The sequence below is a fragment of the Leucopleurus acutus genome (genome assembly GCF_964270905.1).
Source record: "Leucopleurus acutus genome assembly, chromosome: 11".
Lineage (NCBI taxonomy): Eukaryota > Metazoa > Chordata > Mammalia > Artiodactyla > Delphinidae > Leucopleurus > Leucopleurus acutus.
In genome coordinates this window covers 30,227,757-30,367,934 of record NC_139152.1, presented here as the reverse complement: position 1 = coordinate 30,367,934, position 140,178 = coordinate 30,227,757, and positions in this window count along the sequence as shown.

Sequence of the window (140,178 nt, the reverse complement as noted above, 5' to 3'; positions counted from 1 at the left end):
TGGGCACCTTCAACGGCAGCAGGGTTTTCTGGAAACCTAGGAGGCTGGCGCGGGCCCCCTGTTCCCGGCAGGAACACTGGGTACCGCCAGGCCCACCTGGGTCTGCTAAGCAACATCCAGGCCCGTAGCCCTTTAGAGCCCCTCTCTGTGTGCCGAGCATAGGGAAATGCGCTGCACTCTCCTTGGGAGCAGCTTAAGGTCCTCAGCACTCGCACACGTTCACGCACACCGTTCTGGCACGTCCCACATGGCGTCGAAGTCTTTCGCATTACCCCAGGCTGAGCTGAACCCAGAGAAACCCTCAGCTTCGCATTCCACCTAGAACCTCCTGCCTGAAGTCACCGTGCCTCCCAGAGAGAGTCGGCTTGCGTTCTTACTGCCATGTAAGTCCCTTTCCTCCTGTGGCACTGCAGGCTTTGAATAGACACAGGCCCAGAGGAGCAGCTACGCCGTTCCTTGGTTGAGGCAGTTCGCTTGATGCAGAACACCCTACTTTGAGACGTTGATTCAGGGAAGGAAACTCAGGGTGACCTGTGTCTCTGGGCTTGCTAGAAACCACGGGGATGTCTGCTGAGTGCGCCCACGGAAACGGGGGCCTGCTGCAAGTAGCCTTGCTTTCCCGTTTGGAAGGCTGCGTTCATGCTGCCTTGAAGCTACCTGACATTCCCTGCTCTCGACAGGCCTGTTAGCCCTGTCAGAGTGCTTCGGGGAACGTTATGAGTCTGCTCTGTCTAAACCAGGTGCTTCCATGGCCGCGGCTCTGGTCCGCCTGACAAGCTCTAGAGCTAGAGGGAACCTCAACGTGACAAGTTGCCTCCAGCGTAGGCCCCTAGTAGCCGTGCAGAAAGGGAGGCAGGCAGCTGTCTCCATGAGTTCTCAGTCGCTAAGAGGCTTTATTTTAAAGGAAGTACCCTTTGGAGGACTCCTAGGCCTCTCGGGTATGCATCACTTTCCCTCCAAGTTCACCGAGTACCTCCAGACCCCTGTGGGGTGGCTGAGCAACTTCGAGGCCCATTGGTTGACCCCACTCCCCCACCCCTGGAGGCCCTCTGTGCGTGCCGCGCGATGGGCTACACACTGGACGTCCCTCGAGGAGCGCTACATTTCCAGAGCCCTCGAACAGCCTCAGGACAGCATTTCGGGTGAGTCCGACTTTGTCATGGCCCTTGTGTGAGCTGCCATGGGAAAACACTGTGCTTTGAATACTTCGAGGACCTCGTACCTGAAGTCACTCTGCCCGAGGAGAAAGTCAGCATCTTACTATGCCGTGTCGCTAAGGGCACGCCCAGCACGAACACAGGCCTGGAAGTAAGGCCCCGAGTGGCGGTGCAGAAGCGGAGGCGTGCAGCAGTTGCCATGAGACGGCGACCTCGGTTCTGGGCAACTTCAACGGCAGCAGGGTTTTCTGGACACCTAGGAGGCTGGCGCGGGTCCCCTGTTCCCGGCAGGAACACTGGGTACCACCAGGCCCACCTGGGTCTGCTAAGCAACATCCAGGCCCGTAGCCCTTTAGAGCCCCTCTCTGTATGCTGAGCATAGGGAAACGCGCTGCACTCTCCTTGGCAGCAGCTTAAGGTCCTCAGCACTCGCACACGTCCACGGACACCGTTCTGGCACGTCCCACATGGCGTCGAAGTCTTTCGCATTACCCTAGGCTGAGCTGAACTCAGAGAAACCCTCGGCTTCGCATTCCACCTAGGACCTCCTGCCTGAAGTCACCGTGCCTCCCAGAGAGAGTCGGCTTGCGTTCTTACTGCCATGTAAGTCCCCTTCCTCCTGTGGCACTGCAGGCTTTGAATAGCCACAGGCCCAGAGGAGCAACTACTCCGTTCCTTGGTTGAGGCAGTTCGCTTGATGCAGAACACCTTACTTCGAGAAGTTGATTCAGCGAAGGAAACTCAGGGTGACCTGTGTCTCTTTGGGCTTGCTACAAACCACGGGGATGTCTGCTGAGTGCGCCCACGGAAACGGGGGCCTGCTGCAAGTAGCCTTGCTTTCCCGTTTGGAAGGCGGCGTTCATGCTGCCTTGAAGCTACGTGACATTCCCTGCTCTCGACAGGCCTGTTAGCCCTGTCAGAGTGCTTCGGGGAACGTTATGAGTCTGCTCTGTCTAAACGAGGTGCTTCCATGGCCGCGGCTCTGGTCCGCCTGACAAGCTCTAGAGCTAGAGGGAACCTCAACGTGACAAGTTGCCTCCAGCGTAGGCCCCTAGTAGCCTTGCAGAAAGGGAGGCAGGCAGCTGTCTCCATGAGTTCTCAGTCGCTTAGAGGCTTTATTTTAAAGGAAGTAGTACACTTTGGAGGACTCCTAGGCCTCTCGGGTATGCATCACTTTCCCTCCAAGTTCACCGAGTACCTCCAGATCCCTGTGGGGCAGCTGAGCAACTTCGAGGCCCATTGGTTAACACCTCACCCACACCCCCGAGCCCCTCTGTGTGTGCCGCGCGATGGGCTACACACTGGACGTCCCTCGAGGAGCGCTACATTTCCAGAGCCCTCGAACAGCCTCAGGACAGCATTTCGGGTGAGTCCGACTTTGTCATGGCCCTTGTGTGAGCTGCCATGGGAAAACACTGTGCTTTGAATACTTCGAGGACCTCGTACCTGAAGTCACTCTGCCCGAGGAGAAAGTCAGCATCTTACCATGCCGTGTCGCTAAGGGCACGCCCAGCACGAACACAGGCCTGGAAGTAAGGCCCCGAGTGGCGGTGCAGAAGCGGAGGCGTGCAGCAGTTTCCATGACACGGCGGCCTCGGTTCTGGGCAACTTCAACGGCAGCAGGGTTTTCTGGAAACCTAGGAGGCTGGCGCGGGCCCCCTGTTCCCGGCAGGAACACTGGGTACCGCCAGGCCCACCTGGGTCTGCTAAGCAACATCCAGGCCCGTAGCCCTTTAGAGCCCCTCTGTGTATGCCGAGCGTAGGGAAACGCGCTGCACTCTCCTTGGGAGCAGCTTAAGGTCCTCAGCACTCGCACACGTTCACGGACACCGTTCTGGCACGTCCCACAGGGCGTCGAAGTCTTACGCATTACCCCAGGCTGAGCTGAACTCAGGGAAACCCTCGGCTTCGCATTCCACCTAGGACCTCCTGCCTGAAGTCACCGTGCCTCCCAGAGAGAGTCGGCTTGCGTTCTTACTGCCATGTAAGTCCCCTTCCTCCTGTGGCACTGCAGGCTTTGAATAGCCACAGGCCCAGAGGAGCAGCTACGGTGTTCCTTGGTTGAGGCAGTTCGCTTGATGCAGAACACCTTACCTCGAGAAGTTGATTGAGGGAAGAAAACTCAGGGTGACCTGTGTCTCTGGGCTTGCTAGAAACCACGGGATTGTCTGCTGAGTGCACCCACGGAAACGGGGGCCTGCTGCAAGTAGCCTTGCTTTCCCGTTTGGAAGGCTGCGTTCATGCTGCCTTGAAGCTACCTGACATTCCCTGCTCTCGACAGGCCTGTTAGCCCTGTCAGAGTGCTTCGGGGAACGTTATGAGTCTGCTCTGTCTAAACCAGGTGCTTCCATGGCCGCGGCTCTGGTCCGCCTGACAAGCTCTAGAGCTAGAGGGAACCTCAACGTGACAAGTTGCCTCCAGCGTAGGCCCCTAGTAGCCGTGCAGAAAGGGAGGCAGGCAGCTGTCTCCATGAGTTCTCAGTCGCTTAGAGGCTTTATTTTAAAGGAAGTAGTACACTTTGGAGGACTCCTAGGCCTCTCGGGTATGCATCACTTTCCCTCCAAGTTCACCGAGTACCTCCAGACCCCTGTGGGGCGGCTGAGCAACTTCGAGGCCCATTGGTTGACCCCACTCCCCCACCCCCGGAGGCCCTCTGTGCGTGCCGCGCGATGGGCTACACACTGGACGTCCCTCGAGGAGCGCTACATTTCCAGAGCCCTCGAACTGCCTCAGGACAGCATTTCGGGTGAGTCCGACTTTGTCATGGCCCTTGTGTGAGCTGCCATGGGAAAACACTGTGCTTTGAATACTTCGAGGACCTCGTACCTGAAGTCACTCTGCCCGAGGAGAAAGTCAGCATCTTACCATGCCGTGTCGCTAAGGGCACGCCCAGCACGAACACAGGCCTGGAAGTAAGGCCCCGAGTGGCGGTGCAGAAGCGGAGGCGTGCAGCAGTGTCCATGAGACGGCGGCCTCGGTTCTGGGCAACTTCAACGGCAGCAGGGTTTTCTGGACACCTAGGAGGCTGGCGCGGGCCCCCTGTTCCCGGCAGGAACACTGGGTACCGCCAGGCCCACCTGGGTCTGCTAAGCAACATCCAGGCCCGTAGCCCTTTAGAGCCCCTCTCTGTATGCCGAGCATAGGGAAATGCGCTGCACTCTCCTTGGCAGCAGCTTAAGGTCGTCAGCACTCGCACACGTCCACGGACACCGTTCTGGCACGTCCCACATGGCGTCGAAGTCTTTCGCATTACCCTAGGCTGAGCTGAACTCAGAGAAACCCTCGGCTTCGCATTCCACCTAGGACCTCCTGCCTGAAGTCACCGTGCCTCCCAGAGAGAGTCGGCTTGCGTTCTTACTGCCATGTAAGTCCCCTTCCTCCTGTGGCACTGCAGGCTTTGAATAGCCACAGGCCCAGAGGAGCAACTACTCCGTTCCTTGGTTGAGGCAGTTCGCTTGATGCAGAACACCTTACTTCGAGAAGTTGATTCAGCGAAGGAAACTCAGGGTGACCTGTGTCTCTTTGGGCTTGCTACAAACCATGGGGATGTCTGCTGAGTGCGCCCACGGAAACGGGGGCCTGCTGCAAGTAGCCTTGCTTTCCCGTTTGGAAGGCGGCGTTCATGCTGCCTTGAAGCTACGTGACATTCCCTGCTCTCGACAGGCCTGTTAGCCCTGTCAGAGTGCTTCGGGGAACGTTATGAGTCTGCTCTGTCTAAACGAGGTGCTTCCATGGCCGCGGCTCTGGTCCGCCTGACAAGCTCTAGAGCTAGAGGGAACCTCAACGTGACAAGTTGCCTCCAGCGTAGGCCCCTAGTAGCCTTGCAGAAAGGGAGGCAGGCAGCTGTCTCCATGAGTTCTCAGTCGCTTAGAGGCTTTATTTTAAAGGAAGTAGTACACTTTGGAGGACTCCTAGGCCTCTCGGGTATGCATCACTTTCCCTCCAAGTTCACCGAGTACCTCCAGACCCCTGTGGGGCAGCTGAGCAACTTCGAGGCCCATTGGTTAACACCTCACCCACACCCCCGAGCCCCTCTGTGTGTGCCGCGCGATGGGCTACACACTGGACGTCCCTCGAGGAGCGCTACATTTCCAGAGCCCTCGAACAGCCTCAGGACAGCATTTCGGGTGAGTCCGACTTTGTCATGGCCCTTGTGTGAGCTGCCATGGGAAAGCACTGTGCTTTGAATACTTCGAGGACCTCGTACCTGAAGTCACTCTGCCCGAGGAGAAAGTCAGCATCTTACCATGCCGTGTCGCTAAGGGCACGCCCAGCACGAACACAGGCCTGGAAGTAAGGCCCCGAGTGGCGGTGCAGAAGCGGAGGCGTGCAGCAGTTTCCATGACACGGCGGCCTCGGTTCTGGGCAACTTCAACGGCAGCAGGGTTTTCTGGACACCTAGGAGGCTGGCGCGGGCCCCCTGTTCCCGGCAGGAACACTGGGTACCGCCAGGCCCACCTGGGTCTGCTAAGCAACATCCAGGCCCGTAGCCCTTTAGAGCCCCTCTGTGTATGCCGAGCGTAGGGAAACGCGCTGCACTCTCCTTGGGAGCAGCTTAAGGTCCTCAGCACTCGCACACGTTCACGGACACCGTTCTGGCACGTCCCACAGGGCGTCGAAGTCTTACGCATTACCCCAGGCTGAGCTGAACTCAGGGAAACCCTCGGCTTCGCATTCCACCTAGGACCTCCTGCCTGAAGTCACCGTGCCTCCCAGAGAGAGTCGGCTTGCGTTCTTACTGCCATGTAAGTCCCCTTCCTCCTGTGGCACTGCAGGCTTTGAATAGCCAGAGGCCCAGAGGAGCAGCTACGGTGTTCCTTGGTTGAGGCAGTTCGCTTGATGCAGAACACCTTACCTCGAGAAGTTGATTGAGGGAAGAAAACTCAGGGTGACCTGTGTCTCTGGGCTTGCTAGAAACCACGGGATTGTCTGCTGAGTGCACCCACGGAAACGGGGGCCTGCTGCAAGTAGCCTTGCTTTCCCGTTTGGAAGGCTGCGTTCATGCTGCCTTGAAGCTACCTGACATTCCCTGCTCTCGACAGGCCTGTTAGCCCTGTCAGAGTGCTTCGGGGAACGTTATGAGTCTGCTCTGTCTAAACCAGGTGCTTCCATGGCCGCGGCTCTGGTCCGCCTGACAAGCTCTAGAGCTAGAGGGAACCTCAACGTGACAAGTTGCCTCCAGCGTAGGCCCCTACTAGCCGTGCAGAAAGGGAGGCAGGCAGCTGTCTCCATGAGTTCTCAGTCGCTTAGAGGCTTTATTTTAAAGGAAGTAGTACACTTTGGAGGACTCCTAGGCCTCTCGGGTATGCATCACTTTCCCTCCAAGTTCACCGAGTACCTCCAGACCCCTGTGGGGCGGCTGAGCAACTTCGAGGCCCATTGGTTGACCCCACTCCCCCACCCCCGGAGGCCCTCTGTGCGTGCCGCGCGATGGGCTACACACTGGACGTCCCTCGAGGAGCGCTACATTTCCAGAGCCCTCGAACTGCCTCAGGACAGCATTTCGGGTGAGTCCGACTTTGTCATGGCCCTTGTGTGAGCTGCCATGGGAAAACACTGTGCTTTGAATACTTCGAGGACCTCGTACCTGAAGTCACTCTGCCCGAGGAGAAAGTCAGCATCTTACCATGCCGTGTCGCTAAGGGCACGCCCAGCACGAACACAGGCCTGGAAGTAAGGCCCCGAGTGGCGGTGCAGAAGCGGAGGCGTGCAGCAGTTTCCATGAGACGGCGGCCTCGGTTCTGGGCAACTTCAACGGCAGCAGGGTTTTCTGGACACCTAGGAGGCTGGCGCGGGCCCCCTGTTCCCGGCAGGAACACTGGGTACCGCCAGGCCCACCTGGTTCTGCTAAGCAACATCCAGGCCCGTAGCCCTTTAGAGCCCCTCTCTGTATGCCGAGCATAGGGAAATGCGCTGCACTCTCCTTGGCAGCAGCTTAAGGTCCTCAGCACTCGCACACGTCCACGGACACCGTTCTGGCACGTCCCACATGGCGTCGAAGTCTTTCGCATTACCCTAGGCTGAGCTGAACTCAGAGAAACCCTCGGCTTCGCATTCCACCTAGGACCTCCTGCCTGAAGTCACCGTGCCTCCCAGAGAGAGTCGGCTTGCGTTCTTACTGCCATGTAAGTCCCCTTCCTTCTGTGGCACTGCAGGCTTTGAATAGCCACAGGCCCAGAGGAGCAGCTACGCCGTTCCTTGGTTGAGGCAGTTCGCTTGATGCAGAACACCTTACTTCGAGAAGTTGATTCAGCGAAGGAACCTCAGGGTGACCTGTGTCTCTTTGGGCTTGCTACAAACCACGGGGATGTCTGCTGAGTGCGCCCACGGAAACGGGGGCCTGCTGCAAGTAGCCTTGCTTTCCCGTTTGGAAGGCTGCGTTCATGCTGCCTTGAAGCTACGTGACATTTCCTGCTCTCGACAGGCCTGTTAGCCCTGTCAGAGTGGTTCGGGGAACGTTATGAGTCTGCTCTGTCTAAACCAGGTGCTTCCATGGCCGCGGCTCTGGTCCACCTGACAAGCTCTAGAGCTAGAGGGAACCTCAACGTGACAAATTGCCTCCAGCGTAGGCCCCTAGTAGCCGTGCAGAAAGGGAGGCAGGCAGCTGTCTCCATGAGTTCTCAGTCGCTTAGAGGCTTTATTTTAAAGGAAGTAGTACACTTTGGAGGACTCCTAGGCCTCTCGGGTATGCATCACTTTCCCTCCAAGTTCACCGAGTACCTCCAGATCCCTGTGGGGCGGCTGAGCAACTTCGAGGCCCTTTGGTTGACCCCACTCCCCCACCCCCGGAGGCCCTCTGTGCGTTCCGCGCGATGGGCTACACACTGGACGTCCCTCGAGGAGCGCTACATTTCCAGAGCCCTCGAACAGCCTCAGAACAGCATTTCGGGTGAGTCCGACTTTGTCATGGCCCTTGTGTGAGCTGCCATGGGAAAACACTGTGCTTTGAATACTTCGAGGACCTCGTACCTGAAGTCACTCTGCCCGAGGAGAAAGTCAGCATCTTACCATGCCGTGTCGCTAAGGGCACGCCCAGCACGAACACAGGCCTGGAAGTAAGGCCCCGAGTGGCGGTGCAGAAGCGGAGGCGTGCAGCAGTTGCCATGAGGCGGCGGCCTCGGCTCTGGGCACCTTCAACGGCAGCAGGGTTTTCTGGAAACCTAGGAGGCTGGCGCGGGCCTCCTGTTCCCGGCAGGAACACTGGGTACCGCCAGGCCCACCTGGGTCTGCTAAGCAACATCCAGGCCCGTAGCCCTTTAGAGCCCCTCTCTGTGTGCCGAGCATAGGGAAATGCGCTGCACTCTCCTTGGGAGCAGCTTAAGGTCCTCAGCACTCGCACACGTTCACGCACACTTTTCTGGCACGTCCCACATGGCGTCGAAGTCTTTCGCATTACCCCAGGCTGAGCTGAACTCAGAGAAACCCTCAGCTTCACATTCCACCTAGAACCTTCTGCCTGAAGTCACCGTGCCTCCCAGAGAGAGTCGGCTTGCGTTCTTACTGCCATGTAAGTCCCTTTCCTCCTGTGGCACTGCAGGCTTTGAATAGACACAGGCCCAGAGGAGCAGCTACGCCGTTCCTTGGTTGAGGCAGTTCGCTTTATGCAGAACACCCTACTTCGAGACGTTGATTCAGGGAAGGAAACTCAGGGTGACCTGTGTCTCTGGGCTTGCTAGAAACCAGGGGGATGTCTGCTGAGTGCGCCCACGGAAACGGGGGCCTGCTGCAAGTAGCCTTGCTTTCCCGTTTGGAAGGCTGCGTTCATGCTGCCTTGAAGCTACCTGACATTCCCTGCTCTCGACAGGCCTGTTAGCCCTGTCAGAGTGCTTCGGGGAACGTTATGAGTCTGCTCTGTCTAAACCAGGTGCTTCCATGGCCGCGGCTCTGGTCTGCCTGACAAGCTCTAGAGCTAGAGGGAACCTCAACGTGACAAGTTGCCTCCAGCGTAGGCCCCTAGTAGCCGTGCAGAAAGGGAGGCAGGCAGCTGTCTCCATGAGTTCTCAGTCGCTTAGAGGCTTTATTTTAAAGGAAGTAGTACACTGTGGAGGACTCCTAGTCCTCTCGTGTATGCATCACTTTCCCTCCAAGTTCACCGAGTACCTCCAGACCCCTGTGGGGCAGCTGAGCAACTTCGAGGCCCATTGGTTGACCCCACTCCCCCACCCCCGGAGGCCCTCTGTGCGTGCCGCGCGATGGGCTACACACTGGACGTCCCTCGAGGAGCGCTACATTTCCAGAGCCCTCGAACAGCCTCAGGACAGCATTTCGGGTGAGTCCGACTTTGTCATGGCCCTTGTGTGAGCTGCCATGGGAAAACACTGTGCTTTGAATACTTCGAGGACCTCGTACCTGAAGTCACTCTGCCCGAGGAGAAAGTCAGCATCTTACCATGCCGTGTCGCTAAGGGCACGCCCAGCACGAACACAGGCCTGGAAGTAAGGCCCCGAGTGGCGGTGCAGAAGAGGAGGCGTGCAGCAGTTTCCATGAGACGGCGGCCTCGGTTCTGGGCAACTTCAACGGCAGCAGGGTTTTCTGGACACCTAGGAGGCTGGCGCGGGCCCCCTGTTCCCGGCAGGAACACTGGGTACCGCCAGGCCCACCTGGGTCTGCTAAGCAACATCCAGGCCCGTAGCCCTTTAGAGCCCCTCTCTGTATGCCGAGCATAGGGAAATGCGCTGCACTCTCCTTGGGAGCAGCTTAAGGTCCTCAGCACTTGCACACGTCCACGGACACCGTTCTGGCACGTCCCACATGGCGTCGAAGTCTTTCGCATTACCCTAGGCTGAGCTGAACTCAGAGAAACCCTCGGCTTCGCATTCCACCTAGGACCTCCTGCCTGAAGTCACCGTGCCTCCCAGAGAGAGTCGGCTTGCGTTCTTACTGCCATGTAAGTCCCCTTCCTCCTGTGGCACTGCAGGCTTTGAATAGCCACAGGCCCAGAGGAGCAGCTACGCCGTTCCTTGGTTGAGGCAGTTCGCTTGATGCAGAACACCTTACTTCGAGAAGTTGATTGAGGGAAGAAAACTCAGGGTGACCTGTGTCTCTGGGCTTGCTAGAAACCACGGGGATGTCTGCTGAGTGCGCCCACGGAAACGGGGGCCTGCTGCAAGTAGCCTTGCTTTCCCGTTTGGAAGGCTGCGTTCATGCTGCCTTGAAGCTACCTGACATTCCCTGCTCTCGACAGACCTGTTAGCCCTGTCAGAGTGCTTCGGGGAACGTTATGAGTCTGCTCTGTCTAAACCAGGTGCTTCCATGGCCGCGGCTCTGGTCCGCCTGACAAGCTCTAGAGCTAGAGGGAACCTCAACGTGACAAGTTGCCTCCAGCGTAGGCCCCTAGTAGCCGTGCAGAAAGGGAGGCAGGCAGCTGTCTCCATGAGTTCTCAGTCGCTAAGAGGCTTTATTTTAAAGGAAGTACCCTTTGGAGGACTCCTAGGCCTCTCGGGTATGCATCACTTTCCCTCCAAGTTCACCGAGTACCTCCAGATCCCTGTGGGGCGGCTGAGCAACTTCGAGGTCCATTGGTTGACCCCACTCCCCCACCCCCGGAGGCCCTCTGTGCGTACCGCACGATGGGGTACACACTGGACGTCCCTCGAGGAGCGCTACATTTCCAGAGCCCTCGAACAGCCTCAGGACAGCATTTCGGGTAAGTCCGACTTTGTCATGGCCCTTGTGTGAGCTGCCATGGGAAAACACTGTGCTTTGAATACTTCGAGGACCTCGTACCTGAAGTCACTCTGCCCGAGGAGAAAGTCAGCATCTTACCATGCCGTGTCGCTAAGGGCACGCCCAGCACGAACACAGGCCTGGAAGTAAGGCCCCGAGTGGCGGTGCAGAAGCGGAGGCGTGCAGCAGTTGCCATGAGGCGGCGGCCTCGGCTCTGGGCACCTTCAACGGCAGCAGGGTTTTCTGGAAACCTAGGAGGCTGGCGCGGGCCCCCTGTTCCCGGCAGGAACACTGGGTACTGCCAGGCCCACCTGGGTCTGCTAAGCAACATCCAGGCCCGTAGCCCTTTAGAGCCCCTCTCTGTGTGCCGAGCATAGGGAAATGCGCTGCACTCTCCTTGGGAGCAGCTTAAGGTCCTCAGCACTCGCACACGTTCACGCACACCGTTCTGGCACGTCCCACATGGCGTCGAAGTCTTTCGCATTACCCCAGGCTGAGCTGAACTCAGAGAAACCCTCAGCTTCGCATTCCACCTAGAACCTTCTGCCTGAAGTCACCGTGCCTCCCAGAGAGAGTCGGCTTGCGTTCTTACGGCCATGTAAGTCCCTTTCCTCCTGTGGCACTGCAGGCTTTGAATAGACACAGGCCCAGAGGAGCAGCTACGCCGTTCCTTGGTTGAGGCAGTTCGCTTGATGCAGAACACCCTACTTCGAGACGTTGATTCAGGGAAGGAAACTCAGGGTGACCTGTGTCTCTGGGCTTGCTAGAAACCACGGGGATGTCTGCTGAGTGCGCCCACGGAAAAGGGGGCCTGCTGCAAGTAGCCTTGCTTTCCCGTTTGGAAGGCTGCGTTCATGCTGCCTTGAAGCTACCTGACACTCCCTGCTCTCGACAGGCCTGTTAGCCCTGTCAGAGTGCTTCGGGGAACGTTATGAGTCTGCTCTGTCTAAACCAGGTGCTTCCATGGCCGCGGCTCTGGTCCGCCTGACAAGCTCTAGAGCTAGAGGGAACCTCAACGTGACAAGTTGCCTCCAGCGTAGGCCCCTAGTAGCCGTGCAGAAAGGGAGGCAGGCAGCTGTCTCCATGAGTTCTCAGTCGCTTAGAGGCTTTATTTTTAAGGAAGTAGTACACTTTGGAGGACTCCTAGGCCTCTCGGGTATGCATCACTTTCCCTCCAAGTTCACCGAGTACCTCCAGACCCCTGTGGGGCGGCTGAGCAACTTCGAGGCCCACTGGTTGACCCCACTCCCCCACCCCCGGAGGCCCTCTGTGCGTGCCACGCGATGGGCTACACACTGGACGTCCCTCGAGGAGCGCTACATTTCCAGAGCCCTCGAACAGCCTCAGGACAGCATTTCGGGTGAGTCCGACTTTGTCATGGCCCTTGTGTGAGCTGCCATGGGAAAACACTGTGCTTTGAATACTTCGAGGACCTCGTACCTGAAGTCACTCTGCCCGAGGAGAAAGTCAGCATCTTACCATGCCGTGTCGCTAAGGGCACGCCCAGCACGAACAAAGGCCTGGAAGTAAGGCCCCGAGTGGCGGTGCAGAAGCGGAGGCGTGCAGCAGTTTCCATGAGACGGCGGCCTCGGTTCTGGGCAACTTCAACGGCAGCAGGGTTTTCTGGACACCTAGGAGGCTGGCGCGGGCCCCCTGTTCCCGGCAGGAACACTGGGTACCGCCAGGCCCACCTGGGTCTGCTAAGCAACATCCAGGCCCGTAGCCCTTTAGAGCCCCTCTCTGTATGCCGAGCATAGGGAAATGCGCTGCACTCTCCTTGGGAGCAGCTTAAGGTCCTCAGCACTTGCACACGTCCACGGACACCGTTCTGGCACGTCCCACATGGCGTCGAAGTCTTTCGCATTACCCTAGGCTGAGCTGAACTCAGAGAAACCCTCGGCTTCGCATTCCACCTAGGACCTCCTGCCTGAAGTCACCGTGCCTCCCAGAGAGAGTCGGCTTGCGTTCTTACTGCCATGTAAGTCCCCTTCCTCCTGTGGCACTGCAGGCTTTGAATAGCCACAGGCCCAGAGGAGCAGCTACGCCGTTCCTTGGTTGAGGCAGTTCGCTTGATGCAGAACACCTTACTTCGAGAAGTTGATTGAGGGAAGGAAACTCAGGGTGACCTGTGTCTCTTTGGGCTTGTTAGAAACCACGGGGATGTCTGCTGAGTGCGCCCACGGAAACGGGGGCCTGCTGCAAGTAGCCTTGCTTTCCCGTTTGGAAGGCTACGTTCATGCTGCCTTGAAGCTACGTGACACTCCCTGCTCTCGACAGGCCTGTTAGCCCTGTCAGAGTGCTTCGGGGAACGTTATGAGTCTGCTCTGTCTAAACCAGGTGCTTCCATGGCCGCGGCTCTGGTCCGCCTGACAAGCTCTAGAGCTAGAGGGAACCTCAACGTGACAAGTTGCCTCCAGCGTAGGCCCCTAGTAGCCGTGCAGAAAGGGAGGCAGGCAGCTGTCTCCATGACTTCTCAGTCGCTTAGAGGCTTTATTTTTAAGGAAGTAGTACACTTTGGAGGACTCCTAGGCCTCTCGGGTATGCATCACTTTACCTCCAAGTTCACCGAGTACCTCCAGACCCCTGTGGGGCGGTTGAGCAACTTCGAGGCCCACTGGTTGACCCCACTCCCCCACCCCCGGAGGCCCTCTGTGCGTGCCACGCGATGGGCTACACACTGGACGTCCCTCGAGGAGCGCTACATTTCCAGAGCCTTCGAACAGCCTCAGGACAGCATTTCGGGTGAGTCCGACTTTGTCATGGCCCTTGTGTGAGCTGCCATGGGAAAACACTGTGCTTTGAATACTTCGAGGACCTCGTACCTGAAGTCACTCTGCCCGAGGAGAAAGTCAGCATCTTACCATGCCGTGTCGCTAAGGGCACGCCCAGCACGAACACAGGCCTGGAAGTAAGGCCCCGAGTGGCGGTGCAGAAGCGGAGGCGTGCAGCAGTTGCCATGAGGCGGCGGCCTCGGCTCTGGGCACCTTCAACGGCAGCAGGGTTTTCTGGACACCTAGGAGGCTGGCGCGGGCCCCCTGTTCCCGGCAGGAACACTGAGTACCGCCAGGCCCACCTGGGTCTGCTAAGCAACATCCAGGCCCGTAGACCTTTAGAGGCCCTCTGTGTATGCCGAGCGTAGGGAAACGCGCTGCACTCTCCTTGGGAGCAGCTTAAGGTCCTCAGCAGTCGCACACGTTCACGGACACCGTTCTGGCACGTCCCACAGGGCGTCGAAGTCTTACGCATTACCCCAGGCTGAGCTGAACTCAGAGAAACCCTCGGCTTCGCATTCCACCTAGGACCTCCTGCCTGAAGTCACCGTGCCTCCCAGAGAGAGTCGGCTTGCGTTCTTACTGCCATGTAAGTCCCCTTCCTCCTGTGGCACTGCAGGCTTTGAATAACCACAGGCCCAGAGGAGCAGCTACGCCGTTCCTTGGTTGAGGCAGTTCGCTTGATGCAGAACACCTTACTTCGAGAAGTTGATTGAGGGAAGGAAACTCAGGGTGACCTGTGTCTCTTTGGGCTTGTTAGAAACCACGGGGATGTCTGCTGAGTGCGCCCACGGAAACGGGGGCCTGCTGCAAGTAGCCTTGCTTTCCCGTTTGGAAGGCTGCGTTCATGCTGCCTTGAAGCTACCTGACATTCCCTGCTCTCGACAGGCCTGTTAGCCCTGTCACAGTGCTTCGGGGAACGTTATGAGTCTGCTCTGTCTAAACCAGGTGCTTCCATGGCCGCGGCTCTGGTCCGCCTGACAAGCTCTAGAGCTAGAGGGAACCTCAACGTGACAAGTTGCCTCCAGCGTAGGCCCCTAGTAGCCGTGCAGAAAGGGAGGCAGGCAGCTGTCTCCATGAGTTCTCAGTCGCTTAGAGGCTTTATTTTAAAGGAAGTACCCTTTGGAGGACTCCTAGGCCTCTCGGGTATGCATCACTTTCCCTCCAAGTTCACCGAGTACCTCCAGACCCCTGTGGGGCGGCTGAGCAACTTCGAGGTCCATTGGTTGACCCCACTCCCCCACCCCCGGAGGCCCTCTGTGCGTGCCGCGCGATGGGCTACACACTGGACGTCCCTCGAGGAGCGCTACATTTCCAGAGCCCTCGAACAGCCTCAGGACAGCATTTCGGGTGAGTCCGACTTTGTCATGGCCCTTGTGTGAGCTGCCATGGGAAAACACTGTGCTTTGAATACTTCGAGGACCTCGTACCTGAAGTCACTCTGCCCGAGGAGAAAGTCAGCATCTTACCATGCCGTGTCGCTAAGGGCACGCCCAGCACGAACACAGGCCTGGAAGTAAGGCCCCGAGTGGCGGTGCAGAAGCGGAGGCGTGCAGCAGTTGCCATGAGGCGGCGGCCTCGGCTCTGGGCACCTTCAACGGCAGCAGGGTTTTCTGGAAACCTAGGAGGCTGGCGCGGGCCCCCTGTTCCCGGCAGGAACACTGGGTACCGCCAGGCCCACCTGGGTCTGCTAAGCAACATCCAGGCCCGTAGCCCTTTAGAGCCCCTCTCTGTGTGCCGAGCATAGGGAAATGCGCTGCACTCTCCTTGGGAGCAGCTTAAGGTCCTCAGCACTCGCACACGTTAACGCACACCGTTCTGGCACGTCCCACATGGCGTCAAAGTCTTTCGCATTACCCCAGGCTGAGCTGAACTCAGAGAAACCCTCAGCTTCGCATTCCACCTAGAACCTTCTGCCTGAAGTCACCGTGCCTCCCAGAGAGAGTCGGCTTGCGTTCTTACTGCCATGTAAGTCCCTTTCCTCCTGTGGCACTGCAGGCTTTGAATAGACACAGGCCCAGAGGAGCAGCTACGCCGTTCCTTGGTTGAGGCAGTTCGCTTGATGCAGAACACCCTACTTCGAGACGTTGATTCAGGGAAGGAAACTCAGGGTGACCTGTGTCTCTGGGCTTGCTAGAAACCACGGGGATGTCTGCTGAGTGCGCCCACGGAAACGGGGGCCTGCTGCAAGTAGCCTTGCTTTCCCGTTTGGAAGGCTGCGTTCATGCTGCCTTGAAGCTACCTGACATTCCCTGCTCTCGACAGGCCTGTTAGCCCTGTCAGAGTGCTTCGGGGAACGTTATGAGTCTGCTCTGTCTAAACCAGGTGCTTCCATGGCCGCGGCTCTGGTCCGCCTGACAAGCTCTAGAGCTAGAGGGAACCTCAACGTGACAAGTTGCCTCCAGCGTAGGCCCCTAGTAGCCGTGCAGAAAGGGAGGCAGGCAGCTGTCTCCATGAGTTCTCAGTCGCTTAGAGGCTTTATTTTAAAGGAAGTAGTACACTTTGGAGGACTCCTAGGCCTCTCGGGTATGCATCACTTTCCCTCCAAGTTCACCGAGTACCTCCAGACCCCTGTGGGGAAGCTGAGCAACTTCGAGGCCCATTGGTTGACCCCACTCCCCCACCCCCGGAGGCCCTCTGTGCGTGCCGCGTGATGGGCTACACACTGGACGTCCCTCGAGGAGCGCTACATTTCCAGAGCCCTCGAACAGCCTCAGGACAGCATTTCGGGTGAGTCCGACTTTGTCATGGCCCTTGTGTAAGCTGCCATGGGAAAACACTGTGCTTTGAATACTTCGAGGACCTCGTACCTGAAGTCACTCTGCCCGAGGAGAAAGTCAGCATCTTACCATGCCGTGTCGCTAAGGGCACGCCCAGCACGTACACAGGCCTGGAAGTAAGGCCCCGAGTGGCGGTGCAGAAGTGGAGGCGTGCAGCAGTTGCCATGAGGTGGCGGCCTCGGCTCTGGGCACCTTCAACGGCAGCAGGGTTTTCTGGACACCTAGGAGGCTGGCGCGGGCCCCCTGTTCCCGGCAGGAACACTGAGTACCACCAGGCCCACCTGGGTCTGCTAAGCAACATCCAGGCCCGTAGCCCTTTAGAGGCCCTCTGTGTATGCCGAGCGTAGGGAAACGCGCTGCACTCTCCTTGGGAGCAGCTTAAGGTCCTCAGCACTCGCACACGTTCACGCACACCGTTCTGGCACATCCCACAGGGCGTCGAAGTCTTACGCATTACCCCAGGCTGAGCTGAACTCAGAGAAACCCTCGGCTTCGCATTCCACCTAGGACCTCCTGCCTGAAGTCACCGTGCCTCCCAGAGAGAGTCGGCTTGCGTTCTTACTGCCATGTAAGTCCCCTTCCTTCTGTGGCACTGCAGGCTTTGAATAGCCACAGACCCAGAGGAGCAGCTACGCCGTTCCTTGGTTGAGGCAGTTCGCTTGATGCAGAACACCTTACTTCGAGAAGTCGATTGAGGGAAGGAAACTCAGGGTGACCTGTGTCTCTGGGCTTGCTAGAAACCACGGGGATGTCTGCTGAGTGCGCCCACGGAAACGGGGGCCTGCTGCAAGTAGCCTTGCTTTCCCGTTTGGAAGGCTGCGTTCATGCTGCCTTGAAGCTACCTGACATTCCCTGCTCTCGACAGGCCTGTTAGCCCTGTCAGAGTGCTTCGGGGAACGTTATGAGTCTGCTCTGTCTAAACCAGGTGCTTCCATGGCCGCGGCTCTGGTCCGCCTGACAAGCTCTAGAGCTAGAGGGAACCTCAACGTGACAAGTTGCCTCCAGCATAGGCCCCTAGTAGCCGTGCAGAAAGGGAGGCAGGCAGCTGTCTCCATGAGTTCTCAGTCGCTTAGAGGCTTTATTTTAAAGGAAGTAGTACACTTTGGAGGACTCCTAGGCCTCTCGGGTATGCATCACTTTCCCTCCAAGTTCACCGAGTACCTCCAGATCCCTGTGGGGTGGCTGAGCAACTTCGAGGCCCATTGGTTGACCCCACTCCCCCACCCCCGGAGGCCCTCTGTGCGTGCCGCGCGATGGGCTACACACTGGACGTCCCTCGAGGACTCGTACATTTCCAGAGCCCTCGAACAGCGTCAGGACAGCATTTCGGGTGAGTCCGACTTTGTCATGGCCCTTGTGTGAGCTGCCATGGGAAAACACTGTGCTTTGAATACTTCGAGGACCTCGTACCTGAAGTCACTCTGCCCGAGGAGAAAGTCAGCATCTTACCATGCCGTGTCGCTAAGGGCACGCCCAGCACGTACACAGGCCTGGAAGTAAGGCCCCGAGTGGCGGTGCAGAAGCGGAGGCGTGCAGCAGTTGCCATCAGGCGGCGGCCTCGGCTCTGGGCACCTTCAACGGCAGCAGGGTTTTCTGGACACCTAGGAGGCTGGCGCGGGCCCCCTGTTCCCGGCAGGAACACTGAGTACCGCCAGGCCCACCTGGGTCTGCTAAGCAACATCCAGGCCCGTAGCCCTTTAGAGGCCCTCTGTGTATGCCGAGCGTAGGGAAACGCGCTGCACTCTCCTTGGGAGCAGCTTAAGGTCCTCAGCACTCGCACACGTTCACGGACACCGTTCTGGCACGTCCCACAGGGCGTCGAAGTCTTACGCATTACCCCAGGCTGAGCTGAACTCAGAGAAACCCTCGGCGTCGCATTCCACCTAGGACCTCCTGCCTGAAGTCACCGTGCCTCCCAGAGAGAGTCGGCTTGCGTTCTTACTGCCATGTAAGTCCCCTTCCTCCTGTGGCACTGCAGGCTTTGAATAGCCACAGGCCCAGAGGAGCAGCTACGCCGTTCCTTGGTTGAGGCAGTTCGCTTGATGCAGAACACCTTACTTCGAGAAGTTGATTGAGGGAAGGAAACTCAGGGTGACCTGTGTCTCTTTGGGCTTGTTAGAAACCACGGGGATGTCTGCTGAGTGCGCCCACGGAAACGGGGGCCTGCTGCAAGTAGCCTTGCTTTCCCGTTTGGAAGGCTGCGTTCATGCTGCCTTGAAGCTACCTGACATTCCCTGCTCTCGACAGGCCTGTTAGCCCTGTCACAGTGCTTCGGGGAACGTTATGAGTCTGCTCTGTCTAAACCAGGTGCTTCCATGGCCGCGGCTCTGGTCCGCCTGACAAGCTCTAGAGCTAGAGGGAACCTCAACGTGACAAGTTGCCTCCAGCGTAGGCCCCTAGTAGCCGTGCAGAAAGGGAGGCAGGCAGCTGTCTCCATGAGTTCTCAGTCGCTTAGAGGCTTTATTTTAAAGGAAGTACCCTTTGGAGGACTCCTAGGCCTCTCGGGTATGCATCACTTTCCCTCCAAGTTCACCGAGTACCTCCAGACCCCTGTGGGGCGGCTGAGCAACTTCGAGGTCCATTGGTTGACCCCACTCCCCCACCCACGGAGGCCCTCTGTGCGTGCCGCGCGATGGGCTACATACTGGACGTCCCTCGAGGAGCGCTACATTTCCAGAGCCCTCGAACAGCCTCAGGACAGCATTTCGGGTGAGTCCGACTTTGTCATGGCCCTTGTGTGAGCTGCCATGGGAAAACACTGTGCTTTGAATACTTCGAGGACCTCGTACCTGAAGTCACTCTGCCCGAGGAGAAAGTCAGCATCTTACCATGCCGTGTCGCTAAGGGCACGCCCAGCACGAACACAGGCCTGGAAGTAGGGTCCCGAGTGGCGGTGCAGAAGCGGAGGCGTGCAGCAGTTGCCATGAGGCGGCGGCCTCGGCTCTGGGCACCTTCAACGGCAGCAGGGTTTTCTGGACACCTAGGAGGCTGGCGCGGGCCCCCTGTTCCCGGCAGGAACACTGAGTACCGCCAGGCCCACCTGGGTCTGATAAGCAACATCCAGGCCCGTAGCCCTTTAGAGGCCCTCTGTGTATTCTGAGCGTAGGGAAACGCGCTGCACTCTCCTTGGGAGCAGCTTAAGGTCCTCAGCACTCGCACACGTTCACGGACACCGTTCTGCTACGACCCACATGGCGTCGAAGTCTTACGCATTACCCCAGGCTGAGCTGAACTCAGAGAAACCCTCGGCTTCGCATTCCACCTAGGACCTCCTGCCTGAAGTCACCGTGCCTCCCAGAGAGAGTCGGCTTGCGTTCTTACTGCCATGTAAGTCCCCTTCCTCCTGTGGCACTGCAGGCTTTGAATAGCCACAGGCCCGGAGGAGAAGCTACGGCGTTCCTTGGTTGAGGCAGTTCGCTTGATGCAGAACACCTTACTTCAAGAAGTTGATTGAGGGAAGGAAACTCAGGGTGACCTGTGTCTCTGGGCTTGCTAGAAACCACGGGGATGTCTGCTGAGTGCGCCCACGGAAACGGGGGCCTGCTGCAAGTAGCCTTGCTTCCCGTTTGGAAGGGTGCGTTCATGCTGCCTTGAAGCTACGTGACATTCCCTACTCTCGACAGGCCTGTTAGCCCTGTCAGAGTGCTTCGGGGAACGTTATGAGTCTGCTCTGTCTAAACCAGGTGCTTCCATGGCCGCGGCTCAGGTCCGCCTGACAAGCTCTAGAGCTAGAGTGAACCTCAACGTGACAAGTTGCCTCCAGCGTAGGCCCCTAGTAGCCGTGCAGAAAGGGAGGCAGGCAGCTGTCTCCATGAGTTCTCAGTCGCTTAGAGGCTTTATTTTAAAGGAAGTACACTTTGGAGGACTCCTAGGCCTCTCGGGTATGCATCACTTTCCCTCCAAGTTCACCGAGTACCTCCAGACCCCTGTGGGGCGGCTGAGCAACTTCGAGGCCCATTGGTTGACCCCACTCGCCCACCCCCGGAGGCCCTCTGTGCGTGCCGCCCGATGGGCTACACACTGGACGTCCCTCGAGGAGCGCTACATTTCCAGAGCCCTCGAACAGCCTCAGGACAGCATTTCGGGTGAGTCCGACTTTGTCATGGCCCTTGTGTGAGCTGCCATGGGAAAACACTGTGCTTTGAATACTTCGAGGACCTCGTACCTGAAGTCACTCTGCCCGAGGAGAAAGTCAGCATCTTACCATGCCGTGTCGCTAAGGGCACGCCCAGCACGAACACAGGCCTGGAAGTAAGGCCCCGAGTGGCGGTGCAGAAGCGGAGGCGTGCAGCAGTTTCCATGACACGGCGGCCTCGGTTCTGGGCAACTTCAACGGCAGCAGGGTTTTCTGGACACCTAGGAGGCTGGCGCGGGCCCCCTGTTCCCGGCAGGAACACTGGGTACCGCCAGGCCCACCTGGGTCTGCTAAGCAACATCCAGGCCCGTAGCCCTTTAGAGCCCCTCTGTGTATGCCGAGCGTAGGGAAACGCGCTGCACTCTCCTTGGGAGCAGCTTAAGGTCCTCAGCACTCGCACACGTTCACGGACACCGTTCTGGCACGTCCCACAGGGCGTCGAAGTCTTACGCATTACCCCAGGCTGAGCTGAACTCAGGGAAACCCTCGGCTTCGCATTCCACCTAGGACCTCCTGCCTGAAGTCACCGTGCCTCCCAGAGAGAGTCGGCTTGCGTTCTTACTGCCATGTAAGTCCCCTTCCTCCTGTGGCACTGCAGGCTTTGAATAGCCACAGGCCCAGAGGAGCAGCTACGGTGTTCCTTGGTTGAGGCAGTTCGCTTGATGCAGAACACCTTACCTCGAGAAGTTGATTGAGGGAAGAAAACTCAGGGTGACCTGTGTCTCTGGGCTTGCTAGAAACCACGGGATTGTCTGCTGAGTGCACCCACGGAAACGGGGGCCTGCTGCAAGTAGCCTTGCTTTCCCGTTTGGAAGGCTGCGTTCATGCTGCCTTGAAGCTACCTGACATTCCCTGCTCTCGACAGGCCTGTTAGCCCTGTCAGAGTGCTTCGGGGAACGTTATGAGTCTGCTCTGTCTAAACCAGGTGCTTCCATGGCCGCGGCTCTGGTCCGCCTGACAAGCTCTAGAGCTAGAGGGAACCTCAACGTGACAAGTTGCCTCCAGCGTAGGCCCCTAGTAGCCGTGCAGAAAGGGAGGCAGGCAGCTGTCTCCATGAGTTCTCAGTCGCTTAGAGGCTTTATTTTAAAGGAAGTAGTACACTTTGGAGGACTCCTAGTCCTCTCGTGTATGCATCACTTTCCCTCCAAGTTCACCGAGTACCTCCAGACCCCTGTGGGGCAGCTGAGCAACTTCGAGGCCCATTGGTTGACCCCACTCCCCCACCCCCGGAGGCCCTCTGTGCGTGCCGCGCGATGGGCTACACACTGGACGTCCCTCGAGGAGCGCTACATTTCCAGAGCCCTCGAACAGCCTCAGGACAGCATTTCGGGTGAGTCCGACTTTGTCATGGCCCTTGTGTGAGCTGCCATGGGAAAACACTGTGCTTTGAATACTTCGAGGACCTCGTACCTGAAGTCACTCTGCCCGAGGAGAAAGTCAGCATCTTACCATGCCGTGTCGCTAAGGGCACGCCCAGCACGAACACAGGCCTGGAAGTAAGGCCCCGAGTGGCGGTGCAGAAGCGGAGGCGTGCAGCAGTTGCCATGAGGCGGCGGCCTCGGCTCTGGGCACCTTCAACGGCAGCAGGGTTTTCTGGAAACCTAGGAGGCTGGCGCGGGCCCCCTGTTCCCGGCAGGAACACTGGGTACCGCCAGGCCCACCTGGGTCTGCTAAGCAACATCCAGGCCCGTAGCCCTTTAGAGCCCCTCTCTGTATGCCGAGCATAGGGAAATGCGCTGCACTCTCCTTGGGAGCAGCTTAAGGTCCTCAGCACTTGCACACGTCCACGGACACCGTTCTGGCACGTCCCACATGGCGTCGAAGTCTTTCGCATTACCCTAGGCTGAGCTGAACTCAGAGAAACCCTCGGCTTCGCATTCCACCTAGGACCTCCTGCCTGAAGTCACCGTGCCTCCCAGAGAGAGTCGGCTTGCGTTCTTACTGCCATGTAAGTCCCCTTCCTTCTGTGGCACTGCAGGCTTTGAATAGCCACAGACCCAGAGGAGCAGCTACGCCGTTCCTTGGTTGAGGCAGTTCGCTTGATGCAGAACACCTTACTTCGAGAAGTTGATTGAGGGAAGGAAACTCAGGGTGACCTGTGTCTCTGGGCTTGCTAGAAACCACGGGGTTGTCTGCTGAGTGCACCCACGGAAACGGGGGCCTGCTGCAAGTAGCCTTGCTTTCCCGTTTGGAAGGCTGCGTTCATGCTGCCTTGAAGCTACGTGACACTCCCTGCTCTCGACAGGCCTGTTAGCCCTGTCAGAGTGCTTCGGGGAACGTTATGAGTCTGCTCTGTCTAAACCAGGTGCTTCCATGGCCGCGGCTCTGGTCCGCCTGACAAGCTCTAGAGCTAGAGGGAACCTCAACGTGACAAGTTGCCTCCAGCGTAGGCCCCTAGTAGCCGTGCAGAAAGGGAGGCAGGCAGCTGTCTCCATGAGTTCTCAGTCGCTTAGAGGCTTTATTTTAAAGGAAGTAGTACACTTTGGAGGACTCCTAGGCCTCTCGGGTATGCATCACTTTCCCTCCAAGTTCACCGAGTACCTCCAGACCCCTGTGGGGCGGCTGAGCAACTTCGAGGCCCATTGGTTGACCCCACTCCCCCACCCCCGGAGGCCCTCTGTGCGTGCCGCGCGATGGGCTACACACTGGACGTCCCTCGAGGAGCGCTACATTTCCAGAGCCCTCGAACAGCCTCAGGACAGCATTTCGGGTGAGTCCGACTTTGTCATGGCCCTTGTGTGAGCTGCCATGGGAAAACACTGTGCTTTGAATACTTCGAGGACCTCGTACCTGAAGTCACTCTGCCCGAGGAGAAAGTCAGCATCTTACCATGCCGTGTCGCTAAGGGCACGCCCAGCACGAACACAGGCCTGGAAGTAAGGCCCCGAGTGGCGGTGCAGAAGCGGAGGCGTGCAGCAGTTGCCATGAGGCGGCGGCCTCGGCTCTGGGCACCTTCAACGGCAGCAGGGTTTTGTGGACACCTAGGAGGCTGGCGCGGGCCCCCTGTTCCCGGCAGGAACACTGAGTACTGCCAGGCCCACCTGGGTCTGCTAAGCAACATCCAGGCCCGTAGCCCTTTAGAGGCCCTCTGTGTATGCCGAGCGTGGGGAAACGCGCTGCACTCTCCTTGGGAGCAGCTTAAGGTCCTCAGCACTCGCACACGTTCACGGACACCGTTCTGGCACGACCCACATGGCGTCGAAGTCTTACGCATTACCCCAGGCTGAGCTGAACTCAGAGAAACCCTCGGCTTCGCATTCCACCTAGGACCTCCTACCTGAAGTCACCTTGCCTCCCAGAGAGAGTCGGCTTGCGTTCTTACTGCCATGTAAGTCCCCTTCCTCCTGTGGCACTGCAGGCTTTGAATAGCCACAGGCCCAGAGGAGAAGCTACGGCGTTCCTTGGTTGAGGCAGTTCGCTTGATGCAGAACACCTTACTTCGAGAAGTTGATTGAGGGAAGGAAACTCAGGGTGACCTGTGTCTCTGGGCTTGCTAGAAACCACGGGAATGTCTGCTGAGTGCGCCCACGGAAATGGGGGCCTGCTGCAAGTAGCCTTGCTTTCCCGTTTGGAAGGCTACGTTCATGCTGCCTTGAAGCTACGTGACACTCCCTGCTCTCGACAGGCCTGTTAGCCCTGTCAGAGTGCTTCGGGGAACGTTATGAGTCTGCTCTGTCTAAAGCAGGTGCTTCCATGGCTGCGGCTCTGGTCCGCCTGACAAGCTCTAGAGCTAGAGGGAACCTCAACGTGAGAAGTTGCCTCCAGCGTAGGCCCCTAGTAGCCGTGCAGAAAGGGAGGCAGGCAGCTGTCTCCATGAGTTCTCAGTCGCTTAGAGGCTTTATTTTTAAGGAAGTAGTACACTTTGGAGGACTCCTAGGCCTCTCGGGTATGCATCACTTTACCTCCAAGTTCACCGAGTACCTCCAGACCCCTGTGGGGCGGTTGAGCAACTTCGAGGCCCACTGGTTGACCCCACTCCCCCACCCCCGGAGGCCCTCTGTGCGTGCCACGCAATGGGCTACACACTGGACGTCCCTCGAGGAGCGCTACATTTCCAGAGCCCTCGAACAGCCTCAGGACAGCATTTCGGGTGAGTCCGACTTTGTCATGGCCCTTGTGTGAGCTGCCATGGGAAAACACTGTGCTTTGAATACTTCGAGGACCTCGTACCTGAAGTCACTCTGCCCGAGGAGAAAGTCAGCATCTTACCATGCCGTGTCGCTAAGGGCACGCCCAGCACGAACACAGGCCTGGAAGTAAGGCCCCGAGTGGCGGTGCAGAAGCGGAGGCGTGCAGCAGTTGCCATGAGGCGGCGGCCTCGGCTCTGGGCACCTTCAACGGCAGCAGGGTTTTCTGGACACCTAGGAGGCTGGCGCGGGCTCCCTGTTCCCGGCAGGAACACTGAGTACCACCAGGCCCACCTGGGTCTGCTAAGCAACATCCAGGCCCGTAGCCCTTTAGAGGCCCTCTGTGTATGCCGAGCGTAGGGAAACGTGCTGCACTCTCCTTGGGAGCAGCTTAAGGTCCTCAGCAGTCGCACACGTTCACGGACACCGTTCTGGCACGTCCCACAGGGCGTCGAAGTCTTACGCATTACCCCAGGCTGAGCTGAACTCAGAGAAACCCTCGGCTTCGCATTCCACCTAGGACCTCCTGCCTGAAGTCACCGTGCCTCCCAGAGAGAGTCGGCTTGCGTTCTTACTGCCATGTAAGTCCCCTTCCTCCTGTGGCACTGCAGGCTTTGAATAGCCACAGGCCCAGAGGAGCAGCTACGCCGTTCCTTGGTTGAGGCAGTTCGCTTGATGCAGAACACCTTACTTCGAGAAGTTGATTGAGGGAAGGAAACTCAGGGTGACCTGTGTCTCTTTGGGCTTGTTAGAAACCACGGGGATGTCTGCTGAGTGCGCCCACGGAAACGGGGGCCTGCTGCAAGTAGCCTTGCTTTCCCGTTTGGAAGGCTACGTTCATGCTGCCTTGAAGCTACGTGACACTCCCTGCTCTCGACAGGCCTGTTAGCCCTGTCAGAGTGCTTCGGGGAACGTTATGAGTCTGCTCTGTCTAAACCAGGTGCTTCCATGGCCGCGGCTCTGGTCCGCCTGACAAGCTCTAGAGCTAGAGGGAACCTCAACGTGACAAGTTGCCTCCAGCGTAGGCCCCTAGTAGCCGTGCAGAAAGGGAGGCAGGCAGCTGTCTCCATGACTTCTCAGTCGCTTAGAGGCTTTATTTTTAAGGAAGTAGTACACTTTGGAGGACTCCTCGGCCTCTCGGGTATGCATCACTTTACCTCCAAGTTCACCGAGTACCTCCAGACCCCTGTGGGGCGGTTGAGCAACTTCGAGGCCCACTGGTTGACCCCACTCCCCCACCCCCGAGCCCCTCTGTGCGTGCCACGCGATGGGCTACACACTGGACGTCCCTCGAGGAGCGCTACATTTCCAGAGCCTTCGAACAGCCTCAGGACAGCATTTCGGGTGAGTCCGACTTTGTCATGGCCCTTGTGTGAGCTGCCATGGGAAAACACTGTGCTTTGAATACTTCGAGGACCTCGTACCTGAAGTCACTCTGCCCGAGGAGAAAGTCAGCATCTTACCATGCCGTGTCGCTAAGGGCACGCCCAGCACGAACACAGGCCTGGAAGTAAGGCCCCGAGTGGCGGTGCAGAAGCGGAGGCGTGCAGCAGTTGCCATGAGGCGGCGGCCTCGGCTCTGGGCACCTTCAACGGCAGCAGGGTTTTCTGGAAACCTAGGAGGCTGGCGCGGGCCCCCTGTTCCCGGCAGGAACACTGGGTACCGCCAGGCCCACCTGGGTCTGCTAAGCAACATCCAGGCCCGTAGCCCTTTAGAGCCCCTCTCTGTGTGCCGAGCATAGGGAAATGCGCTGCACTCTCCTTGGGAGCAGCTTAAGGTCCTCAGCACTCGCACACGTTCACGCACACCGTTCTGGCACGTCCCACATGGCGTCAAAGTCTTTCGCATTACCCCAGGCTGAGCTGAACTCAGAGAAACCCTCAGCTTCGCATTCCACCTAGAACCTTCTGCCTGAAGTCACCGTGCCTCCCAGAGAGAGTCGGCTTGCGTTCTTACTGCCATGTAAGTCCCTTTCCTCCTGTGGCACTGCAGGCTTTGAATAGACACAGGCCAGGAGGAGCAGCTACGCCGTTCCTTGGTTGAGGCAGTTCGCTTGATGCAGAACACCCTACTTCGAGAAGTCGATTGAGGGAAGGAAACTCAGGGTGACCTGTGTCTCTGGGCTTGCTAGAAACCACGGGGATGTCTGCTGAGTGCGCCCACGGAAACGGGGGCCTGCTGCAAGTAGCCTTGCTTTCCCGTTTGGAAGGCTGCGTTCATGCTGCCTTGAAGCTACCTGACATTCCCTGCTCTCGACAGGCCTGTTAGCCCTGTCAGAGTGCTTCGGGGAACGTTATGAGTCTGCTCTGTCTAAACCAGGTGCTTCCATGGCCGCGGCTCTGGTCCGCCTGACAAGCTCTAGAGCTAGAGGGAACCTCAACGTGACAAGTTGCCTCCAGCGTAGGCCCCTAGTAGCCGTGCAGAAAGGGAGGCAGGCAGCTGTCTCCATGAGTTCTCAGTCGCTTAGAGGCTTTATTTTAAAGGAAGTACCCTTTGGAGGACTCCTAGGCCTCTCGGGTATGCATCACTTTCCCTCCAAGTTCACCGAGTACCTCCAGACCCCTGTGGGGCGGCTGAGCAACTTCGAGGTCCATTGGTTGACCCCACTCCCCCACCCCCGGAGGCCCTCTGTGCGTGCCGCGCGATGGGCTACATACTGGACGTCCCTCGAGGAGCGCTACATTTCCAGAGCCCTCGAACAGCCTCAGGACAGCATTTCGGGTGAGTCCGACTTTGTCATGGCCCTTGTGTGAGCTGCCATGGGAAAACACTGTGCTTTGAATACTTCGAGGACCTCGTACCTGAAGTCACTCTGCCCGAGGAGAAAGTCAGCATCTTACCATGCCGTGTCGCTAAGGGCACGCCCAGCACGAACACAGGCCTGGAAGTAGGGTCCCGAGTGGCGGTGCAGAAGCGGAGGCGTGCAGCAGTTGCCATGAGGCGGCGGCCTCGGCTCTGGGCACCTTCAACGGCAGCAGGGTTTTCTGGACACCTAGGAGGCTGGCGCGGGCCCCCTGTTCCCGGCAGGAACACTGAGTACCGCCAGGCCCACCTGGGTCTGATAAGCAACATCCAGGCCCGTAGCCCTTTAGAGGCCCTCTGTGTATTCTGAGCGTAGGGAAACGCGCTGCACTCTCCTTGGGAGCAGCTTAAGGTCCTCAGCACTCGCACACGTTCACGGACACCGTTCTGGCACGACCCACATGGCGTCGAAGTCTTACGCATTACCCCAGGCTGAGCTGAACTCAGAGAAACCCTCGGCTTCGCATTCCACCTAGGACCTCCTGCCTGAAGTCACCGTGCCTCCCAGAGAGAGTCGGCTTGCGTTCTTACTGCCATGTAAGTCCCCTTCATCCTGTGGCACTGCAGGCTTTGAATAGCCACAGGCCCAGAGGAGAAGCTACGGCGTTCCTTGGTTGAGGCAGTTCGCTTGATGCAGAACACCTTACTTCAAGAAGTTGATTGAGGGAAGGAAACTCAGGGTGACCTGTGTCTCTGGGCTTGCTAGAAACCACGGGGATGTCTGCTGAGTGCGCCCACGGAAACGGGGGCCTGCTGCAAGTAGCCTTGCTTCCCGTTTGGAAGGGTGCGTTCATGCTGCCTTGAAGCTACGTGACATTCCCTACTCTCGACAGGCCTGTTAGCCCTGTCAGAGTGCTTCGGGGAACGTTATGAGTCTGCTCTGTCTAAACCAGCTGCTTCCATGGCCGCGGCTCTGGTCCGCCTGACAAGCTCTAGAGCTAGAGGGAACCTCAACGTGACAAGTTGCCTCCAGCGTAGGCCCGTAGTAGCCGTGCAGAAAGGGAGGCAGGCAGCTGTCTCCATGAGTTCTCAGTCGCTTAGAGGCGTTATTTTAAAGGAAGTACCCTTTGGAGGACTCCTAGGCCTCTCGGGTATGCATCACTTTCCCTCCAAGTTCACCGAATACCTCCAGACCCCTGTGGGGCGGCTGAGCAACTTCGAGGCCCATTGGTTGACCCCACTCCCCCACCCCCGGAGGCCCTCTGTGCGTGCCGCGCGATGGGCTACACACTGGACGTCCCTCGAGGAGCGCTACATTTCCAGAGCCCTCGAACAGCCTCAGGACAGCATTTCGGGTGAGTCCGACTTTGTCATGGCCCTTGTGTGAGCTGCCATGGGAAAACACTGTGCTTTGAATACTTCGAGGACCTCGTACCTGAAGTCACTCTGCCCGAGGAGAAAGTCAGCATCTTACCATGCCGTGTCGCTAAGGGCACGCCCAGCACGAACACAGGCCTGGAAGTAAGGCCCCGAGTGGCGGTGCAGAAGCGGAGGCGTGCAGCAGTTGCCATGAGGCGGCGGCCTCGGCTCTGGGCACCTTCAACGGCAGCAGGGTTTTCTGGACACCTAGGAGGCTGGCGCGGGCCCCCTGTTCCCGGCAGGAACACTGAGTACCGCCAGGCCCACCTGGGTCTGCTAAGCAACATCCAGGCCCGTAGCCCTTTAGAGACCCTCTGTGTATGCCGAGCGTAGGGAAACGCGCTGCACTCTCCTTGGGAGCAGCTTAAGGTCCTCAGCACTCGCACACGTTCACGGACACCGTTCTGGCACGTCCCACAGGGCGTCGAAGTCTTACGCATTACCCCAGGCTGAGCTGAACTCAGAGAAACCCTCGGCTTCGCATTCCACCTAGGACCTCCTGCCTGAAGTCACCGTGCCTCCCAGAGAGAGTCGGCTTGCGTTCTTACTGCCATGTAAGTCCCCTTCCTCCTGTGGCACTGCAGGCTTTGAATAGCCACAGGCCCAGAGGAGCAGCTACGCCGTTCCTTGGTTGAGGCAGTTCGCTTGATGCAGAACACCTTACTTCGAGAAGTTGATTGAGGGAAGGAAACTCAGGGTTACCTGTGTCTCTTTGGGCTTGTTAGAAACCACGGGGATGTCTGCTGAGTGCGCCCACGGAAACGGGGGCCTGCTGCAAGTAGCCTTGCTTTCCCGTTTGGAAGGCTGCGTTCATGCTGCCTTGAAGCTACCTGACATTCCCTGCTCTCGACAGGCCTGTTAGCCCTGTCACAGTGCTTCGGGGAACGTTATGAGTCTGCTCTGTCTAAACCAGGTGCTTCCATGGCCGCGGCTCTGGTCCGCCTGACAAGCTCTAGAGCTAGAGGGAACCTCAACGTGACAAGTTGCCTCCAGCGTAGGCCCCTAGTAGCCGTGCAGAAAGGGAGGCAGGCAGCTGTCTCCATGAGTTCTCAGTCGCTTAGAGGCTTTATTTTAAAGGAAGTACCCTTTGGAGGACTCCTAGGCCTCTCGGGTATGCATCACTTTCCCTCCAAGTTCACCGAGTACCTCCAGACCCCTGTGGGGCGGCTGAGCAACTTCGAGGTCCATTGGTTGACCCCACTCCCCCACCCCCGGAGGCCCTCTGTGCGTGCCGCGCGATGGGCTACATACTGGACGTCCCTCGAGGAGCGCTACATTTCCAGAGCCCTCGAACAGCCTCAGGACAGCATTTCGGGTGAGTCCGACTTTGTCATGGCCCTTGTGTGAGCTGCCATGGGAAAACACTGTGCTTTGAATACTTCGAGGACCTCGTACCTGAAGTCACTCTGCCCGAGGAGAAAGTCAGCATCTTACCATGCCGTGTCGCTAAGGGCACGCCCAGCACGAACACAGGCCTGGAAGTAGGGTCCGGAGTGGCGGTGCAGAAGCGGAGGCGTGTAGCAGTTGCCATGAGGCGGCAGCCTCGGCTCTGGGCACCTTCAACGGCAGCAGGGTTTTCTGGACACCTAGGAGGCTGGCGCGGGCCCCCTGTTCCCGGCAGGAACACTGAGTACCGCCAGGCCCACCTGGGTCTGATAAGCAACATCCAGGCCCGTAGCCCTTTAGAGGCCCTCTGTGTATTCTGAGCGTAGGGAAACGCGCTGCACTCTCCTTGGGAGCAGCTTAAGGTCCTCAGCACTCGCACACGTTCACGGACACCGTTCTGGCACGACCCACATGGCGTCGAAGTCTTACGCATTACCCCAGGCTGAGCTGAACTCAGAGAAACCCTCGGCTTCGCATTCCACCTAGGACCTCCTGCCTGAAGTCACCGTGCCTCCCAGAGAGAGTCGGCTTGCGTTCTTACTGCCATGTAAGTCCCCTTCCTCCTGTGGCACTGCAGGCTTTGAATAGCCACAGGCCCAGAGGAGAAGCTACGGCGTTCCTTGGTTGAGGCAGTTCGCTTGATGCAGAACACCTTACTTCAAGAAGTTGATTGAGGGAAGGAAACTCAGGGTGACCTGTGTCTCTGGGCTTGCTAGAAACCACGGGGATGTCTGCTGAGTGCGCCCACGGAAACGGGGGCCTGCTGCAAGTAGCCTTGCTTTCCCGTTTGGAAGGGTGCGTTCATGCTGCCTTGAAGCTACGTGACATTCCCTACTCTCGACAGGCCTGTTAGCCCTGTCAGAGTGCTTCGGGGAACGTTATGAGTCTTCTCTGTCTAAACCAGGTGCTTCCATGGCCGCGGCTCAGGTCCGCCTGACAAGCTCTAGAGCTAGAGTGAACCTCAACGTGACAAGTTGCCTCCAGCGTAGGCCCCTAGTAGCCGTGCAGAAAGGGAGGCAGGCAGCTGTCTCCATGAGTTCTCAGTCGCTTAGAGGCTTTATTTTAAAGGAAGTACACTTTGGAGGACTCCTAGGCCTCTCGGGTATGCATCACTTTCCCTCCAAGTTCACCGAGTACCTCCAGACCCCTGTGGGGCGGCTGAGCAACTTCGAGCCCCATTGGTTGACCCGACTCGCCCACCCCCGGAGGCCCTCTGTGCGTGCCGCCCGATGGGCTACACACTGGACGTCCCTCGAGGAGCGCTACATTTCCAGAGCCCTCGAACAGTCTCAGGACAGCATTTCGGGTGAGTCCGACTTTGTCATGGCCCTTGTGTGAGCTGCCATGGGAAAACACTGTGCTTTGAATACTTCGAGGACCTCGTACCTGAAGTCACTCTGCCCGAGGAGAAAGTCAGCATCTTACCATGCCGTGTCGCTAAGGGCACGCCCAGCACGAACACAGGCCTGGAAGTAGGGTCCGGAGTGGCGGTGCAGAAGCGGAGGCGTGTAGCAGTTGCCATGAGGCGGCAGCCTCGGCTCTGGGCACCTTCAACGGCAGCAGGGTTTTCTGGACACCTAGGAGGCTGGCGCGGGCCCCCTGTTCCCGGCAGGAACACTGAGTACCGCCAGGCCCACCTGGGTCTGATAAGCAACATCCAGGCCCGTAGCCCTTTAGAGGCCCTCTGTGTATTCTGAGCGTAGGGAAACGCGCTGCACTCTCCTTGGGAGCAGCTTAAGGTCCTCAGCACTCGCACACGTTCACGGACACCGTTCTGGCACGACCCACATGGCGTCGAAGTCTTACGCATTACCCCAGGCTGAGCTGAACTCAGAGAAACCCTCGGCTTCGCATTCCACCTAGGACCTCCTGCCTGAAGTCACCGTGCCTCCCAGAGAGAGTCGGCTTGCGTTCTTACTGCCATGTAAGTCCCCTTCCTCCTGTGGCACTGCAGGCTTTGAATAGCCACAGGCCCAGAGGAGAAGCTACGGCGTTCCTTGGTTGAGGCAGTTCGCTTGATGCAGAACACCTTACTTCAAGAAGTTGATTGAGGGAAGGAAACTCAGGGTGACCTGTGTCTCTGGGCTTGCTAGAAACCACGGGGATGTCTGCTGAGTGCGCCCACGGAAACGGGGGCCTGCTGCAAGTAGCCTTGCTTTCCCGTTTGGAAGGGTGCGTTCATGCTGCCTTGAAGCTACGTGACATTCCCTACTCTCGACAGGCCTGTTAGCCCTGTCAGAGTGCTTCGGGGAACGTTATGAGTCTTCTCTGTCTAAACCAGGTGCTTCCATGGCCGCGGCTCAGGTCCGCCTGACAAGCTCTAGAGCTAGAGTGAACCTCAACGTGACAAGTTGCCTCCAGCGTAGGCCCCTAGTAGCCGTGCAGAAAGGGAGGCAGGCAGCTGTCTCCATGAGTTCTCAGTCGCTTAGAGGCTTTATTTTAAAGGAAGTACACTTTGGAGGACTCCTAGGCCTCTCGGGTATGCATCACTTTCCCTCCAAGTTCACCGAGTACCTCCAGACCCCTGTGGGGCGGCTGAGCAACTTCGAGCCCCATTGGTTGACCCCACTCGCCCACCCCCGGAGGCCCTCTGTGCGTGCCGCCCGATGGGCTACACACTGGACGTCCCTCGAGGAGCGCTACATTTCCAGAGCCCTCGAACAGCCTCAGGACAGCATTTCGGGTGAGTCCGACTTTGTCATGGCCCTTGTGTGAGCTGCCATGGGAAAACACTGTTCTTTGAATACTTCGAGGACCTCGTACCTGAAGTCACTCTGCCCGAGGAGAAAGTCAGCATCTTACCATGCCGTGTCGCTAAGGGCACGCCCAGCACGAACACAGGCCTGGAAGTAAGGCCCCGAGTGGCGGTGCAGAAGCGGAGGCGTGCAGCAGTTGACATGAGGCGGCGGCCTCGGCTCTGGGCACCTTCAACGGCAGCAGGGTTTTCTGGACACCTAGGAGGCTGGCGCGGGCCCCCTGTTCCCGGCAGGAACACTGAGTACCGCCAGGCCCACCTGGGTCTGCTAAGCAACATCCAGGCCCGTAGCCCTTTAGAGGCCCTCTGTGTATGCCGAGCGTAGGGAAACGCGCTGCACTCTCCTTGGGAGCAGCTTAAGGTCCTCAGCACTCGCACACGTTCACGGACACCGTTCTGGCACGTCCCACAGGGCGTCGAAGTCTTACGCATTACCCCAGGCTGAGCTGAACTCAGAGAAACCCTCGGCTTCGCATTCCACCTAGGACCTCCTGCCTGAAGTCACCGTGCCTCCCAGAGAGAGTCGGCTTGCGTTCTTACTGCCATGTAAGTCCCCTTCCTCCTGTGGCACTGCAGGCTTTGAATAGCCACAGGCCCAGAGGAGCAGCTACGCCGTTCCTTGGTTGAGGCAGTTCGCTTGATGCAGAACACCTTACTTCGAGAAGTTGATTCAGGGAAGGAAACTCAGGGTGACCTGTGTCTCTTTGGGCTTGTTAGAAACCACGGGGATGTCTGCTGAGTGCGCCCACGGAAACGGGGGCCTGCTGCAAGTAGCCTTGCTTTCCCGTTTGGAAGGCAGCGTTCATGCTGCCTTGAAGCTACGTGACATTCCCTGCTCTCGACAGGCCTGTTAGCCCTGTCAGAGTGCTTCGGGGAACGTTATGAGTCTGCTCTGTCTAAACCAGCTGCTTCCATGGCCGCGGCTCTGGTCCGCCTGACAAGCTCTAGAGCTAGAGGGAACCTCAACGTGACAAGTTGCCTCCAGCGTAGGCCCGTAGTAGCCGTGCAGAAAGGGAGGCAGGCAGCTGTCTCCATGAGTTCTCAGTCGCTTAGAGGCGTTATTTTAAAGGAAGTACCCTTTGGAGGACTCCTAGGCCTCTCGGGTATGAATCACTTTCCCTCCAAGTTCACCGAGTACCTCCAGACCCCTGTGGGGCGGCTGAGCAACTTCGAGGCCCATTGGTTGACCCCACTCCCCCACCCCCGGAGGCCCTCTGTGCGTGCCGCGCGATGGGCTACACACTGGACGTCGCTCGAGGAGCGCTACATTTCCAGAGCCCTCGAACAGCCCCAGGACAGCATTTCGGGTGAGTCCGACTTTGTCATGGCCCTTGTGTGAGCTGCCATGGGAAAACACTGTGCTTTGAATACTTCGAGGACCTCATACCTGAAGTCACTCTGCCCGAGGAGAAAGTCAGCATCTTACCATGCCGTGTCGCTAAGGGCACGCCCAGCACGAACACAGGCCTGGAAGTAAGGCCCCGAGTGGCGATGCAGAAGCGGAGGCGTGCAGCAGTTGCCATGAGGCGGCGGCCTCGGCTCAGGGCATCTTCAACGGCAGCAGGGTTTTCTGGACACCTAGGAGGCTGGCGCGGGCCCCCTGTTCCCGGCAGGAACACTGAGTACCGCCAGGCCCACCTGGGTCTGCTAAGCAACATCCAGGCCCGTAGCCCTTTAGAGACCCTCTGTGTATGCCGAGCGTAGGGAAACGCGCTGCACTCTCCTTGGGAGCAGCTTAAGGTCCTCAGCACTCGCACACGTTCACGGACACCGTTCTGGCACGTCCCACAGGGCGTCGAAGTCTTACGCATTACCCCAGGCTGAGCTGAACTCAGAGAAACCCTCGGCTTCGCATTCCACCTAGGACCTCCTGCCTGAAGTCACCGTGCCTCCCAGAGAGAGTCGGCTTGCGTTCTTACTGCCATGTAAGTCCCCTTCCTCCTGTGGCACTGCAGGCTTTGAATAGCCACAGGCCCAGAGGAGCAGCTACGGCGTTCCTTGGTTGAGGCAGTTCGCTTGATGCAGAACACCCTACTTCGAGACGTTGCTTCAGGGAAGGAAACTCAGGGTGACCTGTGTCTCTGGGCTTACTAGAAACCACGGGGATGTCTGCTGAGTGCGCCCACGGAAACGGGGGCCTGCTGCAAGTAGCCTTGCTTTCCCGTTTGGAAGGCTACGTTCATGCTGCCTTGAAGCTACGTGACACTCCCTGCTCTCGACAGGCCTGTTAGCCCTGTCAGAGTGCTTCAGGGAACGTTATGAGTCTGCTCTGTCTAAACCAGCTGCTTCCATGGCCGCGGCTCTGGTCCGCCTGACAAGCTCTAGAGCTAGAGGGAACCTCAACGTGACAAGTTGCCTCCAGCGTAGGCCCCTAGTAGCCGTGCAGAAAGGGAGGCAGGCAGCTGTCTCCATGAGTTCTCAGTCGCTTAGAGGCTTTATTTTTAAGGAAGTAGTACACTTTGGAGGACTCCTAGGCCTCTCGGGTATGCATCACTTTCCCTCCAAGTTCACCGAGTACCTCCAGACCCCTGTGGGGCGGCTGAGCAAGTTCGAGGCCCACTGGTTGACCCCACTCCCCCACCCCCGGAGGCCCTCTGTGCGTGCCACGCGATGGGCTACACACTGGACGTCCCTCGAGGAGCGCTACATTTCCAGAGCCCTCGAACAGCCTCAGGACAGCATTTCGGGTGAGTCCGACTTTGTCATGGCCCTTGTGTGAGCTGCCATGGGAAAACACTGTGCTTTGAATACTTCGAGGACCTCGTACCTGAAGTCACTCTGCCCGAGGAGAAAGTCAGCATCTTACCATGCCGTGTCGCTAAGGGCACGCCCAGCACGAACACAGGCCTGGAAGTAAGGCCCCGAGTGGCGGTGCAGAAGCGGAGGCGTGCAGCAGTTGCCATGAGGCGGCGGCCCCGGCTCTGGGCACCTTCAACGGCCGCAGGGTTTTCTGGACACCTAGGAGGCTGGCGCGGGCTCCCTGTTCCCGGCAGGAACACTGAGTACCGCCAGGCCCACCTGGGTCAGCTAAGCAACATCCAGGCCCGTAGCCCTTTAGAGGCCCTCTGTGTATGCCGAGCGTAGGGAAACGCGCTGCACTCTCCTTGGGAGCAGCTTAAGGTCCTCAGCACTCGCACACGTTCACGGACACCGTTCTGGCACGACCCACATGGCGTCGAAGTCTTACGCATTACCCCAGGCTGAGCTGAACTCAGAGAAACCCTCGGCTTCTCATTCCACCTAAGACCTCCTGCCTGAAGTCACCTTGCCTCCCAGAGAGAGTCGGCTTGCGTTCTTACTGCCATGTAAGTCCCCTTCCTCCTGTGGCACTGCAGGCTTTGAATAGCCACAGGCCCAGAGGAGAAGCTACGGCGTTCCTTGGTTGAGGCAGTTCGCTTGATGCAGAACACCTTACTTCAAGAAGTTGATTGAGGGAAGGAAACTCAGGGTGACCTGTGTCTCTGGGCTTACTAGAAACCACGGGGATGTCTGCTGAGTGCGCCCACGGAAACGGGGGCCTGCTGCAAGTAGCCTTGCTTTCCCGTTTGGAAGGTTACGTTCATGCTGCCTTGAAGCTACGTGACACTCCCTGCTCTCGACAGGCCTGTTAGCCCTGTCAGAGTGCTTCGGGGAACGTTATGAGTCTGCTCTGTCTAAACCAGCTGCTTCCATGGCCGCGGCTCTGGTCCGCCTGACAAGCTCTAGAGCTAGAGGGAACCTCAACGTGACAAGTTGCCTCCAGCGTAGGCCCCTAGTAGCCGTGCAGAAAGGGAGGCAGGCAGCTGTCTCCATGAGTTCTCAGTCGCTTAGAGGCTTTATTTTTAAGGAAGTAGTACACTTTGGAGGACTCCTAGGCCTCTCGGGTATGCATCACTTTCCCTCCAAGTTCACCGAGTACCTGCAGACCCCTGTGGGGCGGCTGAGCAACTTCGAGGCCCACTGGTTGACCCCACTCCCCCACCCCCGGAGGCTCTCTGTGCGTGCCACGCGATGGGCTACACACTGGACGTCCCTCGAGGAGCGCTACATTTCCAGAGCCCTCGAACAGCCTCAGGACAGCATTTCGGGTGAGTCCGACTTTGTCATGGCCCTTGTGTGAGCTGCCATGGGAAAACACTGTGCTTTGAATACTTCGAGGACCTCGTACCTGAAGTCACTCTGCCCGAGGAGAAAGTCAGCATCTTACCATGCCGTGTCGCTAAGGGCACGCCCAGCACGAACACAGGCCTGGAAGTAAGGCCCCGAGTGGCGGTGCAGAAGCGGAGGCGTGCAGCAGTTGCCATGAGGCGGCGGCCTCGGCTCTGGGCACCTTCAACGGCCGCAGGGTTTTCTGGACACCTAGGAGGCTGGCGCGGGCTCCCTGTTCCCGGCAGGAACACTGAGTACCGCCAGGCCCACCTGGGTCAGCTAAGCAACATCCAGGCCCGTAGCCCTTTAGAGACCCTCTGTGTATGCCGAGCGTAGGGAAACGCGCTGCACTCTCCTTGGGAGCAGCTTAAGGTCCTCAGCACTCGCACACGTTCACGGACACCGTTCTGTCACGACCCACATGGCGTCGAAGTCTTACGCATTACCCCAGGCTGAGCTGAACTCAGAGAAACCCTCGGCTTCGCATTCCACCTAGGACCTCCTGCCTGAAGTCACCGTGCCTCCCAGAGAGAGTCGGCTTGCGTTCTTACTGCCATGTAAGTCCCCTTCCTCCTGTGGCACTGCAGGCTTTGAATACCCACAGGCCCAGAGGAGAAGCTACGGCGTTCCTTGGTTGAGGCAGTTCGCTTGATGCAGAACACCTTACTTCAAGAAGTTGATTGAGGGAAGGAAACTCAGGGTGACCTGTGTCTCTGGGCTTACTAGAAACCACGGGGATGTCTGCTGAGTGCGCCCACGGAAACGGGGGCCTGCTGCAAGTAGCCTTGCTTTCCCGTTTGGAAGGCTACGTTCATGCTGCCTTGAAGCTACGTGACACTCCCTGCTCTCGACAGGCCTGTTAGCCCTGTCAGAGTGCTTCGGGGAACGTTATGAGTCTGCTCTGTCTAAACCAACTGCTTCCATGGCCGCGGCTCTGGTCCGCCTGACAAGCTCTAGAGCTAGAGGGAACCTCAACGTGACAAGTTGCCTCCAGCGTAGGCCCCTAGTAGCCGTGCAGAAAGGGAGGCAGGCAGCTGTCTCCATGAGTTCTCAGTCGCTTAGAGGCTTTATTTTTAAGGAAGTAGTACACTTTGGAGGACTCCTAGGCCTCTCGGGTATGCATCACTTTCCCTCCAAGTTCACCGAGTACCTCCAGACCCCTGTGGGGCGGCTGAGCAACTTCGAGGCCCACTGGTTGACCCCACTCCCCCACCCCCGGAGGCCCTCTGTGCGTGCCACGCGATGGGCTACACACTGGACGTCCCTCGAGGAGCGCTACATTTCCAGAGCCCTCGAACAGCCTCAGGACAGCATTTCGGGTGAGTCCGACTTTGTCATGGCCCTTGTGTGAGCTGCCATGGGAAAACACTGTGCTTTGAATACTTCGAGGACCTCGTACCTGAAGTCACTCTGCCCGAGGAGAAAGTCAGCATCTTACCATGCCGTGTCGCTAAGGGCACGCCCAGCACGAACACAGGCCTGGAAGTAAGGTCCCGAGTGGCGGTGCAGAAGCGGAGGCGTGCAGCAGTTGCCATGAGGCGGCGGCCTCGGCTCTGGGCACCTTCAACGGCAGCAGGGTTTTCTGGACACCTAGGAGGCTGGCGCGGGCCCCCTGTTCCCGGCAGGAACACTGAGTACCGCCAGGCCCACCTGGGTCTGATAAGCAACATCCAGGCCCGTAGCCCTTTAGAGGCCCTCTGTGTATGCCGAGCGTAGGGAAACGCGCTGCACTCTCCTTGGGAGCAGCTTAAGGTCCTCAGCACTCGCACACGTTCACGGACACCGTTCTGGCACGTCCCACAGGGCGTCGAAGTCTTACGCATTACCGCAGGCTGAGCTGAACTCAGAGAAACCCTCGGCTTCGCATTCCACCTAGGACCTCCTGCCTGAAGTCACCGTGCCTCCCAGAGAGAGTCGGCTTGCGTTCTTACTGCCATGTAAGTCCCCTTCCTTCTGTGGCACTGCAGGCTTTGAATAGCCACAGGCCCAGAGGAGCAGCTACGCCGTTCCTTGGTTGAGGCAGTTCGCTTGATGCAGAACACCTTACTTCGAGAAGTTGATTGAGGGAAGGAAACTCAGGGTGACCTGTGTCTCTTTGGGCTTGTTAGAAACCACGGGGATGTCTGCTGAGTGCACCCACGGAAACGGGGGCCTGCTGCAAGTAGCCTTGCTTTCCCGTTTGGAAGGCAGCGTTCATGCTGCCTTGAAGCTACGTGACATTCCCTGCTCTCGACAGGCCTGTTAGCCCTGTCAGAGTGCTTCGGGGAATGTTATGAGTCTGCTCTGTCTAAACCAGGTGCTTCCATGGCCGCGGCTCTGGTCCGCCTGACAAGCTCTAGAGCTAGAGGGAACCTCAACGTGACAAGTTGCCTCCAGCGTAGGCCCCTAGTAGCCGTGCAGAAAGGGAGGCAGGCAGCTGTCTCCATGAGTTCTCAGTCGCTTAGAGGCTTTATTTTAAAGGAAGTACCCTTTGGAGGACTCCTAGGCCTCTCGGGTATGCATCACTTTCCCTCCAAGTTCACCGAGTACCTCCAGACCCCTGTGGGGCGGCTGAGCAACTTCGAGGTCCATTGGTTTACCCCACTCCCCCACCCCCGGAGGCCCTCTGTGCGTGCCGCGCGATGGGCTACATACTGGACGTCCCTCGAGGAGCGCTACATTTCCAGAGCCCTCGAACAGCCTCAGGACAGCATTTCGGGTGAGTCCGACTTTGTCATGGCCCTTGTGTGAGCTGCCATGGGAAAACACTGTGCTTTGAATACTTCGAGGACCTCGTACCTGAAGTCACTCTGCCCGAGGAGAAAGTCAGCATCTTACCATGCCGTGTCGCTAAGGGCACGCCCAGCACGAACACAGGCCTGGAAGTAAGGTCCCGAGTGGCGGTGCAGAAGCGGAGGCGTGCAGCAGTTGCCATGAGGCGGCGGCCTCGGCTCTGGGCACCTTCAACGGCAGCAGGGTTTTCTGGACACCTAGGAGGCTGGCGCGGGCCCCCTGTTCCCGGCAGGAACACTGAGTACCGCCAGGCCCACCTGGGTCTGATAAGCAACATCCAGGCCCGTAGCCCTTTAGAGGCCCTCTGTGTATGCCGAGCGTAGGGAAACGCGCTGCACTCTCCTTGGGAGCAGCTTAAGGTCCTCAGCACTCGCACACATTCACGGACACCGTTCTGGCACGTCCCACAGGGCGTCGAAGTCTTACGCATTACCGCAGGCTGAGCTGAACTCAGAGAAACCCTCAGCTTCGCATTCTACCTAGGATCTCCTGCCTGAAGTCACCGTGCCTCCCAGAGAGAGTCGGCTTGCGTTCTTACTGCCATGTAAGTCCCCTTCCTCCTGTGGCACTGCAGGCTTTGAATAGCCACAGGCCCAGAGGAGCAGCTACGCCGTTCCTTGGTTGAGGCAGTTGGCTTGATGCAGAACACCTTACTTCGAGAAGTTGATTGAGGGAAGGAAACTCAGGGTGACCTGTGTCTCTGGGCTTGCTAGAAACCACGGGGATGTCTGCTGAGTGCGCCCCCGGAAATGGGGGCCTGCTGCACGTAGGCTTGCTTTCCCGTTTGGAAGGCTGCGTTCATGCTGCCTTGAAGCTACCTGACATTCCCTGCTCTCGACAGGCCTGTTAGCCCTGTCAGAGTGCTTCGGGGAACGTTATGAGTCTGCTCTGTCTAAACCAGGTGCTTCCATGGCCGCGGCTCTGGTCCGCCTGACAAGCTCTAGAGCTAGAGGGAACCTCAACGTGACAAGTTGCCTCCAGCGTAGGCCCCTAGTAGCCGTGCAGAAAGGGAGGCAGGCAGCTGTCTCCATGAGTTCTCAGTCGCTTAGAGGCTTTATTTTTAAGGAAGTAGTACACTTTGGAGGACTCCTAGGCCGCTCGGGTATGCATCACTTTCCCTCCAAGTTCACCGAGTACCTCCAGACCCCTGTGGGGCGGCTGAGCAACTTCGAGGCCCACTGGTTGACCCCACTCCCCCACCCCCGGAGGCCCTCTGTGCGTGCCACGCGATGGGCTACACACTGGACGTCCCTCGAGGAGCGCTACATTTCCAGAGCCCTCGAACAGCCTCAGGACAGCATTTCGGGTGAGTCCGACTTTGTCATGGCCCTTGTGTGAGCTGCCATGGGAAAACACTGTGCTTTCAATACTTCGAGGACCTCGTACCTGAAGTCACTCTGCCCGAGGAGAAAGTCAGCATCTTACCATGCCGTGTCGCTAAGGGCACGCCCAGCACCAACACAGGCCTGGAAGTAAGGCCCCGAGTGGCGGTGCAGAAGCGGAGGCGTGCAGCAGTTGCCATGAGGCGGCGGCCTCGGCTCTGGGCACCTTCAACGGCCGCAGGGTTTTCTGGACACCTAGGAGGCTGGCGCGGGCCCCCTGTTCCCGGCAGGAACACTGAGTACCGCCAGGCCCACCTGGGTCAGCTAAGCAACATCCAGGCCCGTAGCCCTTTAGAGGCCCTCTGTGTATGCTGAGCGTAGGGAAACGCGCTGCACTCTCCTTGGGAGAAGCTTAAGGTCCTCAGCACTCGCACACGTTCACGGACACCGTTCTGGCACGACCCACATGGCGTCGAAGTCTTACGCATTACCCCAGGCTGAGCTGAACTCAGAAAAACCCTCGGCTTCGCATTCCACCTAGGACCTCCTGCCTGAAGTCACCTTGCCTCCCAGAGAGAGTCGGCTTGCGTTCTTACTGCCATGTAAGTCCCCTTCCTCCTGTGGCACTGCAGGCTTTGAATAGCCACAGGCCCAGAGGAGAAGCTACGGCGTTCCTTGGTTGAGGCAGTTCGCTTGATGCAGAACACCTTACTTCAAGAAGTTGATTGAGGGAAGGAAACTCAGGGTGACCTGTGTCTCTGGGCTTGCTAGAAACCACGGGGATGTGTGCTGAGTGCGCCCACGGAAACGGGGGCCTGCTGCAAGTAGCCTTGCTTTCCTGTTTGGAAGGCAGCGTTCATGCTGCCTTGAAGCTACCTGACATTCCCTGCTCTCGACAGGCCTGTTAGCCCTGTCAGAGTGCTTCGGGGAACGTTATGAGTCTGCTCTGTCTAAACCAGGTGCTTCCATGGCCGCGGCTCTGGTCCGCCTGACAAGCTCTAGAGCTAGAGGGAACCTCAACGTGACAAGTTGCCTCCAGCGTAGGCCCCTAGTAGCCGTGCAGAAAGGGAGGCAGGCAGCTGTCTCCATGAGTTCTCAGTCGCTTAGAGGCTTTATTTTTAAGGAAGTAGTACACTTTGGAGGACTCCTAGGCCTCTCGGGTATGCATCACTTTCCCTCCAAGTTCACCGAGTACCTCCAGACCCCTGTGGGGCGGCTGAGCAACTTCGAGGCCCACTGGTTGACCCCACTCCCCCACCCCCGGAGGCCCTCTGTGCGTGCCACGCGATGGGCTACACACTGGACGTCCCTCGAGGAGCGCTACATTTCCAGAGCCCTCGAACAGCCTCAGGACAGCATTTCGGGTGAGTCCGACTTTGTCATGGCCCTTGTGTGAGCTGCCATGGGAAAACACTGTGCTTTGAATACTTCGAGGACCTCGTACCTGAAGTCACTCTGCCCGAGGAGAAAGTCAGCATCTTACCATGCCGTGTCGCTAAGGGCACGCCCAGCACGAACACAGGCCTGGAAGTAAGGTCCCGAGTGGCGGTGCAGAAGCGGAGGCGTGCAGCAGTTGCCATGAGGCGGCGGCCTCGGCTCTGGGCACCTTCAACGGCAGCAGGGTTTTCTGGACACCTAGGAGGCTGGCGCGGGCCCCCTGTTCCCGGCAGGAACACTGAGTACCGCCAGGCTCACCTGGGTCTGCTAAGCAACATCCAGGCCCGTAGCCCTTTAGAGGCCCTCTGTGTATGCCGAGCGTAGGGAAATGCGCTGCACTCTCCTTGGGAGCAGCTTAAGGTCCTCAGCACTCGCACACGTTCACGGACACCGTTCTGGCACGTCCCACAGGGCGTCGAAGTCTTACGCATTACCCCAGGCTGAGCTGAACTCAGAGAAACCCTCGGCTTCGCATTCCACCTAGGACCTCCTGCCTGAAGTCACCGTGCCTCCCAGAGAGAGTCGGCTTGCGTTCTTACTGCCATGTAAGTCCCCTTCCTTCTGTGGCACTGCAGGCTTTGAATAGCCACAGGCCCAGAGGAGCAGCTACGCCGTTCCTTGGTTGAGGCAGTTCGCTTGATGCAGAACACCTTACTTCGAGAAGTTGATTGAGGGAAGGAAACTCAGGGTGACCTGTGTCTCTTTGGGCTTGTTAGAAACCACGGGGATGTCTGCTGAGTGCGCCCACGGAAACGGGGGCCTGCTGCAAGTAGCCTTGCTTTCCCGTTTGGAAGGCAGCGTTCATGCTGCCTTGAAGCTACGTGACATTCCCTGCTCTCGACAGGCCTGTTAGCCCTGTCAGAGTGCTTCGGGGAATGTTATGAGTCTGCTCTGTCTAAACCAGGTGCTTCCATGGCCGCGGCTCTGGTCCGCCTGACAAGCTCTAGAGCTAGAGGGAACCTCAACGTGACAAGTTGCCTCCAGCGTAGGCCCCTAGTAGCCGTGCAGAAAGGGAGGCAGGCAGCTGTCTCCATCAGTTCTCAGTCGCTTAGAGGCTTTATTTTAAAGGAAGTACCCTTTGGAGGACTCCTAGGCCTCTCGGGTATGCATCACTTTCCCTCCAAGTTCACCGAGTACCTCCAGACCCCTGTGGGGCGGCTGAGCAACTTCGAGGTCCATTGGTTGACCTCACTCCCCCACCCCTGGAGGCCCTCTGTGCGTGCCGCGCGATGGGCTACATACTGCACGTCCCTCGAGGAGCGCTACATTTCCAGAGCCCTCGAACAGCCTCAGGACAGCATTTCGGGTGAGTCCGACTTTGTCATGGCCCTTGTGTGAGCTGCCATGGGAAAACACTGTGCTTTGAATACTTCGAGGACCTCGTACCTGAAGTCACTCTGCCCGAGGAGAAAGTCAGCATCTTACCATGCCGTGTCGCTAAGGGCACGCCCAGCACGAACACAGGCCTGGAAGTAAGGTCCCGAGTGGCGGTGCAGAAGCGGAGGCGTGCAGCAGTTGCCATGAGGCGGCGGCCTCGGCTCTGGGCACCTTCAACGGCAGCAGGGTTTTCTGGACACCTAGGAGGCTGGCGCGGGCCCCCTGTTCCCGGCAGGAACACTGAGTACCGCCAGGCCCACCTGGGTCTGATAAGCAACATCCAGGCCCGTAGCCCTTTAGAGGCCCTCTGTGTATGCCGAGCGTAGGGAAACGCGCTGCACTCTCCTTGGGAGCAGCTTAAGGTCCTCAGCACTCGCACACGTTCACGGACACCGTTCTGGCACGTCCCACAGGGCGTCGAAGTCTTACGCATTACCGCAGGCTGAGCTGAACTCAGAGAAACCCTCGGCTTCGCATTCCACCTAGGACCTCCTGCCTGAAGTCACCGTGCCTCCCAGAGAGAGTCGGCTTGCGTTCTTACTGCCATGTAAGTCCCCTTCCTTCTGTGGCACTGCAGGCTTTGAATAGCCACAGGCCCAGAGGAGCAGCTACGCCGTTCCTTGGTTGAGGCAGTTCGCTTGATGCAGAACACCTTACTTCGAGAAGTTGATTGAGGGAAGGAAACTCAGGGTGACCTGTGTCTCTTTGGGCTTCTTAGAAACCACGGGGATGTCTGCTGAGTGCGCCCACGGAAACGGGGGCCTGCTGCAAGTAGCCTTGCTTTCCCGTTTGGAAGGCAGCGTTCATGCTGCCTTGAAGCTACGTGACATTCCCTGCTCTCGACAGGCCTGTTAGCCCTGTCAGAGTGCTTCGGGGAATGTTATGAGTCTGCTCTGTCTAAACCAGGTGCTTCCATGGCCGCGGCTCTGGTCCGCCTGACAAGCTCTAGAGCTAGAGGGAACCTCAACGTGACAAGTTGCCTCCAGCGTAGGCCCCTAGTAGCCGTGCAGAAAGGGAGGCAGGCAGCTGTCTCCATGAGTTCTCAGTCGCTTAGAGGCTTTATTTTAAAGGAAGTACCCTTTGGAGGACTCCTAGGCCTCTCGGGTATGCATCACTTTCCCTCCAAGTTCACCGAGTACCTCCAGACCCCTGTGGGGCGGCTGAGCAACTTCGAGGTCCATTGGTTGACCCCACTCCCCCACCCCCGGAGGCCCTCTGTGCGTGCCGCGCGATGGGCTACATACTGGACGACCCTCGAGGAGCGCTACATTTCCAGAGCCCTCGAACAGCCTCAGGACAGCATTTCGGGTGAGTCCGACTTTGTCATGGCCCTTGTGTGAGCTGCCATGGGAAAACACTGTGCTTTGAATACTTCGAGGACCTCGTACCTGAAGTCACTCTGCCCGAGGAGAAAGTCAGCATCTTACCATGCCGTGTCGCTAAGGGCACGCCCAGCACGAACACAGGCCTGGAAGTAAGGTCCCGAGTGGCGGTGCAGAAGCGGAGGCATGCAGCAGTTGCCATGAGGCGGCGGCCTCGGCTCTGGGCACCTTCAACGGCAGCAGGGTTTTCTGGACACCTAGGAGGCTGGCGCGGGCCCCCTGTTCCCGGCAGGAACACTGAGTACCGCCAGGCCCACCTGGGTCTGATAAGCAACATCCAGGCCCGTAGCCCTTTAGAGGCCCTCTGTGTATGCCGAGCGTAGGGAAACGCGCTGCACTCTCCTTGGGAGCAGCTTAAGGTCCTCAGCACTCGCACACGTTCACGGACACCGTTCTGGCACGTCCCACAGGGCGTCGAAGTCTTACGCATTACCGCAGGCTGAGCTGAACTCAGAGAAACCCTCAGCTTCGCATTCCACCTAGGACCTCCTGCCTGAAGTCACCGTGCCTCCCAGAGAGAGTCGGCTTGCGTTCTTACTGCCATGTAAGTCCCCTTCCTCCTGTGGCACTGCAGGCTTTGAATAGCCACAGGCCCAGAGGAGCAGCTACGGCGTTCCTTGGTTGAGGCAGTTCGCTTGATGCAGAACACCTTACTTCGAGAAGTTGATTGAGGGAAGGAAACTCAGGGTTACCTGTGTCTCTGGGCTTGCTAGAAACCACGGGGATGTCTGCTGAGTGCGCCCCCGGAAATGGGGGCCTGCTGCAAGTAGGCTTGCTTTCCCGTTTGGAAGGCTGCGTTCATGCTGCCTTGAAGCTACGTGACATTCCCTGCTCTCGACAGGCCTGTTAGCCCTGTCAGAGTGCTTCGGGGAACGTTATGAGTCTGCTCTGTCTAAACCAGGTGCTTCCATGGCCGCGGCTCTGGTCCGCCTGACAAGCTCTAGAGCTAGAGGGAACCTCAACGTGACAAGTTGCCTCCAGCGTAGGCCCCTAGTAGCCGTGCAGAAAGGGAGGCAGGCAGCTGTCTCCATGAGTTCTCAGTCGCTTAGAGGCTTTATTTTAAAGGAAGTAGTACACTTTGGAGGACTCCTAGGCCTCTCGGGTATGCATCACTTTCCCTCCAAGTTCACCGAGTACCTCCAGACCCCTGTGGGGCGGCTGAGCAACTTCGAGGCCCATTGGTTAACACCTCACCCCTACCCCCGAGCCCCTCTGTGCGTGCCGCGCGATGGGCTACATACTGGACGTCCCTCGAGGAGCGCTACATTTCCAGAGCCCTCGAACAGCCTCAGGACAGCATTTCGGGTGAGTCCGACTTTGTCATGGCCCTTGTGTGAGCTGCCATGGGAAAACACTGTGCTTTGAATACTTCGAGGACCTCGTACCTGAAGTCACTCTGCCCGAGGAGAAAGTCAGCATCTTACCATGCCGTGTCGCTAAGGGCACGCCCAGCACGAACACAGGCCTGGAAGTAAGGCCCCGAGTGGCGGTGCATAAGCAGAGGCATGCAGCAGTTGCCATGAGGCGGCGGCCTCGGCTCTGGGCACCTTCAACGGCCGCAGGGTTTTCTGGACACCTAGGAGGCTGGCGCGGGCCCCCTGTTCCCGGCAGGAACACTGAGTACCGCCAGGCCCACCTGGGTCAGCTAAGCAACATCAAGGCCCGTAGCCCTTTAGAGGCCCTCTGTGTATGCTGAGCGTAGAGAAACGCGCTGCACTCTCCTTGGGAGCAGCTTAAGGTCCTCAGCACTCGCACACGTTCACGGACACCGTTCTGGCCCGACCCACATGGCGTCGAAGTCTTACGCATTACCCCAGGCTGAGCTGAACTCAGAGAAACCCTCGGCTTCGCATTCCACCTAGGACCTCCTGCCTGAAGTCACCTTGCCTCCCAGAGAGAGTCGGCTTGCGTTCTTACTTCCATGTAAGTCCCCTTCCTCCTGTGGCACTGCAGGCTTTGAATAGCCACAGGCCCAGAGGAGAAGCTACGGCGTTCCTTGGTTGAGGAAGTTCACTTGATGCAGAACACCTTACTTCAAGAAGTTGATTGAGGGAAGGAAACTCAGGGTGACCTGTGTCTCTGGGCTTGCTAGAAACCACGGGGATGTCTGCTGAGTGCGCCCACGGAAACGGGGGCCTGCTGCAAGTAGCCTTGCTTTCCCGTTTGGAAGGCAGCGTTCATGCTGCCTTGAAGCTACCTGACATTCCCTGCTCTCGACAGGCCTGTTAGCCCTGTCAGAGTGCTTCGGGGAACGTTATGAGTCTGCTCTGTCTAAACCAGGTGCTTCCATGGCCGCGGCTCTGGTCCGCCTGACAAGCTCTAGAGCTAGAGGGAACCTCAACGTGACAAGTTGCCTCCAGCGTAGGCCCCTAGTAGCCGTGCAGAAAGGGAGGCAGGCAGCTGTCTCCATGAGTTCTCAGTCGCTTAGAGGCTTTATTTTTAAGGAAGTAGTACACTTTGGAGGACTCCTAGGCCTCTCGGGTATGCATCACTTTCCCTCCAAGTTCACCGAGTACCTCCAGACCCCTGTGGGGCGGCTGAGCAACTTCGAGGCCCACTGGTTGACCCCACTCCCCCACCCCCGGAGGCCCTCTGTGCGTGCCACGCGATGGGCTACACACTGGACGTCCCTCGAGGAGCGCTACATTTCCAGAGCCCTCGAACAGCCTCAGGACAGCATTTCGGGTGAGTCCGACTTTGTCATGGCCCTTGTGTGAGCTGCCATGGGAAAACACTGTGCTTTGAATACTTCGAGGACCTCGTACCTGAAGTCACTCTGCCCGAGGAGAAAGTCAGCATCTTACCATGCCGAGTCGCTAAGGGCACGCCCAGCACGAACACAGGCCTGGAAGTAAGGCCCCGAGTGGCGCTGTAGAAGCGGAGGCGTGCAGCAGTTGACATGAGGCGGCGGCCTCGGCTCTGGGCACCTTCAACGGCAGCAGGGTTTTCTGGACACATAGGAGGCTGGCGCGGGCCCCCTGTTCCCGGCAGGAACACTGAGTACCGCCAGGCCCACCTGGGTCTGCTAAGCAACATCCAGGCCCGTAGCCCTTTAGAGGCCCTCTGTGTATGCCGAGCGTAGGGAAACGCGCTGCACTCTCCTTGGGAGCAGCTTAAGGTCCTCAGCACTCGCACACGTTCACGGACACCGTTCTGGCACGTCCCACAGGGCGTCGAAGTCTTACGCATTACCCCAGGCTGAGCTGAACTCAGAGAAACCCTCGGCTTCGCATTCCACCTAGGACCTCCTGCCTGAAGTCACCGTGCCTCCCAGAGAGAGTCGGCTTGCGTTCTTACTGCCATGTAAGTCCCCTTCCTTCTGTGGCACTGCAGGCTTTGAATAGCCACAGGCCCAGAGGAGCAGCTACGCCGTTCCTTGGTTGAGGCAGTTCGCTTGATGCAGAACACCTTACTTCGAGAAGTTGATTGAGGGAAGGAAACTCAGGGTGACCTGTGTCTCTTTGGGCTTGTTAGAAACCACGGGGATGTCTGCTGAGTGCACCCACGGAAACGGGGGCCTGCTGCAAGTAGCCTTGCTTTCCCGTTTGGAAGGCAGCGTTCATGCTGCCTTGAAGCTACCTGACATTCCCTGCTCTCGACAGGCCTGTTAGCCCTGTCAGAGTGCTTCGGGGAATGTTATGAGTCTGCTCTGTCTAAACCAGGTGCTTCCATGGCCGCGGCTCTGGTCCGCCTGACAAGCTCTAGAGCTAGAGGGAACCTCAACGTGACAAGTTGCCTCCAGCGTAGGCCCCTAGTAGCCGTGCAGAAAGGGAGGCAGGCAGCTGTCTCCATGAGTTCTCAGTCGCTTAGAGGCTTTATTTTAAAGGAAGTACCCTTTGGAGGACTCCTAGGCCTCTCGGGTATGCATCACTTTCCCTCCAAGTTCACCGAGTACCTCCAGACCCCTGTGGGGCGGCTGAGCAACTTCGAGGTCCATTGGTTTACCCCACTCCCCCACCCCCGGAGGCCCTCTGTGCGTGCCGCGCGATGGGCTACATACTGCACGTCCCTCGAGGAGCGCTACATTTCCAGAGCCCTCGAACAGCCTCAGGACAGCATTTCGGGTGAGTCCGACTTTGTCATGGCCCTTGTGTGAGCTGCCATGGGAAAACACTGTGCTTTGAATACTTCGAGGACCTCGTACCTGAAGTCACTCTGCCCGAGGAGAAAGTCAGCATCTTACCATGCCGTGTCGCTAAGGGCACGCCCAGCACGAACACAGGCCTGGAAGTAAGGTCCCGAGTGGCGGTGCAGAAGCGGAGGCGTGCAGCAGTTGCCATGAGGCGGCGGCCTCGGCTCTGGGCACCTTCAACGGCAGCAGGGTTTTCTGGACACCTAGGAGGCTGGCGCGGGCCCCCTGTTCCCGGCAGGAACACTGAGTACCGCCAGGCCCACCTGGGTCTGCTAAGCAACATCCAGGCCCGTAGCCCTTTAGAGGCCCTCTGTGTATGCCGAGCGTAGGGAAACGCGCTGCACTCTCCTTGGGAGCAGCTTAAGGTCCTCAGCACTCGCACACGTTCACGGACACCGTTCTGGCACGTCCCACAGGGCGTCGAAGTCTTACGCATTACCGCAGGCTGAGCTGAACTCAGAGAAACCCTCAGCTTCGCATTCCACCTAGGACCTCCTGCCTGAAGTCACCGTGCCTCCCAGAGAGAGTCGGCTTGCGTTCTTACTGCCATGTAAGTCCCCTTCCTCCTGTGGCACTGCAGGCTTTGAATAGCCACAGGCCCAGAGGAGCAGCTACGCCGTTCCTTGGTTGAGGCAGTTCGCTTGATGCAGAACACCTTACTTCGAGAAGTTGATTGAGGGAAGGAAACTCAGGGTGACCTGTGTCTCTGGGCTTGCTAGAAACCACGGGGATGTCTGCTGAGTGCGCCCCCGGAAATGGGGGCCTGCTGCAAGTAGGCTTGCTTTCCCGTTTGGAAGGCTGCGTTCATGCTGCCTTGAAGCTACCTGACATTCCCTGCTCTCGACAGGCCTGTTAGCCCTGTCAGAGTGCTTCGGGGAACGTTATGAGTCTGCTCTGTCTAAACCAGGTGCTTCCATGGCCGCGGCTCTGGTCCGCCTGACAAGCTCTAGAGCTAGAGGGAACCTCAACGTGACAAGTTGCCTCCAGCGTAGGCCCCTAGTAGCCGTGCAGAAAGGGAGGCAGGCAGCTGTCTCCATGAGTTCTCAGTCGCTTAGAGGCTTTATTTTTAAGGAAGTAGTACACTTTGGAGGACTCCTAGGCCGCTCGGGTATGCATCACTTTCCCTCCAAGTTCACCGAGTACCTCCAGACCCCTGTGGGGCGGCTGAGCAACTTCGAGGCCCACTGGTTGACCCCACTCCCCCACCCCCGGAGGCCCTATGTGCGTGCCACGCGATGGGCTACACACTGGACGTCCCTCGAGGAGCGCTACATTTCCAGAGCCCTCGAACAGCCTCAGGACAGCATTTCGGGTGAGTCCGACTTTGTCATGGCCCTTGTGTGAGCTGCCATGGGAAAACACTGTGCTTTGAATACTTCGAGGACCTCGTACCTGAAGTCACTCTGCCCGAGGAGAAAGTCAGCATCTTACCATGCCGTGTCGCTAAGGGCACGCCCAGCACCAACACAGGCCTGGAAGTAAGGCCCCGAGTGGCGGTGCAGAAGCGGAGGCGTGCAGCAGTTGCCATGAGGCGGCGGCCTCGGCTCTGGGCACCTTCAACGGCCGCAGGGTTTTCTGGACACCTAGGAGGCTGGCGCGGGCCCCCTGTTCCCGGCAGGAACACTGAGTACCGCCAGGCCCACCTGGGTCAGCTAAGCAACATCCAGGCCCGTAGCCCTTTAGAGGCCCTCTGTGTATGCTGAGCGTAGGGAAACGCGCTGCACTCTCCTTGGGAGAAGCTTAAGGTCCTCAGCACTCGCACACGTTCACGGACACCGTTCTGGCACGACCCACATGGCGTCGAAGTCTTACGCATTACCCCAGGCTGAGCTGAACTCAGAAAAACCCTCGGCTTCGCATTCCACCTAGGACCTCCTGCCTGAAGTCACCTTGCCTCCCAGAGAGAGTCGGCTTGCGTTCTTACTGCCATGTAAGTCCCCTTCCTCCTGTGGCACTGCAGGCTTTGAATAGCCACAGGCCCAGAGGAGAAGCTACGGCGTTCCTTGGTTGAGGCAGTTCGCTTGATGCAGAACACCTTACTTCAAGAAGTTGATTGAGGGAAGGAAACTCAGGGTGACCTGTGTCTCTGGGCTTGCTAGAAACCACGGGGATGTGTGCTGAGTGCGCCCACGGAAACGGGGGCCTGCTGCAAGTAGCCTTGCTTTCCTGTTTGGAAGGCAGCGTTCATGCTGCCTTGAAGCTACCTGACATTCCCTGCTCTCGACAGGCCTGTTAGCCCTGTCAGAGTGCTTCGGGGAACGTTATGAGTCTGCTCTGTCTAAACCAGGTGCTTCCATGGCCGCGGCTCTGGTCCGCCTGACAAGCTCTAGAGCTAGAGGGAACCTCAACGTGACAAGTTGCCTCCAGCGTAGGCCCCTAGTAGCCGTGCAGAAAGGGAGGCAGGCAGCTGTCTCCATGAGTTCTCAGTCGCTTAGAGGCTTTATTTTTAAGGAAGTAGTACACTTTGGAGGACTCCTAGGCCTCTCGGGTATGCATCACTTTCCCTCCAAGTTCACCGAGTACCTCCAGACCCCTGTGGGGCGGCTGAGCAACTTCGAGGCCCACTGGTTGACCCCACTCCCCCACCCCCGGAGGCCCTCTGTGCGTGCCACGCGATGGGCTACACACTGGACGTCCCTCGAGGAGCGCTACATTTCCAGAGCCCTCGAACAGCCTCAGGACAGCATTTCGGGTGAGTCCGACTTTGTCATGGCCCTTGTGTGAGCTGCCATGGGAAAACACTGTGCTTTGAATACTTCGAGGACCTCGTACCTGAAGTCACTCTGCCCGAGGAGAAAGTCAGCATCTTACCATGCCGTGTCGCTAAGGGCACGCCCAGCACGAACACAGGCCTGGAAGTAAGGTCCCGAGTGGCGGTGCAGAAGCGGAGGCGTGCAGCAGTTGCCATGAGGCGGCGGCCTCGGCTCTGGGCACCTTCAACGGCAGCAGGGTTTTCTGGACACCTAGGAGGCTGGCGCGGGCCCCCTGTTCCCGGCAGGAACACTGAGTACCGCCAGGCTCACCTGGGTCTGCTAAGCAACATCCAGGCCCGTAGCCCTTTAGAGGCCCTCTGTGTATGCCGAGCGTAAGGAAATGCGCTGCACTCTCCTTGGGAGCAGCTTAAGGTCCTCAGCACTCGCACACGTTCACGGACACCGTTCTGGCACGTCCCACAGGGCGTCGAAGTCTTACGCATTACCCCAGGCTGAGCTGAACTCAGAGAAACCCTCGGCTTCTCATTCCACCTAGGACCTCCTGCCTGAAGTCACCGTGCCTCCCAGAGAGAGTCGGCTTGCGTTCTTACTGCCATGTAAGTCCCCTTCCTTCTGTGGCACTGCAGGCTTTGAATAGCCACAGGCCCAGAGGAGCAGCTACGCCGTTCCTTGGTTGAGGCAGTTCGCTTGATGCAGAACACCTTACTTCGAGAAGTTGATTGAGGGAAGGAAACTCAGGGTGACCTGTGTCTCTTTGGGCTTGTTAGAAACCACGGGGATGTCTGCTGAGTGCGCCCACGGAAACGGGGGCCTGCTGCAAGTAGCCTTGCTTTCCCGTTTGGAAGGCAGCGTTCATGCTGCCTTGAAGCTACGTGACATTACCTGCTCTCGACAGGCCTGTTAGCCCTGTCAGAGTGCTTCGGGGAATGTTATGAGTCTGCTCTGTCTAAACCAGGTGCTTCCATGGCCGCGGCTCTGGTCCGCCTGACAAGCTCTAGAGCTAGAGGGAACCTCAACGTGACAAGTTGCCTCCAGCGTAGGCCCCTAGTAGCCGTGCAGAAAGGGAGGCAGGCAGCTGTCTCCATGAGTTCTCAGTCGCTTAGAGGCTTTATTTTAAAGGAAGTACCCTTTGGAGGACTCCTAGGCCTCTCGGGTATGCATCACTTTCCCTCCAAGTTCACCGAGTACCTCCAGACCCCTGTGGGGCGGCTGAGCAACTTCGAGGTCCATTGGTTGACCCCACTCCCCCACCCCCGGAGGCCCTCTGTGCGTGCCGCGCGATGGGCTACATACTGCACGTCCCTCGAGGAGCGCTACATTTCCAGAGCCCTCGAACAGCCTCAGGACAGCATTTCGGGTGAGTCCGACTTTGTCATGGCCCTTGTGTGAGCTGCCATGGGAAAACACTGTGCTTTGAATACTTCGAGGACCTCGTACCTGAAGTCACTCTGCCCGAGGAGAAAGTCAGCATCTTACCATGCCGTGTCGCTAAGGGCACGCCCAGCACGAACACAGGCCTGGAAGTAAGGTCCCGAGTGGCGGTGCAGAAGCGGAGGCGTGCAGCAGTTGCCATGAGGCGGCGGCCTCGGCTCTGGGCACCTTCAACGGCAGCAGGGTTTTCTGGACACCTAGGAGGCTGGCGCGGGCCCCCTGTTCCCGGCAGGAACACTGAGTACCGCCAGGCCCACCTGGGTCTGATAAGCAACATCCAGGCCCGTAGCCCTTTAGAGGCCCTCTGTGTATGCCGAGCGTAGGGAAACGCGCTGCACTCTCCTTGGGAGCAGCTTAAGGTCCTCAGCACTCGCACACGTTCACGGACACCGTTCTGGCACGTCCCACAGGGCGTCGAAGTCTTACGCATTACCGCAGGCTGAGCTGAACTCAGAGAAACCCTCGGCTTCGCATTCCACCTAGGACCTCCTGCCTGAAGTCACCGTGCCTCCCAGAGAGAGTCGGCTTGCGTTCTTACTGCCATGTAAGTCCCCTTCCTTCTGTGGCACTGCAGGCTTTGAATAGCCACAGGCCCAGAGGAGCAGCTACGCCGTTCCTTGGTTGAGGCAGTTCGCTTGATGCAGAACACCTTACTTCGAGAAGTTGATTGAGGGAAGGAAACTCAGGGTGACCTGTGTCTCTTTGGGCTTGTTAGAAACCACGGGGATGTCTGCTGAGTGCGCCCACGGAAACGGGGGCCTGCTGCAAGTAGCCTTGCTTTCCCGTTTGGAAGGCAGCGTTCATGCTGCCTTGAAGCTACGTGACATTCCCTGCTCTCGACAGGCCTGTTAGCCCTGTCAGAGTGCTTCGGGGAATGTTATGAGTCTGCTCTGTCTAAACCAGGTGCTTCCATGGCCGCGGCTCTGGTCCGCCTGACAAGCTCTAGAGCTAGAGGGAACCTCAACGTGACAAGTTGCCTCCAGCGTAGGCCCCTAGTAGCCGTGCAGAAAGGGAGGCAGGCAGCTGTCTCCATGAGTTCTCAGTCGCTTAGAGGCTTTATTTTAAAGGAAGTACCCTTTGGAGGACTCCTAGGCCTCTCGGGTATGCATCACTTTCCCTCCAAGTTCACCGAGTACCTCCAGACCCCTGTGGGGCGGCTGAGCAACTTCGAGGTCCATTGGTTGACCCCACTCCCCCACCCCCGGAGGCCCTCTGTGCGTGCCGCGCGATGGGCTACATACTGGACGTCCCTCGAGGAGCGCTACATTTCCAGAGCCCTCGAACAGCCTCAGGACAGCATTTCGGGTGAGTCCGACTTTGTCATGGCCCTTGTGTGAGCTGCCATGGGAAAACACTGTGCTTTGAATACTTCGAGGACCTCGTACCTGAAGTCACTCTGCCCGAGGAGAAAGTCAGCATCTTACCATGCCGTGTCGCTAAGGGCACGCCCAGCACGAACACAGGCCTGGAAGTAAGGTCCCGAGTGGCGGTGCAGAAGCGGAGGCATGCAGCAGTTGCCATGAGGCGGCGGCCTCGGCTCTGGGCACCTTCAACGGCAGCAGGGTTTTCTGGACACCTAGGAGGCTGGCGCGGGCCCCCTGTTCCCGGCAGGAACACTGAGTACCGCCAGGCCCACCTGGGTCTGATAAGCAACATCCAGGCCCGTAGCCCTTTAGAGGCCCTCTGTGTATGCCGAGCGTAGGGAAACGCGCTGCACTCTCCTTGGGAGCAGCTTAAGGTCCTCAGCACTCGCACACGTTCACGGACACCGTTCTGGCACGTCCCACAGGGCGTCGAAGTCTTACGCATTACCGCAGGCTGAGCTGAACTCAGAGAAACCCTCAGCTTCGCATTCCACCTAGGACCTCCTGCCTGAAGTCACCGTGCCTCCCAGAGAGAGTCGGCTTGCGTTCTTACTGCCATGTAAGTCCCCTTCCTCCTGTGGCACTGCAGGCTTTGAATAGCCACAGGCCCAGAGGAGCAGCTACGCCGTTCCTTGGTTGAGGCAGTTCGCTTGATGCAGAACACCTTACTTCGAGAAGTTGATTGAGGGAAGGAAACTCAGGGTGACCTGTGTCTCTGGGCTTGCTAGAAACCACGGGGATGTCTGCTGAGTGCGCCCCCGGAAATGGGGGCCTGCTGCAAGTAGGCTTGCTTTCCCCTTTGGAAGGCTGCATTCATGCTGCCTTGAAGCTACGTGACATTCCCTGCTCTCGACAGGCCTGTTAGCCCTGTCAGAGTGCTTCGGGGAACGTTATGAGTCTGCTCTGTCTAAACCAGGTGCTTCCATGGCCGCGGCTCTGGTCCGCCTGACAAGCTCTAGAGCTAGAGGGAACCTCAACGTGACAAGTTGCCTCCAGCGTAGGCCCCTAGTAGCCGTGCAGAAAGGGAGGCAGGCAGCTGTCTCCATGAGTTCTCAGTCGCTTAGAGGCTTTATTTTAAAGGAAGTAGTACACTTTGGAGGACTCCTAGGCCTCTCGGGTATGCATCACTTTCCCTCCAAGTTCACCGAGTACCTCCAGACCCCTGTGGGGCGGCTGAGCAACATCGAGGCCCATTGGTTAACACCTCACCCCTACCCCCGAGCCCCTCTGTGCGTGCCGCGCGATGGGCTACACACTGGACGTCCCTCGAGGAGCGCTACATTTCCAGAGCCCTCGAACAGCCTCAGGACAGCATTTCGGGTGAGTCCGACTTTGTCATGGCCCTTGTGTGAGCTGCCATGGGAAAACACTGTGCTTTGAATACTTCGAGGACCTCGTACCTGAAGTCACTCTGCCCGAGGAGAAAGTCAGCATCTTACCATGCCGTGTCGCTAAGGGCACGCCCAGCACGAACACAGGCCTGGAAGTAAGGCCCCGAGTGGCGGTGCATAAGCAGAGGCATGCAGCAGTTGCCATGAGGCGGCGGCCTCGGCTCTGGGCACCTTCAACGGCCGCAGGGTTTTCTGGACACCTAGGAGGCTGGCGCGGGCCCCCTGTTCCCGGCAGGAACACTGAGTACCGCCAGGCCCACCTGGGTCAGCTAAGCAACATCCAGGCCCGTAGCCCTTTAGAGGCCCTCTGTGTATGCTGAGCGTAGGGAAACGCGCTGCACTCTCCTTGGGAGCAGCTTAAGGTCCTCAGCACTCGCACACGTTCACGGACACCGTTCTGGCACGACCCACATGGCGTCGAAGTCTTACGCATTACCCCAGGCTGAGCTGAACTCAGAGAAACCCTCGGCTTCGCATTCCACCTAGGACCTCCTGCCTGAAGTCACCTTGCCTCCCAGAGAGAGTCGGCTTGCGTTCTTACTGCCATGTAAGTCCCCTTCCTCCTGTGGCACTGCAGGCTTTGAATAGCCACAGGCCCAGAGGAGAAGCTACGGCGTTCCTTGGTTGAGGAAGTTCACTTGATGCAGAACACCTTACTTCAAGAAGTTGATTGAGGGAAGGAAACTCAGGGTGACCTGTGTCTCTGGGCTTGCTAGAAACCACGGGGATGTCTGCTGAGTGCGCCCACGGAAACGGGGGCCTGCTGCAAGTAGCCTTGCTTTCCCGTTTGGAAGGCAGCGTTCATGCTGCCTTGAAGCTACCTGACATTCCCTGCTCTCGACAGGCCTGTTAGCCCTGTCAGAGTGCTTCGGGGAACGTTATGAGTCTGCTCTGTCTAAACCAGGTGCTTCCATGGCCGCGGCTCTGGTCCGCCTGACAAGCTCTAGAGCTAGAGGGAACATCAACGTGACAAGTTGCCTCCAGCGTAGGCCCCTAGTAGCCGTGCAGAAAGGGAGGCAGGCAGCTGTCTCCATGAGTTCTCAGTCGCTTAGAGGCTTTATTTTTAAGGAAGTAGTACACTTTGGAGGACTCCTAGGCCTCTCGGGTATGCATCACTTTCCCTCCAAGTTCACCGAGTACCTCCAGACCCCTGTGGGGCGGCTGAGCAACTTCGAGGCCCACTGGTTGACCCCACTCCCCCACCCCCGGAGGCCCTCTGTGCGTGCCACGCGATGGGCTACACACTGGACGTCCCTCGAGGAGCGCTACATTTCCAGAGCCCTCGAACAGCCTCAGGACAGCATTTCGGGTGAGTCCGACTTTGTCATGGCCCTTGTGTGAGCTGCCATGGGAAAACACTGTGCTTTGAATACTTCGAGGACCTCGTACCTGAAGTCACTCTGCCCGAGAAGAAAGTCAGCATCTTACCATGCCGAGTCGCTAAGGGCACGCCCAGCACGAACACAGGCCTGGAAGTAAGGCCCCGAGTGGCGGTGCAGAAGCGGAGGCGTGCAGCAGTTGACATGAGGCGGCGGCCTCGGCTCTGGGCACCTTCAACGGCAGCAGGGTTTTCTGGACACCTAGGAGGCTGGCGCGGGCCCCCTGTTCCCGGCAGGAACACTGAGTACCGCCAGGCCCACCTGGGTCTGATAAGCAACATCCAGGCCCGTAGCCCTTTAGAGGCCCTCTGTGTATCCTGAGCGTAGGGAAACGCGCTGCACTCTCCTTGGGAGCAGCTTAAGGTCCTCAGCACTCGCACACGTTCACGGACACCGTTCTGGCACGACCCACATGGCGTCGAAGTCTTACGCATTACCCCAGGCTGAGCTGAACTCAGAGAAACCCTCGGGTTCGCATTCCACCTAGGACCTCCTGCCTGAAGTCACCGTGCCTCCCAGAGAGAGTCGGCTTGCGTTCTTACTGCCATGTAAGTCCCCTTCCTCCTGTGGCACTGCAGGCTTTGAATAGCCACAGGCCCAGAGGAGAAGCTACGGCGTTCCTTGGTTGAGGCAGTTCGCTTGATGCAGAACACCTTACTTCAAGAAGTTGATTGAGGGAAGGAAACTCAGGGTGACCTGTGTCTCTGGGCTTGCTAGAAACCACGGGGATGTCTGCTGAGTGCACCCACGGAAACGGGGGCCTGCTGCAAGTAGCCTTGCTTTCCCGTTTGGAAGGCTGCGTTCATGCTGCCTTGAAGCTACGTGACATTCCCTACTCTCGACAGGCCTGTTAGCCCTGTCAGAGTGCTTCGGGGAACGTTATGAGTCTGCTCTGTCTAAACCAGGTGCTTCCATGGCCGCGGCTCAGGTCCGCCTGACAAGCTCTAGAGCTAGAGGGAACCTCAACGTGACAAGTTGCCTCCAGCGTAGGCCCCTAGTAGCCGTGCAGAAAGGGAGGCAGGCAGCTGTCTCCATGAGTTCTCAGTCGCTTAGAGGCTTTATTTTAAAGGAAGTACACTTTGGAGGACTCCTAGGCCTCTCGGGTATGCATCACTTTCCCTCCAAGTTCACCGAGTACCTCCAGACCCCTGTGGGGCGGCTGAGCAACTTCGAGGCCCATTGGTTGACCCCACTCCCCCACCCCCGGAGGCCCTCTGTGCGTGCCGCCCGATGGGCTACACACTGGACGTCCCTCGAGGAGCGCTACATTTCCAGAGCCCTCGAACTGCCTCAGGACAGCATTTCGGGTGAGTCCGACTTTGTCATGGCCCTTGTGTGAGCTGCCATGGGAAAACACTGTGCTTTGAATACTTCGAGGACCTCGTACCTGAAGTCACTCTGCCCGAGGAGAAAGTCAGCATCTTACCATGCCGTGTCGCTAAGGGCACGCCCAGCACGAACACAGGCCTGGAAGTAAGGCCCCGAGTGGCGGTGCAGAAGCGGAGGCGTGCAGCAGTTGCCATGAGGCGGCGGCCTCGGCTCTGGGCACCTTCAACGGCAGCAGGGTTTTCTGGACACCTAGGAGGCTGGCGCGGGCCCCCTGTTCCCGGCAGGAACACTGAGTACCGCCAGGCCCACCTGGGTCTGCTAAGCAACATCCAGGCCCGTAGCCCTTTAGAGGCCCTCTGTGTATGCCGAGCGTAGGGAAACGCGCTGCACTCTCCTTGGGAGCAGCTTAAGGTCCTCAGCACTCGCACACGTTCACGGACACCGTTCTGGCACGTCCCACAGGGCGTCGAAGTCTTACGCATTACCCCAGGCTGAGCTGAACTCAGAGAAACCCTCGGCTTCGCATTCCACCTAGGACCTCCTGCCTGAAGTCACCGTGCCTCCCAGAGAGAGTCGGCTTGCGTTCTTACTGCCATGTAAGTCCCCTTCCTCCTGTGGCACTGCAGGCTTTGAATAGCCACAGGCCCAGAGGAACAGCTACGCCGTTCCTTGGTTGAGGCAGTTCGCTTGATGCAGAACACCTTACTTCGAGAAGTTGATTCAGGGAAGGAAACTCAGGGTGACCTGTGTCTCTTTGGGCTTGTTAGAAACCACGGGGATGTCTGCTGAGTGCGCCCACGGAAACGGGGGCCTGCTGCAAGTAGCCTTGCTTTCCCGTTTGGAAGGCAGCGTTCATGCTGCCTTGAAGCTACGTGACATTCCCTGCTCTCGACAGGCCTGTTAGCCCTGTCAGAGTGCTTCGGGGAACGTTATGAGTCTGCTCTGTCTAAACCAGCTGCTTCCATGGCCGCGGCTCTGGTCCGCCTGACAAGCTCTAGAGCTAGAGGGAACCTCAACGTGACAAGTTGCCTCCAGCGTAGGCCCGTAGTAGCCGTGCAGAAAGGGAGGCAGGCAGCTGTCTCCATGAGTTCTCAGTCGCTTAGAGGCGTTATTTTAAAGGAAGTACCCTTTGGAGGACTCCTAGGCCTCTCGGGTATGCATCACTTTCCCTCCAAGTTCACCGAGTACCTCCAGACCCCTGTGGGGCGGCTGAGCAACTTCGAGGCCCATTGGTTGACCCCACTCCCCCACCCCCGGAGGCCCTCTGTGCGTGCCGCGCGATGGGCTACACACTGGACGTCCCTCGAGGAGCGCTACATTTCCAGAGCCCTCGAACAGCCTCAGGACAGCATTTCGGGTGAGTCCGACTTTGTCATGGCCCTTGTGTGAGCTGCCATGGGAAAACACTGTGCTTTGAATACTTCGAGGACCTCATACCTGAAGTCACTCTGCCCGAAGAGAAAGTCAGCATCTTACCATGCCGTGTCGCTAAGGGCACGCCCAGCACGAACACAGGCCTGGAAGTAAAGCCCCGAGTGGCGGTGCAGAAGCGGAGGCGTGCAGCAGTTGCCATTAGGCGGCGGCCTCGGCTCAGGGCATCTTCAACGGCAGCAGGGTTTTCTGGACACCTAGGAGGCTGGCGCGGGCCCCCTGTTCCCGGCAGGAACACTGAGTACCGCCAGGCCCACCTGGGTCTGCTAAGCAACATCCAGGCCCGTAGCCCTTTAGAGACCCTCTGTGTATGCCGAGCGTAGGGAAACGCGCTGCACTCTCCTTGGGAGCAGCTTAAGGTCCTCAGCACTCGCACACGTTCACGGACACCGTTCTGGCACGTCCCACAGGGCGTCGAAGTCTTATGCATTACCCCAGGCTGAGCTGAACTCAGAGAAACCCTCGGCTTCGCATTCCACCTAGGACCTCCTGCCTGAAGTCACCGTGCCTCCCAGAGAGAGTCGGCTTGCGTTCTTACTGCCATGTAAGTCCCTTTCCTCCTGTGGCACTGCAGGCTTTGAATAGCCACAGGCCCAGAGGAGCAGCTACGGCGTTCCTTGATTGAGGCAGTTCGCTTGATGCAGAACACCTTACTTCGAGAAGTTGATTGAGGGAAGGAAACTCAGGGTGACCTGTGTCTCTTTGGGCTTGTTAGAAACCACGGGGATGTCTGCTGAGTGCGCCCACGGAAACGGGGGCCTGCTGCAAGTAGCCTTGCTTTCCCGTTTGGAAGGCTGCGTTCATGCTGCCTTGAAGCTACCTGACATTCCCTGCTCTCGACAGGCCTGTTAGCCCTGTCACAGTGCTTCGGGGAACGTTATGAGTCTGCTCTGTCTAAACCAGGTGCTTCCATGGCCGCGGCTCTGGTCCGCCTAACAAGCTCTAGAGCTAGAGGGAACCTCAAGGTGACAAGTTGCCTCCAGCGTAGGCCCCTAGTAGCCGTGCAGAAAGGGAGGCAGGCAGCTGTCTCCATGAGTTCTCAGTCGCTTAGAGGCTTTATTTTAAAGGAAGTACCCTTTGGAGGACTCCTAGGCCTCTCGGGTATGCATCACTTTCCCTCCAAGTTCACCGAGTACCTCCAGACCCCTGTGGGGCGGCTGAGCAACTTCGAGGTCCATTGGTTGACCCCACTCCCCCACCCCCGGAGGCCCTCTGTGCGTGCCGCGCGATGGGCTACATACTGGACGTCCCTCGAGGAGCGCTACATTTCCAGAGCCCACGAACAGCCTCAGGACAGCATTTCGGGTGAGTCCGACTTTGTCATGGCCCTTGTGTGAGCTGCCATGGGAAAACACTGTGCTTTGAATACTTCGAGGACCTCGTACCTGAAGTCACTCTGCCCGAGGAGAAAGTCAGCATCTTACCATGCCGTGTCGCTAAGGGCACGCCCAGCACGAACACAGGCCTGGAAGTAGGGTCCCGAGTGGCGGTGCAGAAGCGAAGGCGTGCAGCAGTTGCCATGAGGCGGCGGCCTCGGCTCTGGGCACCTTCAACGGCAGCAGGGTTTTCTGGACACCTAGGAGGCTGGCGCGGGCCCCCTGTTCCCGGCAGGAACACTGAGTACCGCCAGGCCCACCTGGGTCTGATAAGCAACATCCAGGCCCGTAGCCCTTTAGAGGCCCTCTGTGTATGCTGAGCGTAGGGAAACGCGCTGCACTCTCCTTGGGAGCAGCTTAAGGTCCTCAGCACTCGCACACGTTCACGGACACCGTTCTGGCACGACCCATATGGCGTCGAAGTCTTACGCATTACCCCAGGCTGAGCTGAACTCAGAGAAACCCTCGGCTTCGCATTCCACCTAGGACCTCCTGCCTGAAGTCACCGTGCCTCCCAGAGAGAGTCGGCTTGCGTTCTTACTGCCATGTAAGTCCCCTTCCTCCTGTGGCACTGCAGGCTTTGAATAGCCACAGGCCCAGAGGGGAAGCTACGGCGTTCCTTGGTTGAGGCAGTTCGCTTGATGCAGAACACCTTACTTCAAGAAGTTGATTGAGGGAAGGAAACTCAGGGTGACCTGTGTCTCTGGGCTTGCTAGAAACCACGGGGATGTCTGCTGAGTGCGCCCACGGAAACGGGGGCCTGCTGCAAGTAGCCTTGCTTTCCCGTTTGGAAGGCTGCGTTCATGCTGCCTTGAAGCTACGTGACATTCCCTACTCTCGACAGGCCTATTAGCCCTGTCAGAGTGCTTCGGGGAACGTTATGAGTCTGCTCTGTCTAAACCAGGTGCTTCCATGGCCGCGGCTCTGGTCCGCCTGACAAGCTCTAGAGCTAGAGGGAACCTCAACGTGACAAGTTGCCTCCAGCGTAGGCCCCTAGTAGCCGTGCAGAAAGGGAGGCAGGCAGCTGTCTCCATGAGTTCTCAGTCGCTTAGAGGCTTTATTTTAAAGGAAGTACACTTTGGAGGACTCCTAGGCCTCTCGGGTATGCATCACTTTCCCTCCAAGTTCACCGAGTACCTCCAGGCCCCTGTGGGGCGGCTGAGCAACTTCGAGGCCCATTGGTTGACCCCACTCCCCCACCCCCGGAGGCCCTCTGTGCGTGCCGCGCGATGGGCTACATACTGGACGTCCCTCGAGGAGCGCTACATTTCCAGAGCCCTCGAACAGCCTCAGGACAGCATTTCGGGTGAGTCCGACTTTGTCATGGCCCTTGTGTGAGCTGCCATGGGAAAACACTGTGCTTTGAATACTTCGAGGACCTCGTACCTGAAGTCACTCTGCCCGAGGAGAAAGTCAGCATCTTACCATGCCGTGTCGCTAAGGGCACGCCCAGCACGAACACAGGCCTGGAAGTAAGGCCCCGAGTGGCGGTGCAGAAGCGGAGGCGTGCAGCAGTTGCCATGAGGCGGCGGCCTCGGCTCTGGGCACCTTCAACGGCAGCAGGGTTTTCTGGACACCTAGGAGGCTGGCGCGGGCTCCCTGTTCCCGGCAGGAACACTGAGTACCGCCAGGCCCACCTGGGTCAGCTAAGCAACATCCAGGCCCGTAGCCCTTTAGAGGCCCTCTGTGTATGCCAAGCGTAGGGAAACGCGCTGCACTCTCCTTGGGAGCAGCTTAAGGTCCTCAGCACTCGCACACGTTCACGGACACCGTGCTGGCACGACCCACATGGCGTCGAAGTCTTACGCATTACCCCAGGCTGAGCTGAACTCAGAGAAACCCTCGGCTTCGCATTCCACCTAGGACCTCCTGCCTGAAGTCACCTTGCCTCCCAGAGAGAGTCGGCTTGCGTTCTTACTGCCATGTAAGTCCCCTTCCTCCTGTGGCACTGCAGGCTTTGAATAGCCACAGGCCCAGAGGAGCAGCTACGCCGTTCCTTGGTTGAGGCAGTTCGCTTGATGCAGAACACCTTACTTCGAGAAGTTGATTGAGGGAAGGAAACTCAGGGTGACCTGTGTCTCTGGGCTTGCTAGAAACCACGGGGATGTCTGCTGAGTGCGCCCACGGAAACGGGGGCCTGCTGCAAGTAGCCTTGTTTTCCCATTTGGAAGGCTGCTTTCATGCTGCCTTGAAGCTACTTGACATTCCCTGCTCTCGACAGGCCTGTTAGCCCTGTCAGAGTGCTTCGGGGAACGTTATGAGTCTGCTCTGTCTAAACCAGGTGCTTCCATGGCCGCGGCTCTGGTCCGCCTGACAAGCTCTAGAGCTAGAGGGAACCTCAACGTGACAAGTTGCCTCCAGCGTAGGCCCCTAGTAGCCGTGCAGAAAGGGAGGCAGGCAGCTGTCTCCATGAGTTCTCAGTCGCTTAGAGGCTTTATTTTAAAGGAAGTAGTACACTTTGGAGGACTCCTAGGCCTCTCGGGTATGCATCACTTTCCCTCCAAGTTCACCGAGTACCTCCAGACCCCTGTGGGGCGGCTGAGCAACTTCGAGGCCCATTGGTTAACACCTCACCCCTACCCCCGAGCCCCTCTGTGCGTGCCGCGCGATGGGCTACATACTGGACGTCCCTCGAGGAGCGCTACATTTCCAGAGCCCACGAACAGCCTCAGGACAGCATTTCGGGTGAGTCCGACTTTGTCATGGCCCTTGTGTGAGCTGCCATGGGAAAACACTGTGCTTTGAATACTTCGAGGACCTCGTACCTGAAGTCACTCTGCCCGAGGAGAAAGTCAGCATCTTACCATGCCGTGTCGCTAAGGGCACGCCCAGCACGAACACAGGCCTGGAAGTAAGGCCCCGAATGGCGGTGCAGAAGCAGAGGCGTGCAGCAGTTGCCATGAGGCGGCGGCCTCGGCTCTGGGCACCTTCAACGGCCGCAGGGTTTTCTGGACACCTAGGAGGCTGGCGCGGGCCCCCTGTTCCCGGCAGGAACACTGAGTACCGCCAGGCCCACCTGGGTCTGCTAAGCAACATCCAGGCCCGGAGCCCTTTAGAGGCCCTCTGTGTATGCCGAGCGTAGGAAAACGCGCTGCACTCTCCTTGGGAGAAGCTTAAGGTCCTCAGCACTCGCACACGTTCACGGACACCGTTCTGGCACGACCCACATGGCGTCGAAGTCTTACGCATTACCCCAGGCTGAGCTGAACTCAGAGAAACCCTCGGCTTCGCATTCCACCTAGGACCTCCTGCCTGAAGTCACCTTGCCTCCCAGAGAGAGTCGGCTTGCGTTCTTACTGCCATGTAAGTCCCCTTCCTCCTGTGGCACTGCAGGCTTTGAATAGCCACAGGCCCAGAGGAGAAGCTACGGCGTTCCTTGGTTGAGGCAGTTCGCTTGATGCAGAACACCTTACTTCGAGAAGTTGATTGAGGGAAGGAAACTCAGGGTGACCTGTGTCTCTGGGCTTGCTAGAAACCACGGGGATGTCTGCTGAGTGCGCCCACGGAAACGGGGGCCTGCTGCAAGTAGCCTTGCTTTCCCGTTTGGAAGGCTGCGTTCATGCTGCCTTGAAGCTACGTGACATTCCCTGCTCTCGACAGGCCTGTTAGCCCTGTCAGAGTGCTTCGGGGAACGTTATGAGTCTGCTCTGTCTAAACCAGGTGCTTCCATGGCTCTGGCTCTGTTCCCCCTGACAAGCTCTAGAGCTAGAGGGAACCTCAACGTGACAAGTTGCCTCCAGCGTAGGCCCCTAGTAGCCGTGCAGAAAGGGAGGCAGGCAGCTGTCTCCATGAGTTCTCAGTCGCTTGGAGGCTTTATTTTAAAGGAAGTAGTACACTTTGGAGGACTCCTAGGCCTCTCGGGTATGCATCACTTTCCCTCCAAGTTCACCGAGTATCTCCAGACCCCTGTGGGGCGGCTGAGCAACTTCGAGGCCCATTGGTTGACCCCACTCCCCCACCCCCGGAGGCCCTCTGTGCGTGCCGCGCGATGGGCTACACACTGGACGTCCCTCGAGGAGCGCTACATTTCCAGAGCCCTCGAACAGCCTCAGGACAGCATTTCGGGTGAGTCCGACTTTGTCATGGCCCTTGTGTGAGCTGCCATGGGAAAACACTGTGCTTTGAATACTTCGAGGACCTCGTACCTGAAGTCACTCTGCCCGAGGAGAAAGTCAGCATCTTACCATGCCGTGTCGCTAAGGGCACGCCCAGCACGAACACAGGCCTGGAAGTAAGGCCCCGAGTGGCGGTGCAGAAGCGGAGGCGTGCAGCAGTTGCCATGAGGCGGCGGCCTCGGTTCTGGGCATCTTCAACGGCAGCAGGGTTTTCTGGACACCTAGGAGGCTGGCGCGGGCCCCCTGTTCCCGGCAGGAACACTGAGTACCGCCAGGCCCACCTGGGTCTGCTAAGCAATATCCAGGCCCGTAGCCCTATAGAGGCCCTCTGTGTATGCCGAGCGTAGGGAAACGCGCTGCACTCTCCTTGGGAGCAGCTTAAGGTCCTCAGCACTCGCACACGTTCACGGACACCGTTCTGGCACGTCCCACAGGGCGTCGAAGTCTTACGCATTACCCCAGGCTGAGCTGAACTCAGAGAAACCCTCGGCTTCGCATTCCACCTAGGACCTCTTGCCTGAAGTCAACGAGCCTCCCAGAGAGAGTCGGCTTGCGTTCTTACTGCCATGTAAGTCCCTTTCCTCCTGTGGCACTGCAGGCTTTGAATAGCCACAGGTCCAGAGGAGCTGCTACGCCGTTCCTTGGTTGAGGCAGTTCGCTTGATGCAGAACACCTTACTTCGAGAAGTTGATTGAGGGAAGGAAACTCAGGGTGACCTGTGTCTCTGGGCTTGCTAGAAACCACGGGGATGTCTGCTGAGTGCGCCCACGGAAACGGGGGCCTGCTGCAGGTAGCCTTGCTTTCCCGTTTGGAAGGCTACGTTCATGCTGCCTTGAAGCTACGTGACACTCCCTGCTCTCGACAGGCCTGTTAGCCCTGTCAGAGTGCTTCGGGGAACGTTATGAGTCTGCTCTGTCTAAACCAGGTGCTTCCATCGCTGCGGCTCTGGTCCGCCTGACAAGCTCTAGAGCTAGAGGGAACCTCAACGTGACAAGTTGCCTCCAGCGTAGGCCCCTAGTAGCCGTGCAGAAAGGGAGGCAGGCAGCTGTCTCCATGAGTTCTCAGTCGCTTAGAGGCTTTATTTTTAAGGAAGTAGTACACTTTGGAGGACTCCTAGGCCTCTCGGGTATGCATCACTTTCCCTCCAAGTTCACCGAGTACCTCCAGACCCCTGTGGGGCGGCTGAGCAACTTCGAGGCCCACTGGTTGACCCCACTCCCCCACCCCCGGAGGCCCTCTGTGCGTGCCACGCGATGGGCTACACACTGGACGTCCCTCGAGGAGCGCTACATTTCCAGAGCCCTCGAACAGCCTCAGGACAGCATTTCGGGTGAGTCCGACTTTGTCATGGCCCTTGTGTGAGCTGCCATGGGAAAACACTGTGCTTTGAATACTTCGAGGACCTCGTACCTGAAGTCACTCTGCCCGAGGAGAAAGTCAGCATCTTACCATGCCGTGTCGCTAAGGGCACGCCCAGCACCAACACAGGCCTGGAAGTAAGGCCCCGAGTGGCGGTGCAGAAGCGGAGGCGTGCAGCAGTTGCCATGAGGCGGCGGCCTCGGCTCTGGGCACCTTCAACGGCCGCAGGGTTTTCTGGACACCTAGGAGGCTGGCGCGGGCCCCCTGTTCCCGGCAGGAACACTGAGTACCCCCAGGTCCACCTGGGTCTGCTAAGCAACATCCAGGCCCGTAGCCCTTTAGAGACCCTCTGTGTATGCCGAGCGTAGGGAAATGCGCTGCACTCTCCTTGGGAGCAGCTTAAGGTCCTCAGCACTCGCACACGTTCACGGACACCGTTCTGGCACGTCCCACATGGCGTCGAAGTCTTATGCATTACCCCAGGCTGAGCTGAACTCAGAGAAACCCTCGGCTTCGCATTCCACCTAGGACCTCCTGCCTGAAGTCACCGTGCCTCCCAGAGAGAGTCGGCTTGCGTTCTTACTGCCATGTAAGTCCCTTTCCTCCTGTGGCACTGCAGGCTTTGAATAGCCACAGGCCCAGAGGAGCTGCTACGCCGTTCCTTGGTTGAGGCAGTTCGCTTGATGCAGAACACCCTACTTCGAGACGTTGATTCAGGGAAGGAAACTCAGGGTGACCTGTGTCTCTGGGCTTGCTAGAAACCACGGGGATGTCTGCTGAGTGCGCCCATGGAAACGGGAGCCTGCTGCAAGTAGCCTTGCTTTCCCGTTTGGAAGGCAGCGTTCATGCTGCCTTGAAGCTACCTGACATTCCCTGCTCTCGACAGGCCTGTTAGCCCTGTCACAGTGCTTCGGGGAACGTTATGAGTCTGCTCTGTCTAAACCAGGTGCTTCCATGGCCGCGGCTCTGGTCCGCCTGACAAGCTCTAGAGCTAGAGGGAACCTCAACGTGACAAGTTACCTCCAGCGTAGGCCCCTAGTAGCCGTACAGAAAGGGAGGCAGGCAGCTGTCTCCATGAGTTCTCAGTCGCTTAGAGGCTTTATTTTAAAGGAAGTAGTACACTTTGGAGGACTCCTAGGCCTCTCGGGTATGCATCACTTTCCCTCCAAGTTCACCGAGTACCTCCAGACCCCTGTGGGGCGGCTGAGCAACTTCGAGGCCCATTGGTTAACACCTCACCCCTACCCCCGAGCCCCTCTATGCGTGCCGCGCGATGGGCTACATACTGGACGTCCCTCGAGGAGCGCTACATTTCCAGAGCCCTCGAACAGCCTCAGGACAGCATTTCGGGTGAGTCCGACTTTGTCATGGCCCTTGTGTGAGCTGCCATGGGAAAACACTGTGCTTTGAATACTTCGAGGACCTCGTACCTGAAGTCACTCTGCCCGAGGAGAAAGTCAGCATCTTACCATGCCGTGTCGCTAAGGGCACGCCCAGCACGAACACAGGCCTGGAAGTAAGGCCCCGAGTGGCGGTGCAGAAGCGGAGGCGTGCAGCAGTTGCCATGAGGCGGCGGCCTCGGTTCTGGGCATCTTCAACGGCAGCAGGGTTTTCTGGACACCTAGGAGGCTGGCGCGGGCCCCCTGTTCCCGGCAGGAACACTGAGTACCGCCAGGCCCACCTGGGTCTGCTAAGCAACATCCAGGCCCGTAGCCCTTTAGAGGCCCTCTGTGTATGCCGAGCGTAGGGAAACGCGCTGCACTCTCCTTGGGAGCAGCTTAAGGTCCTCAGCACTCGCACACGTTCACGGACACCGTTCTGGCACGACCCACATGGCGTCGAAGTCTTACGCATTACCCCAGGCTGAGCTGAACTCAGAGAAACCCTCGGCTTCGCATTCCACCTAGGACCTCCTGCCTGAAGTCACCTTGCCTCCCAGAGAGAGTCGGCTTGCGTTCTTACTGCCATGTAAGTCCCCTTCCTCCTGTGGCACTGCAGGCTTTGAATAGCCACAGGCCCAGAGGAGAAGCTACGGCGTTCCTTGGTTGAGGCAGTTCGCTTGATGCAGAACACCTTACTTCGAGAAGTTGATTGAGGGAAGGAAACTCAGGGTGACCTGTGTCTCTGGGCTTGCTAGAAACCACGGGGATGTCTGCTGAGTGCACCCACGGAAACGGGAGCCTGCTGCAAGTAGCCTTGCTTTCCCGTTTGGAAGGCTGCGTTCATGCTGCCTTGAAGCTACGTGACATTCCCTGCTCTCGACAGGCCTGTTAGCCCTGTCAGAGTGCTTCGGGGAACGTTATGAGTCTGCTCTGTCTAAACCAGGTGCTTCCATGGCTCTGGCTCTGTTCCCCATGACAAGCTCTAGAGCTAGAGGGAACCTCAACGTGACAAGTTGCCTCCAGCGTAGGCCCCTAGTAGCCGTGCAGAAAGGGAGGCAGGCAGCTGTCTCCATGAGTTCTCAGTCGCTTAGAGGCTTTATTTTAAAGGAAGTAGTACACTTTGGAGGACTCCTAGGCCTCTCGGGTATGCATCATTTTCCCTCCAAGTTCACCGAGTACCTCCAGATCCCTGTGGGGCGGCTGAGCAACTTCGAGGCCCATTGGTTGACCCCACTCCCCCACCCCCGGAGGCCCTCTGTGAGTGCCGCGTAATGGGCTACACACTGGACGTCCCTCGAGGAGCGCTACATTTCCAGAGCCCTCGAACAGCCTCAGGACAGCATTTCGGGTGAGTCCGACTTTGTCATGGCCCTTGTGTGAGCTGCCATGGGAAAACACTGTGCTTTGAATACTTCGAGGACCTCGTACGTGAAGTCACTCTGCCCGAGGAGAAAGTCAGCATCTTACCATGCCGTGTCGCTAAGGGCACGCCCAGCACCAACACAGGCCTGGAAGTAAGGCCCCGAGTGGCGGTGCAGAAGCGGAGGCGTGCAGCAGTTGCCATGAGGCGGCGGCCTCGGCTCTGGGCACCTTCAACGGCAGCAGGGTTTTCTGGACACCTAGGAGGCTGGCGCGGGCCCCCTGTTCCCGGCAGGAACACTGGGTACCGCCAGGCCCACCTGGGTCTGCTAAGCAACATCCAGGCCCGTAGCCCTTTAGAGGCCCTCTGTGTATGCCGAGCGTAGGGAAACGCGCTGCACTCTCCTTGGGAGCAGCTTAAGGTCCTCAGCACTCGCACACGTTCACGGACACCGTTCTGGCACGTCCCAAAGGGCGTCGAAGTCTTACGCATTACCCCAGGCTGAGCTGAACTCAGAGAAACCCTCGGCTTCGCATTCCACCTAGGACCTCCTGCCTGAAGTCACCGTGCCTCCCAGAGAGAGTCGGCTTGCGTTCTTACTGCCATGTAAGTCCCCTTCGTCCTGTGGCACTGCAGGCTTTGAATAGCCACAGGCCCAGAGGAGCAGCTACGCCGTTCCTTGGTTGAGGCAGTTCGCTTGATGCAGAACACCCTACTTTGAGACGTTGATTCAGGGAAGGAAACTCAGGGTGACCTGTGTCTCTGGGCTTGCTAGAAACCACGGGGATGTCTGCTGAGTGCGCCCACGGAAACGGGGGCCTGCTGCAAGTAGCCTTGCTTTCCCGTTTGGAAGGCTGCGTTCATGCTGCCTTGAAGCTACCTGACATTCCCTGCTCTCGACAGGCCTGTTAGCCCTGTCAGAGTGCTTCGGGGAACGTTATGAGTCTGCTCTGTCTAAACCAGGTGCTTCCATGGCCGCGGCTCTGGTCCGCCTGACAAGCTCTAGAGCTAGAGGGAACCTCAACGTGACAAGTTGCCTCCAGCGTAGGCCCCTAGTAGCCGTGCAGAAAGGGAGGCAGGCAGCTGTCTCCATGAGTTCTCAGTCGCTTAGAGGCTTTATTTTAAAGGAAGTAGTACACTTTGGAGGACTCCTAGGCCTCTCGGGTATGCATCACTTTCCCTCCAAGTTCACCGAGTACCTCCAGATCCCTGTGGGGCGGCTGAGCAACTTCGAGGCCCATTGGTTGACCCCACTGCCCCACCCCCGGAGGCCCTCTGTGCGTGCCGCGCGATGGGCTACACACTGGACGTCCCTCGAGGAGCGCTACATTTCCAGAGCCCTCGAACAGCCTCAGGACAGCATTTCGGGTGAGTCCGACTTTGTCATGGCCCTTGTGTGAGCTGCCATGGGAAAACACTGTGCTTTGAATACTTCGAGGACCTCGTACCTGAAGTCACTCTGCCCGAGGAGAAAGTCAGCATCTTACCATGCCGTGTCGCTAAGGGCACGCCCAGCACGAACACAGGCCTGGAAGTAAGGCCCCGAGTGGCGGTGCAGAAGCGGAGGCGTGCAGCAGTTGCCATGAGGCGGCGGCCTCGGCTCTGGGCACCTTCAACGGCAGCAGGGTTTTCTGGACACCTAGGAGGCTGGCGCGGGCCCCCTGTTCCCGGCAGGAACACTGGGTACCGCCAGGCCCACCTGGGTCTGCTAAGCAACATCCAGGCCCGTAGCCCTTTAGAGGCCCTCTGTGTATGCCGAGCGTAGGGAAACGCGCTGCACTCTCCTTGGGAGAAGCTTAAGGTCCTCAGCACTCGCACACGTTCACGGACACCGTTCTGGCACGTCCCACAGGGCGTCGAAGTCTTACGCATTACCCCAGGCTGAGCTGAACTCAGAGAAACCCTCGGCTTCGCATTCCACCTAGGACCTCCTGCCTGAAGTCACCGTGCCTCCCAGAGAGAGTCGGCTTGCGTTCTTACTGCCATGTCAGTCCCCTTCGTCCTGTGGCACTGAAGGCTTTGAATAGCCACAGGCCCAGAGGAGCAGCTACGCCGTTCCTTGGTTGAGGCAGTTCGCTTGATGCAGAACACCCTACTTTGAGACGTTGATTCAGGGAAGGAAACTCAGGGTGACCTGTATCTCTGGGCTTGCTAGAAACCACGGGGATGTCTGCTGAGTGCGCCCACGGAAACGGGGGCCTGCTGCAGGTAGCCTTGCTTTCCCGTTTGGAAGGCTGCGTTCATGCTGCCTTGAAGCTACCAGACATTCCCTGCTCTCGACAGACCTGTTAGCCCTGTCAGAGTGCTTCTGGGAACGTTATGAGTCTGCTCTGTCTAAAGCAGGTGCTTCCATGGCCGCGGCTCTGGTCCGCCTGACAAGCTCTAGAGCTAGAGGGAACCTCAACGTGACAAGTTGCCTCCAGCGTAGGCCCCTAGTAGCCGTGCAGAAAGGGAGGCAGGCAGCTGTCTCCATGAGTTCTCAGTCGCTTAGAGGCTTTATTTTAAAGGAAGTAGTACACTTTGGAGGACTCCTAGGCCTCTCGGGTATGCATCACTTTCCCTCCAAGTTCACCGAGTACCTCCAGATCCCTGTGGGGCGGCTGAGCAACTTCGAGGCCCATTGGTTGACCCCACTCCCCCACCCCCGGAAGCCCTCTGTGAGTGCCGCGCGATGGGCTACACACTGGACGTCCCTCGAGGAGCGCTACATTTCCAGAGCCCTCGAACAGCCTCAGGACAGCATTTCGGGTGAGTCCGACTTTGTCATGGCCCTTGTGTGAGCTGCCATGGGAAAACACTGTGCTTTGAATACTTCGAGGACCTCGTACCTGAAGTCACTCTGCCCGAGGAGAAAGTCAGCATCTTACCATGCCGTGTCGCTAAGGGCACGCCCAGCACCAACACAGGCCTGGAAGTAAGGCCCCGAGTGGCGGTGCAGAAGCGGAGGCGTGCAGCAGTTGCCATGAGGCGACGGCCTCGGCTCTGGGCACCTTCAACGGCAGCAGGGTTTTCTGGACACCTAGGAGGCTGGCGCGGGCCCCCTGTTCCCGGCAGGAACACTGGGTACCGCCAGGCCCACCTGGGTCTGCTAAGCAACATCCAGGCCCGTAGCCCTTTAGAGGCCCTCTGTGTATACCGAGCGTAGGGAAACCCGCTGCACTCTCCTTGGGAGCAGCTTAAGGTCCTCAGCACTCGCACACGTTCACGGACACCGTTCTGGCACGTCCCACAGGGCGTCGAAGTCTTACGCATTACCCCAGGCTGAGCTGAACTCAGAGAAACCCTCGGCTTCGCATTCCACCTAGGACCTCCTGCCTGAAGTCACCGTGCCTCCCAGAGAGAGTCGGCTTGCGTTCTTACTGCCATGTAAGTCCCCTTCCTCCTGTGGCACTGCAGGCTTTGAATAGCCACAGGCCCAGAGGAGCAGCTACGCCGTTCCTTGGTTGAGGCAGTTCGCTTGATGCAGAACACCTTACTTCGAGAAGTTGATTCAGGGAAGGAAACTCAGGGTGACCTGTGTCTCTTTGGGCTTGTTAGAAACCACGGGGATGTCTGCTGAGTGCGCCCACGGAAACGGGGGCCTGCTGCAAGTAGCCTTGCTTTCCCATTTGGAAGGCTGCGTTCATGCTGCCTTGAAGCTACGTGACACTCCCTGCTCTCGACAGGCCTGTTAGCCCTGTCAGAGTGCTTCGGGGAACGTTATGAGACTGCTCTGTCTAAACCAGGTGCTTCCATGGCCGCGGCTCTGGTCCGCCTGACAAGCTCTAGAGCTAGAGGGAACCTCAACGTGACAAGTTGCCTCCAGCGTAGGCCCCTAGTAGCCGTGCAGAAAGGGAGGCAGGCAGCTGTCTCCATGAGTTCTCAGTCGCTTAGAGGCTTTATTTTAAAGGAAGTAGTACACTTTGGAGGACTCCTAGGCCTCTCGGGTATGCATCACTTTCCCTCCAAGTTCACCGAGTACCTCCAGACCCCTGTGGGGCGGCTGAGCAACTTCGAGGCCCATTGGTTGACCCCACTCCCCCACCCCCGGAGGCCCTCTGTGCGTGCCGCGCGATGGGCTACACACTGGACGTCCCTCGAGGAGCGCTACATTTCCAGAGCCCTCGAACAGCCTCAGGACAGCATTTCGGTTGAGTCCGACTTTGTCATGGCCCTTGTGTGAGCTGCCATGGGAAAACACTGTGCTTTGAATACTTCGAGGACCTCGTACCTGAAGTCACTCTGCCCGAGGAGAAAGTCAGCATCTTACCATGCCGTGTCGCTAAGGGCACGCCCAGCACGAACACAGGCCTGGAAGTAAGGCCCCGAGTGGCGGTGCAGAAGCGGAGGCGTGCAGCAGTTGCCATGAGGCGGCGGCCTCGGCTCTGGGCACCTTCAACGGCAGCAGGGTTTTCTGGACACCTAGGAGGCTGGCGCGGGCCCCCTGTTCCCGGCAGGAACACTGAGTACCGCCAGGCCCACCTGGGTCTGCTAAGCAACATCCAGGCCCGTAGCCCTTTAGAGGCCCTCTGTGTATGCCAAGCGTAGGGAAACGCGCTGCACTCTCCTTGGGAGCAGCTTAAGGTCCTCAGCACTCGCACACGTTCACGGACACCGTTCTGGCACGTCCCACATGGCGTCGAAGTCTTACGCATTACCCCAGGCTGAGCTGAACTCAGAGAAACCCTCGGCTTCGCATTCCACCTAGGACCTCCTGCCTGAAGTCACCGTGCCTCCCAGAGAGAGTCGGCTTGCGTTCTTACTGCCATGTAAGTCCCCTTCCTCCTGTGGCACTGCAGGCTTTGAATAGCCACAGGCCCAGAGGAGCAGCTACGCCGTTCCTTGGTTGAGGCAGTTCGCTTGATGCAGAACACCCTACTTAGAGAAGTTGATTCAGCGAAGGAAATTCAGGGTGACCTGTGTCTCCTTGGGCTTGCTAGAAACCACGGGGATGTCTGCTGAGTGCGCCCACGGAAACGGGGGCCTGCTGCAGGTAGCCTTGCTTTCCCGTTTGGAAGGCTAAGTTCATGCTGCCTTGAAGCTACCTGACATTCCCTGCTCTCGACAGGCCTGTTAGCCCTGTCAGAGTGCTTCGGGGAACGTTATGAGTCTGCTCTGTCTAAACCAGGTGCTTCCATGGCCGCGGCTCTGGTCCGCCTGACAAGCTCTAGAGCTAGAGGGAACCTCAACGTGACAAGTTGCCTCCAGCGTAGGCCCCTAGTAGCCGTGCAGAAAGGGAGGCAGGCAGCTGTCTCCATGAGTTCTCAGTCGCTTAGAGGCTTTATTTTAAAGGAAGTACACTTTGGAGGACTCCTAGGCCTCTCGGGTATGCATCACTTTCCCTCCAAGTTCACCGAGTACCTCCAGATCCCTGTGGGGCGGCTGAGCATCTTCGAGGCCCATTGGTTGACCCCACTGCCCCACCCCCGGAGGCCCTCTGTGCGTGCCGCGCGATGGGCTACACACTGGACGTCCCTCGAGGAGCGCTACATTTCCAGAGCCCTCGAACAGCCTCAGGACAGCATTTCGGGTGAGTCCGACTTTGTCATGGCCCTTGTGTGAGCTGCCATGGGAAAACACTGTGCTTTGAATACTTCGAGGACCTCGTACCTGAAGTCACTCTGCCCGAGGAGAAAGTCAGCATCTTACCATGCCGTGTCGCTAAGGGCACGCCCAGCACGAACACAGGCCTGGAAGTAAGGCCCCGAGTGGCGGTGCAGAAGCGGAGGCGTGCAGCAGTTGCCATGAGGCGGCGGCCTCGGCTCTGGGCACCTTCAACGGCAGCAGGGTTTTCTGGACACCTAGGAGGCTGGCGCGGGCTCCCTGTTCCCGGCAGGAACACTGAGTACCGCCAGGCCCACCTGGGTCTGCTAAGCAACATCCAGGCCCGTAGCCCTTTAGAGGCCCTCTGTGTATGCCGAGCGTAGGGAAACGCGCTGCACTCTCCTTGGGAGCAGCTTAAGGTCCTCAGCACTCGCACACGTTCACGGACACCGTTCTGGCACGTCCCACAGGGGGTCGAAATCTTACGCATTACCCCAGGGTGAGCTGAACTCCGAGAAACCCTCGGCTTCGCATTCCACCTAGGACCTCCTGCCTGAAGTCACCGTGCCTCCCAGAGAGAGTCGGCTTGCGTTCTTACTGCCATGTAAGTACCTTTCCTCCTGTGGCACTGCAGGCTTTGAATAGCCACAGGCCCAGAGGAGCAGCTACGGCGTTCCTTGGTTGAGGCAGTTCGCTTGATGCAGAACACCTTACTTCGAGAAGTTGATTCAGGGAAGGAAACTCAGGGTGACCTGTGTCTCTTTGGGCTTGCTAGAAACCACGGGGATGTCTGCTGAGTGCGACCACGGAAAGTGGGGCCTGCTGCAAGTAGCCTTGCTTTCCCGTTTGGAAGGCTGCGTTCATGCTGCCTTGAAGCTATCTGACATTCCCTGCTCTCGACAGGCCTGTTAGCCCTGTCACAGTGCTTCGGGGAGCGTTATGAGTCTGCTCTGTCTAAACCAGGTGCTTCCATGGCCGCGGCTCTGGTCCGCCTGACAAGCTCTAGAGCTAGAGGGAACCTCAACGTGACAAGTTGCCTCCAGCGTAGGCCCCTAGTAGCCGTGCAGAAAGGGAGGCAGGCAGCTGTCTCCATGAGTTCTCAGTCGCTTAGAGGCTTTATTTTAAAGGAAGTAGTACACTTTGGAGGACTCCTAGGCCTCTCGGGTATGCATCACTTTCCCTCCAAGTTCACCGAGTACCTCCAGACCCCTGTGGGGCGGCTGAGCAACTTCGAGGCCCATTGGTTGACCCTCCCACCCCCACCCCCGAGGCCCTCTGTGCGTGCCGCGCGATGGGCTACATACTGGACGTCCTTCGAGGAGCGCTACATTTCCAGAGCCCTCGAACAGCCTCAGGACAGCATTTCGGGTGAGTCCGACTTTGTCATGGCCCTTGTGTGAGCTGCCATGGGAAAACACTGTGCTTTGAATACTTCGAGGACCTCGTACCTGAAGTCACTCTGCCCGAGGAGAAAGTCAGCATCTTACCATGCCGTGTCGCTAAGGGCACGCCCAGCACGAACACAGGCCTGGAAGTAAGGCCCCGAGTGGCGGTGCATAAGCGGAGGCGTGCAGCAGTTGCCATGAGGCGGCGGCCTCGGCTCTGGGCAACTTCAACGGCAGCAGGGTTTTCTGGACACCTAGGAGGCTGGCGCGGGCCCCCTGTTCCCGGCAGGAACACTGGGTACCGCCAGGCCCACCTGGGTCTGCTAAGCAACATCCAGGCCCGTAGCCCTTTAGAGGCCCTCTGTGTATGCCGAGCGTAGGGAAACGCGCTGCACTCTCCTTGGGAGCAGCTTAAGGTCCTCAGCACTCGCACACGTTCACGGACACCGTTCTGGCACGTCCCACAGGGCGTCGAAGTCTTACGCATTACCCCAGGCTGAGCTGAACTCAGAGAAACCCTCGGCTTCGCATTCCACCTAGGACCTCCTGCCTGAAGTCACCGTGCCTCCCAGAGAGAGTCGGCTTGCGTTCTTACTGCCATGTAAGTCCCCTTCGTCCTGTGGCACTGCAGGCTTTGAATAGCCACAGGCCCAGAGGAGCAGCTACGCCGTTCCTTGGTTGAGGCAGTTCGCTTGATGCAGAACACCCTACTTTGAGACGTTGATTCAGGGAAGGAAACTCAGGGTGACCTGTGTCTCTGGGCTTGCTAGAAACCACGGGGATGTCTGCTGAGTGCGCCCACGGAAACGGGGGCCTGCTGCAAGTAGCCTTGCTTTCCCGTTTGGAAGGCTGCGTTCATGCTGCCTTGAAGCTACCTGACATTCCCTGCTCTCGACAGGCCTGTTAGCCCTGTCAGAGTGCTTCGGGGAACGTTATGAGTCTGCTCTGTCTAAACCAGGTGCTTCCATGGCCGCGGCTCTGGTCCGCCTGACAAGCTCTAGAGCTAGAGGGAACCTCAACGTGACAAGTTGCCTCCAGCGTAGGCCCCTAGTAGCCGTGCAGAAAGGGAGGCAGGCAGCTGTCTCCATGAGTTCTCAGTCGCTTAGAGGCTTTATTTTAAAGGAAGTAGTACACTTTGGAGGACTCCTAGGCCTCTCGGGTATGCATCACTTTCCCTCCAAGTTCACCGAGTACCTCCAGATCCCTGTGGGGCGGCTGAGCAACTTCGAGGCCCATTGGTTGACCCCACTCCCCCACCCCCGGAGGCCCTCTGTGCGTGCCGCGCGATGGGCTACACACTGGACGTCCCTCGAGGAGCGCTACATTTCCAGAGCCCTCGAACAGCCTCAGGACAGCATTTCGGGTGAGTCCGACTTTGTCATGGCCCTTGTGTGAGCTGCCATGGGAAAACACTGTGCTTTGAATACTTCGAGGACCTCGTACCTGAAGTCACTCTGCCCGAGGAGAAAGTCAGCATCTTACCATGCCGTGTCGCTAAGGGCACGCCCAGCACGAACACAGGCCTGGAAGTAAGGCCCCGAGTGGCGGTGCATAAGCGGAGGCGTGCAGCAGTTGCCATGAGGCGGCGGCCTCGGCTCTGGGCAACTTCAACGGCAGCAGGGTTTTCTGGACACCTAGGAGGCTGGCGCGGGCCCCCTGTTCCCGGCAGGAACACTGGGTACCGCCAGGCCCACCTGGGTCTGCTAAGCAACATCCAGGCCCGTAGCCCTTTAGAGGCCCTCTGTGTATGCCGAGCGTAGGGAAACGCGCTGCACTCTCCTTGGGAGCAGCTTAAGGTCCTCAGCACTCGCACACGTTCACGGACACCGTTCTGGCACGTCCCACAGGGCGTCGAAGTCTTACGCATTACCCCAGGCTGAGCTGAACTCAGAGAAACCCTCGGCTTCGCATTCCACCTAGGACCTCCTGCCTGAAGTCACCGTGCCTCCCAGAGAGAGTCGGCTTGCGTTCTTACTGCCATGTAAGTCCCCTTCGTCCTGTGGCACTGCAGGCTTTGAATAGCCACAGGCCCAGAGGAGCAGCTACGCCGTTCCTTGGTTGAGGCAGTTCGCTTGATGCAGAACACCCTACTTTGAGACGTTGATTCAGGGAAGGAAACTCAGGGTGACCTGTGTCTCTGGGCTTGCTAGAAACCACGGGGATGTCTGCTGAGTGCGCCCACGGAAACGGGGGCCTGCTGCAAGTAGCCTTGCTTTCCCGTTTGGAAGGCAGCGTTCATGCTGCCTTGAAGCTACGTGACATTCCCTGCTCTCGACAGGCCTGTTAGCCCTGTCAGAGTGCTTCGGGGAACGTTATGAGTCTGCTCTGTCTAAACCAGCTGCTTCCATGGCCGCGGCTCTGGTCCGCCTGACAAGCTCTAGAGCTAGAGGGAACCTCAACGTGACAAGTTGCCTCCAGCGTAGGCCCGTAGTAGCCGTGCAGAAAGGGAGGCAGGCAGCTGTCTCCATGAGTTCTCAGTCGCTTAGAGGCGTTATTTTAAAGGAAGTACCCTTTGGAGGACTCCTAGGCCTCTCGGGTATGCATCACTTTCCCTCCAAGTTCACCGAGTACCTCCAGACCCCTGTGGGGCGGCTGAGCAACTTCGAGGCCCATTGGTTGACCCCACTCCCCCACCCCCGGAGGCCCTCTGTGCGTGCCGCGCGATGGGCTACACACTGGACGTCCCTCGAGGAGCGCTACATTTCCAGAGCCCTCGAACAGCCTCAGGACAGCATTTCGGGTGAGTCCGACTTTGTCATGGCCCTTGTGTGAGCTGCCATGGGAAAACACTGTGCTTTGAATACTTCGAGGACCTCATACCTGAAGTCACTCTGCCCGAAGAGAAAGTCAGCATCTTACCATGCCGTGTCGCTAAGGGCACGCCCAGCACGAACACAGGCCTGGAAGTAAAGCCCCGAGTGGCGGTGCAGAAGCGGAGGCGTGCAGCAGTTGCCATTAGGCGGCGGCCTCGGCTCAGGGCATCTTCAACGGCAGCAGGGTTTTCTGGACACCTAGGAGGCTGGCGCGGGCCCCCTGTTCCCGGCAGGAACACTGAGTACCGCCAGGCCCACCTGGGTCTGCTAAGCAACATCCAGGCCCGTAGCCCTTTAGAGACCCTCTGTGTATGCCGAGCGTAGGGAAACGCGCTGCACTCTCCTTGGGAGCAGCTTAAGGTCCTCAGCACTCGCACACGTTCACGGACACCGTTCTGGCACGTCCCACAGGGCGTCGAAGTCTTATGCATTACCCCAGGCTGAGCTGAACTCAGAGAAACCCTCGGCTTCGCATTCCACCTAGGACCTCCTGCCTGAAGTCACCGTGCCTCCCAGAGAGAGTCGGCTTGCGTTCTTACTGCCATGTAAGTCCCTTTCCTCCTGTGGCACTGCAGGCTTTGAATAGCCACAGGCCCAGAGGAGCAGCTACGGCGTTCCTTGATTGAGGCAGTTCGCTTGATGCAGAACACCTTACTTCGAGAAGTTGATTGAGGGAAGGAAACTCAGGGTGACCTGTGTCTCTTTGGGCTTGTTAGAAACCACGGGGATGTCTGCTGAGTGCGCCCACGGAAACGGGGGCCTGCTGCAAGTAGCCTTGCTTTCCCGTTTGGAAGGCTGCGTTCATGCTGCCTTGAAGCTACCTGACATTCCCTGCTCTCGACAGGCCTGTTAGCCCTGTCACAGTGCTTCGGGGAACGTTATGAGTCTGCTCTGTCTAAACCAGGTGCTTCCATGGCCGCGGCTCTGGTCCGCCTGACAAGCTCTAGAGCTAGAGGGAACCTCAAGGTGACAAGTTGCCTCCAGCGTAGGCCCCTAGTAGCCGTGCAGAAAGGGAGGCAGGCAGCTGTCTCCATGAGTTCTCAGTCGCTTAGAGGCTTTATTTTAAAGGAAGTACCCTTTGGAGGACTCCTAGGCCTCTCGGGTATGCATCACTTTCCCTCCAAGTTCACCGAGTACCTCCAGACCCCTGTGGGGCGGCTGAGCAACTTCGAGGTCCATTGGTTGACCCCACTCCCCCACCCCCGGAGGCCCTCTGTGCGTGCCGCGCGATGGGCTACATACTGGACGTCCCTCGAGGAGCGCTACATTTCCAGAGCCCACGAACAGCCTCAGGACAGCATTTCGGGTGAGTCCGACTTTGTCATGGCCCTTGTGTGAGCTGCCATGGGAAAACACTGTGCTTTGAATACTTCGAGGACCTCGTACCTGAAGTCACTCTGCCCGAGGAGAAAGTCAGCATCTTACCATGCCGTGTCGCTAAGGGCACGCCCAGCACGAACACAGGCCTGGAAGTAGGGTCCCGAGTGGCGGTGCAGAAGCGGAGGCGTGCAGCAGTTGCCATGAGGCAGCGGCCTCGGCTCTGGGCACCTTCAACGGCAGCAGGGTTTTCTGGACACCTAGGAGGCTGGCGCGGGCCCCCTGTTCCCGGCAGGAACACTGAGTACCGCCAGGCCCACCTGGGTCTGATAAGCAACATCCAGGCCCGTAGCCCTTTAGAGGCCCTCTGTGTATGCTGAGCGTAGGGAAACGCGCTGCACTCTCCTTGGGAGCAGCTTAAGGTCCTCAGCACTCGCACACGTTCACGGACACCGTTCTGGCACGACCCACATGGCGTCCAAGTCTTACGCATTACCCCAGGCTGAGCTGAACTCAGAGAAACCCTCGGCTTCGCATTCCACCTAGGACCTCCTGCCTGAAGTCACCGTGCCTCCCAGAGAGAGTCGGCTTGCGTTCTTACTGCCATGTAAGTCCCCTTCCTCCTGTGGCACTGCAGGCTTTGAATAGCCACAGGCCGAGAGGAGAAGCTACGGCGTTCCTTGGTTGAGGCAGTTCGCTTGATGCAGAACACCTTACTTCAAGAAGTTGATTGAGGGAAGGAAACTCAGGGTGACCTGTGTCTCTGGGCTTGCTAGAAACCACGGGGATGTCTGCTGAGTGCGCCCACGGAAACGGGGGCCTGCTGCAAGTAGCCTTGCTTTCCCGTTTGGAAGGCTGCGTTCATGCTGCCTTGAAGCTACGTGACATTCCCTACTCTCGACAGGCCTATTAGCCCTGTCAGAGTGCTTCGGGGAACGTTATGAGTCTGCTCTGTCTAAACCAGGTGCTTCCATGGCCGCGGCTCTGGTCCGCGTGACAAGCTCTAGAGCTAGAGGGAACCTCAACGTGACAAGTTGCCTCCAGCGTAGGCCCCTAGTAGCCGTGCAGAAAGGGAGGCAGGCAGCTGTCTCCATGAGTTCTCAGTCGCTTAGAGGCTTTATTTTAAAGGAAGTACACTTTGGAGGACTCCTAGGCCTCTCGGGTATGCATCACTTTCCCTCCAAGTTCACCGAGTACCTCCAGGCCCCTGTGGGGCGGCTGAGCAACTTCGAGGCCCATTGGTTGACCCCACTCCCCCACCCCCGGAGGCCCTCTGTGCGTGCCGCGCGATGGGCTACATACTGGACGTCCCTCGAGGAGCGCTACATTTCCAGAGCCCTCGAACAGCCTCAGGACAGCATTTCGGGTGAGTCCGACTTTGTCATGGCCCTTGTGTGAGCTGCCATGGGAAAACACTGTGCTTTGAATACTTCGAGGACCTCGTACCTGAAGTCACTCTGCCCGAGGAGAAAGTCAGCATCTTACCATGCCGTGTCGCTAAGGGCACGCCCAGCACGAACACAGGCCTGGAAGTAAGGCCCCGAGTGGCGGTGCAGAAGCGGAGGCGTGCAGCAGTTGCCATGAGGCGGCAGCCTCGGCTCTGGGCACCTTCAACGGCAGCAGGGTTTTCTGGACACCTAGGAGGCTGGCGCGGGCTCCCTGTTCCCGGCAGGAACACTGAGTACCGCCAGGCCCACCTGGGTCAGCTAAGCAACATCCAGGCCCGTAGCCCTTTAGAGGCCCTCTGTGTATGCCAAGCGTAGGGAAACGCGCTGCACTCTCCTTGGGAGCAGCTTAAGGTCCTCAGCACTCGCACACGTTCACGGACACCGTGCTGGCACGACCCACATGGCGTCGAAGTCTTACGCATTACCCCAGGCTGAGCTGAACTCAGAGAAACCCTCGGCTTCGCATTCCACCTAGGACCTCCTGCCTGAAGTCACCTTGCCTCCCAGAGAGAGTCGGCTTGCGTTCTTACTGCCATGTAAGTCCCCTTCCTCCTGTGGCACTGCAGGCTTTGAATAGCCACAGGCCCAGAGGAGCAGCTACGCCGTTCCTTGGTTGAGGCAGTTCGCTTGATGCAGAACACCTTACTTCGAGAAGTTGATTGAGGGAAGGAAACTCAGGGTGACCTGTGTCTCTGGGCTTGCTAGAAACCACGGGGATGTCTGCTGAGTGCTACCACGGAAACGGGGGCCTGCTGCAAGTAGCCTTGTTTTCCCATTTGGAAGGCTGCTTTCATGCTGCCTTGAAGCTACTTGACATTCCCTGCTCTCGACAGGCCTGTTAGCCCTGTCAGAGTGCTTCGGGGAACGTTATGAGTCTGCTCTGTCTAAACCAGGTGCTTCCATGGCCGCGGCTCTGGTCCGCCTGACAAGCTCTAGAGCTAGAGGGAACCTCAACGTGACAAGTTGCCTCCAGCGTAGGCCCCTAGTAGCCGTGCAGAAAGGGAGGCAGGCAGCTGTCTCCATGAGTTCTCAGTCGCTTAGAGGCTTTATTTTAAAGGAAGTAGTACACTTTGGAGGACTCCTAGGCCTCTCGGGTATGCATCACTTTCCCTCCAAGTTCACCGAGTACCTCCAGACCCCTGTGGGGCGGCTGAGCAACTTCGAGGCCCATTGGTTAACACCTCACCCCTACCCCCGAGCCCCTCTGTGCGTGCCGCGCGATGGGCTACATACTGGACGTCCCTCGAGGAGCGCTACATTTCCAGAGCCCTCGAACAGCCTCAGGACAGCATTTCGGGTGAGTCCGACTTTGTCATGGCCCTTGTGTGAGCTGCCATGGGAAAACACTGTGCTTTGAATACTTCGAGGACCTCGTACCTGAAGTCACTCTGCCCGAGGAGAAAGTCAGCATCTTACCATGCCGTGTCGCTAAGGGCACGCCCAGCACGAACACAGGCCTGGAAGTAAGGCCCCGAGTGGCGGTGCAGAAGCGGAGGCGTGCAGCAGTTGCCATGAGGCGGCAGCCTCGGTTCTGGGCATCTTCAACGGCAGCAGGGTTTTCTGGACACCTAGGAGGCTGGCGCGGGCCCCCTGTTCCCGGCAGGAACACTGAGTACCGCCAGGCCCACCTGGGTCTGCTAAGCAACATCCAGGCCCGTAGCCCTATAGAGGCCCTCTGTGTATGCCGAGCGTAGGGAAACGCGCTGCACTCTCCTTGGGAGCAGCTTAAGGTCCTCAGCACTCGCACACGTTCACGGACACCGTTCTGGCACGTCCCACAGGGCGTCGAAGTCTTACGCATTACCCCAGGCTGAGCTGAACTCAGAGAAACCCTCGGCTTCGCATTCCACCTAGGACCTCTTGCCTGAAGTCAACGAGCCTCCCAGAGAGAGTCGGCTTGCGTTCTTACTGCCATGTAAGTCCCTTTCCTCCTGTGGCACTGCAGGCTTTGAATAGCCACAGGTCCAGAGGAGCTGCTACGCCGTTCCATGGTTGAGGCAGTTCGCTTGATGCAGAACACCTTACTTCGAGAAGTTGATTGAGGGAAGGAAACTCAGGGTGACCTGTGTCTCTGGGCTTGCTAGAAACCACGGGGATGTCTGCTGAGTGCGCCCACGGAAACGGGGGCCTGCTGCAGGTAGCCTTGCTTTCCCGTTTGGAAGGCTACGTTCATGCTGCCTTGAAGCTACGTGACACTCCCTGCTCTCGACAGGCCTGTTAGCCCTGTCAGAGTGCTTCGGGGAACGTTATGAGTCTGCTCTGTCTAAACCAGGTGCTTCCATCGCTGCGGCTCTGGTCCGCCTGACAAGCTCTAGAGCTAGAGGGAACCTCAACGTGACAAGTTGCCTCCAGCGTAGGCCCCTAGTAGCCGTGCAGAAAGGGAGGCAGGCAGCTGTCTCCATGAGTTCTCAGTCGCTTAGAGGCTTTATTTTTAAGGAAGTAGTACACTTTGGAGGACTCCTAGGCCTCTCGGGTATGCATCACTTTCCCTCCAAGTTCACCGAGTACCTCCAGACCCCTGTGGGGCGGCTGAGCAACTTCGAGGCCCACTGGTTGACCCCACTCCCCCACCCCCGGAGGCCCTCTGTGCGTGCCACGCGATGGGCTACACACTGGACGTCCCTCGAGGAGCGCTACATTTCCAGAGCCCTCGAACAGCCTCAGGACAGCATTTCGGGTGAGTCCGACTTTGTCATGGCCCTTGTGTGAGCTGCCATGGGAAAACACTGTGCTTTGAATACTTCGAGGACCTCGTACCTGAAGTCACTCTGCCCGAGGAGAAAGTCAGCATCTTACCATGCCGTGTCGCTAAGGGCACGCCCAGCACGAACACAGGCCTGGAAGTAAGGCCCCGAGTGGCGGTGCAGAAGCGGAGGCGTGCAGCAGTTGCCATGAGGCGGCGGCCTCGGCTCTGGGCACCTTCAACGGCCGCAGGGTTTTCTGGACACCTAGGAGGCTGGCGCGGGCCCCCTGTTCCCGGCAGGAACACTGAGTACCCCCAGGTCCACCTGGGTCTGCTAAGCAACATCCAGGCCCGTAGCCCTTTAGAGACCCTCTGTGTATGCCGAGCGTAGGGAAATGCGCTGCACTCTCCTTGGGAGCAGCTTAAGGTCCTCAGCACTCGCACACGTTCACGGACACCGTTCTGGCACGTCCCACATGGCGTCGAAGTCTTATGCATTACCCCAGGCTGAGCTGAACTCAGAGAAACCCTCGGCTTCGCATTCCACCTAGGACCTCCTGCCTGAAGTCACCGTGCCTCCCAGAGAGAGTCGGCTTGCGTTCTTACTGCCATGTAAGTCCCTTTCCTCCTGTGGCACTGCAGGCTTTGAATAGCCACAGGCCCAGAGGAGCTGCTACGCCGTTCCTTGGTTGAGGCAGTTCGCTTGATGCAGAACACCCTACTTCGAGACGTTGATTCCGGGAAGGAAACTCAGTGTGACCTGTGTCTCTGGGCTTGCTAGAAACCACGGGGATGTCTGCTGAGTGCGCCCACGGAAACGGGAGCCTGCTGCAAGTAGCCTTGCTTTCCCGTTTGGAAGGCAGCGTTCATGCTGCCTTGAAGCTACCTGACATTCCCTGCTCTCGACAGGCCTGTTAGCCCTGTCACAGTGCTTCGGGGAACGTTATGAGTCTGCTCTGTCTAAACCAGGTGCTTCCATGGCCGCGGCTCTGGTCCGCCTGACAAGCTCTAGAGCTAGAGGGAACCTCAACGTGACAAGTTACCTCCAGCGTAGGCCCCTAGTAGCCGTACAGAAAGGGAGGCAGGCAGCTGTCTCCATGAGTTCTCAGTCGCTTAGAGGCTTTATTTTAAAGGAAGTAGTACACTTTGGAGGACTCCTAGGCCTCTCGGGTATGCATCACTTTCCCTCCAAGTTCACCGAGTACCTCCAGACCCCTGTGGGGCGGCTGAGCAACTTCGAGGCCCATTGGTTAACACCTCACCCCTACCCCCGAGCCCCTCTATGCGTGCCGCGCGATGGGCTACATACTGGACGTCCCTCGAGGAGCGCTACATTTCCAGAGCCCTCGAACAGCCTCAGGACAGCATTTCGGGTGAGTCCGACTTTGTCATGGCCCTTGTGTGAGCTGCCATGGGAAAACACTGTGCTTTGAATACTTCGAGGACCTCGTACCTGAAGTCACTCTGCCCGAGGAGAAAGTCAGCATCTTACCATGCCGTGTCGCTAAGGGCACGCCCAGCACGAACACAGGCCTGGAAGTAAGGCCCCGAGTGGCGGTGCAGAAGCGGAGGCGTGCAGCAGTTGCCATGAGGCGGCGGCCTCGGTTCTGGGCATCTTCAACGGCAGCAGGGTTTTCTGGACACCTAGGAGGCTGGCGCGGGCCCCCTGTTCCCGGCAGGAACACTGAGTACCGCCAGGCCCACCTGGGTCTGCTAAGCAACATCCAGGCCCGTAGCCCTTTAGAGGCCCTCTGTGTATGCCGAGCGTAGGGAAACGCGCTGCACTCTCCTTGGGAGCAGCTTAAGGTCCTCAGCACTCGCACACGTTCACGGACACCGTTCTGGCACGACCCACATGGCGTCCAAGTCTTACGCATTACCCCAGGCTGAGCTGAACTCAGAGAAACCCTCGGCTTCGCATTCCACCTAGGACCTCCTGCCTGAAGTCACCTTGCCTCCCAGAGAGAGTCGGCTTGCGTTCTTACTGCCATGTAAGTCCCCTTCCTCCTGTGGCACTGCAGGCTTTGAATAGCCACAGGCCCAGAGGAGAAGCTACGGCGTTCCTTGGTTGAGGCAGTTCGCTTGATGCAGAACACCTTACTTCGAGAAGTTGATTGAGGGAAGGAAACTCAGGGTGACCTGTGTCTCTGGGCTTGCTAGAAACCACGGGGATGTCTGCTGAGTGCACCCACGGAAACGGGAGCCTGCTGCAAGTAGCCTTGCTTTCCCGTTTGGAAGGCTGCGTTCATGCTGCCTTGAAGCTACGTGACATTCCCTGCTCTCGACAGGCCTGTTAGCCCTGTCAGAGTGCTTCGGGGAACGTTATGAGTCTGCTCTGTCTAAACCAGGTGCTTCCATGGCTCTGGCTCTGTTCCCCCTGACAAGCTCTAGAGCTAGAGGGAACCTCAACGTGACAAGTTGCCTCCAGCGTAGGCCCCTAGTAGCCGTGCAGAAAGGGAGGCAGGCAGCTGTCTCCATGAGTTCTCAGTCGCTTAGAGGCTTTATTTTAAAGGAAGTAGTACACTTTGGAGGAATCCTAGGCCTCTCGGGTATGCCTCATTTTCCCTCCAAGTTCACCGAGTACCTCCAGATCCCTGTGGGGCGGCTGAGCAACTTCGAGGCCCATTGGTTGACCCCACTCCCCCACCCCCGGAGGCCCTCTGTGAGTGCCGCGTAATGGGCTACACACTGGACGTCCCTCGAGGAGCGCTACATTTCCAGAGCCCTCGAACAGCCTCAGGACAGCATTTCGGGTGAGTCCGACTTTGTCATGGCCCTTGTGTGAGCTGCCATGGGAAAACACTGTGCTTTGAATACTTCGAGGACCTCGTACGTGAAGTCACTCTGCCCGAGGAGAAAGTCAGCATCTTACCATGCCGTGTCGCTAAGGGCACGCCCAGCACCAACACAGGCCTGGAAGTAAGGCCCCGAGTGGCGGTGCAGAAGCGGAGGCGTGCAGCAGTTGCCATGAGGCGGCGGCCTCGGCTCTGGGCACCTTCAACGGCAGCAGGGTTTTCTGGACACCTAGGAGGCTGGCGCGGGCCCCCTGTTCCCGGCAGGAACACTGGGTACCGCCAGGCCCACCTGGGTCTGCTAAGCAACATCCAGGCCCGTAGCCCTTTAGAGGCCCTCTGTGTATGCCGAGCGTAGGGAAACGCGCTGCACTCTCCTTGGGAGCAGCTTAAGGTCCTCAGCACTCGCACACGTTCACGGACACCGTTCTGGCACGTCCCAAAGGGCGTCGAAGTCTTACGCATTACCCCAGGCTGAGCTGAACTCAGAGAAACCCTCGGCTTCGCATTCCACCTAGGACCTCCTGCCTGAAGTCACCGTGCCTCCCAGAGAGAGTCGGCTTGCGTTCTTACTGCCATGTAAGTCCCCTTCGTCCTGTGGCACTGCAGGCTTTGAATAGCCACAGGCCCAGAGGAGCAGCTACGCCGTTCCTTGGTTGAGGCAGTTCGCTTGATGCAGAACACCCTACTTTGAGACGTTGATTCAGGGAAGGAAACTCAGGGTGACCTGTGTCTCTGGGCTTGCTAGAAACCACGGGGATGTCTGCTGAGTGCGCCCACGGAAACGGGGGCCTGCTGCAAGTAGCCTTGCTTTCCCGTTTGGAAGGCTGCGTTCATGCTGCCTTGAAGCTACCTGACATTCCCTGCTCTCGACAGGCCTGTTAGCCCTGTCAGAGTGCTTCGGGGAACGTTATGAGTCTGCTCTGTCTAAACCAGGTGCTTCCATGGCCGCGGCTCTGGTCCGCCTGACAAGCTCTAGAGCTAGAGGGAACCTCAACGTGACAAGTTGCCTCCAGCGTAGGCCCCTAGTAGCCGTGCAGAAAGGGAGGCAGGCAGCTGTCTCCATGAGTTCTCAGTCGCTTAGAGGCTTTATTTTAAAGGAAGTAGTACACTTTGGAGGACTCCTAGGCCTCTCGGGTATGCATCACTTTCCCTCCAAGTTCACCGAGTACCTCCAGATCCCTGTGGGGCGGCTGAGCAACTTCGAGGCCCATTGGTTGACCCCACTGCCCCACCCCCGGAGGCCCTCTGTGCGTGCCGCGCGATGGGCTACACACTGGACGTCCCTCGAGGAGCGCTACATTTCCAGAGCCCTCGAACAGCCTCAGGACAGCATTTCGGGTGAGTCCGACTTTGTCATGGCCCTTGTGTGAGCTGCCATGGGAAAACACTGTGCTTTGAATACTTCGAGGACCTCGTACCTGAAGTCACTCTGCCCGAGGAGAAAGTCAGCATCTTACCATGCCGTGTCGCTAAGGGCACGCCCAGCACGAACACAGGCCTGGAAGTAAGGCCCCGAGTGGCGGTGCAGAAGCGGAGGCGTGCAGCAGTTGCCATGAGGCGGCGGCCTCGGCTCTGGGCACCTTCAACGGCAGCAGGGTTTTCTGGACACCTAGGAGGCTGGCGCGGGCCCCCTGTTCCCGGCAGGAACACTGGGTACCGCCAGGCCCACCTGGGTCTGCTAAGCAACATCCAGGCCCGTAGCCCTTTAGAGGCCCTCTGTGTATGCCGAGCGTAGGGAAACGCGCTGCACTCTCCTTGGGAGCAGCTTAAGGTCCTCAGCACTCGCACACGTTCACGGACACCGTTCTGGCACGTCCCACATGGCGTCGAAGTTTTACGCATTACCCCAGGCTGAGCTGAACTCAGAGAAACCCTCGGCTTCGCATTCCACCTAGGACCTCCTGCCTGAAGTCACCGTGCCTCCCAGAGAGAGTCGGCTTGCGTTCTTACTGCCATGTAAGTCCCCTTCCTCCTGTGGCACTGCAGGCTTTGAATAGCCACAGGCCCAGAGGAGCAGCTACGCCGTTCCTTGGTTGAGGCAGTTCGCTTGATGCAGAACACCTTACTTCGAGAAGTTGATTCAGGGAAGGAAACTCAGGGTGACCTGTGTCTCTTTGGGCTTGTTAGAAACCACGGGGATGTCTGCTGAGTGCGCCCACGGAAACGGGGGCCTGCTGCAAGTAGCCTTGCTTTCCCGTTTGGAAGGCTGCGTTCATGCTGCCTTGAAGCTACGTGACACTCCCTGCTCTCGACAGGCCTGTTAGCCCTGTCAGAGTGCTTCGGGGAACGTTATGAGACTGCTCTGTCTAAACCAGGTGCTTCCATGGCCGCGGCTCTGGTCCGCCTGACAAGCTCTAGAGCTAGAGGGAACCTCAACGTGACAAGTTGCCTCCAGCGTAGGCCCCTAGTAGCCGTGCAGAAAGGGAGGCAGGCAGCTGTCTCCATGAGTTCTCAGTCGCTTAGAGGCTTTATTTTAAAGGAAGTAGTACACTTTGGAGGACTCCTAGGCCTCTCGGGTATGCATCACTTTCCCTCCAAGTTCACCGAGTACCTCCAGACCCCTGTGGGGCGGCTGAGCAACTTCGAGGCCCATTGGTTGACCCCACTCCCCCACCCCCGGAGGCCCTCTGTGCGTGCCGCGCGATGGGCTACACACTGGACGTCCCTCGAGGAGCGCTACATTTCCAGAGCCCTCGAACAGCCTCAGGACAGCATTTCGGTTGAGTCCGACTTTGTCATGGCCCTTGTGTGAGCTGCCATGGGAAAACACTGTGCTTTGAATACTTCGAGGACCTCGTACCTGAAGTCACTCTGCCCGAGGAGAAAGTCAGCATCTTACCATGCCGTGTCGCTAAGGGCACGCCCAGCACGAACACAGGCCTGGAAGTAAGGCCCCGAGTGGCGGTGCAGAAGCGGAGGCGTGCAGCAGTTGCCATGAGGCGGCGGCCTCGGCTCTGGGCACCTTCAACGGCAGCAGGGTTTTCTGGACACCTAGGAGGCTGGCGCGGACCCCCTGTTCCCGGCAGGAACACTGAGTACCGCCAGGCCCACCTGGGTCTGATAAGCAACATCCAGGCCCGTAGCCCTTTAGAGGCCCTCTGTGTATGCCAAGCGTAGGGAAACGCGCTGCACTCTCCTTGGGAGCAGCTTAAGGTCCTCAGCACTCGCACACGTTCACGGACACCGTTCTGGCACGTCCCACATGGCGTCGAAGTCTTACGCATTACCCCAGGCTGAGCTGAACTCAGAGAAACCCTCGGCTTCGCATTCCACCTAGGACCTCCTGCCTGAAGTCACCGTGCCTCCCAGAGAGAGTCGGCTTGCGTTCTTACTGCCATGTAAGTCCCCTTCCTCCTGTGGCACTGCAGGCTTTGAATAGCCACAGGCCCAGAGGAGCAGCTACGCCGTTCCTTGGTTGAGGCAGTTCGCTTGATGCAGAACACCCTACTTAGAGAAGTTGATTCAGCGAAGGAAACTCAGGGTGACCTGTGTCTCCTTGGGCTTGCTAGAAACCACGGGGATGTCTGCTGAGTGCGCCCACGGAAACGGGGGCCTGCTGCAGGTAGCCTTGCTTTCCCGTTTGGAAGGCTAAGTTCATGCTGCCTTGAAGCTACCTGACATTCCCTGCTCTCGACAGGCCTGTTAGCCCTGTCAGAGTGCTTCGGGGAACGTTATGAGTCTGCTCTGTCTAAACCAGGTGCTTCCATGGCCGCGGCTCTGGTCCGCCTGACAAGCTCTAGAGCTAGAGGGAACCTCAACGTGACAAGTTGCCTCCAGCGTAGGCCCCTAGTAGCCGTGCAGAAAGGGAGGCAGGCAGCTGTCTCCATGAGTTCTCAGTCGCTTAGAGGCTTTATTTTAAAGGAAGTACACTTTGGAGGACTCCTAGGCCTCTCGGGTATGCATCACTTTCCCTCCAAGTTCACCGAGTACCTCCAGATCCCTGTGGGGCGGCTGAGCATCTTCGAGGCCCATTGGTTGACCCCACTGCCCCACCCCCGGAGGCCCTCTGTGCGTGCCGCGCGATGGGCTACACACTGGACGTCCCTCGAGGAGCGCTACATTTCCAGAGCCCTCGAACAGCCTCAGGACAGCATTTCGGGTGAGTCCGACTTTGTCATGGCCCTTGTGTGAGCTGCCATGGGAAAACACTGTGCTTTGAATACTTCGAGGACCTCGTACCTGAAGTCACTCTGCCCGAGGAGAAAGTCAGCATCTTACCATGCCGTGTCGCTAAGGGCACGCCCAGCACGAACACAGGCCTGGAAGTAAGGCCCCGAGTGGCGGTGCAGAAGCGGAGGCGTGCAGCAGTTGCCATGAGGCGGCGGCCTCGGCTCTGGGCACCTTCAACGGCAGCAGGGTTTTCTGGACACCTAGGAGGCTGGCGCGGGCCCCCTGTTCCCGGCAGGAACACTGAGTACCGCCAGGCCCACCTGGGTCTGCTAAGCAACATCCAGGCCCGTAGCCCTTTAGAGGCCCTCTGTGTATGCCGAGCGTAGGGAAACGCGCTGCACTCTCCTTGGGAGCAGCTTAAGGTCCTCAGCACTCGCACACGTTCACGGACACCGTTCTGGCACGTCCCACAGGGGGTCGAAATCTTACGCATTACCCCAGGCTGAGCTGAACTCCGAGAAACCCTCGGCTTCGCATTCCACCTAGGACCTCCTGCCTGAAGTCACCGTGCCTCCCAGAGAGAGTCGGCTTGCGTTCTTACTGCCATGTAAGTACCTTTCCTCCTGTGGCACTGCAGGCTTTGAATAGCCACAGGCCCAGAGGAGCAGCTACGGCGTTCCTTGGTTGAGGCAGTTCGCTTGATGCAGAACACCTTACTTCGAGAAGTTGATTCAGGGAAGGAAACTCAGGGTGACCTGTGTCTCTTTGGGCTTGCTAGAAACCACGGGGATGTCTGCTGAGTGCGACCACGGAAAGTGGGGCCTGCTGCAAGTAGCCTTGCTTTCCCGTTTGGAAGGCTGCGTTCATGCTGCCTTGAAGCTATCTGACATTCCCTGCTCTCGACAGGCCTGTTAGCCCTGTCACAGTGCTTCGGGGAGCGTTATGAGTCTGCTCTGTCTAAACCAGGTGCTTCCATGGCCGCGGCTCTGGTCCGCCTGACAAGCTCTAGAGCTAGAGGGAACCTCAACGTGACAAGTTGCCTCCAGCGTAGGCCCCTAGTAGCCGTGCAGAAAGGGAGGCAGGCAGCTGTCTCCATGAGTTCTCAGTCGCTTAGAGGCTTTATTTTAAAGGAAGTAGTACACTTTGGAGGACTCCTAGGCCTCTCGGGTATGCATCACTTTCCCTCCAAGTTCACCGAGTACCTCCAGACCCCTGTGGGGCGACTGAGCAACTTCGAGGCCCATTGGTTGACCCTCCCACCCCCACCCCCGAGGCCCTCTGTGCGTGCCGCGCGATGGGCTACATACTGGACGTCCTTCGAGGAGCGCTACATTTCCAGAGCCCTCGAACAGCCTCAGGACAGCATTTCGGGTGAGTCCGAGTTTGTCATGGCCCTTGTGTGAGCTGCCATGGGAAAACACTGTGCTTTGAATACTTCGAGGACCTCGTACCTGAAGTCACTCTGCCCGAGGAGAAAGTCAGCATCTTACCATGCCGTGTCGCTAAGGGCACGCCCAGCACGAACACAGGCCTGGAAGTAAGGCCCCGAGTGGCGGTGCATAAGCGGAGGCGTGCAGCAGTTGCCATGAGGCGGCGGCCTCGGCTCTGGGCAACTTCAACGGCAGCAGGGTTTTCTGGACACCTAGGAGGCTGGCGCGGGCCCCCTGTTCCCGGCAGGAACACTGGGTACCGCCAGGCCCACCTGGGTCTGCTAAGCAACATCCAGGCCCGTAGCCCTTTAGAGGCCCTCTGTGTATGCCGAGCGTAGGGAAACGCGCTGCACTCTCCTTGGGAGCAGCTTAAGGTCCTCAGCACTCGCACACGTTCACGGACACCGTTCTGGCACGTCCCACAGGGCGTCGAAGTCTTACGCATTACCCCAGGCTGAGCTGAACTCAGAGAAACCCTCGGCTTCGCATTCCACCTAGGACCTCCTGCCTGAAGTCACCGTGCCTCCCAGAGAGAGTCGGCTTGCGTTCTTACTGCCATGTAAGTCCCCTTCGTCCTGTGGCACTGCAGGCTTTGAATAGCCACAGGCCCAGAGGAGCAGCTACGCCGTTCCTTGGTTGAGGCAGTTCGCTTGATGCAGAACACCCTACTTTGAGACGTTGATTCAGGGAAGGAAACTCAGGGTGACCTGTGTCTCTGGGCTTGCTAGAAACCACGGGGATGTCTGCTGAGTGCGCCCACGGAAACGGGGGCCTGCTGCAAGTAGCCTTGCTTTCCCGTTTGGAAGGCTGCGTTCATGCTGCCTTGAAGCTACCTGACATTCCCTGCTCTCGACAGGCCTGTTAGCCCTGTCAGAGTGCTTCGGGGAACGTTATGAGTCTGCTCTGTCTAAACGAGGTGCTTCCATGGCCGCGGCTCTGGTCCGCCTGACAAGCTCTAGAGCTAGAGGGAACCTCAACGTGACAAGTTGCCTCCAGCGTAGGCCCCTAGTAGCCGTGCAGAAAGGGAGGCAGGCAGCTGTCTCCATGAGTTCTCAGTCGCTTAGAGGCTTTATTTTAAAGGAAGTAGTACACTTTGGAGGACTCCTAGGCCTCTCGGGTATGCATCACTTTCCCTCCAAGTTCACCGAGTACCTCCAGATCCCTGTGGGGCGGCTGAGCAACTTCGAGGCCCATTGGTTGACCCCACTGCCCCACCCCCGGAGGCCCTCTGTGCGTGCCGCGCGATGGGCTACACACTGGACGTCCCTCGAGGAGCGCTACATTTCCAGAGCCCTCGAACAGCCTCAGGACAGCATTTCGGGTGAGTCCGACTTTGTCATGGCCCTTGTGTGAGCTGCCATGGGAAAACACTGTGCTTTGAATACTTCGAGGACCTCGTACCTGAAGTCACTCTGCCCGAGGAGAAAGTCAGCATCTTACCATGCCGTGTCGCTAAGGGCACGCCCAGCACGAACACAGGCCTGGAAGTAAGGCCCCGAGTGGCGGTGCAGAAGCGGAGGCGTGCAGCAGTTGCCATGAGGCGGCGGCCTCGGCTCTGGGCAACTTCAACGGCAGCAGGGTTTTCTGGACACCTAGGAGGCTGGCGCGGGCCCCCTGTTCCCGGCAGGAACACTGGGTACCGCCAGGCCCACCTGGGTCTGCTAAGCAACATCCAGGCCCGTAGCCCTTTAGAGGCCCTCTGTGTATGCCGAGCGTAGGGAAACGCGCTGCACTCTCCTTGGGAGCAGCTTAAGGTCCTCAGCACTCGCACACGTTCACGGACACCGTTCTGGCACGTCCCACAGGGCGTCGAAGTCTTACGCATTACCCCAGGCTGAGCTGAACTCAGAGAAACCCTCGGCTTCGCATTCCACCTAGGACCTCCTGCCTGAAGTCACCGTGCCTCCCAGAGAGAGTCGGCTTGCGTTCTTACTGCCATGTAAGTCCCCTTCGTCCTGTGGCACTGCAGGCTTTGAATAGCCACAGGCCCAGAGGAGCAGCTACGCCGTTCCTTGGTTGAGGCAGTTCGCTTGATGCAGAACACCCTACTTTGAGACGTTGATTCAGGGAAGGAAACTCAGGGTGACCTGTGTCTCTGGGCTTGCTAGAAACCACGGGGATGTCTGCTGAGTGCGCCCACGGAAACGGGGGCCTGCTGCAGGTAGCCTTGCTTTCCCGTTTGGAAGGCTAAGTTCATGCTGCCTTGAAGCTACCTGACATTCCCTGCTCTCGACAGACCTGTTAGCCCTGTCAGAGTGCTTCGGGGAACGTTATGAGTCTGCTCTGTCTAAACCAGGTGCTTCCATGGCCGCGGCTCTGGTCCGCCTGACAAGCTCTAGAGCTAGAGGGAACCTCAACGTGACAAGTTGCCTCCAGCGTAGGCCCCTAGTAGCCGTGCAGAAAGGGAGGCAGGCAGCTGTCTCCATGAGTTCTCAGTCGCTTAGAGGCTTTATTTTAAAGGAAGTACACTTTGGAGGACTCCTAGGCCTCTCGGGTATGCATCACTTTCCCTCCAAGTTCACCGAGTACCTCCAGATCCCTGTGGGGCGGCTGAGCATCTTCGAGGCCCATTGGTTGACCCCACTGCCCCACCCCCGGAGGCCCTCTGTGCGTGCCGCGCGATGGGCTACACACTGGACGTCCCTCGAGGAGCGCTACATTTCCAGAGCCCTCGAACAGCCTCAGGACAGCATTTCGGGTGAGTCCGACTTTGTCATGGCCCTTGTGTGAGCTGCCATGGGAAAACACTGTGCTTTGAATACTTCGAGGACCTCGTACCTGAAGTCACTCTGCCCGAGGAGAAAGTCAGCATCTTACCATGCCGTGTCGCTAAGGGCACGCCCAGCACGAACACAGGCCTGGAAGTAAGGCCCCGAGTGGCGGTGCAGAAGCGGAGGCGTGCAGCAGTTGCCATGAGGCGGCGGCCTCGGCTCTGGGCACCTTCAACGGCAGCAGGGTTTTCTGGACACCTAGGAGGCTGGCGCGGGCCCCCTGTTCCCGGCAGGAACACTGAGTACCGCCAGGCCCACCTGGGTCTGCTAAGCAACATCCAGGCCCGTAGCCCTTTAGAGGCCCTCTGTGTATGCCGAGCGTAGGGAAACGCGCTGCACTCTCCTTGGGAGCAGCTTAAGGTCCTCAGCACTCGCACACGTTCACGGACACCGTTCTGGCACGTCCCACAGGGGGTCGAAATCTTACGCATTACCCCAGGCTGAGCTGAACTCCGAGAAACCCTCGGCTTCGCATTCCACCTAGGACCTCCTGCCTGAAGTCACCGTGCCTCCCAGAGAGAGTCGGCTTGCGTTCTTACTGCCATGTAAGTACCTTTCCTCCTGTGGCACTGCAGGCTTTGAATAGCCACAGGCCCAGAGGAGCAGCTACGGCGTTCCTTGGTTGAGGCAGTTCGCTTGATGCAGAACACCTTACTTCGAGAAGTTGATTCAGGGAAGGAAACTCAGGGTGACCTGTGTCTCTTTGGGCTTGCTAGAAACCACGGGGATGTCTGCTGAGTGCGACCACGGAAAGTGGGGCCTGCTGCAAGTAGCCTTGCTTTCCCGTTTGGAAGGCTGCGTTCATGCTGCCTTGAAGCTATCTGACATTCCCTGCTCTCGACAGGCCTGTTAGCCCTGTCACAGTGCTTCGGGGAGCGTTATGAGTCTGCTCTGTCTAAACCAGGTGCTTCCATGGCCGCGGCTCTGGTCCGCCTGACAAGCTCTAGAGCTAGAGGGAACCTCAACGTGACAAGTTGCCTCCAGCGTAGGCCCCTAGTAGCCGTGCAGAAAGGGAGGCAGGCAGCTGTCTCCATGAGTTCTCAGTCGCTTAGAGGCTTTATTTTAAAGGAAGTAGTACACTTTGGAGGACTCCTAGGCCTCTCGGGTATGCATCACTTTCCCTCCAAGTTCACCGAGTACCTCCAGACCCCTGTGGGGCGGCTGAGCAACTTCGAGGCCCATTGGTTGACCCTCCCACCCCCACCCCCGAGGCCCTCTGTGCGTGCCGCGCGATGGGCTACATACTGGACGTCCTTCGAGGAGCGCTACATTTCCAGAGCCCTCGAACAGCCTCAGGACAGCATTTCGGGTGAGTCCGACTTTGTCATGGCCCTTGTGTGAGCTGCCATGGGAAAACACTGTGCTTTGAATACTTCGAGGACCTCGTACCTGAAGTCACTCTGCCCGAGGAGAAAGTCAGCATCTTACCATGCCGTGTCGCTAAGGGCACGCCCAGCACGAACACAGGCCTGGAAGTAAGGCCCCGAGTGGCGGTGCAGAAGCGGAGGCGTGCAGCAGTTGCCATGAGGCGGCGGCCTCGGCTCTGGGCAACTTCAACGGCAGCAGGGTTTTCTGGACACCTAGGAGGCTGGCGCGGGCCCCCTGTTCCCGGCAGGAACACTGGGTACCGCCAGGCCCACCTGGGTCTGCTAAGCAACATCCAGGCCCGTAGCCCTTTAGAGGCCCTCTGTGTATGCCGAGCGTAGGGAAACGCGCTGCACTCTCCTTGGGAGCAGCTTAAGGTCCTCAGCACTCGCACACGTTCACGGACACCGTTCTGGCACGTCCCACAGGGCGTCGAAGTCTTACGCATTACCCCAGGCTGAGCTGAACTCAGAGAAACCCTCGGCTTCGCATTCCACCTAGGACCTCCTGCCTGAAGTCACCGTGCCTCCCAGAGAGAGTCGGCTTGCGTTCTTACTGCCATGTAAGTCCCCTTCGTCCTGTGGCACTGCAGGCTTTGAATAGCCACAGGCCCAGAGGAGCAGCTACGCCGTTCCTTGGTTGAGGCAGTTCGCTTGATGCAGAACACCCTACTTTGAGATGTTGATTCAGGGAAGGAAACTCAGGGTGACCTGTGTCTCTGGGCTTGCTAGAAACCACGGGGATGTCTGCTGAGTGCGCCCACGGAAACGGGGGCCTGCTGCAAGTAGCCTTGCTTTCCCGTTTGGAAGGCTGCGTTCATGCTGCCTTGAAGCTACCTGACATTCCCTGCTCTCGACAGGCCTGTTAGCCCTGTCAGAGTGCTTCGGGGAACGTTATGAGTCTGCTCTGTCTAAACCAGGTGCTTCCATGGCCGCGGCTCTGGTCCGCCTGACAAGCTCTAGAGCTAGAGGGAACCTCAACGTGACAAGTTGCCTCCAGCGTAGGCCCCTAGTAGCCGTGCAGAAAGGGAGGCAGGCAGCTGTCTCCATGAGTTCTCAGTCGCTTAGAGGCTTTATTTTAAAGGAAGTAGTACACTTTGGAGGACTCCTAGGCCTCTCGGGTATGCATCACTTTCCCTCCAAGTTCACCGAGTACCTCCAGATCCCTGTGGGGCGGCTGAGCAACTTCGAGGCCCATTGGTTGACCCCACTCCCCCACCCCCGGAGGCCCTCTGTGCGTGCCGCGCGATGGGCTACACACTGGACGTCCCTCGAGGAGCGCTACATTTCCAGAGCCCTCGAACAGCCTCAGGACAGCATTTCGGGTGAGTCCGACTTTGTCATGGCCCTTGTGTGAGCTGCCATGGGAAAACACTGTGCTTTGAATACTTCGAGGACCTCGTACCTGAAGTCACTCTGCCCGAGGAGAAAGTCAGCATCTTACCATGCCGTGTCGCTAAGGGCACGCCCAGCACGAACACAGGCCTGGAAGTAAGGCCCCGAGTGGCGGTGCAGAAGCGGAGGCGTGCAGCAGTTGCCATGAGGCGGCGGCCTCGGCTCTGGGCAACTTCAACGGCAGCAGGGTTTTCTGGACACCTAGGAGGCTGGCGCGGGCCCCCTGTTCCCGGCAGGAACACTGGGTACCGCCAGGCCCACCTGGGTCTGCTAAGCAACATCCAGGCCCGTAGCCCTTTAGAGGCCCTCTGTGTATGCCGAGCGTAGGGAAACGCGCTGCACTCTCCTTGGGAGCAGCTTAAGGTCCTCAGCACTCGCACACGTTCACGGACACCGTTCTGGCACGTCCCACAGGGCGTCGAAGTCTTACGCATTACCCCAGGCTGAGCTGAACTCAGAGAAACCCTCGGCTTCGCATTCCACCTAGGACCTCCTGCCTGAAGTCACCGTGCCTCCCAGAGAGAGTCGGCTTGCGTTCTTACTGCCATGTAAGTCCCCTTCGTCCTGTGGCACTGCAGGCTTTGAATAGCCACAGGCCCAGAGGAGCAGCTACGCCGTTCCTTGGTTGAGGCAGTTCGCTTGATGCAGAACACCCTACTTTGAGACGTTGATTCAGGGAAGGAAACTCAGGGTGACCTGTGTCTCTGGGCTTGCTAGAAACCACGGGGATGTCTGCTGAGTGCGCCCACGGAAACGGGGGCCTGCTGCAAGTAGCCTTGCTTTCCCGTTTGGAAGGCTGCGTTCATGCTGCCTTGAAGCTACCTGACATTCCCTGCTCTCGACAGGCCTGTTAGCCCTGTCAGAGTGCTTCGGGGAACGTTATGAGTCTGCTCTGTCTAAACCAGGTGCTTCCATGGCCGCGGCTCTGGTCCGCCTGACAAGCTCTAGAGCTAGAGGGAACCTCAACGTGACAAGTTGCCTCCAGCGTAGGCCCCTAGTAGCCGTGCAGAAAGGGAGGCAGGCAGCTGTCTCCATGAGTTCTCAGTCGCTTAGAGGCTTTATTTTAAAGGAAGTAGTACACTTTGGAGGACTCCTAGGCCTCTCGGGTATGCATCACTTTCCCTCCAAGTTCACCGAGTACCTCCAGATCCCTGTGGGGCGGCTGAGCAACTTCGAGGCCCATTGGTTGACCCCACTGCCCCACCCCCGGAGGCCCTCTGTGCGTGCCGCGCGATGGGCTACACACTGGACGTCCCTCGAGGAGCGCTACATTTCCAGAGCCCTCGAACAGCCTCAGGACAGCATTTCGGGTGAGTCCGACTTTGTCATGGCCCTTGTGTGAGCTGCCATGGGAAAACACTGTGCTTTGAATACTTCGAGGACCTCGTACGTGAAGTCACTCTGCCCGAGGAGAAAGTCAGCATCTTACCATGCCGTGTCGCTAAGGGCACGCCCAGCACGAACACAGGCCTGGAAGTAAGGCCCCGAGTGGCGGTGCAGAAGCGGAGGCGTGCAGCAGTTGCCATGAGGCGGCGGCCTCGGCTCTGGGCACCTTCAACGGCAGCAGGATTTTCTGGACACCTAGGAGGCTGGCGCGGGCCCCCTGTTCCCGGCAGGAACACTGGGTACCGCCAGGCCCACCTGGGTCTGCTAAGCAACATCCAGGCCCGTAGCCCTTTAGAGGCCCTCTGTGTATGCCGAGCGTAGGGAAACGCGCTGCACTCTCCTTGGGAGCAGCTTAAGGTCCTCAGCACTCGCACACGTTCACGGACACCGTTCTGGCACGTCCCACAGGGCGTCGAAGTCTTACGCATTACCCCAGGCTGAGCTGAACTCAGAGAAACCCTCGGCTTCGCATTCCACCTAGGACCTCCTGCCTGAAGTCACCGTGCCTCCCAGAGAGAGTCGGCTTGCGTTCTTACTGCCATGTAAGTCCCCTTCGTCCTGTGGCACTGCAGGCTTTGAATAGCCACAGGCCCAGAGGAGCAGCTACGGCGTTCCTTGGTTGAGGCAGTTCGCTTGATGCAGAACACCCTACTTTGAGACGTTGATTCAGGGAAGGAAACTCAGGGTGACCTGTGTCTCTGGGCTTGCTAGAAACCACGGGGATGTCTGCTGAGTGCGCCCACGGAAACGGGGGCCTGCTGCAGGTAGCCTTGCTTTCCCATTTGGAAGGCTGCGTTCATGCTGCCTTGAAGCTACCTGACATTCCCTGCTCTCGACAGACCTGTTAGCCCTGTCAGAGTGCTTCTGGGAACGTTATGAGTCTGCTCTGTCTAAACCAGGTGCTTCCATGGCCGCGGCTCTGGCCCGCCTGACAAGCTCTAGAGCTAGAGGGAACCTCAACGTGACAAGTTGCCTCCAGCATAGGCCCCAGTAGCCGTGCAGAAAGGGAGGCAGGCAGCTGTTTCCATGAGTTCTCAGTTGCTTAGAGGCTTTATTTTAAAGGAAGTAGTACACTTTGGAGGACTCCTAGGCCTCTCGGGTATCCATCACTTTCCCTCCAAGTTCACCGAGTACCTCCAGATCCCTGTGGGGCGGCTGAGCAACTTCGAGGCCCATTGGTTGACCCCACTCCCCCACCCCCGGAGGCCCTCTGTGCGTGCCGCACGATGGGCTACACACTGGACGTCCCTCGAGGAGCGCTACATTTCCAGAGCCCTCGAACAGCCTCAGGACAGCATTTCGGGTGAGTCCGACTTTGTCATGGCCCTTGTGTGAGCTGCCATGGGAAAACACTGTGCTTTGAATACTTCGAGGACCTCGTACCTGAAGTCACTCTCCCCGAGGAGAAAGTCAGCATCTTACCATGCCGTGTCGCTAAGGGCACGCCCAGCACGAACACAGGCCTGGAAGTAAGGCCCCGAGTGGCGGTGCAGAAGTGGAGGCGTGCAGCAGTTGCCATGAGGCGGCGGCCTCGGCTCTGGGCACCTTCAACGGCAGCAGGGTTTTCTGGACACCTAGGAGGCTGTCGCGGGCCCCCTGTTCCCGGCAGGAACACTGAGTACCGCCAGGCCCACCTGGGTCTGCTAAGCAACATCCAGGCCCGTAGCCCTTTAGAGGCCCTCTGTGTATGCCGAGCATAGCGAAACGCGCTGCACTCTCCTTGGGAGCAGCTTAAGGTCCTCAGCACTCACACACATTCACGGACACCGTTCTGGCACGTCCCACATGGCGTCGAAGTCTTACGCATTACCCCAGGCTGAGCTGAACTCAGAGAAACCCTCGGCTTCGCATTCCACCTAGGACCTCCTGCCTGAAGTCACCGTGCCTCCCAGAGAGAGTCGGCTTGCGTTCTTACTGCCACGTAAGTCCCCTTCCTCCTGTGGCACTGCAGGCTTTGAACAGGCACAGGCCCAGAGGAGCAGCTACGGCGTTCCTTGGTTGAGGCAGTTCGCTTGATGCAGAACACCCTACTTCGAGACGTTGATTTAGGGAAGGAAACTCAGGGTGACCTGTGTCTCTGGGCTTGCTAGAAACCACGGGGATGTCTGCTGAGTGCGCCCACGGAAACGGGGGCCTGCTGCAAGTAGCCTTGCTTTCCCGTTTGGAAGGCTGCGTTCATGCTGCCTTGAAGCTACCTGACATTCCCTGCTCTCGACAGGCCTGTTAGCCCTGTCAGAGTGCTTCGGGGAACGTTATGAGTCTGCTCTGTCTAAACCAGGTGCTTCCATGGCCGCGGCTCTGGTCCGCCTGACAAGCTCTAGAGCTAGAGGAAATCTCAACGTGACAAGTTGCCTCCAGCATAGGCCCCTCGTAGCCGTGCAGAAAGGGAGGCAGGCAGCTGTCTCCATCAGTTCTCAGTCGCTTACAGGTTTTATTTTAATGGAAGTAGTACACTTTGGAGGACTCCTAGGCCTCTCGGGTATGCATCACTTTCCCTCCAAGTTCACCGAGTACCTCCAGACCCCTGTGGGGCGGCTGAGCAACTTCGAGGCCCATTGGTTGACCCCACTCCCCCACCCCCGGAGGCCCTCTGTGCGTGCCGCGCGATGGGCTACACACTGGACGTCCCTCGAGGAGCGCTACATTTCCAGAGCCCTCGAACAGCCTCAGGACAGCATTTCGGGTGAGTCCGACTTTGTCATGGCCCTTGTGTGAGCTGCCATGGGAAAACACTGTGCTTTGAATACTTCGAGGACCTCGTACCTGAAGTCACTCTGCCCGAGGAGAAAGTCAGCATCTTACCATGCCGTGTCGCTAAGGGCACGCCCAGCACGAACACAGGCCTGGAAGTAAGGTCCCGAGTGGCGGTGCAGAAGCGGAGGCGTGCAGCAGTTGCCATGAGGTGGCGGCCTCGGCTCTGGGCACCTTCAACGGCAGCAGGGTTTTCTGGACACCTAGGAGGCTGGCGCGGGCCCCCTGTTCCCGGCAGGAACACTGAGTACCGCCAGGCCCACCTGGGTCTGCTAAGCAACATCCAGGCCCGTAGCCCTTTAGAGGCCCTCTGTGTATGCCGAGCGTAGGGAAACGCGCGGCACTCTCCTTGGGAGCAGCTAAGGTCCTCAGCACTCGCACACGTTCACGGACACCGTTCTGGCACGTCCCACATGGCGTCGAAGTCTTACGCATTACCCCAGGCTGAGCTGAACTCAGAGAAACCCTCGGCTTCGCATTCCACCTAGGACCTCCTGCCTGAAGTCACCGTGCCTCCCAGAGAGAGTCGGCTTGCGTTCTTACTGCCATGTAAGTCCCCTTCCTCCTGTGGCACTGCAGGCTTTGAATAGCCACAGGCCCAGAGGAGCAGCTACGGCGTTCCTTGGTTGAGGCAGTTCGCTTGATGCAGAACACCCTACTTAGAGAAGTTGATTCAGCGAATGAAACTCAGGGTGACCTGTGTCTCTGGGCTTGCTAGAAACCACGGGGATGTCTGCTGAGTGCGCCCACGGAAACGGGGGCCTGCTGCAAGTAGCCTTGCTTTCCCGTTTGGAAGGCTGCGTTCATGCTGCCTTGAAGCTACGTGACATTCCCTGCTTTCGACAGGCCTGTTAGCCCTGTCAGAGTGCTTCGGGGAACGTTATGAGTCTGCTCTGTCTAAACCAGGTGCTTCCATGGCCGCGGCTCTGGTCCGCCTGACAAGCTCTAGAGCTAGAGGGAACCTCAACGTGACAAGTTGCCTCCAGCGTAGGCCCCTAGTAGCCGTGCAGAAAGGGAGGCAGGCAGCTGTCTCCATGAGTTCTCAGTCGCTTAGAGGCTTTATTTTAAAGGAAGTAGTACACTTTGGAGGACTCCTAGGCCTCTCGGGTATGCATCACTTTCCCTCCAAGTTCACCGAGTACCTCCAGACCCCTGTGGGGCGGCTGAGCAACTTCGAGGCCCATTGGTTGACCCCACTCCCCCACCCCCGGAGGCCCTCTGTGCGTGCCGCGCGATGGGCTACACACTGGACGTCCCTCGAGGAGCGCTACATTTCCAGAGCCCTCGAACAGCCTCAGGACAGCATTTCGGGTGAGTCCGACTTTGTCATGGCCCTTGTGTGAGCTGCCATGGGAAAACACTGTGCTTTGAATACTTCGAGGACCTCGTACCTGAAGTCACTCTGCCCGAGGAGAAAGTCAGCATCTTACCATGCCGTGTCGCTAAGGGCACGCCCAGCACGAACACAGGCCTGGAAGTAAGGCCCCGAGTGGCGGTGCAGAAGCGGAGGCATGCAGCAGTTGCCATGAGGCGGCGGCCTCGGCTCTGGGCACCTTCAACGGCAGCAGGGTTTTCTGGACACCTAGGAGGCTGGCGCGGGCCCCCTGTTCCCGGCAGGAACACTGAGTACCGCCAGGCCCACCTGGGTCTGCTAAGCAACATCCAGGCCCGTAGCCCTTTAGAGGCCCTCTGTGTATGCCGAGCGTAGGGAAACGCGCTGCACTCTCCTTGGGAGCAGCTTAAGGTCCTCAGCACTCGCACACATTCACGGACACCGTTCTGGCACGTCCCACAGGGCGTCAAAGTCTTACGCATTACCCCAGGCTGAGCTGAACTCAGAGAAACACTCGGCTTCACATTCCACCTAGGACCTCCTGCCTGAAGTCACCGTGCCTCCCAGAGAGAGTCGGCTTGCGTTCTTACTGCCACGTAAGTCCCCTTCCTCCTGTGGCACTGCAGGCTTTGAACAGGCACAGGCCCAGAAGAGCAGCTACGGCGTTCCTTGGTTGAGGCAGTTCGCTTGATGCAGAACACCCTACTTCGAGACGTTGATTTAGGGAAGGAAACTCAGGGTGACCTGTGTCTCTGGGCTTGCTAGAAACCACGGGGATGTCTGCTGAGTGCGCCCACGGAAACGGGGGCCTGCTGCAAGTAGCCTTGCTTTCCCGTTTGGAAGGCTGCGTTCATGCTGCCTTGAAGCTACCTGACATTCCCTGCTCTCGACAGGCCTGTTAGCCCTGTCAGAGTGCTTCGGGGAACGTTATGAGTCTGCTCTGTCTAAACCAGGTGCTTCCATGGCCGCGGCTCTGGTCCGCCTGACAAGCTATAGAGCTAGAGGAAATCTCAACGTGACAAGTTGCCTCCAGCATAGGCCCCTCGTAGCCGTGCAGAAAGGGAGGCAGGCAGCTGTCTCCATCAGTTCTCAGTCGCTTACAGGTTTTATTTTAATGGAAGTAGTACACTTTGGAGGACTCCTAGGCCTCTCGGGTATGCATCACTTTCCCTCCAAGTTCACCGAGTACCTCCAGACCCCTGTGGGGCGGCTGAGCATCTTCGAGGCCCATTGGTTGACCCCACTGCCCCACCCCCGGAGGCCCTCTGTGCGTGCCGCGCGATGGGCTACACACTGGACGTCCCTCGAGGAGCGCTACATTTCCAGAGCCCTCGAACAGCCTCAGGACAGCATTTCGGGTGAGTCCGACTTTGTCATGGCCCTTGTGTGAGCTGCCATGGGAAAACACTGTGCTTTGAATACTTCGAGGACCTCGTACCTGAAGTCACTCTGCCCGAGGAGAAAGTCAGCATCTTACCATGCCGTGTCGCTAAGGGCACGCCCAGCACGAACACAGGCCTGGAAGTAAGGCCCCGAGTGGCGGTGCAGAAGCGGAGGCGTGCAGCAGTTGCCATGAGGCGGCGGCCTCGGCTCTGGGCACCTTCAACGGCAGCAGGGTTTTCTGGACACCTAGGAGGCTGGCGCGGGCCCCCTGTTCCCGGCAGGAACACTGAGTACCGCCAGGCCCACCTGGGTCTGCTAAGCAACATCCAGGCCCGTAGCCCTTTAGAGGCCCTCTGTGTATGCCGAGCGTAGGGAAACGCGCTGCACTCTCCTTGGGAGCAGCTTAAGGTCCTCAGCACTCGCACACGTTCACGGACACCGTTCTGGCACGTCCCACAGGGGGTCGAAATCTTACGCATTACCCCAGGCTGAGCTGAACTCCGAGAAACCCTCGGCTTCGCATTCCACCTAGGACCTCCTGCCTGAAGTCACCGTGCCTCCCAGAGAGAGTCGGCTTGCGTTCTTACTGCCATGTAAGTACCTTTCCTCCTGTGGCACTGCAGGCTTTGAATAGCCACAGGCCCAGAGGAGCAGCTACGGCGTTCCTTGGTTGAGGCAGTTCGCTTGATGCAGAACACCTTACTTCGAGAAGTTGATTCAGGGAAGGAAACTCAGGGTGACCTGTGTCTCTTTGGGCTTGCTAGAAACCACGGGGATGTCTGCTGAGTGCGACCACGGAAAGTGGGGCCTGCTGCAAGTAGCCTTGCTTTCCCGTTTGGAAGGCTGCGTTCATGCTGCCTTGAAGCTATCTGACATTCCCTGCTCTCGACAGGCCTGTTAGCCCTGTCACAGTGCTTCGGGGAGCGTTATGAGTCTGCTCTGTCTAAACCAGGTGCTTCCATGGCCGCGGCTCTGGTCCGCCTGACAAGCTCTAGAGCTAGAGGGAACCTCAACGTGACAAGTTGCCTCCAGCGTAGGCCCCTAGTAGCCGTGCAGAAAGGGAGGCAGGCAGCTGTCTCCATGAGTTCTCAGTCGCTTAGAGGCTTTATTTTAAAGGAAGTAGTACACTTTGGAGGACTCCTAGGCCTCTCGGGTATGCATCACTTTCCCTCCAAGTTCACCGAGTACCTCCAGACCCCTGTGGGGCGGCTGAGCAACTTCGAGGCCCATTGGTTGACCCTCCCACCCCCACCCCCGAGGCCCTCTGTGCGTGCCGCCCGATGGGCTACATACTGGACGTCCTTCGAGGAGCGCTACATTTCCAGAGCCCTCGAACAGCCTCAGGACAGCATTTCGGGTGAGTCCGACTTTGTCATGGCCCTTGTGTGAGCTGCCATGGGAAAACACTGTGCTTTGAATACTTCGAGGACCTCGTACCTGAAGTCACTCTGCCCGAGGAGAAAGTCAGCATCTTACCATGCCGTGTCGCTAAGGGCACGCCCAGCACGAACACAGGCCTGGAAGTAAGGCCCCGAGTGGCGGTGCATAAGCGGAGGCGTGCAGCAGTTGCCATGAGGCGGCGGCCTCGGCTCTGGGCAACTTCAACGGCAGCAGGGTTTTCTGGACACCTAGGAGGCTGGCGCGGGCCCCCTGTTCCCGGCAGGAACACTGGGTACCGCCAGGCCCACCTGGGTCTGCTAAGCAACATCCAGGCCCGTAGCCCTTTAGAGGCCCTCTGTGTATGCCGAGCGTAGGGAAACGCGCTGCACTCTCCTTGGGAGCAGCTTAAGGTCCTCAGCACTCGCACACGTTCACGGACACCGTTCTGGCACGTCCCACAGGGCGTCGAAGTCTTACGCATTACCCCAGGCTGAGCTGAACTCAGAGAAACCCTCGGCTTCGCATTCCACCTAGGACCTCCTGCCTGAAGTCACCGTGCCTCCCAGAGAGAGTCGGCTTGCGTTCTTACTGCCATGTAAGTCCCCTTCGTCCTGTGGCACTGCAGGCTTTGAATAGCCACAGGCCCAGAGGAGCAGCTACGCCGTTCCTTGGTTGAGGCAGTTCGCTTGATGCAGAACACCCTACTTTGAGACATTGATTCAGGGAAGGAAACTCAGGGTGACCTGTGTCTCTGGGCTTGCTAGAAACCACGGGGATGTCTGCTGAGTGCGCCCACGGAAACGGGGGCCTGCTGCAAGTAGCCTTGCTTTCCCGTTTGGAAGGCTGCGTTCATGCTGCCTTGAAGCTACCTGACATTCCCTGCTCTCGACAGGCCTGTTAGCCCTGTCAGAGTGCTTCGGGGAACGTTATGAGTCTGCTCTGTCTAAACCAGGTGCTTCCATGGCCGCGGCTCTGGTCCGCCTGACAAGCTCTAGAGCTAGAGGGAACCTCAACGTGACAAGTTGCCTCCAGCGTAGGCCCCTAGTAGCCGTGCAGAAAGGGAGGCAGGCAGCTGTCTCCATGAGTTCTCAGTCGCTTAGAGGCTTTATTTTAAAGGAAGTAGTACACTTTGGAGGACTCCTAGGCCTCTCGGGTATGCATCACTTTCCCTCCAAGTTCACCGAGTACCTCCAGATCCCTGTGGGGCGGCTGAGCAACTTCGAGGCCCATTGGTTGACCCCACTCCCCCACCCCCGGAGGCCCTCTGTGCGTGCCACGCGATGGGCTACACACTGGACGTCCCTCGAGGAGCGCTACATTTCCAGAGCCCTCGAACAGCCTCAGGACAGCATTTCGGGTGAGTCCGACTTTGTCATGGCCCTTGTGTGAGCTGCCATGGGAAAACACTGTGCTTTGAATACTTCGAGGACCTCGTACCTGAAGTCACTCTGCCCGAGGAGAAAGTCAGCATCTTACCATGCCGTGTCGCTAAGGGCACGCCCAGCACGAACACAGGCCTGGAAGTAAGGCCCCGAGTGGCGGTGCAGAAGCGGAGGCGTGCAGCAGTTGCCATGAGGTGGCGGCCTCGGCTCTGGGCACCTTCAACGGCAGCAGGGTTTTCTGGACACCTAGGAGGCTGGCGCGGGCCCCCTGTTCCCGGCAGGAACACTGAGTACCGCCAGGCCCACCTGGGTCTGCTAAGCAACATCCAGGCCCGTAGCCCTTTAGAGGCCCTCTGTGTATGCCGAGCGTAGGGAAACGCGCGGCACTCTCCTTGGGAGCAGCTAAGGTCCTCAGCACTCGCACACGTTCACGGACACCGTTCTGGCACGTCCCACATGGCGTCGAAGTCTTACGCATTACCCCAGGCTGAGCTGAACTCAGAGAAACCCTCGGCTTCGCATTCCACCTAGGACCTCCTGCCTGAAGTCACCGTGCCTCCCAGAGAGAGTCGGCTTGCGTTCTTACTGCCATGTAAGTCCCCTTCCTCCTGTGGCACTGCAGGCTTTGAATAGCCACAGGCCCAGAGGAGCAGCTACGGCGTTCCTTGGTTGAGGCAGTTCGCTTGATGCAGAACACCCTACTTAGAGAAGTTGATTCAGCGAAGGAAACTCAGGGTGACCTGTGTCTCCTTGGGCTTGCTAGAAACCACGGGGATGTCTGCTGAGTGCGCCCACGGAAACGGGGGCTGCTGCAAGTAGCCTTGCTTTCCCGTTTGGAAGGCTGCGTTCATGCTGCCTTGAAGCTACGTGACATTCCCTGCTCTCGACAGGCCTGTTAGCCCTGTCAGAGTGCTTCGGGGAACGTTATGAGTCTGCTCTGTCTAAACCAGGTGCTTCCATGGCCGCGGCTCTGGTCCGCCTGACAAGCTCTAGAGCTAGAGGGAACCTCAACGTGACAAGTTGCCTCCAGCGTAGGCCCCTAGTAGCCGTGCAGAAAGGGAGGCAGGCAGCTTTCTCCATGAGTTCTCAGTCGCTTAGAGGCTTTATTTTAAAGGAAGTAGTACACTTTGGAGGACTCCTAGGCCTCTCGGGTATGCATCACTTTCCCTCCAAGTTCACCGAGTACCTCCAGACCCCTGTGAGGCGGCTGAGCAACTTCGAGGCCCATTGGTTGACCCCACTCCCCCACCCCCGGAGGCCCTCTGTGCGTGCCGCGTGATGGGCTACACACTGGACGTCCCTCGAGGAGCGCTACATTTCCAGAGCCCTCGAACAGCCTCAGGACAGCATTTCGGGTGAGTCCGACTTTGTCATGGCCCTTGTGTGAGCTGCCATGGGAAAACACTGTGCTTTGAATACTTCGAGGACCTCGTACCTGAAGTCACTCTGCCCGAGGAGAAAGTCAGCATCTTACCATGCCGTGTCGCTAAGGGCACGCCCAGCACGAACACAGGCCTGGAAGTAAGGCCCCGAGTGGTGGTGCAGAAGCGGAGGCGTGCAGCAGTTGCCATGAGGCGGCGGCCTCGGCTCTGGGCACCTTCAACGGCAGCAGGGTTTTCTGGACACCTAGGAGGCTGTCGCGGGCCCCCTGTTCCCGGCAGGAACACTGAGTACCGCCAGGCCCACCTGGGTCTGCTAAGCAACATCCAGGCCCGTAGCCCTTTAGAGGCCCTCTGTGTATGCCGAGCATAGCGAAACGCGCTGCACTCTCCTTGGGAGCAGCTTAAGGTCCTCAGCACTCACACACATTCACGGACACCGTTCTGGCACGTCCCACATGGCGTCGAAGTCTTACGCATTACCCCAGGCTGAGCTGAACTCAGAGAAACCCTCGGCTTCGCATTCCACCTAGGACCTCCTGCCTGAAGGCACCGTGCCTCCCAGAGAGAGTCGGCTTGCGTTCTTACTGCCACGTAAGTCCCCTTCCTCCTGTGGCACTGCAGGCTTTGAACAGGCACAGGCCCAGAGGAGCAGCTACGGCGTTCCTTGGTTGAGGCAGTTCGCTTGATGCAGAACACCCTACTTCGAGACGTTGATTTAGGGAAGGAAACTCAGGGTGACCTGTGTCTCTGGGCTTGCTAGAAACCACGGGGATGTCTGCTGAGTGCGCCCACGGAAACGGGGGCCTGCTGCAAGTAGCCTTGCTTTCCCGTTTGGAAGGCTGCGTTCATGCTGCCTTGAAGCTACCTGACATTCCCTGCTCTCGACAGGCCTGTTAGCCCTGTCAGAGTGCTTCGGGGAACGTTATGAGTCTGCTCTGTCTAAACCAGGTGCTTCCATGGCCGCGGCTCTGGTCCGCCTGACAAGCTCTAGAGCTAGAGGAAATCTCAACGTGACAAGTTGCCTCCAGCATAGGCCCCTCGTAGCCGTGCAGAAAGGGAGGCAGGCAGCTGTCTCCATCAGTTCTCAGTCGCTTACAGGTTTTATTTTAATGGAAGTAGTACACTTTGGAGGACTCCTAGGCCTCTCGGGTATGCATCACTTTCCCTCCAAGTTCACCGAGTACCTCCAGACCCCTGTGGGGCGGCTGAGCAACTTCGAGGCCCATTGGTTGACCCCACTCCCCCACCCCCGGAGGCCCTCTGTGCGTGCCGCGCGATGGGCTACACACTGGACGTCCCTCGAGGAGCGCTACATTTCCAGAGCCCTCGAACAGCCTCAGGACAGCATTTCGGGTGAGTCCGACTTTGTCATGGCCCTTGTGTGAGCTGCCATGGGAAAACACTGTGCTTTGAATACTTCGAGGACCTCGTACCTGAAGTCACTCTGCCCGAGGAGAAAGTCAGCATCTTACCATGCCGTGTCGCTAAGGGCACGCCCAGCACGAACACAGGCCTGGAAGTAAGGTCCCGAGTGGCGGTGCAGAAGCGGAGGCGTGCAGCAGTTGCCATGAGGTGGCGGCCTCGGCTCTGGGCACCTTCAACGGCAGCAGGGTTTTCTGGACACCTAGGAGGCTGGCGCGGGCCCCCTGTTCCCGGCAGGAACACTGAGTACCGCCAGGCCCACCTGGGTCTGCTAAGCAACATCCAGGCCCGTAGCCCTTTAGAGGCCCTCTGTGTATGCCGAGCGTAGGGAAACGCGCGGCACTCTCCTTGGGAGCAGCTAAGGTCCTCAGCACTCGCACACGTTCACGGACACCGTTCTGGCACGTCCCACATGGCGTCGAAGTCTTACGCATTACCCCAGGCTGAGCTGAACTCAGAGAAACCCTCGGCTTCGCATTCCACCTAGGACCTCCTGCCTGAAGTCACCGTGCCTCCCAGAGAGAGTCGGCTTGCGTTCTTACTGCCATGTAAGTCCCCTTCCTCCTGTGGCACTGCAGGCTTTGAATAGCCACAGGCCCAGAGGAGCAGCTACGGCGTTCCTTGGTTGAGGCAGTTCGCTTGATGCAGAACACCTTACTTCGAGAAGTTGATTCAGGGAAGGAAACTCAGGGTGACCTGTGTCTCTTTGGGCTTGCTAGAAACCACGGGGATGTCTGCTGAGTGCGACCACGGAAAGTGGGGCCTGCTGCAAGTAGCCTTGCTTTCCCGTTTGGAAGGCTGCGTTCATGCTGCCTTGAAGCTATCTGACATTCCCTGCTCTCGACAGGCCTGTTAGCCCTGTCACAGTGCTTCGGGGAGCGTTATGAGTCTGCTCTGTCTAAACCAGGTGCTTCCATGGCCGCGGCTCTGGTCCGCCTGACAAGCTCTAGAGCTAGAGGGAACCTCAACGTGACAAGTTGCCTCCAGCGTAGGCCCCTAGTAGCCGTGCAGAAAGGGAGGCAGGCAGCTGTCTCCATGAGTTCTCAGTCGCTTAGAGGCTTTATTTTAAAGGAAGTAGTACACTTTGGAGGACTCCTAGGCCTCTCGGGTATGCATCACTTTCCCTCCAAGTTCACCGAGTACCTCCAGACCCCTGTGGGGCGGCTGAGCAACTTCGAGGCCCATTGGTTGACCCTCCCACCCCCACCCCCGAGGCCCTCTGTGCGTGCCGCCCGATGGGCTACATACTGGACGTCCTTCGAGGAGCGCTACATTTCCAGAGCCCTCGAACAGCCTCAGGACAGCATTTCGGGTGAGTCCGACTTTGTCATGGCCCTTGTGTGAGCTGCCATGGGAAAACACTGTGCTTTGAATACTTCGAGGACCTCGTACCTGAAGTCACTCTGCCCGAGGAGAAAGTCAGCATCTTACCATGCCGTGTCGCTAAGGGCACGCCCAGCACGAACACAGGCCTGGAAGTAAGGCCCCGAGTGGCGGTGCATAAGCGGAGGCGTGCAGCAGTTGCCATGAGGCGGCGGCCTCGGCTCTGGGCAACTTCAACGGCAGCAGGGTTTTCTGGACACCTAGGAGGCTGGCGCGGGCCCCCTGTTCCCGGCAGGAACACTGGGTACCGCCAGGCCCACCTGGGTCTGCTAAGCAACATCCAGGCCCGTAGCCCTTTAGAGGCCCTCTGTGTATGCCGAGCGTAGGGAAACGCGCTGCACTCTCCTTGGGAGCAGCTTAAGGTCCTCAGCACTCGCACACGTTCACGGACACCGTTCTGGCACGTCCCACAGGGCGTCGAAGTCTTACGCATTACCCCAGGCTGAGCTGAACTCAGAGAAACCCTCGGCTTCGCATTCCACCTAGGACCTCCTGCCTGAAGTCACCGTGCCTCCCAGAGAGAGTCGGCTTGCGTTCTTACTGCCATGTAAGTCCCCTTCGTCCTGTGGCACTGCAGGCTTTGAATAGCCACAGGCCCAGAGGAGCAGCTACGCCGTTCCTTGGTTGAGGCAGTTCGCTTGATGCAGAACACCCTACTTTGAGACGTTGATTCAGGGAAGGAAACTCAGGGTGACCTGTGTCTCTGGGCTTGCTAGAAACCACGGGGATGTCTGCTGAGTGCGCCCACGGAAACGGGGGCCTGCTGCAAGTAGCCTTGCTTTCCCGTTTGGAAGGCTGCGTTCATGCTGCCTTGAAGCTACCTGACATTCCCTGCTCTCGACAGGCCTGTTAGCCCTGTCAGAGTGCTTCGGGGAACGTTATGAGTCTGCTCTGTCTAAACCAGGTGCTTCCATGGCCGCGGCTCTGGTCCGCCTGACAAGCTCTAGAGCTAGAGGGAACCTCAACGTGACAAGTTGCCTCCAGCGTAGGCCCCTAGTAGCCGTGCAGAAAGGGAGGCAGGCAGCTGTCTCCATGAGTTCTCAGTCGCTTAGAGGCTTTATTTTAAAGGAAGTAGTACACTTTGGAGGACTCCTAGGCCTCTCGGGTATGCATCACTTTCCCTCCAAGTTCACCGAGTACCTCCAGATCCCTGTGGGGCGGCTGAGCAACTTCGAGGCCCATTGGTTGACCCCACTCCCCCACCCCCGGAGGCCCTCTGTGCGTGCCACGCGATGGGCTACACACTGGACGTCCCTCGAGGAGCGCTACATTTCCAGAGCCCTCGAACAGCCTCAGGACAGCATTTCGGGTGAGTCCGACTTTGTCATGGCCCTTGTGTGAGCTGCCATGGGAAAACACTGTGCTTTGAATACTTCGAGGACCTCGTACCTGAAGTCACTCTGCCCGAGGAGAAAGTCAGCATCTTACCATGCCGTGTCGCTAAGGGCACGCCCAGCACGAACACAGGCCTGGAAGTAAGGCCCCGAGTGGCGGTGCAGAAGCGGAGGCGTGCAGCAGTTGCCATGAGGTGGCGGCCTCGGCTCTGGGCACCTTCAACGGCAGCAGGGTTTTCTGGACACCTAGGAGGCTGGCGCGGGCCCCCTGTTCCCGGCAGGAACACTGAGTACCGCCAGGCCCACCTGGGTCTGCTAAGCAACATCCAGGCCCGTAGCCCTTTAGAGGCCCTCTGTGTATGCCGAGCGTAGGGAAACGCGCGGCACTCTCCTTGGGAGCAGCTAAGGTCCTCAGCACTCGCACACGTTCACGGACACCGTTCTGGCACGTCCCACATGGCGTCGAAGTCTTACGCATTACCCCAGGCTGAGCTGAACTCAGAGAAACCCTCGGCTTCGCATTCCACCTAGGACCTCCTGCCTGAAGTCACCGTGCCTCCCAGAGAGAGTCGGCTTGCGTTCTTACTGCCATGTAAGTCCCCTTCCTCCTGTGGCACTGCAGGCTTTGAATAGCCACAGGCCCAGAGGAGCAGCTACGGCGTTCCTTGGTTGAGGCAGTTCGCTTGATGCAGAACACCCTACTTAGAGAAGTTGATTCAGCGAAGGAAACTCAGGGTGACCTGTGTCTCCTTGGGCTTGCTAGAAACCACGGGGATGTCTGCTGAGTGCGCCCACGGAAACGGGGGCTGCTGCAAGTAGCCTTGCTTTCCCGTTTGGAAGGCTGCGTTCATGCTGCCTTGAAGCTACCTGACATTCCCTGCTCTCGACAGGCCTGTTAGCCCTGTCAGAGTGCTTCGGGGAACGTTATGAGTCTGCTCTGTCTAAACCAGGTGCTTCCATGGCCGCGGCTCTGGTCCGCCTGACAAGCTCTAGAGCTAGAGGGAACCTCAACGTGACAAGTTGCCTCCAGCGTAGGCCCCTAGTAGCCGTGCAGAAAGGGAGGCAGGCAGCTTTCTCCATGAGTTCTCAGTCGCTTAGAGGCTTTATTTTAAAGGAAGTAGTACACTTTGGAGGACTCCTAGGCCTCTCGGGTATGCATCACTTTCCCTCCAAGTTCACCGAGTACCTCCAGACCCCTGTGAGGCGGCTGAGAAACTTCGAGGCCCATTGGTTGACCCCACTCCCCCACCCCCGGAGGCCCTCTGTGCGTGCCGCGTGATGGGCTACACACTGGACGTCCCTCGAGGAGCGCTACATTTCCAGAGCCCTCGAACAGCCTCAGGACAGCATTTCGGGTGAGTCCGACTTTGTCATGGCCCTTGTGTGAGCTGCCATGGGAAAACACTGTGCTTTGAATACTTCGAGGACCTCGTACCTGAAGTCACTCTGCCCGAGGAGAAAGTCAGCATCTTACCATGCCGTGTCGCTAAGGGCACGCCCAGCACGAACACAGGCCTGGAAGTAAGGCCCCGAGTGGTGGTGCAGAAGCGGAGGCGTGCAGCAGTTGCCATGAGGCGGCGGCCTCGGCTCTGGGCACCTTCAACGGCAGCAGGGTTTTCTGGACACCTAGGAGGCTGTCGCGGGCCCCCTGTTCCCGGCAGGAACACTGAGTACCGCCAGGCCCACCTGGGTCTGCTAAGCAACATCCAGGCCCGTAGCCCTTTAGAGGCCCTCTGTGTATGCCGAGCATAGCGAAACGCGCTGCACTCTCCTTGGGAGCAGCTTAAGGTCCTCAGCACTCACACACATTCACGGACACCGTTCTGGCACGTCCCACATGGCGTCGAAGTCTTACGCATTACCCCAGGCTGAGCTGAACTCAGAGAAACCCTCGGCTTCGCATTCCACCTAGGACCTCCTGCCTGAAGGCACCGTGCCTCCCAGAGAGAGTCGGCTTGCGTTCTTACTGCCACGTAAGTCCCCTTCCTCCTGTGGCACTGCAGGCTTTGAACAGGCACAGGCCCAGAGGAGCAGCTACGGCGTTCCTTGGTTGAGGCAGTTCGCTTGATGCAGAACACCCTACTTCGAGACGTTGATTTAGGGAAGGAAACTCAGGGTGACCTGTGTCTCTGGGCTTGCTAGAAACCACGGGGATGTCTGCTGAGTGTGCCCACGGAAACGGGGGCCTGCTGCAAGTAGCCTTGCTTTCCCGTTTGGAAGGCTGCGTTCATGCTGCCTTGAAGCTACCTGACATTCCCTGCTCTCGACAGGCCTGTTAGCCCTGTCAGAGTGCTTCGGGGAACGTTATGAGTCTGCTCTGTCTAAACCAGGTGCTTCCATGGCCGCGGCTCTGGTCCGCCTGACAAGCTCTAGAGCTAGAGGAAATCTCAACGTGACAAGTTGCCTCCAGCATAGGCCCCTCGTAGCCGTGCAGAAAGGGAGGCAGGCAGCTGTCTCCATCAGTTCTCAGTCGCTTACAGGTTTTATTTTAATGGAAGTAGTACACTTTGGAGGACTCCTAGGCCTCTCGGGTATGCATCACTTTCCCTCCAAGTTCACCGAGTACCTCCAGACCCCTGTGGGGCGGCTGAGCAACTTCGAGGCCCATTGGTTGACCCCACTCCCCCACCCCCGGAGGCCCTCTGTGCGTGCCGCGCGATGGGCTACACACTGGACGTCCCTCGAGGAGCGCTACATTTCCAGAGCCCTCGAACAGCCTCAGGACAGCATTTCGGGTGAGTCCGACTTTGTCATGGCCCTTGTGTGAGCTGCCATGGGAAAACACTGTGCTTTGAATACTTCGAGGACCTCGTACCTGAAGTAACTCTGCCCGAGGAGAAAGTCAGCATCTTACCATGCCGCGTCGCTAAGGGCACGCCCAGCACGAACACAGGCCTGGAAGTAAGGCCCCGAGTGGCGGTGCAGAAGCGGAGGCATGCAGCAGTTGCCATGAGGCGGCGGCCTCGGCTCTGGGCACCTTCAACGGCAGCAGGGTTTTCTGGACACCTAGGAGGCTGTCGCGGGCCCCCTGTTCCCGGCAGGAACACTGAGTACCGCCAGGCCCACCTGGGTCTGCTAAGCAACATCCAGGCCCGTAGCCCTTTAAGGCCCTCTGTGTATGCCGAACGTAGGGAAACGCGCTGCACTCTCCTTGGGAGCAGCTTAAGGTCCTCAGCACTCGCACACGTTCACGGACACCGTTCTGGCACGTCCCACATGGCGTCGAAGTCTTACGCATTACCCCAGGCTGAGCTGAACTCAGAGAAACCCTCGGCTTCGCATTCCACCTAGGACCTCCTGCCTGAAGTCACCGTGCCTCCCAGAGAGAGTCGGCTTGCGTTCTTACTGCCATGTAAGTCCCCTTCGTCCTGTGGCACTGCAGGCTTTGAATAGCCACAGGCCCGAAGGAGCAGCTACGGCGTTCCTTGGTTGAGGCAGTTCGCTTGATGCAGAACACCTTACTTCGAGAAGTTGATTCAGGGAAGGAAACTCAGGGTGACCTGTGTCTCTGGGCTTGCTAGAAACCACGGGGATGTCTGCTGAGTGCGCCCACGGAAACGGGGGCCTGCTGCAAGTAGCCTTGCTTTCCCATTTGGAAGGCTGCGTTCATGCTGCCTTGAAGCTACCTGACATTCCCTGCTCTCGACAGGCCTGTTAGCCCTGTCAGAGTGCTTCGGGGAACGTTATGAGTCTGCTCTGTCTAAACCAGGTGCTTCCATGGCCGCGGCTCTGGTCCGCCTGACAAGCTCTAGAGCTAGAGGGAACCTCAACGTGACAAGTTGCCTCCAGCGTAGGCCCCTAGTAGCCGTGCAGAAAGGGAGGCAGGCAGCTTTCTCCATGAGTTCTCAGTCGCTTAGAGGCTTTATTTTAAAGGAAGTAGTACACTTTGGAGGACTCCTAGGCCTCTCGGGTATGCATCACTTTCCCTCCAAGTTCACCGAGTACCTCCAGACCCCTGTGAGGCGGCTGAGCAACTTCGAGGCCCACTGGTTGACCCCACTCCCCCACCCCCGGAGGCCCTCTGTGCGTGCCGCGCGATGGGCTACACACTGGACGTCCCTCGAGGAGCGCTACATTTCCAGAGCCCTCGAACAGCCTCAGGACAGCATTTCGGGTGAGTCCGACTTTGTCATGGCCCTTGTGTGAGCTGCCATGGGAAAACACTGTGCTTTGAATACTTCGAGGACCTCGTACCTGAAGTAACTCTGCCCGAGGAGAAAGTCAGCATCTTACCATGCCGCGTCGCTAAGGGCACGCCCAGCACGAACACAGGCCTGGAAGTAAGGCCCCGAGTGGCGGTGCAGAAGCGGAGGCATGCAGCAGTTGCCATGAGGCGGCGGCCTCGGCTCTGGGCACCTTCAACGGCAGCAGGGTTTTCTGGACACCTAGGAGGCTGGCGCGGGCCCCCTGTTCCCGGCAGGAACACTGAGTACCGCCAGGCCCACCTGGGTCTGCTAAGCAACATCCAGGCCCGTAGCCCTTTAAGGCCCTCTGTGTATGCCGAACGTAGGGAAACGCGCTGCACTCTCCTTGGGAGCAGCTTAAGGTCCTCAGCACTCGCACACGTTCACGGACACCGTTCTGGCACGTCCCACATGGCGTCGAAGTCTTACGCATTACCCCAGGCTGAGCTGAACTCAGAGAAACCCTCGGCTTCGCATTCCACCTAGGACCTCCTGCCTGAAGTCACCGTGCCTCCCAGAGAGAGTCGGCTTGCGTTCTTACTGCCATGTAAGTCCCCTTCGTCCTGTGGCACTGCAGGCTTTGAATAGCCACAGGCCCGAAGGAGCAGCTACGGCGTTCCTTGGTTGAGGCAGTTCGCTTGATGCAGAACACCTTACTTCGAGAAGTTGATTCAGGGAAGGAAACTCAGGGTGACCTGTGTCTCTGGGCTTGCTAGAAACCACGGGGATGTCTGCTGAGTGCGCCCACGGAAACGGGGGCCTGCTGCAAGTAGCCTTGCTTTCCCATTTGGAAGGCTGCGTTCATGCTGCCTTGAAGCTACCTGACATTCCCTGCTCTCGACAGGCCTGTTAGCCCTGTCAGAGTGCTTCGGGGAACGTTATGAGTCTGCTCTGTCTAAACCAGGTGATTCCATGGCCGCGGCTCTGGCCCGCCTGACAAGCTCTAGAGCTAGAGGGAACCTCAACGTGACAAGTTGCCTCCAGCATAGGCCCCTAGTAGCCGTGCAGAAAGGGAGGCAGGCAGCTGTCTCCATGAGTTCTCAGTCGCTTAGAGGCTTTATTTTAAAGGAAGTACAGTTTGGAGGACTCCTAGGCCTCTCGGGTATGCATCACTTTCCCTCCAAGTTCACCGAGTACCTCCAGACCCCTGTGGGGCGGCTGAGCAACTTCGAGGCCCATTGGTTGACCCCACTCCCCCACCCCCGGAGGCCCTCTGTGCGTGCCGCGCGATGGGCTACACACTGGACGTCCCTCGAGGAGCGCTACATTTCCAGAGCCCTCGAACAGCCTCAGGACAGCATTTCGGGTGAGTCCGACTTTGTCATGGCCCTTGTGTGAGCTGCCATGGGAAAACACTGTGCTTTGAATACTTCGAGGACCTCGTACCTGAAGTCACTCTGCCCGAGGAGAAAGTCAGCATCTTACCATGCCGTGTCGCTCAGGGCACGCCCAGCACGAACACAGGCCTGGAAGTAAGGCCCCGAGTGGCGGTGCAGAAGCGGAGGCGTGCAGCAGTTGCCATGAGGCGGCGGCCTCGGCTCTGGGCACCTTCAACGGCAGCAGGGTTTTCTGGACACCTAGGAGGCTGGCGCGGGCCGCCTGTTCCCGGCAGGAACACTGAGTACCGCCAGGCCCACCTGGGTCTGCTAAGCAACATCCAGGCCCGTAGCCCTTTAAGGCCCTCTGTGTATGCCGAACGTAGGGAAACGCGCTGCACTCTCCTTGGGAGCAGCTTAAGGTCCTCAGCACTCGCACACGTTCACGGACACCGTTCTGGCACGTCCCACATGGCGTCGAAGTCTTACGCATTACCCCAGGCTGAGCTGAACTCAGAGAAACCCTCGGCTTCGCATTCCACCTAGGACCTCCTGCCTGAAGTCACCGTGCCTCCCAGAGAGAGTCGGCTTGCGTTCTTACTGCCATGTAAGTCCCCTTCCTCCTGTGGCACTGCAGGCTTTGAATAGCCACAGGCCCGAAGGAGCAGCTACGGCGTTCCTTGGTTGAGGCAGTTCGCTTGATGCAGAACACCTTACTTCGAGAAGTTGATTCAGGGAAGGAAACTCAGGGTGACCTGTGTCTCTGGGCTTGCTAGAAACCACGGGGATGTCTGCTGAGTGCGCCCACGGAAACGGGGGCCTGCTGCAAGTAGCCTTGCTTTCCCATTTGGAAGGCTGCGTTCATGCTGCCTTGAAGCTACCTGACATTCCCTGCTCTCGACAGGCCTGTTAGCCCTGTCAGAGTGCTTCGGGGAACGTTATGAGTCTGCTCTGTCTAAACCAGGTGATTCCATGGCCGCGGCTCTGGCCCGCCTGACAAGCTCTAGAGCTAGAGGGAACCTCAACGTGACAAGTTGCCTCCAGCATAGGCCCCTAGTAGCCGTGCAGAAAGGGAGGCAGGCAGCTGTCTCCATGAGTTCTCAGTCGCTTAGAGGCTTTATTTTAAAGGAAGTACAGTTTGGAGGACTCCTAGGCCTCTCGGGTATGCATCACTTTCCCTCCAAGTTCACCGAGTACCTCCAGACCCCTGTGGGGCGGCTGAGCAACTTCGAGGCCCATTGGTTGACCCCACTCCCCCACCCCCGGAGGCCCTCTGTGCGTGCCGCGCGATGGGCTACACACTGGACGTCCCTCGAGGAGCGCTACATTTCCAGAGCCCTCGAACAGCCTCAGGACAGCATTTCGGGTGAGTCCGACTTTGTCATGGCCCTTGTGTGAGCTGCCATGGGAAAACACTGTGCTTTGAATACTTCGAGGACCTCGTACCTGAAGTCACTCTGCCCGAGGAGAAAGTCAGCATCTTACCATGCCGTGTCGCTCAGGGCACGCCCAGCACGAACACAGGCCTGGAAGTAAGGCCCCGAGTGGCGGTGCAGAAGCGGAGGCGTGCAGCAGTTGCCATGAGGCGGCGGCCTCGGCTCTGGGCACCTTCAACGGCAGCAGGGTTTTCTGAACACCTAGGAGGCTGGCGCGGGCCGCCTGTTCCCGGCAGGAACACTGAGTACCGCCAGGCCCACCTGGGTCTGCTAAGCAACATCCAGGCCCGTAGCCCTTTAGAGGCCCTCTGTGTATGCCGAGCGTAGGGAAACGCGCGGCACTCTCCTTGGGAGCAGCTAAGGTCCTCAGCACTCGCACACGTTCAGGGACACCGTTCTGGCACGTCCCACATGGCGTCGAAGTCTTTCGCATTACCCTAGGCTGAGCTGAACTCAGAGAAACCCTCGGCTTCGCATTCCACCTAGGACCTCCTGCCTGAAGTCACCGTGCCTCCCAGAGAGAGTCGGCTTGCGTTCTTACTGCCATGTAAGTCCCCTTCCTCCTGTGGCACTGCAGGCTTTGAATAGCCACAGGCCCAGAGGAGCAGCTACGCCGTTCCTTGGTTGAGGCAGTTCGCTTGATGCAGAACACCCTACTTCGAGAAGTTGATTCAGGGAAGGAAACTCAGGGTGACCTGTGTCTCTTTGGGCTTGTTAGATACCACGGGGATGTCTGCTGAGTGCGCGCACGGAAACATGGGCCTGCTGCAAGTAGCCTTGCTTTCCCGTTTGGAAGGCTGCGTTCATGCTACCTTGAAGCTACGTGACATTCCCTGCTCTCGACAGGCCTGTTAGCCCTGTCACAGTGCTACGGGGAACGTTATGAGTCTGCTCTGTCTAAACCAGGTGCTTCCATGGCCGCGGCTCTGGTCCGCCTGACAAGCTCTAGAGCTAGAGGGAACCTCAACGTGACAAGTTGCCTCCAGCGTAGGCCCCTAGTAGCCGTGCAGAAAGGGAGGCAGGCAGCTGTCTCCATGAGTTCTCAGTCGCTTAGAGGCTTTATTTTAAAGGAAATAGTACACTTTGGAGGACTCCTAGGCCTCTCGGGTATGCATCACTTTCCCTCCAAGTTCACCGAGTACCTCCAGACCCCTGTGGGGCGGCTGAGCAACTTCGAGGCCCATTGGTTGACCCCACTCCCCCACCCCCGGAGGCCCTCTGTGCGTGCCGCACGATGGGCTACACACTGGACGTCCCTCGAGGAGCGCTACATTTCCAGAGCCCTCGAACAGCCTCAGGACAGCATTTCGGGTGAGTCCGACTTTGTCATGGCCCTTGTGTGAGCTGCCATGGGAAAACACTGTGCTTTGAATACTTCGAGGACCTCGTACCTGAAGTCACTCTGCCCGAGGAGAAAGTCAGCATCTTACCATGCCGTGTCGCTAAGGGCACGCCCAGCACGAACACAGGCCTGGAAGTAAGGCCCCGAGTGGCGGTGCAGAAGCGGAGGCATGCAGCAGTTGCCATGAGGCGGCGGCCTCGGCTCTGGGCACCTTCAACGGCAGCAGGGTTTTCTGGACACCTAGGAGGCTGGCGCGGGCCCCCTGTTCCCGGCAGGAACACTGAGTACCGCCAGGCCCACCTGGGTCTGCTAAGCAACATCCAGGCCCGTAGCCCTTTAGAGGCCCTCTGTGTATGCCGAGCGTAGGGAAACGCGCTGCACTCTCCTTGGGAGCAGCTTAAGGTCCTCAGCACTCGCACACATTCACGGACACCGTTCTGGCACGTCCCACAGGGCGTCAAAGTCTTACGCATTACCCCAGGCTGAGCTGAACTCAGAGAAACACTCGGCTTCGCATTCCACCTAGGACCTCCTGCCTGAAGTCACCGTGCCTCCCAGAGAGAGTCGGCTTGCGTTCTTACTGCCACGTAAGTCCCCTTCCTCCTGTGGCACTGCAGGCTTTGAACAGGCACAGGCCCAGAAGAGCAGCTACGGCGTTCCTTGGTTGAGGCAGTTCGCTTGATGCAGAACACCCTATTTCGAGACGTTGATTTAGGGAAGGAAACTCAGTGTGACCTGTGTCTCTGGGCTTGCTAGAAACCACGGGGATGTCTGCTGAGTGCGCCCACGGAAACGGGGGCCTGCTGCAAGTAGCCTTGCTTTCCCGTTTGGAAGGCTGCGTTCATGCTGCCTTGAAGCTACGTGACATTCCCTGCTTTCGACAGGCCTGTTAGCCCTGTCAGAGTGCTTCGGGGAACGTTATGAGTCTGCTCTGTCTAAACCAGGTGCTTCCATGGCCGCGGCTCTGGTCCGCCTGACAAGCTCTAGAGCTAGAGGGAACCTCAACGTGACAAGTTGCCTCCAGCGTAGGCCCCTAGTAGCCGTGCAGAAAGGGAGGCAGGCAGCTGTCTCCATGAGTTCTCAGTCGCTTAGAGGCTTTATTTTAAAGGAAGTAGTACACTTTGGAGGACTCCTAGGCCTCTCGGGTATGCATCACTTTCCCTCCAAGTTCACCGAGTACCTCCAGACCCCTGTGGGGCGGCTGAGCAACTTCGAGGCCCATTGGTTGACCCCACTCCCCCACCCCCGGAGGCCCTCTGTGCGTGCCGCGCGATGGGCTACACACTGGACGTCCCTCGAGGAGCGCTACATTTCCAGAGCCCTCGAACAGCCTCAGGACAGCATTTCGGGTGAGTCCGACTTTGTCATGGCCCTTGTGTGAGCTGCCATGGGAAAACACTGTGCTTTGAATACTTCGAGGACCTCGTACCTGAAGTCACTCTGCCCGAGGAGAAAGTCAGCATCTTACCATGCCGTGTCGCTAAGGGCACGCCCAGCACGAACACAGGCCTGGAAGTAAGGCCCCGAGTGGCGGTGCAGAAGCGGAGGCATGCAGCAGTTGCCATGAGGCGGCGGCCTCGGCTCTGGGCACCTTCAACGGCAGCAGGGTTTTCTGGACACCTAGGAGGCTGGCGCGGGCCCCCTGTTCCCGGCAGGAACACTGAGTACCGCCAGGCCCACCTGGGTCTGCTAAGCAACATCCAGGCCCGTAGCCCTTTAGAGGCCCTCTGTGTATGCCGAGCGTAGGGAAACGCGCTGCACTCTCCTTGGGAGCAGCTTAAGGTCCTCAGCACTCGCACACATTCACGGACACCGTTCTGGCACGTCCCACAGGGCGTCAAAGTCTTACGCATTACCCCAGGCTGAGCTGAACTCAGAGAAACACTCGGCTTCACATTCCACCTAGGACCTCCTGCCTGAAGTCACCGTGCCTCCCAGAGAGAGTCGGCTTGCGTTCTTACTGCCACGTAAGTCCCCTTCCTCCTGTGGCACTGCAGGCTTTGAACAGGCACAGGCCCAGAAGAGCAGCTACGGCGTTCCTTGGTTGAGGCAGTTCGCTTGATGCAGAACACCCTACTTCGAGACGTTGATTTAGGGAAGGAAACTCAGGGTGACCTGTGTCTCTGGGCTTGCTAGAAACCACGGGGATGTCTGCTGAGTGCGCCCACGGAAACGGGGGCCTGCTGCAAGTAGCCTTGCTTTCCCGTTTGGAAGGCTGCGTTCATGCTGCCTTGAAGCTACCTGACATTCCCTGCTCTCGACAGGCCTGTTAGCCCTGTCAGAGTGCTTCGGGGAACGTTATGAGTCTGCTCTGTCTAAACCAGGTGCTTCCATGGCCGCGGCTCTGGTCCGCCTGACAAGCTATAGAGCTAGAGGAAATCTCAACGTGACAAGTTGCCTCCAGCATAGGCCCCTCGTAGCCGTGCAGAAAGGGAGGCAGGCAGCTGTCTCCATCAGTTCTCAGTCGCTTACAGGTTTTATTTTAATGGAAGTAGTACACTTTGGAGGACTCCTAGGCCTCTCGGGTATGCATCACTTTCCCTCCAAGTTCACCGAGTACCTCCAGACCCCTGTGGGGCGGCTGAGCATCTTCGAGGCCCATTGGTTGACCCCACTGCCCCACCCCCGGAGGCCCTCTGTGCGTGCCGCGCGATGGGCTACACACTGGACGTCCCTCGAGGAGCGCTACATTTCCAGAGCCCTCGAACAGCCTCAGGACAGCATTTCGGGTGAGTCCGACTTTGTCATGGCCCTTGTGTGAGCTGCCATGGGAAAACACTGTGCTTTGAATACTTCGAGGACCTCGTACCTGAAGTCACTCTGCCCGAGGAGAAAGTCAGCATCTTACCATGCCGTGTCGCTAAGGGCACGCCCAGCACGAACACAGGCCTGGAAGTAAGGCCCCGAGTGGCGGTGCAGAAGCGGAGGCGTGCAGCAGTTGCCATGAGGCGGCGGCCTCGGCTCTGGGCACCTTCAACGGCAGCAGGGTTTTCTGGACACCTAGGAGGCTGGCGCGGGCCCCCTGTTCCCGGCAGGAACACTGAGTACCGCCAGGCCCACCTGGGTCTGCTAAGCAACATCCAGGCCCGTAGCCCTTTAGAGGCCCTCTGTGTATGCCGAGCGTAGGGAAACGCGCTGCACTCTCCTTGGGAGCAGCTTAAGGTCCTCAGCACTCGCACACGTTCACGGACACCGTTCTGGCACGTCCCACAGGGGGTCGAAATCTTACGCATTACCCCAGGCTGAGCTGAACTCCGAGAAACCCTCGGCTTCGCATTCCACCTAGGACCTCCTGCCTGAAGTCACCGTGCCTCCCAGAGAGAGTCGGCTTGCGTTCTTACTGCCATGTAAGTACCTTTCCTCCTGTGGCACTGCAGGCTTTGAATAGCCACAGGCCCAGAGGAGCAGCTACGGCGTTCCTTGGTTGAGGCAGTTCGCTTGATGCAGAACACCTTACTTCGAGAAGTTGATTCAGGGAAGGAAACTCAGGGTGACCTGTGTCTCTTTGGGCTTGCTAGAAACCACGGGGATGTCTGCTGAGTGCGACCACGGAAAGTGGGGCCTGCTGCAAGTAGCCTTGCTTTCCCGTTTGGAAGGCTGCGTTCATGCTGCCTTGAAGCTATCTGACATTCCCTGCTCTCGACAGGCCTGTTAGCCCTGTCACAGTGCTTCGGGGAGCGTTATGAGTCTGCTCTGTCTAAACCAGGTGCTTCCATGGCCGCGGCTCTGGTCCGCCTGACAAGCTCTAGAGCTAGAGGGAACCTCAACGTGACAAGTTGCCTCCAGCGTAGGCCCCTAGTAGCCGTGCAGAAAGGGAGGCAGGCAGCTGTCTCCATGAGTTCTCAGTCGCTTAGAGGCTTTATTTTAAAGGAAGTAGTACACTTTGGAGGACTCCTAGGCCTCTCGGGTATGCATCACTTTCCCTCCAAGTTCACCGAGTACCTCCAGACCCCTGTGGGGCGGCTGAGCAACTTCGAGGCCCATTGGTTGACCCCACTCCCCCACCCCCGGAGGCCCTCTGTGCGTGCCACGCGATGGGCTACACACTGGACGTCCCTCGAGGAGCGCTACATTTCCAGAGCCCTCGAACAGCCTCAGGACAGCATTTCGGGTGAGTCCGACTTTGTCATGGCCCTTGTGTGAGCTGCCATGGGAAAACACTGTGCTTTGAATACTTCGAGGACCTCGTACCTGAAGTCACTCTGCCCGAGGAGAAAGTCAGCATCTTACCATGCCGTGTCGCTAAGGGCACGCCCAGCACGAACACAGGCCTGGAAGTAAGGCCCCGAGTGGCGGTGCAGAAGCGGAGGCGTGCAGCAGTTGCCATGAGGTGGCGGCCTCGGCTCTGGGCACCTTCAACGGCAGCAGGGTTTTCTGGACACCTAGGAGGCTGGCGCGGGCCCCCTGTTCCCGGCAGGAACACTGAGTACCGCCAGGCCCACCTGGGTCTGCTAAGCAACATCCAGGCCCGTAGCCCTTTAGAGGCCCTCTGTGTATGCCGAGCGTAGGGAAACGCGCGGCACTCTCCTTGGGAGCAGCTAAGGTCCTCAGCACTCGCACACGTTCACGGACACCGTTCTGGCACGTCCCACATGGCGTCGAAGTCTTACGCATTACCCCAGGCTGAGCTGAACTCAGAGAAACCCTCGGCTTCGCATTCCACCTAGGACCTCCTGCCTGAAGTCACCGTGCCTCCCAGAGAGAGTCGGCTTGCGTTCTTACTGCCATGTAAGTCCCCTTCCTCCTGTGGCACTGCAGGCTTTGAATAGCCACAGGCCCAGAGGAGCAGCTACGGCGTTCCTTGGTTGAGGCAGTTCGCTTGATGCAGAACACCCTACTTAGAGAAGTTGATTCAGCGAAGGAAACTCAGGGTGACCTGTGTCTCCTTGGGCTTGCTAGAAACCATGGGGATGTCTGCTGAGTGCGCCCACGGAAACGGGGGCCTGCTGCAGGTAGCCTTGCTTTCCCGTTTGGAAGGCTAAGTTCATGCTGCCTTGAAGCTACCTGACATTCCCTGCTCTCGACAGGCCTGTTAGCCCTGTCAGAGTGCTTCGGGGAACGTTATGAGTCTGCTCTGTCTAAACCAGGTGCTTCCATGGCCGCGGCTCTGGTCCGCCTGACAAGCTCTAGAGCTAGAGGGAACCTCAACGTGACAAGTTGCCTCCAGCGTAGGCCCCTAGTAGCCGTGCAGAAAGGGAGGCAGGCAGCTTTCTCCATGAGTTCTCAGTCGCTTAGAGGCTTTATTTTAAAGGAAGTAGTACACTTTGGAGGACTCCTAGGCCTCTCGGGTATGCATCACTTTCCCTCCAAGTTCACCGAGTACCTCCAGACCCCTGTGAGGCGGCTGAGCAACTTCGAGGCCCATTGGTTGACCCCACTCCCCCACCCCCGGAGGCCCTCTGTGCGTGCCGCGTGATGGGCTACACACTGGACGTCCCTCGAGGACCGCTACATTTCCAGAGCCCTCGAACAGCCTCAGGACAGCATTTCGGGTGAGTCCGACTTTGTCATGGCCCTTGTGTGAGCTGCCATGGGAAAACACTGTGCTTTGAATACTTCGAGGACCTCGTACCTGAAGTCACTCTGCCCGAGGAGAAAGTCAGCATCTTACCATGCCGTGTCGCTAAGGGCACGCCCAGCACGAACACAGGCCTGGAAGTAAGGCCCCGAGTGGTGGTGCAGAAGCGGAGGCGTGCAGCAGTTGCCATGAGGCGGCGGCCTCGGCTCTGGGCACCTTCAACGGCAGCAGGGTTTTCTGGACACCTAGGAGGCTGTCGCGGGCCCCCTGTTCCCGGCAGGAACACTGAGTACCGCCAGGCCCACCTGGGTCTGCTAAGCAACATCCAGGCCCGTAGCCCTTTAGAGGCCCTCTGTGTATGCCGAGCATAGCGAAACGCGCTGCACTCTCCTTGGGAGCAGCTTAAGGTCCTCAGCACTCACACACATTCACGGACACCGTTCTGGCACGTCCCACATGGCGTCGAAGTCTTACGCATTACCCCAGGCTGAGCTGAACTCAGAGAAACCCTCGGCTTCGCATTCCACCTAGGACCTCCTGCCTGAAGGCACCGTGCCTCCCAGAGAGAGTCGGCTTGCGTTCTTACTGCCACGTAAGTCCCCTTCCTCCTGTGGCACTGCAGGCTTTGAACAGGCACAGGCCCAGAGGAGCAGCTACGGCGTTCCTTGGTTGAGGCAGTTCGCTTGATGCAGAACACCCTACTTCGAGACGTTGATTTAGGGAAGGAAACTCAGGGTGACCTGTGTCTCTGGGCTTGCTAGAAACCACGGGGATGTCTGCTGAGTGCGCCCACGGAAACGGGGGCCTGCTGCAAGTAGCCTTGCTTTCCCGTTTGGAAGGCTGCGTTCATGCTGCCTTGAAGCTACCTGACATTCCCTGCTCTCGACAGGTCTGTTAGCCCTGTCAGAGTGCTTCGGGGAACGTTATGAGTCTGCTCTGTCTAAACCAGGTGCTTCCATGGCCGCGGCTCTGGTCCGCCTGACAAGCTCTAGAGCTAGAGGAAATCTCAACGTGACAAGTTGCCTCCAGCATAGGCCCCTCGTAGCCGTGCAGAAAGGGAGGCAGGCAGCTGTCTCCATCAGTTCTCAGTCGCTTACAGGTTTTATTTTAATGGAAGTAGTACACTTTGGAGGACTCCTAGGCCTCTCGGGTATGCATCACTTTCCCTCCAAGTTCACCGAGTACCTCCAGACCCCTGTGGGGCGGCTGAGCAACTTCGAGGCCCATTGGTTGACCCCACTCCCCCACCCCCGGAGGCCCTCTGTGCGTGCCGCGCGATGGGCTACACACTGGACGTCCCTCGAGGAGCGCTACATTTCCAGAGCCCTCGAACAGCCTCAGGACAGCATTTCGGGTGAGTCCGACTTTGTCATGGCCCTTGTGTGAGCTGCCATGGGAAAACACTGTGCTTTGAATACTTCGAGGACCTCGTACCTGAAGTCACTCTGCCCGAGGAGAAAGTCAGCATCTTACCATGCCGTGTCGCTAAGGGCACGCCCAGCACGAACACAGGCCTGGAAGTAAGGTCCCGAGTGGCGGTGCAGAAGCGGAGGCGTGCAGCAGTTGCCATGAGGTGGCGGCCTCGGCTCTGGGCACCTTCAACGGCAGCAGGGTTTTCTGGACACCTAGGAGGCTGGCGCGGGCCCCCTGTTCCCGGCAGGAACACTGAGTACCGCCAGGCCCACCTGGGTCTGCTAAGCAACATCCAGGCCCGTAGCCCTTTAGAGGCCCTCTGTGTATGCCGAGCGTAGGGAAACGCGCGGCACTCTCCTTGGGAGCAGCTAAGGTCCTCAGCACTCGCACACGTTCACGGACACCGTTCTGGCACGTCCCACATGGCGTCGAAGTCTTACGCATTACCCCAGGCTGAGCTGAACTCAGAGAAACCCTCGGCTTCGCATTCCACCTAGGACCTCCTGCCTGAAGTCACCGTGCCTCCCAGAGAGAGTCGGCTTGCGTTCTTACTGCCATGTAAGTCCCCTTCCTCCTGTGGCACTGCAGGCTTTGAATAGCCACAGGCCCGAAGGAGCAGCTACGGCGTTCCTTGGTTGAGGCAGTTCGCTTGATGCAGAACACCTTACTTCGAGAAGTTGATTCAGGGAAGGAAACTCAGGGTGACCTGTGTCTCTGGGCTTGCTAGAAACCACGGGGATGTCTGCTGAGTGCGCCCACGGAAACGGGGGCCTGCTGCAAGTAGCCTTGCTTTCCCATTTGGAAGGCTGCGTTCATGCTGCCTTGAAGCTACCTGACATTCCCTGCTCTCGACAGGCCTGTTAGCCCTGTCAGAGTGCTTCGGGGAACGTTATGAGTCTGCTCTGTCTAAACCAGGTGATTCCATGGCCGCGGCTCTGGCCCGCCTGACAAGCTCTAGAGCTAGAGGGAACCTCAACGTGACAAGTTGCCTCCAGCATAGGCCCCTAGTAGCCGTGCAGAAAGGGAGGCAGGCAGCTGTCTCCATGAGTTCTCAGTCGCTTAGAGGCTTTATTTTAAAGGAAGTACAGTTTGGAGGACTCCTAGGCCTCTCGGGTATGCATCACTTTCCCTCCAAGTTCACCGAGTACCTCCAGACCCCTGTGGGGCGGCTGAGCAACTTCGAGGCCCATTGGTTGACCCCACTCCCCCACCCCCGGAGGCCCTCTGTGCGTGCCGCGCGATGGGCTACACACTGGACGTCCCTCGAGGAGCGCTACATTTCCAGAGCCCTCGAACAGCCTCAGGACAGCATTTCGGGTGAGTCCGACTTTGTCATGGCCCTTGTGTGAGCTGCCATGGGAAAACACTGTGCTTTGAATACTTCGAGGACCTCGTACCTGAAGTCACTCTGCCCGAGGAGAAAGTCAGCATCTTACCATGCCGTGTCGCTCAGGGCACGCCCAGCACGAACACAGGCCTGGAAGTAAGGCCCCGAGTGGCGGTGCAGAAGCGGAGGCGTGCAGCAGTTGCCATGAGGCGGCGGCCTCGGCTCTGGGCACCTTCAACGGCAGCAGGGTTTTCTGGACACCTAGGAGGCTGGCGCGGGCCGCCTGTTCCCGGCAGGAACACTGAGTACCGCCAGGCCCACCTGGGTCTGCTAAGCAACATCCAGGCCCGTAGCCCTTTAGAGGCCCTCTGTGTATGCCGAGCGTAGGGAAACGCGCGGCACTCTCCTTGGCAGCAGCTAAGGTCCTCAGCACTCGCACACGTTCACGGACACCGTTCTGGCACGTCCCACATGGCGTCGAAGTCTTACGCATTACCCCAGGCTGAGCTGAACTCAGAGAAACCCTCGGCTTCGCATTCCACCTAGGACCTCCTGCCTGAAGTCACCGTGCCTCCCAGAGAGAGTCGGCTTGCGTTCTTACTGCCATGTAAGTCCCCTTCCTCCTGTGGCACTGCAGGCTTTGAATAGCCACAGGCCCAGAGGAGCAGCTACGCCGTTCCTTGGTTGAGGCAGTTCGCTTGATGCAGAACACCTTACTTCGAGAAGTTGATTGAGGGAAGGAAACTCAGGGTGACCTGTGTCTCTTTGGGCTTGTTAGAAACCACGGGGATGTCTGCTGAGTGCGCCCACGGAAACGGGGGCCTGCTGCAAGTAGCCTTGCTTTCCCGTTTGGAAGGCTGCGTTCATGCTGCCTTGAAGCTACCTGACATTCCCTGCTCTCGACAGGCCTGTTAGCCCTGTCACAGTGCTTCGGGGAACGTTATGAGTCTGCTCTGTCTAAACCAGGTGCTTCCATGGCCGCGGCTCTGGTCCGCCTAACAAGCTCTAGAGCTAGAGGGAACCTCAAGGTGACAAGTTGCCTCCAGCGTAGGCCCCTAGTAGCCGTGCAGAAAGGGAGGCAGGCAGCTGTCTCCATGAGTTCTCAGTCGCTTAGAGGCTTTATTTTAAAGGAAGTACCCTTTGGAGGACTCCTAGGCCTCTCGGGTATGCATCACTTTCCCTCCAAGTTCACCGAGTACCTCCAGACCCCTGTGGGGCGGCTGAGCAACTTCGAGGTCCATTGGTTGACCCCACTCCCCCACCCCCGGAGGCCATCTGTGCGTGCCGCGCGATGGGCTACATACTGGACGTCCCTCGAGGAGCGCTACATTTCCAGAGCCCACGAACAGCCTCAGGACAGCATTTCGGGTGAGTCCGACTTTGTCATGGCCCTTGTGTGAGCTGCCATGGGAAAACACTGTGCTTTGAATACTTCGAGGACCTCGTACCTGAAGTCACTCTGCCCGAGGAGAAAGTCAGCATCTTACCATGCCGTGTCGCTAAGGGCACGCCCAGCACGAACACAGGCCTGGAAGTAGGGTCCCGAGTGGCGGTGCAGAAGCGGAGGCGTGCAGCAGTTGCCATGAGGCAGCGGCCTCGGCTCTGGGCACCTTCAACGGCAGCAGGGTTTTCTGGACACCTAGGAGGCTGGCGCGGGCCCCCTGTTCCCGGCAGGAACACTGAGTACCGCCAGGCCCACCTGGGTCTGATAAGCAACATCCAGGCCCGTAGCCCTTTAGAGGCCCTCTGTGTATGCTGAGCGTAGGGAAACGCGCTGCACTCTCCTTGGGAGCAGCTTAAGGTCCTCAGCACTCGCACACGTTCACGGACACCGTTCTGGCACGACCCACATGGCGTCGAAGTCTTACGCATTACCCCAGGCTGAGCTGAACTCAGAGAAACCCTCGGCTTCGCATTCCACCTAGGACCTCCTGCCTGAAGTCACCGTGCCTCCCAGAGAGAGTCGGCTTGCGTTCTTACTGCCATGTAAGTCCCCTTCCTCCTGTGGCACTGCAGGCTTTGAATAGCCACAGGCCCAGAGGAGAAGCTACGGCGTTCCTTGGTTGAGGCAGTTCGCTTGATGCAGAACACCTTACTTCAAGAAGTTGATTGAGGGAAGGAAACTCAGGGTGACCTGTGTCTCTGGGCTTGCTAGAAACCACGGGGATGTCTGCTGAGTGCGCCCACGGAAACGGGGGCCTGCTGCAAGTAGCCTTGCTTTCCCGTTTGGAAGGCTGCGTTCATGCTGCCTTGAAGCTACGTGACATTCCCTACTCTCGACAGGCCTATTAGCCCTGTCAGAGTGCTTCGGGGAACGTTATGAGTCTGCTCTGTCTAAACCAGGTGCTTCCATGGCCGCGGCTCTGGTCCGCGTGACAAGCTCTAGAGCTAGAGGGAACCTCAACGTGACAAGTTGCCTCCAGCGTAGGCCCCTAGTAGCCGTGCAGAAAGGGAGGCAGGCAGCTGTCTCCATGAGTTCTCAGTCGCTTAGAGGCTTTATTTTAAAGGAAGTACACTTTGGAGGACTCCTAGGCCTCTCGGGTATGCATCACTTTCCCTCCAAGTTCACCGAGTACCTCCAGGCCCCTGTGGGGCGGCTGAGCAACTTCGAGGCCCATTGGTTGACCCCACTCCCCCACCCCCGGAGGCCCTCTGTGCGTGCCGCGCGATGGGCTACATACTGGACGTCCCTCGAGGAGCGCTACATTTCCAGAGCCCTCGAACAGCCTCAGGACAGCATTTCGGGTGAGTCCGACTTTGTCATGGCCCTTGTGTGAGCTGCCATGGGAAAACACTGTGCTTTGAATACTTCGAGGACCTCGTACCTGAAGTCACTCTGCCCGAGGAGAAAGTCAGCATCTTACCATGCCGTGTCGCTAAGGGCACGCCCAGCACGAACACAGGCCTGGAAGTAAGGCCCCGAGTGGCGGTGCAGAAGCGGAGGCGTGCAGCAGTTGCCATGAGGCGGCGGCCTCGGCTCTGGGCACCTTCAACGGCAGCAGGGTTTTCTGGACACCTAGGAGGCTGGCGCGGGCTCCCTGTTCCCGGCAGGAACACTGAGTACCGCCAGGCCCACCTGGGTCAGCTAAGCAACATCCAGGCCCGTAGCCCTTTAGAGGCCCTCTGTGTATGCCAAGCGTAGGGAAACGCGCTGCACTCTCCTTGGGAGCAGCTTAAGGTCCTCAGCACTCGCACACGTTCACGGACACCGTGCTGGCACGACCCACATGGCGTCGAAGTCTTACGCATTACCCCAGGCTGAGCTGAACTCAGAGAAACCCTCGGCTTCGCATTCCACCTAGGACCTCCTGCCTGAAGTCACCTTGCCTCCCAGAGAGAGTCGGCTTGCGTTCTTACTGCCATGTAAGTCCCCTTCCTCCTGTGGCACTGCAGGCTTTGAATAGCCACAGGCCCAGAGGAGCAGCTACGCCGTTCCTTGGTTGAGGCAGTTCGCTTGATGCAGAACACCTTACTTCGAGAAGTTGATTGAGGGAAGGAAACTCAGGGTGACCTGTGTCTCTGGGCTTGCTAGAAACCACGGGGATGTCTGCTGAGTGCGCCCACGGAAACGGGGGCCTGCTGCAAGTAGCCTTGTTTTCCCATTTGGAAGGCTGCTTTCATGCTGCCTTGAAGCTACTTGACATTCCCTGCTCTCGACAGGCCTGTTAGCCCTGTCAGAGTGCTTCGGGGAACGTTATGAGTCTGCTCTGTCTAAACCAGGTGCTTCCATGGCCGCGGCTCTGGTCCGCCTGACAAGCTCTAGAGCTAGAGGGAACCTCAACGTGACAAGTTGCCTCCAGCGTAGGCCCCTAGTAGCCGTGCAGAAAGGGAGGCAGGCAGCTGTCTCCATGAGTTCTCAGTCGCTTAGAGGCTTTATTTTAAAGGAAGTAGTACACTTTGGAGGACTCCTAGGCCTCTCGGGTATGCATCACTTTCCCTCCAAGTTCACCGAGTACCTCCAGACCCCTGTGGGGCGGCTGAGCAACTTCGAGGCCCATTGGTTAACACCTCACCCCTACCCCCGAGCCCCTCTGTGCGTGCCGCGCGATGGGCTACATACTGGACGTCCCTCGAGGAGCGCTACATTTCCAGAGCCCACGAACAGCCTCAGGACAGCATTTCGGGTGAGTCCGACTTTGTCATGGCCCTTGTGTGAGCTGCCATGGGAAAACACTGTGCTTTGAATACTTCGAGGACCTCGTACCTGAAGTCACTCTGCCCGAGGAGAAAGTCAGCATCTTACCATGCCGTGTCGCTAAGGGCACGCCCAGCACGAACACAGGCCTGGAAGTAAGGCCCCGAATGGCGGTGCAGAAGCAGAGGCGTGCAGCAGTTGCCATGAGGCGGCGGCCTCGGCTCTGGGCACCTTCAACGGCCGCAGGGTTTTCTGGACACCTAGGAGGCTGGCGCGGGCCCCCTGTTCCCGGCAGGAACACTGAGTACCGCCAGGCCCACCTGGGTCTGCTAAGCAACATCCAGGCCCGGAGCCCTTTAGAGGCCCTCTGTGTATGCCGAGCGTAGGGAAACGCGCTGCACTCTCCTTGGGAGAAGCTTAAGGTCCTCAGCACTCGCACACGTTCACGGACACCGTTCTGGCACGACCCACATGGCGTCGAAGTCTTACGCATTACCCCAGGCTGAGCTGAACTCAGAGAAACCCTCGGCTTCGCATTCCACCTAGGACCTCCTGCCTGAAGTCACCTTGCCTCCCAGAGAGAGTCGGCTTGCGTTCTTACTGCCATGTAAGTCCCCTTCCTCCTGTGGCACTGCAGGCTTTGAATAGCCACAGGCCCAGAGGAGAAGCTACGGCGTTCCTTGGTTGAGGCAGTTCGCTTGATGCAGAACACCTTACTTCGAGAAGTTGATTGAGGGAAGGAAACTCAGGGTGACCTGTGTCTCTGGGCTTGCTAGAAACCACGGGGATGTCTGCTGAGTGCGCCCACGGAAACGGGGGCCTGCTGCAAGTAGCCTTGCTTTCCCGTTTGGAAGGCTGCGTTCATGCTGCCTTGAAGCTACGTGACATTCCCTGCTCTCGACAGGCCTGTTAGCCCTGTCAGAGTGCTTCGGGGAACGTTATGAGTCTGCTCTGTCTAAACCAGGTGCTTCCATGGCTCTGGCTCCGTTCCCCCTGACAAGCTCTAGAGCTAGAGGGAACCTCAACGTGACAAGTTGCCTCCAGCGTAGGCCCCTAGTAGCCGTGCAGAAAGGGAGGCAGGCAGCTGTCTCCATGAGTTCTCAGTCGCTTGGAGGCTTTATTTTAAAGGAAGTAGTACACTTTGGAGGACTCCTAGGCCTCTCGGGTATGCATCACTTTCCCTCCAAGTTCACCGAGTATCTCCAGACCCCTGTGGGGCGGCTGAGCAACTTCGAGGCCCATTGGTTGACCCCACTCCCCCACCCCCGGAGGCCCTCTGTGCGTGCCGCGCGATGGGCTACACACTGGACGTCCCTCGAGGAGCGCTACATTTCCAGAGCCCTCGAACAGCCTCAGGACAGCATTTCGGGTGAGTCCGACTTTGTCATGGCCCTTGTGTGAGCTGCCATGGGAAAACACTGTGCTTTGAATACTTCGAGGACCTCGTACCTGAAGTCACTCTGCCCGAGGAGAAAGTCAGCATCTTACCATGCCGTGTCGCTAAGGGCACGCCCAGCACGAACACAGGCCTGGAAGTAAGGCCCCGAGTGGCGGTGCAGAAGCGGAGGCGTGCAGCAGTTGCCATGAGGCGGCAGCCTCGGTTCTGGGCATCTTCAACGGCAGCAGGGTTTTCTGGACACCTAGGAGGCTGGCGCGGGCCCCCTGTTCCCGGCAGGAACACTGAGTACCGCCAGGCCCACCTGGGTCTGCTAAGCAACATCCAGGCCCGTAGCCCTATAGAGGCCCTCTGTGTATGCCGAGCGTAGGGAAACGCGCTGCACTCTCCTTGGGAGCAGCTTAAGGTCCTCAGCACTCGCACACGTTCACGGACACCGTTCTGGCACGTCCCACAGGGCGTCGAAGTCTTACGCATTACCCCAGGCTGAGCTGAACTCAGAGAAACCCTCGGCTTCGCATTCCACCTAGGACCTCTTGCCTGAAGTCAACGAGCCTCCCAGAGAGAGTCGGCTTGCGTTCTTACTGCCATGTAAGTCCCTTTCCTCCTGTGGCACTGCAGGCTTTGAATAGCCACAGGTCCAGAGGAGCTGCTACGCCGTTCCTTGGTTGAGGCAGTTCGCTTGATGCAGAACACCTTACTTCGAGAAGTTGATTGAGGGAAGGAAACTCAGGGTGACCTGTGTCTCTGGGCTTGCTAGAAACCACGGGGATGTCTGCTGAGTGCGCCCACGGAAACGGGGGCCTGCTGCAGGTAGCCTTGCTTTCCCGTTTGGAAGGCTACGTTCATGCTGCCTTGAAGCTACGTGACACTCCCTGCTCTCGACAGGCCTGTTAGCCCTGTCAGAGTGCTTCGGGGAACGTTATGAGTCTGCTCTGTCTAAACCAGGTGCTTCCATCGCTGCGGCTCTGGTCCGCCTGACAAGCTCTAGAGCTAGAGGGAACCTCAACGTGACAAGTTGCCTCCAGCGTAGGCCCCTAGTAGCCGTGCAGAAAGGGAGGCAGGCAGCTGTCTCCATGAGTTCTCAGTCGCTTAGAGGCTTTATTTTTAAGGAAGTAGTACACTTTGGAGGACTCCTAGGCCTCTCGGGTATGCATCACTTTCCCTCCAAGTTCACCGAGTACCTCCAGACCCCTGTGGGGCGGCTGAGCAACTTCGAGGCCCACTGGTTGACCCCACTCCCCCACCCCCGGAGGCCCTCTGTGCGTGCCACGCGATGGGCTACACACTGGACGTCCCTCGAGGAGCGCTACATTTCCAGAGCCCTCGAACAGCCTCAGGACAGCATTTCGGGTGAGTCCGACTTTGTCATGGCCCTTGTGTGAGCTGCCATGGGAAAACACTGTGCTTTGAATACTTCGAGGACCTCGTACCTGAAGTCACTCTGCCCGAGGAGAAAGTCAGCATCTTACCATGCCGTGTCGCTAAGGGCACGCCCAGCACGAACACAGGCCTGGAAGTAAGGCCCCGAGTGGCGGTGCAGAAGCGGAGGCGTGCAGCAGTTGCCATGAGGCGGCGGCCTCGGCTCTGGGCACCTTCAACGGCCGCAGGGTTTTCTGGACACCTAGGAGGCTGGCGCGGGCCCCCTGTTCCCGGCAGGAACACTGAGTACCCCCAGGTCCACCTGGGTCTGCTAAGCAACATCCAGGCCCGTAGCCCTTTAGAGACCCTCTGTGTATGCCGAGCGTAGGGAAATGCGCTGCACTCTCCTTGGGAGCAGCTTAAGGTCCTCAGCACTCGCACACGTTCACGGACACCGTTCTGGCACGTCCCACATGGCGTCGAAGTCTTATGCATTACCCCAGGCTGAGCTGAACTCAGAGAAACCCTCGGCTTCGCATTCCACCTAGGACCTCCTGCCTGAAGTCACCGTGCCTCCCAGAGAGAGTCGGCTTGCGTTCTTACTGCCATGTAAGTCCCTTTCCTCCTGTGGCACTGCAGGCTTTGAATAGCCACAGGCCCAGAGGAGCTGCTACGCCGTTCCTTGGTTGAGGCAGTTCGCTTGATGCAGAACACCCTACTTCGAGACGTTGATTCAGGGAAGGAAACTCAGGGTGACCTGTGTCTCTGGGCTTGCTAGAAACCACGGGGATGTCTGCTGAGTGCGCCCACGGAAACGGGAGCCTGCTGCAAGTAGCCTTGCTTTCCCGTTTGGAAGGCAGCGTTCATGCTGCCTTGAAGCTACCTGACATTCCCTGCTCTCGACAGGCCTGTTAGCCCTGTCACAGTGCTTCGGGGAACGTTATGAGTCTGCTCTGTCTAAACCAGGTGCTTCCATGGCCGCGGCTCTGGTCCGCCTGACAAGCTCTAGAGCTAGAGGGAACCTCAACGTGACAAGTTACCTCCAGCGTAGGCCCCTAGTAGCCGTACAGAAAGGGAGGCAGGCAGCTGTCTCCATGAGTTCTCAGTCGCTTAGAGGCTTTATTTTAAAGGAAGTAGTACACTTTGGAGGACTCCTAGGCCTCTCGGGTATGCATCACTTTCCCTCCAAGTTCACCGAGTACCTCCAGACCCCTGTGGGGCGGCTGAGCAACTTCGAGGCCCATTGGTTAACACCTCACCCGTACCCCCGAGCCCCTCTATGCGTGCCGCGCGATGGGCTACATACTGGACGTCCCTCGAGGAGCGCTACATTTCCAGAGCCCTCGAACAGCCTCAGGACAGCATTTCGGGTGAGTCCGACTTTGTCATGGCCCTTGTGTGAGCTGCCATGGGAAAACACTGTGCTTTGAATACTTCGAGGACCTCGTACCTGAAGTCACTCTGCCCGAGGAGAAAGTCAGCATCTTACCATGCCGTGTCGCTAAGGGCACGCCCAGCACGAACACAGGCCTGGAAGTAAGGCCCCGAGTGGCGGTGCAGAAGCGGAGGCGTGCAGCAGTTGCCATGAGGCGGCGGCCTCGGTTCTGGGCATCTTCAACGGCAGCAGGGTTTTCTGGACACCTAGGAGGCTGGCGCGGGCCCCCTGTTCCCGGCAGGAACACTGAGTACCGCCAGGCCCACCTGGGTCTGCTAAGCAACATCCAGGCCCGTAGCCCTTTAGAGGCCCTCTGTGTATGCCGAGCGTAGGGAAACGCGCTGCACTCTCCTTGGGAGCAGCTTAAGGTCCTCAGCACTCGCACACGTTCACGGACACCGTTCTGGCACGACCCACATGGCGTCCAAGTCTTACGCATTACCCCAGGCTGAGCTGAACTCAGAGAAACCCTCGGCTTCGCATTCCACCTAGGACCTCCTGCCTGAAGTCACCTTGCCTCCCAGAGAGAGTCGGCTTGCGTTCTTACTGCCATGTAAGTCCCCTTCCTCCTGTGGCACTGCAGGCTTTGAATAGCCACAGGCCCAGAGGAGAAGCTACGGCGTTCCTTGGTTGAGGCAGTTCGCTTGATGCAGAACACCTTACTTCGAGAAGTTGATTGAGGGAAGGAAACTCAGGGTGACCTGTGTCTCTGGGCTTGCTAGAAACCACGGGGATGTCTGCTGAGTGCACCCACGGAAACGGGAGCCTGCTGCAAGTAGCCTTGCTTTCCCGTTTGGAAGGCTGCGTTCATGCTGCCTTGAAGCTACGTGACATTCCCTGCTCTCGACAGGCCTGTTAGCCCTGTCAGAGTGCTTCGGGGAACGTTATGAGTCTGCTCTGTCTAAACCAGGTGCTTCCATGGCTCTGGCTCTGTTCCCCCTGACAAGCTCTAGAGCTAGAGGGAACCTCAACGTGACAAGTTGCCTCCAGCGTAGGCCCCTAGTAGCCGTGCAGAAAGGGAGGCA